This window comes from Gavia stellata, chromosome 3, assembly GCF_030936135.1.
Source record: "Gavia stellata isolate bGavSte3 chromosome 3, bGavSte3.hap2, whole genome shotgun sequence".
Lineage (NCBI taxonomy): Eukaryota > Metazoa > Chordata > Aves > Gaviiformes > Gaviidae > Gavia > Gavia stellata.
Window position 1 is genome coordinate 65,894,120 of NC_082596.1, and position 144,179 is coordinate 66,038,298.

At 39.1% G+C, this 144,179-nt stretch overlaps 1 protein-coding gene across 1 annotated transcript; it reads right to left on the reverse strand.

The window, feature by feature from the left end:
- Positions 1 to 4,379: 4,379 nt before the first annotated feature.
- On the reverse strand, positions 4,380 to 96,216 carry MBP (myelin basic protein; the record flags this gene model as incomplete). The annotated part of the gene is given in 8 exon segments (XM_059815639.1): positions 4,380 to 4,436; positions 6,931 to 7,056; positions 8,042 to 8,074; positions 8,665 to 8,700; positions 9,954 to 10,118; positions 23,674 to 24,104; positions 64,029 to 64,119; positions 96,163 to 96,216. Coding segments are annotated over 8 exon segments (993 nt in total), but the record flags the coding sequence as incomplete, so codon positions are not given.
- Between the last annotated feature and the right edge of the window lie 47,963 nt (positions 96,217 to 144,179).

Here is a 144,179-nt window from a genome sequence, read left to right on the forward strand (position 1 = left end):
ATTCCTTATTATTTTCTTTGTGAATTTTGGAAATATGTTACTTTTATTTGTGGTTGTTTAAGTCATTGTTTCAGCAAAACTACCTAGGTGACTACGTAATGCTTTGAAAGGTGCCACTTGTTAAGTATATTCATAACAAAGAAACACTGGAGTAAAAACATAGTCATCTTTTAGACATTCCAAAGACAGAAGCTCTTTTCTTTTTACCTTGTTCTTTTGAATTTTATTTATATGTTACATATATATAGATATATATATGTGTGCTTGTATGTATATATATATATATTTAAAGTTATATGAGCCTCTGTGTGGCTGAGCAGTATATTTTGTAAATACTAATCCCAGTTGCAGGAAGTTCGTCTTTTTGGTTTGCCGCAAGTACTTCTAGATCAGTGGTGGATTTGTTGTACTATAATACAGAGATGGATTTTAATTTACCTTCTGAAAGATAATTGCTCTCAGATCCAAAAAGCCCTTTTCTGTAAATATTGTCTATACTTTGTCTATGATACAAACTAGTTATTTCAGATTGCTGAAGCAAGAAATCACTGTTGGTTTTGATACGGCATCTCTTAATTCCTTTGTTAACTCTTTGGCATATGTATATAAGTAATATGGTTGGTGACATGAAAATAACACTTTTGTTATGTGGAATATTTAATTCAAAAACATGTTAAATAATATTACTTTTTTCCAAATTCTGTTTTGTGTATTTTTTAAGCATTTGATTATGGATTCTAGGAAATTCTAAAACTCCGTTTACCAGAAATGCATGTCTCAATATTATATGTAAAGAATGTATGTGAAGTTCTTCCAGCAGTGCCTTTCCTTCAACGGCCTATTAGTGTTTCAGCTGTTTAAGAAAGACATTATATCTTACAGTTGCCTGAAGCCATACTGGGCCCATGGCATAGCACCCTGTTTATCTGCAATAATATAGTAAAGCGTGCTGTGTTGCATGTACCATGTATAAAACCTTTTCTCTGTTCTTTCAGGGAATACTGTATAAATGCACAGTAAAAGTTGTTGGAGTTGATTTGCTGCATAGGGGATAACACTTTCCAGAGGTTGCCAAATAGAGTTTGACAGAAGATTATTTACATCTGGTCACATCCAGATGCAAATTCATCCTTCATAATGGGAACGTGATTCCTGAACGCTTGAAGGCGTTCAGTCTGCTCTAGCTGTGATTGCTTTGCCAGTAAGTAAAAACTGGTAGTGGTTGACACTCAGTGAGCATGTGCTAAAAGCAGATCTCATGAGTAAAAAGATGCCATTTTTAAATGGTCACTTCTCAAAGTGTTACGTCTTGATTAGAGGCAATGAGTGTGTGTTGTAAGTCTTAGAAGTGTTAAATAAGCAGTGTGAATTATGGAATCACCTGACATTTTTCCTGAATTCAGTTTGCTACTCCTCCAGCACTTGGAGTCCTGTTGGTTACAGTAAATAGACTTTAAAAAAACTTTTTTTGTACCATGGCATTTGATTTGCTTCCCTGCATCCTCCTCCCCCATGAACTTCAAGAATTCACTCTTGAGTATCCTGACATAGAGAATTTCATAGCCCAGGTTCCTTGGTAAGATTGAGTCAGAGGTTTTCAAAGCAGTGTATCTGTGGATGTTCAGTACAAATACAGGCACTGTAACCAATATGCTGATATTTTCAAAAGCGATGTTGAAGTAGATGCATTTTTTTTGGAAGCGGCAAGAACTCTTGTTCTAAGGCCTGTTTGAAGAGTTACACTGTATAGTGGGTAAGTGAATAGTGCTTAGGAATGCCTCTGTTCTTTCTGGTGTGATGCAGTAGTAGGCTTACGCTAGCCTGAGGCTTTTTGGCTTGTTGCCTGCTCAAGTATTTCTTTTGGTTTATGTCCATTCCTTCAGTATAAGAAGTGACAAGCTCCTAGTACTGGTTGTCTGTTCTTATTTCAGGAAAAATCCTTTGCTTACAAGGCAAATAGCCATTTAAACTGCTGTTTTTCAGCAAAACTACTAGTGAATAACTAAAAGAATAAATTTCAGTCTAAGTTTTAATCTTTTTCAAGAGACTTGCATTGTAAAATAATGCTTTAAAGTACCATACCTTTTCTTCTGTAGGAAGTAAATCCAAAAAGCCGCTTCCAGCCTCTGAAAAAGATGACTGAGGGGAAAGCAGTGATGAAGGCAAGGAAGAACTTTTGCAAAAGTTCTGTAGTTCTACAGTGCAGTATTTTGAAAGATGTATTTCTCAATTTTTTTTAATCTTAAATATTCTTTCCCATTTTTTGAAGGCTGCTATAAAAAACAACTTGATTTTTACATACCCTGTTCAAAGAAGATATTTTGTGTTATAGTTGTTTACAAAGAGCGGGGTTTTATCGCCTGTACATAGACATTTTATGCTTTGCAACATCCCCCTGGCCTTTAGCTGCCACTTTGGAGACACTGGTCTCCCATAAATACTGTGTCATGTTGTCAACCTTATGGGCCATGCTAAGTCACCAGCAATGTCACTAGAAGTCTGTGTGTGGGCAACTGGGTCCTGGGTCCTGAAGTGTCATTTTCTGGTATCTGAACATTATTCATAAATTGGGGGGGAGGCCAAAACCAAACACCCAGAACCTTATATATACAATCGTCTCTGTTATAAAAGACAAAACTGGTCCAAGTTTCATTTCAAGTTGATTACTTTATTTCAATAATATTTTTAAAAGCTATGTTCCTATAAGAACAATACGTATTCAAATTAAATCAACTATTACGTTGCAGAGTATAAATCTGAATGAAGCTACAATAGAAAAATACACATAGCAACCAGTGTAGGTAATAGAAGATGTAATACATGTGTGTATGCTTAATAATTTTGGTGGTTTTGTTTTCTTTAGTCTCTATGTATTTTCTATCCTCTCATCTTTCATTGCTTCATATTAATGGACACCGATTTAAACCTACAATAATGGATTTAGGTGTGAAATGCAATTAACATACATATTTATAGGTAACTTTTACTGGGCACTTATTAGGAATGCAGTTTCAACCTGGGAAGCGTTAACTGTAGTCTACAATGCATAGGCTAAACTAAAAAAAAAATAAAATTAATCAGACACTTAGATGATAGCTTGAAGAAATGGTAAGTTTAAGTAATAAAACAGTGCAATTCAGAAGAGCTTTTTATTTCCCTAAGTGTGGTTGGAAATGCCATTGGCACATGTTTGTTTTATTAATTTGTGAACAATTAATATCTAAATCTAACTGCTATAATTTATTTCTATAAGGCAACTACAGTACAACAGTTAAACGTTCACAGTAGTTTACTATGAGTTTGCTTTGGTGCACTGCCTTTAATAGGCATCCAGATATTACTCAGGCAAAAGATGAGCCGACCAAATATAACACTGCTGCAATACCAAGAGAAAGATTTTAAATCCTGATGCGAGATGTGTGCAGGACTATCTGAGATACCAGTACTGAAGGGCTCTCTTTCTGAAATTAGACTTATTTGTTTATATATTTATTTACTTATTTATTGTACTGCAAAGTTAATGCTGTTGCAGCAGAGTTTCTGTGAAGCATCAGTGATATCTGGTGGTCACTGGTGCCATCATAGATGTTTCTTCTCTGGGAATATCCCTTGTTTCTTAACATTAGTCTAACCCAAATTTTAAATCCTCTTTCTCTCCCTCATCTGCTCTTAAATCTAATGGTTTGGATGCAATGAGCAATTCATGGTATGGAAAGAATTTCCTTATTACTATTGCTCTGCATCGTATTGATTCTACAACATCTGCCCCCTCCCATGCTTCACATACCTTGAACTCCCAATGTTTGGTAAACCTTTCCATGACTGCCTAATCCTGTTACGAAAATAAATTATTCTGTGAGTGAGAGAAGGAAGATTAAAACAAAACAAAACAAATCAAAAAAAGTATTTGGATAAACAGTCCTTACAACTTCTGCACATGGTGTTTTTTTTTTTTAAACAGCAGTGTCTCAAACTCATAAACAGCAGTGCTTAGCATCCAAGACATTAGCTCTTTATTTGTAATTCTGATGTTGACTAAAACAAAACCAGAAGACTTGAGCTCAGATTAGGTGCTTGGGAGAAATAATGAAGTCCAGCATACAGTTAAGGCATCCTGAAGAAGAATGAGTAAAGTCAGAGATCTTGTTACTTCACATAAAATAAGGAAAACATCTAGTAAAGCTACTTTTTGTGTTCCTTTCATTCAACTGTTGGTCAGGGATTGCCAATAGAAGCTTGTATAATCTACTGCATGCAGAACCTAATTGGCATTAAGTAATGGATTGCATCTATCTAGGTAATTGTTGCAGTTGTTATTAATTTTAAGGCAGTTACATTATGAAGCAGAGTACATGATCCTTGGATGGCATCTTAGAGCTTCAGCGCCTAGCAACTGGTGAACCAGACCGCGATCCAGGTCGGGACCCAGAGCCTCCCTGTGAAGGGAAGAACAGAGTTAAGTTAATTAAATGGTACTCCATATTTGGGGTTATAAATTGAAAAACATCAGCCTGTAGTATGACAAAATTTTAAATGTTATCTAATGAAGATGGCTTGCAGTGGCCTCTAGTATATCACTAAATGTTACTGGAATGTTTACTTCAAAGAGATGATTCCTTTTCATATATTTTCGCATAGGATTAATTTACTCTCATTAAATCTCTCATACAGGGCTAGACGGTCTCTCATGAATTATTTGTAGGTGCATGTTCTTACTCTGGCCTTCCTAATGAAAGCAATTTATTTCCTTAGACATCTTGGAAATTTTCATTTTATGGCTACCCCTGAACTGTGTGTATACTTAAAAAAACCCAAAAACCACCAAAACCAAAAGCTCCAAACCTTGCATACAAGTTGTAATAGTCTCACATCTGAAAGAACTGAAATGTAATAATTTTATTCTGTAATATTTATTAGGGTAAATTGTTAATGTGATTATATCAACATGAGTCTTGTATAGAAAGCTCAGAAAATACAGCAAATACAGGAAAAAAAATAAGAAAAGATAAAGGGGTGAAACCTGGCCTATTTTTACAAATAACAAAATATCAAATTAGGAAAAAACCACTTGTGACAATTCATAAATCCGCAACTGAGAAAAGCCCTACAGCAGTTTTATAGCAAAGATGATCCAAGCTGAAATTTTGGCATTCCATTTTTGGAACTTAAGGTAACTGGGTATCTTTTCCCATAGCTTTAGCAACTTTCTAGGCAAATCTTGAACAATACACTTATGACCACAAATGTCAGATAGTGTGGGTAATTGTTACTGTAATCAGTTGATGACTGAACTGTTTACTTAAAAAAAATGAAGCATGTGTGTACTCTGGAATTTTGTTTTCTTTATTTATACTCTTCTCATCTTTCGGTGCTCCCTCCTTAGTTTTACTGAACTGTTTGAAGGAAAATTTAGTGTAATCCATTAGGTAATTAGCTTTTTTTCTTTCAAAGTTATCTTAAAGAACGGATAACCTTTTTATTGTACAAGACTGTAAAACTATATAAAGAAATAGTTATTAATGCCTCCTGCTATAAATAATGGTTCTAAATCAAACGGGCCTGAGTAAAACTCTGATATGAGTTCCAAAAGTTAAAATTGCTCGGAAAAGGCTGTCTAAAAAGTAGAACTGGTATACGTATATCATCAGATACATATAAATCCAAACTAAAATAGTTGTGATGGTTGAGTAAAAAAGGGAATGTTAAATTTTGGGAAAGATTATTATTGGATATTTTCAGATGTTCAAAAGAAGTTTTACAAACAATGTCAGTATATAGCCATGGTATTGTTGATGTATCTGAACTCCACTAAAAAGCTACAAGTACACAGCATGAAAATGAGACTTAAATGTTTGATTTTTACGTGGGCCTCTGAAGAGCTCATTCCTTTTCTTAAATTGCAACATAAGAATTCTTACTACTTCCTGGAAGTTTTCAAGATGTCACTTGGTGCTGCATTTGTTTGAAAAACAGCTCTACAATGAAAGATACGTACCCTAAACCATGTAAGAGACAAAAATGTATTTTTGCTACAGGTGAAGGTGCTATTATGTCTCCTGTTGCAGAGAAGAGCACTAAGAGTCTGAGATGATCAGCTCTGCTAATGGGATCTCAGACCTTCTGTCTTGAAGTTAAGATTACTGCTCATTGCATTCTTCGTGTGTGAATAATATACTAGGTGATTTGTTACAAGTGAATGCTTTGCTACATTAGTTAAAGTAGCTGCCAGTGGATATGATGTGCTTTTCATGTGTCTTTTTCCTGACATAGAATGTGAAAAATCCTCACAACTGACTCTTTTTCCTGTTATGTTTTCATTTATTAGCTGTGTTGGTGGGGCTGTGCGGTGACTCGAAATGGCGAACTGAACCAGATTGAAGATAATCTGACCAAATGTTTATTTTTCATATGACACAGTTTTCTAATTTGCCCAAGTATGTGGTGTTGCAACTTACAGTACTGACATATTATAGGAGTTCTCCCACATGGGGTGGGAATGAGCAGGGACTGTTCAAAGTTGTTACTGCACTTCAACCAAATATGTGTCCAGCACTGCCCTGTACTACCATTCTGCATTTTACCAGTTTGCTGTCATTTTCACTATTCTAAGTATTTTAGCAGCAGCAAGCTGTGTCACCTCATTCATCTTCTGTGTTCCAGGTCGTTTGTGAGCTCAGTAACAATACAGATCCTGTGGACTTACCTTCTTTCCTGATGGTAACTGACTGTGTATTTTTACCTTTGTTTCCTATCATGTAAGTAGTTACTAGGCCATGAGATAACCTTCTCTTTTATCCATGCAAATCTAGTTCCTTCAGAAGCTTTAAGGAAATGTGGTTGTTTCAAACTTAGCAGGTTCTGGAGAGGTTTGGCTTCTCTTTTTCCCGGACTCAGTTTTTTCTACTTAATGTAAGTTCAATTGTACTTTACCAGTTTAAAGATTTTGGAAAGAGTGCCCTGGCCCTCATGATAGGATCCCTTGTGTCCCTTGTGAGCAGATTTATGCTCATAGAATTTTCCGCTTCCTCCATATCCTGGCTTGTGTCCTTCACCGCCCTGCAAAGAAATATTTTCATATATATTGCAAATTATCTCATTCAAATTAGAATATGCACATTGTAATCTTTGTGATCGCTGAAATATAATACTCAAATGAGAAATTTAGAGGTGTTGGAATAAAATAATCTTTATATAATAAACAAGGATGAAGGAAAATGTTAGGAAATAATCTGAATATACTCAAGTCTGAGGGAAGCACCGATCTGTAAGAGAGGAGTTAATAATCAAAAAATGGATACTTAGAAGGTTAACCTGGGTGACAAAACTCAAAATGTTTCAATTTCACGAGTTCTAAGAGGTCAAACACATCAACTAATTTGTGTTCTTCTGATAGTGTAAGAAATGCTTAATGACTTGAAGGCTTTAATATTTTGTCTTAAAATGCAATTAATTTACATGTCCATCTCATATAAAATCAAACCTGTGGTAGAGAAGTAGAATTTAGTTAGTTGAGAGATAACTGTGGGGAGAACTTGCCTAATAATAACTGTTTAGGCAGATCGCTTCTTACTAAAAGGGGTTGCAAGGAAAGATGGGACAAAATACTTGAATTAGTGACAGTGTTAGTTTTGCAGACTTTATGGTACAAGAGCAATTCGAACTGTGGAATAAGCACCCATCTTGTGCCAGCCCTCCCTCCTGTTTTTGTCCTTCCCAGGAAAAGAAGAATGCAGCAGATGAGTCTTCCAGGAGTCTTTAAGGGAAGAGAGCTTTGCCATGCAGTGGATTTTTCTCCCTTCGTGCTAAAGCAAAAGAAATTATTGCTGCAAGGTTGTCAAGTTGCTGGATAAGAGCAAGCAACAAAATTACCGTTTTAAAGTGTTGGGGGAGGAGGGAGGAAAGTGGAACAGGAAAAGCAAAATAGCAAAATTGAGACAAAACAAAATTATCACGTTGCTGCAGCAGCTTGAGGCAATGGCGCAAGATATGCTTTGGCCTGGTAAATGAAATGGCTGTTATTGAAAGCACATTCATCACCTACCCAGCTAAATCTGGTGAGGGATAATCCTCTTCCCTGTACGTGCAAGAAATAGAAACAATGACATGATGGTCACTATGGAACATAGCATCTGGGTGTACCATACACAGAAGATGATGAAAATGCAGTAAAAATAGTGAAATACTGGCCAGATAATGAGGCAGGAGTTGAAAACAATAGTCTCTGTACTGTCATTCCATGAAACAAGAAAGGCAAAATTCTTTATTACAATTACAAGAATTGACTTCACTAGCCATGGTTTTTCAGTATCATGTACTTCAGAAGCCAGCTGAGCTTAGTAAGTGTAAGGACAGTTCCTGGTGGGTGAGGCTTGTTTGAAAGCATTACATATTACGAGTTTATTACATAAAGCAATCACAACATAAATTGAATATAAAGATCCCTGCGAGTGACTTTAATTTGTTACATGTCATGCAGCAAGTCAAGTCCATGAGGAAGAGAACCATGGCTTTTCTGTCTTAGTAATATTTAAAGCAAGGGGCTAATGATAACTCCAGGTGTTTACTTAATGCTGTTAAAGAAAATGGATCAGGCTAGCAGTTGAATGGGTATAAATTAGCCCACAAAAAATCCTGGACGTTGCATGAGCCCCTGAAAACACTTACCTTTGCTTGCATTGGGGGAGGTGTACGGGGTGAGACCTAAAAACCAACACAAAAAGTTGTAAAACCGAGGCAACAATAAATGTAGGGAATCATCAAGCCTTTTGCATATTGTCTATGAGTTAGTAGGCCTTATGCATCAGTTATTTAATTTAATCCTTCTCTTTATCGCCATATGAATACTTCAGAATGCCCATTGTTAAAAGATAGTACAAAAATTAATCATAGTGTGTGTAATTTTACCATCATAAAAACGTTCACGTTATTGATGGATTTTTTTTTTTTTTAAACCTATTGTAGGTCTTATACTTCAGATCCAATGATGGTCATATTCTACTCCAAGCAGACAGCATGTTACTTTCACTGTTCTAGATATCGATATTGGGAAACTTGATTTGTTAAGGTAGTTATCAAGAGAGACTGTGCTAATTCAAATAATTCTGTCCTGCTTTAGGCTGCCATTATGTTTTGGACGTTCCTTATTCAGCATTTGGGCATCAAAATACTGAGACCTTTGTTTCAGAAGAAAACCTGAAAAATAAAATTGGTAGGAGTACCTGTACAGATCAAATCAGAAGTATTGCAAATGCAGTATGTAGCGTCTCTGGATTGTTGCTGTACAGTGTTTTAATCAGAGTACTATATTTCATTAGTTATTTACACAGTACTCAAGAATTTAGTATCTGAGGAAATCCCATCTTTCCTGGATATTTTCTGTGAAAACTCCTTATTGGTGTAAAACCAGCGAAATTCAGAACTTGAACAAAGTTACTGTTATCTTAAATGAAAACATCAGGAAATGTTGTTGGGCTGTTTTCTTATGGTTTCAAATAATATCCAAAATTATAAGCTGTTTCATATTTGGGAGTAAATTTAGCATGTCCATTAAGTGCTCTCTGAAGTAATCGCACTAAGAAGCTCCTCTGCTGTCTTATGCTTTGCCTAGAACACACTGGATTTTAATCTATTTCTGAACAGAAGACATGCCTAAATACAGCCAGTGCTGAAGACACAAAGACAAAACGTGTAAATGGTGAAGCTGTATAATTGTAATCGTTGTTGAAATTTGACTGTGCTAATGCAGTGTTCACCCACTTCTTTTGTAGTATTTCAGTATTGTTTGTGTTTCCAGGTAAAATTATTTTTGTATTTGAATGGCATGATGAGCTCAAAGGCACAGTACTATTCACGAGGCTCAAAATAATGGCTAATGATTGGGGAGTATTTGGTTACTGAGGGATCCTAAAGAAAGTATTTCATTCTAGTGCATAACAAGAAGAGAGGAGACTTACAATGTTCTTGAAGAAGTGGACTACGGGGTTGTCGTCACCAGGCCGGCCATGCTGAGATCTTTGGGGGATGGACCCTACATGGTGGCTAGCCCTGGCTGCGTGTATATCCTGAAAAGCAGAAGAGGCATATCGCCAAGTCAGCTAGGAAGGAAAGATAATCAGCAACTGTATGAAGGGAAGAGTCATTTTCACCAGGAACGAAAAGAGAAAAATGCTTCAGAAATCTGCAGAGATTGCAACCTAAAGTTGTCAGTGCTGTGAAGGAACAATTTTTTAATAGAATGGCAAATACACAGTGCGTACATGAATATACATTGTGCATATGTATATGGGTGTACATGTTTTTAATGTTGCAGCCCAGTGGAATTAAACCTGTTACTGGAAAGTTGTGATACCAGAAACTTGATAATTTCCCCTTTTTCATAAGTAGGATCGTAGAATGTAATTTTAGAAATGAAACCTGAAATGAAGAAAAACTTAACATTATGTTGGGTCATTCTCCATGTGAGAGCAGGAATGGATCATATATCATTTTCTCAGTCCTCAAAGAGTACATATCACTGATGAACTGCAAGAGCAACATTTTTTTTTTTTTTTTTTTTTTTAGAATGAGGGAATCAAATGAGACTGACAATATTTCCTATCTTCAGTGGTGCTGCCCAAGCAACACAGCAGGAAGTCCAGTAAGCGAAGGTAAAGTAAATAACAAAAATAACACATTGTGAAGAGTGAATACCTTAACTGGTACTTAGAGCGTGATCCATCTGTTGCAGTGAAAATAGTCTCAAAAATTCGCTGTAGCTACTGCTATCTGGATGCAGTATGACGAAGTTCAAAAAAGGACTTAACATATGAGTGACCCTGTTACAGACATCTGCCCATCATTGTAAATGTAGAGGCACAAGGCTTCATGCTCAATGCAACAGATCTGAAGTATGTTCAGTGAGGAACAGAGAAGGGAGGAGAGAATGAAAATAACAACACAATGGTTCTCTTAGTGTAATGAATTCCCTGAAAATGCAATGATGCTATAAGCATCATGTGGATACTAAAATTTTTCATTGGCTTCTAAAGATGAAATAGAAATCCAGAGTGAGACAGCTCACGTAAGCACTTCCCTAGTAGCACGAACTGAATGAACATTTAACTGTAGAACAGTATGAATAGTTGCTTAAAATACACTTTGCTTTCATCGCATATAGAAAAGCATTGATCAACTTGCCAGGGAAAAAGGTTAGTCTGATTGTTGGAGCAGGACTTCTGACTCGTGAGCAGTTTGGTGATTTTTAACAAGTAAGTTAGTATCTATAGAACAGATTTTCAAAGGTTTGAAGAGTCTTTTTGCACTTTGAGTGAAATCTCGTGACATCAGTAGCTTTCAGAATGACCCCGACTGCCTCAAGCTATTACTACTGAAAATGGCTGTGCAGAGATTTACATGTTCTAAGACTTGAATAAAAGGTCCCATGAAACCATCTAGTGTTTCTGCTCAAAGCTGCTACATGGAAGTTTTATTTTTAAGTGAATGGTGTCAGATCTTGTGATCTTACGTGAATGAAATAGATTTGTGTTATTTTGGATCATGCAAAATGAGATGAAATATCCATCTTCATGAGTGGCCTTTTAAGTTACGTAATTTTGAGGAGAAATGAAATCCAGATACATAATTTAGAAGCTGAATTTCCTTAGGATAAAAAATGAGCCAATGCAGAGAAGTTCAGCTGGTATTTATCAGCATTGGTTGCATGCCAATGATATGTAATGATTTACTGTTTAAAAAACAGGAATTTCTGAATTTTATTGGATCTGCGAGATTTGTATAGTGTCAGGCAGTCAGTCCTGCTCATACTTCTGTAGCAGGTTCTACTTTGTCGCTAGTTCCAGTATTGCCGAAATACCCTCTGCTGTCGTGATTAGGAAGAGGGAGCCAATAAGGCATCGACACATGTTGAGAACAAGTTACTTCAGCCATGTGTTTGTCTTTTTAATCTGTGTTCAAATGAAGCATGGCTTTGCCTCTGGAATCAGCTGACTGCCGTGTCTTTGGCATAAATAGTATGATAAATACCGTGGTGTTGCAGATCTGAACGTCCCTCTTTAGCAGCAGGAACTGGTTGCTATCTAACTGCAAAACTATTGCAGTATGGGAAGCAGAAAACGTCAAAATCAGATTTGATTGCCTGTAGCCTGCAACTCCGCAGTGGGCTATGGCTTGCCACCAGGCAGTTATCCCAGAAAAGGTGGGATAACAGGTTTTTACAATTTAGATGAGGTTGAGTTTCCTGAATTTAGCATTCTGATCAATTATTAGGTGCTAGTAATTTGGTGTGTTGAAAAGGTTATCGTGCAGTACATACATACAAACTTCCTTCTGTCTGTGGTGCCAAATGTTAGCATAGTCTTTGACTGGGTCCCCTTCTGAAGCTTACTGGGAAGTAGCAAGTCTGAAGCCATTTTTAATGATTGTTCTGTGTGAGTTTAATACCATGGTTTTCCCAGTGTTACAAATAAAGTGCTTTCCTTTCATATTATCATCAGCAAGCTTCAGCTGCAGTCGGAATCTTCTGTATTATTCTCATTTTGTGGCAGTTAATTACATATTTCCCTTTAATTTGTTGTTAGTATTACTTTTCCACCTGTAGTTTGTTCTTTCCATTTTTGGACTCCTACAGGCAGGGGTTGAAATCCAGTGGTTTTTTTCCTGAGATTGCTCACATTCATGATTTATAAAAATAATTTCCCTCAGAAGTGTAATAACTGATATCTATAGGTGTTAAAGGTTAAATTTGAATGGATTCAGGCAATGCTTTGCTGAATGAAAGAGAAAACAAATCTGGTTTATCCTGCTAGGATGGGCTACTGAGGTGGTATTTTATAACTGGACTTTTTTGAAAGAGTTCATCTAGTCACTGCACATTTCACTAATATGTTCAGAAGACCACCATTTATCTTTAAATATGCTTTAAGCGCTTGAGGAAAAAAAACCATTAACCTTAAAACCTAATAGGAATACAGCAGAGCAACTGCGTTTTAGGAATGGGTGACATATTTACTTGTTTCTTTGGGTTATGTGTCTCTTTTGCCCAGCAGCTGCAGCGAGCTCTTCCCCACACCTCTTGCAATGTTGTCATGAATTTCAGTCTTAGGAGTATTGTCAATAAAAAGCAAGCTTGGCTTCCACATTTATATATTAGCAAACGTACTTGCAAATTACAACCTTGAATTCAGAGCCCTTGGGTACTGTATGTGGAGTTTTAAAACAGATATTCCTCTGTTTGTGCCCTTAAAAAAAAATTTTAAAATTACAACTTCTAGGGTAACTGAATAGTTTGTAGTCATGAGCAGTCTTTCTTTCAAAAAAAAAAAAAATAAAATAAATGTGGGACAGAGGAGAACACTCAGATTTTCACTCTTCCCAGTTAACTTTTTGTTTGACCTTAAAAAAGGATCCTACTAAGTCAACTCTGCTGTACATTCAAAAAAGCCAAAAAGGAAAGATCCCTTGATCTGAACGATCTTAATTTTTAGAAAATGTTTGTCTATACTGGGAATTTAAGCAGTATGTCTGTATCATCAGATCTCTCACAGTTTGCAACTTCACTGTGAAATTAATAGCTTTAAGGATTAATAATGTAAATAAGAACACTCTTAAAAATGTATGTATGTAAAATACCCACAGTTATTCTGTAGTCAGGAGTGATTCAATATTGGAATGCTTTGCGGCTCTTTCTGGTGATGCACAGTGAAGTTGCATTATTTCACCGTGCCACCTACCTTATGTATGTTGCCCGCTAAGACGAAAGAAAAAAAGAGAGTAACTTTCAATGTAGTGCAAAGAAAACATACAGGTATTTTAAGTCTTAACAGTAGCTATACATTGGCATTGCATTCTCAGTGTTAGCCATGTACTTTCACATCAAGCTAACTAAATTTACTGGCGCAACCTGATTAATAATTGCCATTTCTCTAACACAGAAACAAGAAGCCATATGTAATTCAGTATGTGCTCCATTTTGGGTTTTGTGCGAGCTGATTGCTGCATTTCCAATTGAGGTGACGATACCCGAGTATATGCTCTTCAGTGTTCTGGAGAGCAGGCCTAACCAGGTCTCTTGGTACTTTCTGTGGCACTTTAAGGGCTGTTACCGTCTGTACTGTAGCTCTGCAGGAGACTAGAGAAGAGGGGTCTTCTGGTTTTTGATAAATGGAGCGGGCCCTTCTGGTTTGTCCATTTGGACACTGTGTTTGATATTACAGTGATCATATATGCATCTGCTGTGAGGCATAGTAAGATTTGGGGGATTAAATTAATTTTCATATAAACACAACTGCATTTAGGTATGCTACATGTCCTACTTGATTTTGTTTACAGATTTGATGCAGAAGTGGAAAAAATGTGGTTAAGCAGTGGCAAACATTTGTTAGTGATCTTGTAAGAGCTCATGAAATACATATTTGACTTTTTGCTTGGTATAAACATGGTATCTCAGATCTTGCAACTCATTAAGAGGGACTTTTAAATGCATATTGTAAGGTCTCACTGAGAGCTCTCCTCTTCCACAGGAGGATCGCATACACGTTAATATAAACTTAAAGCACTAGTTCCCAATCAGAGATTATATGCATTAGTGAAAATAACAGTATTAAGATATTTTTGGCTTGGAATACTGAATTTATAGTTTTTCTAATAATTCCTTTCAGTATCATTATTACGTAGTTTTGTTGCCTACTTCAGGATGTGAAATGAAAATCTAAAGAACATCACCTGTCATTTCTGTAATGGCAAAACCCCAATACATATGAAATATGGCATTTTTGACATTAATAAGAATGAAAAACAATGTATATTTTAATGGATTTAATGGGTTTTATGGTTTTTGGTGGGTTGTCTTCACAAAAGGTACCTAATGAATTTAAAAGAAATCACACAAAATCTACAAATTCATATAGCTATGAAAAGTACATTTAGATTGCTTTAGAAAACCAAACTGTTTCACATCCTACAGGATGTAATGCTTAACCCCCACTAAGAAATTTGCAACCGTACTGGTAGACTAAAATTAGTCATCTTTATATGTTAAGTGACAAATAGTGTTCGTGCTGGCTTGTGGGAAGAGCAAGGTGGAAAAGCAAAAGGCAATTTGTAAGCCACTCAGCTAATTTTGTGTAGTCCTTGAAATGGACTCTGAATCCAAACTCTTTCTAAGTGTAAGGAAATTCCTATCCAGGCTTGACTTTCTGTAGTTAGTACCATTTCAAAACAGTATTCCAAACTGGAATTGAGACGCATCCTTTCAGTCACTAGATACACTATTTTTTTTAAACAAGAGGAAGTTTATTATATACAGTTTGACTAGAGCGATCATGGGAAATCTGACAGGCGCTTGTATACAGAAATTGCTTCATCTCGGGATTTGGAGGTGCTTTGTACCTGGGGCTTTGTGTTCCTGGGCGTAGCTGGCACTGCGTCAGAGCCTTTCAGGGCTGTTACCCAGTCTCATCGGGCAGCAACAGAGTATCTAGCACATGTGTAATGTGAGGATGTGTTTCTCCATGCTTAGTCTAATAGTAATTTACATAAACACGCATTGCTAAACCAGAGCTGTGTGGCACTGGTGCTGTTGCTTCCATTTTCATTCACGTACAACCCGAGTACCGATTTGCTCTTTCTGATGGTGTTTATTCCAGGCTGTTCACAACTTGCTGATCTGTTACAAAAAGCAATGGGAATGCTGACATCTTCCCCATGTGCTGGTCTGATGGTGACATAAATAATTAGCTAATTCAGGAGGCTTTTTCTAATCACTTTGGAAGGGATGAACTACACATCCTTGTAATGGTACTGCTATTTTTTACTAATATGTGGAAATCAGGGCAGAAATGAAATGACTTGCTGAAAGTTACAGAGCAGAATTGTTAGGAAGAAAGAGGCAGTGCAGGAGCTTCTGCTTACCAGTGGTGTGCTGAGATCATGAATATCATCTTTGTCTAGAAATAGGTGATGAACAGAAAGAGAAAGAATTCTTAGCAGAAAGATGGGAACAAAACCCACGATGACTGAAAAGGAAGAAACCCAAGGAAGAGGATAAGAAAGACAGCATGAAGAAGGAAACAATGGAGAACACTGACCATCAAGAGCGGTAAGTGTTCATCAATAATCCAGAACCACATTTCTCCATAACCTTCTTGCTCCTTAGTGCCTTGATGATTAGGGTTCACAAATTAGAAGGGGGGAGGAAAGAATTACTGGGGAAAAAAGAAGAATCAGGACAGTTGTTCAGGGTAGTAGTTCTGCTTTATGATGTGTCCCGAGTGAGAGACCGGTGCCATCATACCTTCTGGGTTTTTCTCCATGTCCAATTTATTCCATTGTTGTGACAATTGGATGAATGCTTTCAGGGGCAAACCACGATGCTTTAATTTACCTTTGCTTTTGTGAAGCATTTTTCTGCCTAGCATTAATCATGTTATTCAAATCTTCTTCATGATAGAGGTTCTTTATCTGCTTGGACATAGTCTCTGGTGCATATCCAGTATTGTCCTCTGTGCCATTTTATCAAGATGGTATCAGTCAGACAATGACATAGGTTAAGCCTTCTTGAAATGACCCACTGCAGAAACGCAGTACAAAGCTTTACTTTTTGGCTTTTTGAGAAGTATTTTGGCTAGTAGGTATTCTCAGGGTAGTGTCCAGCGTAGCTTCTGCTATCAACAAACTTCACAGCCTTAAGGACTTAACTGTACATGGCCAAAATATGGAAGGCATCATAGATTAGTATTCACAATGATAAATTTCTACTGGTAGGACAACACAGTTGGTGGAAATGCATCTGTTGGTGCTGCTATGGCAAAAGAATGTAACATTGTGGGTATGGCTATTAGTAAGAAAGCAGAAATTTCTAAAAATTTTTAAAAGGCCCAATGCCTAGTATTTTCATATAGTCAAGAAGGTCATACAATAAACAGGATAATAACAAAAACCAAAACTATAAATACCAGGTGTATGCTATCACTGTACAGCTGCTGACCAGAAATAAAGAGGAGAACAATGTTACAACCTTAATTTCCTTAACTTCATCTCTCAGGTTGCACATACCCACCCACCCACCCATCATTTTGTCAGTTCTCATCTTTGAAGGGACTGGCCCAATTTCATTTCTTTCCTGCCTTTAATAGGTGAGACAATGACAAGCTAAACTCTTGTACAGGTTGTTAAAAGTATTACTGCCTACACCAGCGTAGCTTATGGGGAGAGTACAATAGTAAGGAGAGTTTACTATTATGAAATAATTAGACATGGCATGGTTAATAGCCCTATTTATTGAAACAAAGACTGTCAATCAGAGGTAAAATTTCCAATGACGTAGCTGGTATAAAGGGGGGGGGGGGGGAAGGACCCACCCCAAACCCTGCAAATTCCGTAACAGTACCTGAAAATGGCAGTAGGGGATTTAGTGTTAGCTCAGAAATGAAATCCAGTAACTTCAGAGTAAAATGAGTAACTGAACATGTTTAACTAACAGGAGACAATTTCAGGAACTAGGTGGGAGATTTTGCATCAGTCCACAAAATGAAAGCCAGCAACTGTAGCCAATGATGTGTGATGATGAAGGTAAAAAACAAGGTCAGGAAAAACCCAATGTATTAACTTTTGCCTCAATTTTCTATTGGGCATTGTTTACCATTCTGCAATCTCAAAACAGCTGAAGAACAAAGACATTAATTTTGGCATTCTGGGATGGAAAGTGCTAAGGATAATGCAATTCTTCATTGTTTGCAAGGAACGAATATATGTGATAGAAAAAGCCCAATATAACAGATTTTAATATAAAGCAATTTCTTATTTGTAAATTTGGTTCATCTGCAGAGAAGTAAACACAATGAGAAAAACTTAAATGTTAGGTAGATAAAATCCTCATGCTAATTTTTGAATACATCCATTTGACATTCTGTATGAGAGTTCTGGGATTCCTGCCTGCCCCTCCCACTTGTTTAAAGAGACACTCCCCCGGTATACCATAGTAAAATTAAATCCAGACCTTATTCTCAACTGGGCTGTGGTTCCATGCAGTTGAGAAACAGAGACCAAAAGACCCCAAAGCTGCCATTGCTGCCTCTCCACTGGCCTTGGCTCTGCCCTGCTGTTATGCTCAGACCCAGGCAAAGCGTATCAGCAAGGCTGTAGCTTCACCCAGCACTCGAAAGACGCCTTGGAGCTCTGCTTCAGAGCACCCTGTTAGCTCCCCCTCTTACACATATTATATCATACTGGTGGACAGAAGAATCTAGAAGTAGTCTAGCAAAGACTGAACTAGATGATACTGTTAGAAGTTTAATGAAAAGGGGAAATACTTTGCTGTAGACTGATTAGAAACAGTGATCTTTAAAATGCTTCAGTTGATTAATTTGTATTTTAGCCTGAACATGTTACTGAATACATTTCTGAACTTAAGAGGCAAAAAAAGACCACATAAATGATTGATAGTAAAAGCAGTGAATTGCATAGGCTTTTCCTGTCCACACAGTCACAATTTTCTCTTCAACTCCTAATACAAACCAGCAAGCCCCAAGTACTTTGTCTCATTTCTGAATAAACCTCGCCCTGCATCCAGTTAGTCTAGGCACGAAGCATCACTAATACTTTACCAAAAGTTACTGCTTGCTCTTCTAGGCAGCCCTCACATGGCATTTAACCTAGTCTGATTTCCACATTCCTCTTATAGTTTGCAATAATTGCTTCAAGCAGTAATTCCTTTGAAAATGCAAGAGCTAATTAGTTCCAGTGCATTAAATAATGTGTTAATTATTAAGCATGTATAACATATATATGGTCATATGTGTGTTAAACACGTCAGAATCAATCCTATGTAATGTTGGCTCCTAAGCTTTTCACTTACCACATGTTGTGCAGTACTCACCTGTGGGACTTGCTTCTTTTGTACAGGTTACTATTTTTTAAAACAGACAAATCTAAAGCGCTCTCGGGCCTACTGTACAAGCAAAACAAGCTTTAATCAAACTGGCAATTCTGATACACGAGTTCGTTATTAGGTCATTCATCGTTCATTACTACCTGCTACAAAAAAGAGAGGCCAGATTCAGTTCCCAGAATCATAGAGCAAGAACACGGGATTTAGCAGCCTCAGTTACTTAAAACGTAGTCATTCCCTTACAGAGGGCAAGCTTTATTCATTTCTGTCCAATACGCGGTTTTAACTGAATGTTGTAAAAAGACATACAGCCTCTTCTAACAATCTGAAACCCCATCACGTACTATGAAGTAGTTTGTTGCAACTTCTGTTAATGGATTAAAGTTTTTAAAACAAATTAAATCATTAGTACAACAGTTTTGTCATGTAAACATTTTAATGAATACATAAAGCCCATAATAAAGCAAAAGATTAAAACAAAATTGTTACAACCACCATAAACTATATAAAAAAAATTTTTACAAGCATATTGCTTGCACAGCAGGTTTTACAAAACAGTCTATCACAAGCAATACCACTCCCTGAAAACTAAAGACTTGGAAATAAAAAAAGAAAAATCACAGTAAGTATTTACTTAAATCATATCATATACTAGTCAGACTAGCACTGATTTAACTACTTTTCAAAGTCTTCATGGTGCTGTAGTATACATTAAAGCTTGCACAGGAAATGTGAATAGTGTTCAAGTGCAAAAAGAAAAAAGATGCTTGGATATTCTGACGAATATATCCATCCATATCATTATTTAAAGCTGTGGTTCCTAAACTTTTTGCCTATGCGTGTCTATCGCAAGCCTTTTTGCAGATCCCCATTACAGCGACTACTTAACTCTGGGGTGGGTTTGGCACTGCTGCTTCAGAAATGCTCATCCTAAACCCCAGTTCTGCTCAGCTTGAGAAGAACATCAGCCCAGTACTCCTTATACCTTGTATCTGTCTGTAGGAAGGGGAAGCCCTGTGTCCACCTTCCATATTCCTTGCACCCAAACGCATACATACTGGGAAAGAAATACAGGAGCAAGGCTTCATACAGGCAACAGGAGAATGTTACAAGACTGCATACAAAACTGAAGCAAAATGTAAGAGAAAAAATGATTTAATCTTTCACTAAGTCTGCCCTCAGCCTGTTATTTACTGTCATTCACAATGTTTTGGTCTGTTGCATGTGTGTCACAAATGTAGTTTAAAAGTTTAGTACGTTAATACATAATGTTAAACCAGGACAGAAAAGTTCTTGTTTCACAATCCAAACTTCAGTAGAAAAAAAATAAAATCATAAACAAAAGAATTACAAAGCATAAACAACTGCATAAAAGAAACAAAACAGCACTCAGTACATACTGAAGTTGAATACAGGCTACTATCTAGGAGGCACAAGAAAGATTTGATCATTTTAACAAACTTGCTTATATGCTTTACAGATGTTTCGATAAATATTCTATAAAGATTAGAAAGGAAATAATTTATAGTTACACTGCTGTCTTACATGCTTTTTAAAATGTCTGCACCACAGTTTCTTTCTGTCACCCTTTTAAATTCTTTTTTAATACAATTAAATTTAGGCTGTGTACAACAATAGTTTTGTTTGGAATATTGTACCTTAAAGCTTTTTCTTAAAAGTTCAAAATTCAAGCAGGTTTTCAGTTATCTAAAGTCTTGATGGGGCAGGGGTTGGGGGAACAATGGCAAATGCCCCTTAGAGGAGATGGAGTATCTCTGTACATTGCAGTATTTCTATTTTTATTTACTCCCATGGACTCTTAAGTTAAGTTAACTTCAGAATTCCATGGTAAGGGAGAACCTGCTCCACAGGGGAAAAGGAGGCCACAAGAACAGTCCCTGCTTTGTTCATACCCCACCTTTCCATACACAATAGTGAATATTATTCATTAATGTACTTTTCAGTTATGGCTGTGAGATGAAAATGCCTCCACAAAGAATTTATAATGTGTTTTCCTTGAATGTCAGCCCTAAATCTGCACAAAGAGCAAGTGTTGTCTTTACATTCCAGGGCTTGCTGGTGTGGGTTGTTGAGATACACACTCCCACAGGGGCAGGGGCTGGCTGAAAAAGGAAGATTGCAAGAAAGGCAGCTGCAGAACTGCTTTGAAATGCTTCAAAAAATTTTCAGAAACAAGTGCAAGCAAATAACCAGTGCAGCCCCAGGAACTTTTCAATTTCAAACCTCTGAAATTCATCCTTTAAGGTGCTTTTTATGGTATCTTATTTACCAAAGACCTGTTTACTTTGTGGAGTCTGGAAAACTGCCAAGGGACTTTATTCATATTTCAGCTCATCCACTAACACCTTCATCATCTGTCAGTACTCTGACACTCTACGAAATTCAGCAACTGTTCAGGTTTTAAGCACAAATAAGACTATTAGCCATCTAGATTTCCTCATTTATACACATGTATAAATAAATGACACCATAAGCCTTCCTTGATACAAGAAACCAAAAGGCATTGATTCAAAGGCTAAATAAATAATAGTTGAAACAACTATCTGTGCCACTTGCTCAGTACTTTCCCCACTGAAACCCTCCTATGATAGAGCTTCCTAGGACATGTTTTCATGCATCAATATTATCATTGTGTGAAATAGTGCTAGAGATGCTTTGGCACTGGAAGGCCTAAGGTGACTGACTTTTGCCAAGATAATAAAACTTCCCTGTGCTTCCAGTTGAGATCTGCAAGTCAGGACTCAAACATTATATGTAGTTGTTCTTAAAAAAATTAAATTACTTCTGCTAGGTAAAAAAAAAGTTAGAATTGTCCGTAATTCTGTACTGTTTTGCAGACATTTAAGTGCTTCAAAATGGCAGTTTACTGACCAGCAAGAGATAAGACAGATGATATCCTGTCCTTTCGTACATAATTACGTAGAGATCTGTAGAGAATCATAGCGATCGTGTTCATGCCAAAGGATAAAATACAGAATCTGTACAACTTGCAGCCATTTTTCAGTCATCACTACTAAAAAGTGAGTTGGTTGGTTTGTTTTATTGCTAAGCAAGAATGTACATACCTCTGTATATTTTGTATGCAGAATCTAAGGTTTTGGTATTGTTTCCTTGGTGTACAAAGAGCATTTCATATACTATATTTTTACTGAGTAACACAGTATATGAAAACAGCATATAACACAGCTGAAAACAGCAAGAGTTGAGCTAGCCAACCACGTTCCAGAAAATAGCAGTGTTGGGAACAGTCTCTGATATTTGCAGTAACAGTTAAGAAAAGTGGTTTTCTTCATTCTCACAGCAACTGCTTGTTGTGTGTATGAACATTACATACCTACAGAAACGACTGCGTAATTGCCAAATCTTTGTCATAAGCATTATAGTCCCCAGTTCGTAAATGTGAGAAACAAAAAGACCAAAATACACAGCTTGCTTAGTACTGGCTACCAAGTATGAGAAGCTTCTGGTTTTAAGTTGCTAGAGTATTTTTCATCCAGTGGTCTATACATTACAACAGCTCTTCAGGGAAGGGCTATTATACATTGTGCTTTCAAGTGTGGAGCTGTGAAGTACACTGACAGCCTGCACCTGTCGTATGATCACACATCACTTCTAAGCCACAGGGTAGTATGTATCATGTCCCAGTGCAACACTATGAGACAGCCCATTTGGGAAAGCTGCACGTGCTAACCCGTCCCGGCAAGCATCGCAGGTTAGAACTGTTGAACAGACAGCAAAGGTTGTCAAAGGTTATTGAAAATTTGGGCCCAGCCAACAACTATGAGCATTGCTTTTTGCAACACACAACTTCAGCAACTACATCAAATAATATATTCAGCTAAAACAAAGGTTTTACAGCCCTACAGTAATTGCATTCAAATGCTTACGTAGTGTGTGAACACACAAACACAATACTCCACTTATTTACATGGCAAAGGGTACAGTGAAAATATCTTAAACGTTGCCACTCAAACAATAGTGAACTAACATGCCATCTGCATAACTTATCAGAGGAGGGGATTAATCCTGGAAAAGGAAAGAATTCAAGTAATATCCTTTCATCAATACCTTGTTTTTCAATTCATAATGAAGAAAGGGTTTGTTACACAATTTCTAATATGAAATGCTTGGAATATAAATCTTCACTTCTCACCAGAATAAAGCAGCTGGACTATTTTGTACACCTGGGATTCAGGATAATATCTGTCAAGCCAGCTCCTCAGCAATGCTATCAACGAACCTTAAAACATGCTCTTGCGCAAGCAGGCTGAGCATCTGGCCACAGTTCTTTTTCTAACATCTTATTCTAACATCTAACATATTTCCAAGTCTGTCCCTCAGTTAGTGCCAAGCTATCTAGAGATTGTCTTGCATTTAGTGCTCTCATCCAGCTCCGTTTTGCAAATATTTAAGAACACCACACAAAAAAGCAGGCTGAAGTTTCTCTACATGGCACAGCATACAAATGCGTACAATGCACCACATTAAATTTTCATAAAAATTCCTCTCAGTAATGTTTCTAGAGCCACCTGGATTTCTAATACTCCTTGTTACTACCCAGAACAGCTCCTCATTTCCCAGATCTATGCCTTTTTTTGTTGTTTTCAGTTTAAAGCCAAGCATTAAATTACACATCTGCAAGTACCATCTTGCTAGCTAAATCAACTCTTGCATTATAGCAGTTACACCTTCCATTTCATCCCACCCTTCCTGTTTAATTGTACTTTATTTTGCTGTAGCTGTGCAGTTCTCTATTCCTCAGAGCTCACCTTGCCCGAGCCCCGCCGGGGAACATGTCTTTCACCTCCAAAGAATCTGCCCAGCGAGTCAAGTAGACCCGAGTCTCTGTGCCTTGGAGATCCATGTCTAGCATGGTCTGTAGTGCTCGCAGATGCCATTTTTGATCCGTGCCGGAAAGAGGAGCGTTTTTGTGAAGCCATCAAATCCGAATTCTCTGAAGCTGCTGCACTGTCCTCTTGGATGGTCTGTAGCTCGTCTGACTCTGAAGGCCGATCTTTGAAGGTGTTGTCTTCTCTTCCTGGGGCATCTCGGGAAAAGAGGCGGATCAAGTGGGGGCGACCAGTTGTGTCAGCTGGGTTGGCCTCAGGCCAGGCATTCTTCGGGTCTGCTGTGCCTTTGGAGTCTGTCACCGCTGGGCTCTTCGTGGAGAACCCATTGTTCTGGTTCACATCTGCCTCTCCTGCAAACAACAAGGATGAGATATGAATACAGGCCTGTGAAAAACAGCCCTGGAACAATGCTGCTTTCTTTCCCTTGCCTTGAGATGCTAATTTCATACAAAACCTGTAATATGTGCAGTTGTAATGAAACTATGTCCTCTATCAGCCTTTAAGAACATTAAGCTATCTTGGAACCGAAATCGGGATGATGTTCTCACACAAAATTTGCAGTAGTTCTAGGTGGTTTTTTTTCATTAAACATATTTGTAAATAGATCAACAGGTTGTTCGAAGCACAACTGAAACTAACCTTATTTATGTGGAAGCCTTACTGATGAGGAGGCTTTCAGTGAACAATCAGAATTCCTGTACTTTCCCTTGAAGGCCAGAACTCTAAGATGTGACATTTTTCTCCAAAATTGGGGGGGGGGGGGGGGTAGGTGGGGGGGTGTGTGTGTGAAATTAAAGCAACATTGCAGGATTGAACCTTCTCAAGTGCACATTCCCTCTCCATGATGTCAGAGCTTTTGTACCTGAAGGTTTTAACCCCATTTGGAATCCCTCACTGTAATTTCAATACCGCTCAAACAAGTGTAATGAGTGGAGGTTTTATCCCTATTTATATTGTCCTCACTTCAAAAAGCCAGATAACACTAAACTGCAATTTCTGCTTGGCCTTCTGTTACAGTTCTTCTCCATGTATGACCCTAGCACTTGGCGTACAATGTCCTAGCGCTGATGCTGAAGGCCTACAGCAAAACTGTCTGATCTGCATTTAGTGCTTGTGAAAACTGACAAAAACAATTATCAAAACTGATGAGGTTTTAGCCAAGAAAGGTGCCAAGACAGACCTCCGTGGCGAAATGTCTGCTGCCTTCTCCGCAGTTGTGTTCTGATGCAAGCAGTAAAATATCTGAAAAGAATCAGCTGCAGCACACTTAACCCTTAGCCTGCAGTAGCTACTTCTGTCAGTGACAAAAAGCTTTATGGAGGTTTTTTTATAGTCTGTATCATTATTCCTACTGATCCAAAGGAAACTGCATCCACTGAGGAATATGTCTTGCCTCCGAGGAACACCAAAAGATAATCAGTAGGTCACTGCTTGAGAAGCAACCTTCAGAGCAGACACCTCCCACACACTCACTCCGTGTCAGAAATGTTTTTTGGAGTTAAAGGGGCTCAAAGTTTCAGAAATAAGTTACAGTTAGTCATATGTTACCTTTAGGGTCTTATTACCTCATTAGGTCTAATTACCTCATTAAATCCCCATTTGATTTGGTCCTTGTTGCCATGGGAGGGATAGGATCTGCCAAATACTGTTACGTTTTCAAAGTACTCTGGGCTCAAGTACTTCGCTGATTCACCAGAGCAATTTTAGACTTGACACAGTCATTTCGTATGATTTCGCCCACCCACAGGGCACTAAAGAAACCTCTTCTCAGGCTGAGAATAATTCTGAAATAATTTTATGGATAATGACACGAGACAGTAATGACAGCTTCTGCAAATATAAACCAGTACTTAGGTTACAATTTGTTGTAATCTGTCTGCTACAGTTTTTCCATATAAAAAAGTGCAATTTTGCTGTACAACTTTTTTTTTTTTTTTCCTTCTGTGAAAACTACCTAGAAAATGTTGCAGAACTTCAAGAAAAATTTCTTTGGTTAAAACATCTGAAAGTATTTCTCAGGAATACAATTATTTAACCAATGCTAACTCTCACTGAAGACCTCATCAGTGGGGAAAAGGAAAGTATTTGCTGCCAACTTTGGGATCTTGGTTTTCCTGAAAAGATACTTTCAAACTTACTAGAAACTATTAAAGCCCCCAAATGATTTTCTTAATCGAACAAAAGAGAAAGTAACTAACATGGATATATGACACATTCTGAAACTGCAAAACATTTTAAATAGCAACCCTAAGCCTAGATTCTATACCATAATACAAATCCATTCAAGGACAGAAAAAGAAAAACAAACAAAAGAGCTATTGTATTTAATTAAATGCATTAACAAAACACCAGAGCATCTGCATGCTAATATTTTTTACAACAGTTGTTCTTTGTGTCACTGAATACGGGTATTGGTAAGCAACAAAGAAGAGTGTTTGTGCCACAGAAGTAGCTTCTCCCAAGGCATACGTAGTGAGCTATAAAGTATAAATCTTTCTGTATGCTTTATTTCAGTAATGAAAGCACAGATTTTATTTTTTCTCTAGATTTTCTGCATGCTTAAGTCTTCTCTAATACTTAAAAATATATAGCAGAGAGATACTGTTAATATTTGAGCTAACTAATCAAAGTCTTCAAGTACATTTGGAGAGACAGATTACTTTAATAATGTCTTAAGGATATCCAGAATTAATGGAGCATGTAACCATATGCTTATTCATTCATCTAGAAAAAAATATTTAGACTTCTATTAAAATCTATTATAAATGCTGTGCATATGATACTGATTTTTTTTTTTGTTTCTCCCTGCAAAATGAAGCTCTCTTGTTAAAACAGAGTACCCTTCCTATACCATATCACTTGTACAAGAGAAAGCTGCCCAGAGAGGAAGAGGTCTTCAGGCATTATTTTTTTTTAAACCCTTGTAAAATGCGTTAAAGAGTAAGTACAGCAGAAAGCATTGCCATAGGCATTACCAGAAGGCTATTAAAGTGTCGCCTATCTACCTTTAAGTGAATGGAGTCATTGAAAGCTGCACAAGTGAGAGCATGAGAAAAGCACATCCTCACTCTAGCCCAAAAGCAGCAGGCGGGAGCCAGATGCTGAGCAGGGATTTGGCACTCCAGGCACCATTGAGGACCACTCCCGAAGGCAACGCCACCTTTCCACTTCCCCTCGCTCTATGCGGCTCTTGAGCCTGCTGCTGGCACAATTCTCCCTGTGCATGTTGGTCAGAGTGAACAAAGCCATTTGTTCCCTGTATACACAGCGACTCCCAAAACAAGTGAATATAGATGGACCAAAAATTCTGAACAGTCTGTTAATGAAACAAATGAGAAATTCCAGAGGTGCTTTCAATGAACCAATATTAAATCACCCCCCCACTGCCTTTAATAGGAGTTGGGCCACATATAAGTATTTTCAAAACCGCTGTGCCTTAATGCTCAATTTGACATTAATAGTTTATCCCATTTCTTGAGAATCAAAATAATGCTTTTACATAAGCCTCTAATTAGCTGGGACCTCTCAGCCCTGTGGTTCAAACAATAGCTACTGTCAAGACCATGGAAACCTGTTTTATACAAAGTACAATCTCTAATGGAGAGCCCTTGGATACAAATATTCTTCTCATGGGTCACTTGGTAGAGCTGCTCTATGATAGCCCCTCCTTGTGTACATAGAAGTCTGTAGTCTTCTTCCATACAGAAGACAACCTAGAAAGAGGTTGTTAAGCTAAGAGGTTTAATGTGTTAAGTTAATAAAAAAAAGAAAAACTTGTAATCCTTTTTTTTTTTTTTTTAATCTCCTCCCACCCCTTTCCAGTCTTGCTTTCTTGCAGATACTTGTAATTCCTCTTACATTCTTATTATTGCTGCTCCCTCTCACAATGCTGTAAAATAAGTGAGGAAAATGAAGCTGATAAAAGCTGAAGCACATTCCCCTACTTCGGCTTCTCAAGAGAGGCTTAGTACAACAGTCACAGCATATTGCAAATATTGATTGTAATAATACATGACAGCAGCTTAAATATTTGTACGAAATTTTCAGAATTAAGTATTATTTACTCATTGCAAACAACAGACAGTACATTAATCAGATTTGTAACACCGAATATTTCGTCTATTTTATAGTAACTACAGATTGCTGTGACTGATTACTAATTTCCTTTTTCTTGGCCTTCTTTTCTCAGGGTATGAAGATGAAAATTATCTCACTTAACTTTAGGGACCTTTTGAATCAATTTTTCATTTTAGCTTAAGTCATGTATATTTATAAAGCAGTGCTCTTCAGTATATGAAATAACGTGTATTTGCCCTTTTTACATCTTTGGTCCTATTTCTTCTATAAAACAACAACTGGCTAGATAAATATAATGCAGTAAAGTTCTCAATTCTGAGTCAACTATATGTCAGTACGTTTATTGAAATGCTGATACTAAAATATTGAGTAAAACCTCTGGAATTTTGCACTGACTTACCTGTTTGTGGTCACTTGAATAACAAAAGGTTACACCTAAAAACCCCTCAGCTTTGTAACACCCAAGATTTCAAGATCTTCAGTAAGCTGTAGTAGTAAGACATATGTGCAATGTATTAGTAATGGTTTGCCTTGCATTATTTAAGAGGCTGAAAACCACTCTTCTGGAACACGTGGCTTTTAGTAACATTCATGGTAATACCAAGAAATTTGAAAGAATGAAAAGGACAGAAAAAGCACATCCATCATAACTACATAAAAGCTGCAGTTGAGGATGTCTGGGTTCCAACTCTGCATTAAGGTAACTGTTTCCCAACATTTGCCTTTCCTTTTTATACAGCTAAGTTCTCTAGAAAAAGGACCTTAAGGAATTGTTTTGCAGGAAGTATAGCGTAAGGCACCGCTGGGAGCCCTAATTCAGCTCTGGCTTTGGATACCGTCATGAATTCACACTTCCATTTTTCCTTGACTGTCACACACCTCGCTTCAAACTCTGATGTTCTTGAGTAGATGGGACAATGGAGCTTTGGATGCGTGTGTAAATGAGGAGTTTGAACATGCAGCAGTAATTACACACTGTGACCTACTACAAGAGCCAGGATCAAATAAAAATCAAGCCAATTTAACGCAATTTCCTTGGAAAAAGGATCAAACTATTTGGTGCTCAGCTGTATCAAGTATCAAAGGCAAGTGCAGCAAAAACTGCTCATTCTTCAGACCGGTGCAGGTCATCTGTCAGAAACAGCAAGGCCAGTCCTGGCTTCCAGTCAGAGCTCTAACACTGGAGATGGTGCCGAGGAGCGCTGCACGGCTTAGCATGCAGTTGGAGCACCTGTTGATCAGACTAAAAGGAGAAAAGTGGATGAGAAAATGGGTGCAAACCAGTAAACTGGTGCGGAGAAAGGTTCAGCGAACAAGGCTGCAGATCTCCTGGTTACTTGCTGAGTGGCTTTAGAACATACAGGAGTTATCCGATCAAAATGCTTGAGGCGGTTTTACTCTCTCCCTTGAGCACCAGTGAGAGGTACAATCCAGATCCCGGTTTGGGCCCTTACTGCAGCGCAGCTGACAGCAAAACAGAGTGTCTACAGCCATTAGGCTTCAGTACATAAGTATGTGGGGAGAGGGAGGAAAGAATTATGTCTGCATTTTTAAATCTGACCTGCAAAGCTTGATTTATCCTCATTATGCTAAGACACTGCAGACAAAAAATGGCTCTCAGCCTAACTTCACTAATATGGTTAGAAGGCAATATGCCATCAGACATTTCACTTGACAGATCTAATTACTGGGTTTGTCTGATGCTTGTCAAACTGTTGGAAATCAATTTTGAACAAATATTTCTGTTTGGAATAGATGGCATGCAGCATAATTGTGAAACAAACAGTTGGTCATAGCTCCTAACACAACTAGAACTGATCTGCTGGTGCATTTAGCCTTTACACAAACAGTTTTCCCACTTGCTAGCAGAATGAATGCAGAGAGAAATGCCAGTGTGTCTCATAATACAGATTCACGAGTTTAACACTCCTACTGCAGTTAGCTAAGAGACCACTTCCATTACAGCTCGCTCTCCTCCCTCCCTGCCAAAGCTTACGACTTTTAGGGAAAAAAATTCCACCCAAAGGCAGATTTTCTTTATAGCTTCAGAGTAACTGAAGGAAGAATATTTTTCTGCACAAGAAACTCAGCTTTTCCTATGGGCTAATCAAGCTGTAGACCAAACCTCCACAAAAATGAGAAGCCACCTGGCTAAGCGTAACATGCACTCCTTTGACCCTCCTCCCTCACTGCATACATTAGACATTATAGAGCATATAAGGCTCTCACCATACAAGAATGAAAGGTTGTGAGGGTGTTTCCATTCCATTGATGAGTTGAGTACACTTCTACACTGATCTGATGAAGCAGTGAATAAGGGGTCTGTCGTGGCACAATTTTCCTTACAATAAACCTTAGTACTAAAAATATAGTAAGAAGTAGAAAACCCCAGCTGGCCCAGTATAGACTCTCAAATACCTGTTACTACAGAGTTGTATTTACTTCTATTGAACTAAGTTGAATAAAAAACCAAGTTTAGTTCTGTACTACATCTTGGGTCAATAAAGATCACTGGCTAAGCCTGCTGAAAAGGATTGCACTGCTGTTGGTAAAGGCAGAACACATTTTCAGAGCTGACATGTAGGCTGCATTGCTGTAGCCAGATGAATGGAACTTCCACTTGAAATTTTACAAGAGCCACCTGACCAATGCTGCTTTCCCTGAATCTCTGATGCCTTGTGGAATACCAGTTCTGAGCCATTCCATGCAGGTATCATTATGTCCCCTGAGAGCTACTGCCAGACTGAAAACTAATATGGGATCTATTCATTCTAGACCTTCACTAATACCTAAGTCTTGGCACAGCTGCTTTCAGAGCCATTAAAGATCTCATCTCTCCGAGCCCTCCCTGGCCCGCTCCTGCTGAAGAACAGCCGCTGAGGAAGCAGAGCTTGGCCTTGCAGCAGAGCTCACATGAAAACACAAAAAAGTTTTGATGGAGAGAAGGGAAGTGCCAGTTCGCATCCTATTATGGAAATACCTGTCTTTGCAGATTTAGCAGGAGAAAGGAGGGACACTATGTCTATACTATTTATGCTCGTATTTTGAAGGAAATAAATACTACATTCACTCAGATAGAAAAGGAATATGTATTACTTAGCTTAAAACCATGCTGTAGGAAAAAAAATGGAAATTGCATAGGAAAATGACAATTCTTTCAGATACTAATTACTACAGTATGAAAAAATAAGTGCAATTCCTCTCACTTCATTTCTGATACTAACCTAAAATGTATTCCAGATCTGCTGAAAAAAACCTCAAACATTTGACACACTTTGGCATCAATTCACAAGTAGCTGTTTTACTAGGCAAGAGACCCAGTAAAATCTCTCTTGAAATGACGAGAAACCTTCTTTCCAAGGGGCCAGTCAATGAAAAACTTGCTGGCTGTCAAAGGTGTCTGTAACACTAGTGCTGTTCTTTTGACACTGGGATAAATAAACCTTCCAAGCTGACTTGACAGTTTATTCTCGGTTCCCTCAGCGTACCAGATAGTAGGTCTTGCCGTTATCCTAAGATGTACCATTTTCAGGACTTCCCTCAGCTACATGAAAGCTAATTCTCAGAGCTCAGGTAGTAGAGCTGGAAAAATCTGCCTGTGAAATAGTTTATCCCGAAGGCTGCCAATACAAGAGAGGTGATCTGCCTTAATTTGCATATGGATAATCAAAATCATCAACCCCCTGCCTGGGGGACAAGAAAGGACTTTTAGATTTTCAGGACTGGGCCTAGTGTATGCACTGTTTGTACAAACAGTACCCATTTGCACGGGTCCCACAGAATCTGGTTAAAATAAATACACTTCTCTCAAAATGGCAGCAACTGTTTCAAGGTCATATTTATACTGAGGCAAACTATAAAATTATAAGCAACATGACCAGTAAATTATGTCCTTTAACAGCAAATATCATCTGCTTTCCTAAGTTTGCCTCTTTCATTTCAGGGTCCCAATGCTTAAAAGCTAGATGATCAACACAACATAGAAGTCAATACTCACTTATTTCATCTATAAAAGTAGTGCTGGATTATTGAGTGACAAACAATAAGAAGTATTAATTTTGCAAGTTCATTAGGGTAATCAACAGCTTGATTTTTTTTCCTTTCCCCTAAATTATGCTAGACTACATTGTCCCAGACAAAGCATTTAATACGTAACTGTGAACCATCACTTGTTACGAGAGTACTGGTTTCATGATAAATGCATCCATTAAGCATCGCTTCACAGTAAAGCTAACAAAGGTGTACTTGTCACTTAACAGCCTTTGGAAGAGGGATCCCGGTAACAGGTGGGATCCCTGTTACAGGTGGTACTGGTGCTGTGGGGAATTGTTGCTGTGGTATCTCTTTTGGCAGGGTAACTATACTGACTTTTTCAACTTAGCTGGTAAAACCATGACACGACCAATCAATGACCAGGTGAAAACACGCAGGAATGTGACATCTAGCTGGAATGGTGACAGTCACCTAAGTCATATCTCGTGAATTAGCAAACAGCATATAATTTTTAGTTTTGCTGACAATTTTATGAGTTGAGAGGCTTGGTTCTATGAAACAAATATAAAATAAAAATAAAAACATGCTGTATATTCATTACAGCTTGTGTTAATCATTATTGTTCCACTGAAGGCAACTAAGTTTTACAGTATCACTGTGTAAAAAGTACTAATACTATCTGAGTCAGAGATTTTTGCTATAACATCACCAGGGGTCCTCTTGCTGGAAAACTCTTCTGTATTGTCAGGCCTTTCACCAAGGCACATGCAACTCCCAGCATCTGCATGTCAGATATGTGAAAACACTTGCAGTCTGTGTATTAATAACCCAGTGTTGTAGTCCGTGCCCAAAGTCTGGATATTAACAGGAAGCACGTGAGGCTACTGTGGGCTGAAATGCATTAATGTCCCGTTACCCACTGTGAGGGGCTGCTCTCTGGGAGCCAGGTATTAGACTTGATGGGGGAAAACCAACATCATACCATCCCCAGACTTGGACACCCTGCATTATTTATGTATTTAAGTATCCTCTTTCCTATCTTCTTCTTACTGTGCCCTTCACACAGATGCTCAATTGAAGTAGCAAAATGAGTAGTGGCAGAGGCTGAAATAGCCATGTTCATTATGGCCATGTCAAAGGAAAGAGATCAAAGCAAGCGTTTCAAACCACAGGAACTGTAGCAGTAATTGCGTACCAACTCTAAGCATTCTCCTGCTACAGATGATGCTGAAGCTTAAAACCAGAGGTACAACAGACCTTTTTTTCTCAAATCTACTCTGAAAGTCACACCAGATTCAACGTGCAAGAAATTATCTGGGGGGCTTAAGTAACACATTGTCTGTGCTGCACTAAGCTTAATTTCCTCCTCTTCCCCTGTTCTAATGGCATTTTATAGTACAGGCTATATATGTATTTCTGCAATTCAGTGATGCGTCTTCATAAGAAATTACCAGTTACTCCTAACTTTTGAGGTCTTGCAGAAAAGTTTTCTACTGAGCCATCTGCTGCCTTTACCCAACTGCATTGACCAGCTACATGTAAAGAAAGCCACCTATTTGGGAATACATGGCACAAACCATAGCAAAAAAGAAAATGGCTCTGGACTTTGTTAGTTGCCTCATGGGTGTGTGAAGGTGTTGTATGCTTGTGAGCACACGTAAGTAAAGAAATATGCAAGTAAAAAGAGGCATTCAAAAAAAGTTAAAAACATCCCCAGTGGAAAAACAATTTTTGATATCAAGATTGTAATGAAAACCAATCCACCTGATTGCACGAACTGCCTTGCACTCTGCATGTTTTCATACAGTTGGTCACTTGGGATATCCGTGCCACTGATTTACAATGAAGAGCTGAAACGAAGCCCACATGGTGGCCTACCATTGCAGAGGAATGCAGCAGTGTAGGCCTGGCTCACAGCCTCTCTTTCTTGTTTTCCAGAACTTACAGCATTGCCTCCATTTGCTGAGGGTTACAAAGGAGAGTACAGAAAACAAAAAAGCCTGTGGTTGAAACCAGTGGGACTTGCTATGGCAGAAATTTGGAATCTATGAGAAGCATGTGGCAATTCTCCACACAGCCCGCAGAGAGTTTTTTTGGAAACCTAACCAAAGAATTTTATCCACCCACCAGTTTCAAAGAGAAATGTTCCTTTGTGTTACTAGACCATATAGGTTTGTTTTAATCTTGAGTATCTCACAAAGGATCCTCCCACAGCAAAGTGCGCTGGGGCATCATTTGTAATGAACAATTTCATGTACTTAAAGAGGAAAAATTAAATCACCTGTTTGATCCATCAGCATTTGTCTTTCTAAAAAATTGTGCAACTGACTAGTATTAAACCAAGATTGCTTGATTATTCATCTTTTCTGCTACCATCACTTTCAGCCCAAATAATTGTTAGGTTCCAAAACCTGTACGTATCCCACCCTTCCCAAAGTAATAGTACAACAAAATGACTAGTGCTTACATCAGATTTCACAACAACTTCCACTATCTTTTTTATTTTCCACATCAGTTATGTTTTTCTGAAAAATAACCTATTCCTGTCAATGCAACTGAATATGCAATATTACAGTTAGATTTCTTTTATAACACTACAGAGAAACAGGGCTTTAAAATCAGCAGACTAAGAAATGTTGGTGAAACGAGTGAGATGAGGACAGTGACTGAACCAGCTGGTTCAAAGGAAGCTGCTCAGAGCATAAGCAGCACAAAAAACCCCAGCTGTAGAGTATTTTCTGTTAAAACCCATCATGTAACCTCTCCAAAAGAGGGCTTGATAACATTGGTGTTTTTTCTTGACCAGGGGCTAAGCATCTGAGTGGTAGATTATTATTTAGAAAGTATAAACTGCAGAGTAAAATACAGTTGTAATAAGTTAACCAAATATGCTAACTTCTAAGAAACACACTTTGACTGCAACCACAGGGAAACTAGTTACAGCACGAGGCTACAAACCCCTATTTATATGAATTGCATTTTAGTCCTACAGAATAATACTGTTCATGTGTATTAAGTTTTCCCAGGACCGACTACCTAAACCTAACCCCAACAAAACACTTTGCAGTAGTGAATATAGCCTTAAGTATTGTGTATGAGTTCTTCTTATGTTAAAAAAAAAAAAAAGAGAGTATGAATGCTTGTAACTTACCAAAAAATAATACACTGATTTGCTGTTTTGGGGACATAACTTCCAAGTTTGATTTCCCAGATAGCTTTGTATACAGCCGGTGCAAGGAAAAAGCAAATTACAGGAATGCGGCAGTCCTAGAGAGACCAGTGCACAACGCAAGCTGGGTATTTGGTAGCTGTGAGTTACCTGCAGGATGCTATAATAAATATGCTTGAAATTTTCATTCATGCTTCAGGTGTACATTGCTGTATTTCTGGATTTCTCTATTTTTCCCTGTTAGTGTGTTCTGAACTGCAGCTATAAATAGCCCACTTGATCTCAGGAAGTCACCATCATTATAGAATTCGCACTGAGGGGAGTTACTTTAGTAGTTTTTAGAAGAAATTTTTACAGAAAATTCCAAGATACACTAGAGTCCTATAAATGAAACATTCAGAGTACAAGTACACATTTGCTAATGTTTCTAAAACTATCTGAAATACCCAGGCACAAATAAGCCTGTAGACCATTTCCCATTGTGTTGTACTCTTGCACATGTAAAACAACATTGAAGATCTGGCTCTACAGAAGTTGACAAATAAATACTCAAAAAAAGCCAAAAAGAGGCTATAGGGATGTTCAAGGCTGCCTAAACTGCAGTCCTCTACAGTCGGAAGAAGTCCACAACTGTTAGACACTATATCGGTCTGACATTATCTTCACTTTAGAATTAATTTTCACCTTACATCTGTGGTGAAAGGTCAGAGGAGCAAAAGAGAGCAGGAGTTTCTTCCAATTGCACAGAGTTTGCTCATAGAGCTTGTCACATCTCAGAAACTGATGGATTACTCTAAAAAGATACAAGCACCTCTGTGCCCTGTGGAAGGCAGAAGCCCAGGTGGTGACCCACACCTCCCACCCACTCTGCCCACAATGCCGGCAGTGAGAGCAGCTCCCTGCCCCATGAGGATGCAGAGGCCCATGTTGTGACCCGCACATCCAGCTGTCTTCAGGAGGCAGAAGGTGTGAGTACCTCCGGGTCCTGGGGCAATGCAACGACCATGTTGTGACTCACGCCTCCAGCTCAACCCAAGACATTAGCAGTGGAAGAGGCTCACACCTCTGTGGGGACAAGAGCCACAGATGGATGAGTGCAGACAAGCTGCATCCATGAGGTGGAAGACATGAGCACCTGCGTGCCCTTTGGGGAAGCAGAGGACCAGGCGATGAGCTTCACCTCCAGTTCAAGATGCTGGCAATGAGAGAGATCCCTGTCTGATATGGACACTGTGTGTAGCAATCATCTGCAGGTCCATCTCTGCCTTTGGTATGGCAGTGAAAAAGTAATTCTGCCTAAAAGATCAGCAGCTAACTGCTAACTTTAAAACCACAGTAAATGCTTCGCAGATGTGTCACTTCAGGGATGTTCAGCATTTCATATTTTAGTTTTTGTCTGCCTGACAACACTTGCTCGAAACAGATTTTTAAATGTATTCATATAATAACATGGGATTCTAGAGGGTGACAGTCAAAACGATCACTTTGAACTCTGAAGATAAATCCAAAAGCCAGGTTACTCAGAGAACATGCCATATCCAAAGTCATGTACAGAAACCACCCACACCTGAGCACATTTATGACAAGGATGCTGCTGGGGCACAGACTCCCGAGGCTGTGTTTGGCCGGTCTTGTGGTTTGAAGTCTCTCTGCAGGCCCTGGCAGAAGGAACATAGCACCCAGGGACGATACATCCTGCTGGCTACTGTGAAGGGAGGGAACAGGATTTTTGCCACCACGCTCTGTCTTGATTGTCAAAACAGCTTTGTCTGGAAGCTGCATGATGGAGTACGTCAGCACAGACCTAGGAGCAGAGCCATGTAATTGCTGTGGCAGAACGAGCTGAGGATATAAAAATATTGTAATATACGCAATAAACAGTGGGTGTTTGTTAAACTATTAGCAAAAATAATTTCAAGGCCTTTGTCTTTTTATAATCTATACAATTAAAAATCCAAGGGTTTTAGAGGTAGTTTGGATCATACAGCAATGATGAACTATTCAGAGCCTTCTCAGTGAAGTGATGTCCTTAGTGAAGAAATCTGATATCCAAAGAAATGTTTTTCAGAAGGAAACTCTAATATATGCCTGAACAATTGATAAGAGATTTGATTAAAATGTCTGCCTGCCTGGCAAAAAAAGACACATTAGAAGGAAACCTTATCTCCAGAACTTATCATAGGGTTTACAGGAGGCAGTATCTTCTTCATAATAGCCTCGAGTGCAGGCCTAAAACCAGAATAAAGAATACTTGAAACCAAGCAGGAAGTTCCAGCATATACAATGACGAATACAAAGGACTAAAGCAGCCTGCACTGGCTGAATTGGCACAAGGTCTTACAGCAGAGATTATTCCACAGAAAGAATATAAAATATTGGCAGAGAGCTGAGAATTAGACATTCAGAAGAATGACACCAGAAAGAGAGAGACGAGTGTTTCTTTTGATGATGAAGAGGTCAACAAGAAACGTGAACTCAGACATTCCGAGCCAGCTACAAATCACCTTGTGTGTCTATCCTGCAAGCAATGGCCAGCATTTAGCAGGGAATAAAGAAACATGTTACAAGAAATCTCACGGAAATACCGTGCACTCCACGGTGAACCACAGAACCACCCACTTCCACAGGCTCCACCTCTACAGACATCGTGATCCCTCACCATACTGTTGCAGGCTTTAGCAGGCTTCTTCTGGACCAATTTCCAGATTATCTCCACACCGCAGTTCGCCTCTGAAATCTCTCCTGGTTGTAAAGCCCACCTGCCCAATACCAGTCAGAGCTGTCAGAAGATAGTACAAGCAGACAACACATACTTACTTCTAAATCAATTAGACGAGTCACAAGATTAAAGCACTACCTCTCCTAACTTCCGCTGTCAAATGCTTAAAACCCATGTACATCTTATGATACTGGAAGCTAACACAAAAAGTCTAAATTCAAAGGGTTCCCACTTGGAAAATAAATACTGCATGGGCTTTTGCCCTTTCTCAAATCCTTCTGCTGCTCTGGATTACTGACATTTGTCTATGTTAACTAAGAGCTTTCAAAGTCATTTCACAGTACATTTCGCAAACGTCTTTCCAGCGGTACCCCGTCAACCCTCGACAGCTCTGCTAACAGAGCACTGTTGGATCAGCGTGTGCCCACAGTTCTCTTATCCAGCCTTAAGTGTTGCGCGGTTGGTGCCACAGATTGATCCAGTTTTGGAAGTTTGTCCTTTCTGCACTGAAAGAAGAAATACTTCCTTTCTCATCCTTCCCAGAGGAATTTAAACGGCTGTGCTAACACAAAGATCATACAGTGATGCCTCCTCCACGTCCCAATTACAAATAGGTTTCTCCCCATTTCATGTTAAAAGCTCATCTATATAGGTAGTGCATGAAAGGAATACAAAACACTTCTATATTGGCTGGAGGAGGGGTCGAAATTACAAGATTTCCAAAGTAGCCTGGGCCATTGGTACCATCTGCACAGCGTGAAATCTCACTTTTCTAAAAGATGTATTTACACGGTGTTTGCTAGACTGAGAGCAAATGTGCTCTGCCCATGCATCAATTCAAAGTCATCTTGTTTGCCATGCACTTGAGGCCCACTGAAAGCTGAACAGCTTCTCTAAGGCACAAGGTATAAGCAGTTCAATGGGAAGAGATCCTGACAACTAGCTGAAGCTTAGCACAGTGCTAACGTGGCTTCCCTTTGGCAGTAAAATACAAAGTAGTCAAGCTCCAAGTCTCACAGCATGCCTAAACTGGACAAAAGTGTGGTGCATTGCACGTTCTTTCCATGGATCTTCCAAGTACACAGCATGGGCAATCACTAACTCCTCAATATTCTTTCTGCTGGAAGATCAAAGGAAAAACAGATGAACTTAGCACAGAGGTGGTCATCTTTCACTACTTATAAATCCTTAAGTGCAGCTCAGCTACTGTTCTTTCCTAGAATTGTTTGTAAATCTAGTGCATGACTGGATTTTACATTGTAAAGTCTATCAATAAGGACAGCATACTTTTATAATATACTATTTATATGCAGATTTTATGTACTTTTTGCATACTAATTGAAAGCAGAAAAATTAAAATTCCCTACCCCCTCACCTTCCCATGTTCATTTCTGTTTATTTCAAGGTCTGGATGGTAAATCCTTTTTAAAAAAGTCTTCTGTTCTCAACTCTGCTTGCAGAAATGGTATCCAGTTTTCACCTTACCATAGTACTTTATCCTGCTATCAGACTTCCTTCCATACATCGGAGACAAGTTTCAATCTCTTCTCCCTCACGCCAATATACTCCAGACCATCATGGTTGAACATAAAAGCCACAGGCTATCATAGACCGATCTTTCTACTAAGCGTTCAACGGTCTTCAAACTAGCAGTTGATTTAATTTATCTCACTTTTTTTGCCTTATCTGATTAGTGTATTGCCTAAATCATGTAAAATAAAATCTTCAAAATAGTCTATGTTTCCTTTTGCCGAGTTCCCAGGTACAAGCACACGAGGAAAATTTCCTTTAACAAATTCAATTGAATTGATACGATTTCTTCATGAAAACTGACAATTGCTGTCAATCCGTACATTTTTTTTTAAGATAAAAACTAGTTAGAAAACTCACATGAATCCTTTGCTCCCTCTCTGCAAAATTAAACCTCTCCAACCTCCAACAAGTGCTAGAAGTTTCAATTGCCAATTTTTCAGGTTGTTTCACCTTTGAAAGGAACATTTCTTAGAGTCTTAGTCCCATCTTTCCCCACCCTAGAATGCACATTATAGCAATGAATGTAGAGAGACCAGTTTATATATACACATTACAACAGATTGAGGCATGCTTAGCATAGAGAAAAGCATTTATTGTGCTTACCACCATATTTACTGTGGTAAGTGGCAATGATGGTAGTGTCAATTAGCATCCCCATCAATGCAGCCAGAAAAATCTGCCAAATGAAAACAAAATTTCTAGTGGAATCACTAAAGCACATTCATAGGGAAACAGTTTGTTTAAATCAATGCTCTATTAGAAGAAAGAAATCAAACCTCAGGAAAAATCTGAATCCTGTAGCAGACTTAGGATTCTTAGTCGGCAAAAGCACAAGGTAACTTGTCCTAACAACATATCCAGGGAGCACAACAAACTCCATGGCGCTGCGGGAATACCAGCCTATAAACTACCAAAATCTACGCAATTCATCTCTTTAATTAAAGACATATATATCTACTATTTCAGTTGGATTTTACCTGACATACAGTATGCTCTTAGTCATAAAAAAATCCAGGAAATTACTAGGAAATCCCAAAGCTGTTAAAGTAAATCTAGACATACAACAAAAGTCAGAACAGCCTTTTACATTTCTGCTTTAGTATTTTAGCATCTAACCTCAGCTATTCTAGGTCTTTAGAAACTCCATCCCACTCTCCATCATTACAAACCATGTTATACACTTCTAAATACATTAATAAACCTGTTCTCATCTAGACTAGGCCACATTAGACATATTTTCTATACACTAACAAATAACTGATATTAGATTATAAACAATAAGGGTTTTTTTAAAGTAAAAAACGCCACCACTTTTTTTTTTCCCTGCTGAACACTTGTGAGCTGTACCATAGTTCTAAATGTGACTCAATGCTATACGAAGAACAATGGTGACAAACTGTATAAAACCGCGGCAGTGATCGATGGTACTTTACACAATATCTGCTTTTCAGTAGCAGCATTCTAAGAGTGAAAAACTGCTTACACAGTACCAAGCCTTGTACCAGTTCGTGGGAGTTACTGCTATTAAAAAAAGACGAAAGGAAAAAAAAAAAAAGAAGAATTCACAAACTTTATTTTGCTATTTAAGTATGTATAAAGTCACTTCTTATGTGATGAAGAAAACACACTCAGCAAAAAGAACTATTAGTTCTGAAGACTAAAATGATAGTACGATCAAGCCACTCATGATCTGAAATATTTTAACAGGCAAGAAATGCTATAAACACATTTTTCCAAGTGTAGTTTGGGTATGTTCCTCTCAATTCACCCAGCAAGTATGAGAATGAGTAAAACCACCACTTCTAGAATAATTTACGAAGAGCCTGAGAGCAATTCAATAGGTTACACCAGAAAGAACATCACAGGCCAGCACTTGTATACAAAAGATGTACATGCCACACATTCCTGGTTACCCTAACTGAAGATGCAACCCCAGGAAGCCAAATGATACCATGCCTGCCTCTGCAGGCAGAGATTGCTCCACTCACACCCCAGGCCAGCAGAAGTCATGTCCAGCCCTCAGCACCATGCTCATCCCAGCCAACAAACCTGGCTGGCGCCTGGAGTGGGCTTGGCGCCGCACTAACATGGGATTTGCTGGTGGTTCCTCAGGTGCAGCAGACCTGTGCCCACCTGCAAAAGGCTGAACAATTAGTACTTCTAAACAATGATCCATTTGCGCTCGCAAGACAGAAACATGTGTGCATGCCCATGTGTGCAGAAGCACTATGTGCAAGCCACCATGCATTTCTGAAATAAACAAAGGTAACAACTCTGACTCGATTTTCTCAGCAGGAAGTTTTAGTTTTCCTACCTCCTAGGAAGCTGTGCAGACAACTCACGAAAGGTAAAAAATACTCCGTAGACAGAAATAGCTGTGTTAGTCTTGTCTCTGAGAATAAAAGGTCATTTATTTCCCAGGTAAATGCTTTAAGAACATTTCTGTAGCCACAAGTTGGGACTGTTTGGCAAAATAAGAAGTCTTTCCTATTCACAGTCTATGCTATCCCAGAAAGTTATTTAGCATCCTTTGGAAATATGTAAATAATGCGATCTATTTATAAAGCCCTTGCAATTTGCTTCAGTTCTCAACTTAGGATGTAGTCTGTCGTAGTGAATCATGGACTTTGGTTATCCTAAGAAACCAGGATAGCCAGTGCAGCCTGCCAAGGGGGTGCCACAGACTGTAGAAGCCCAATGTGCTGGAGGAGGTAGCAGGAAAATTGCCCATGTACCCCCAGATTTCTGTTCATGGCTTAATGAGGGTCTCAGTTTTTTCCCCACTGAAAGCGTGAACTACTGCAATCAAGAGGGAATGGTATAATAAGCGGTAATTAAAAAATAAAAAATAAAAAGGAAAAAAGCTAACCCTGTCTTCAGTAACTGCGCGGAATGGTTTGAAAAAACGCGGCTTGAGGTTACCTTGCCAGAGTCCTGCGCACAGCAGCAGGCTCTGCAGCCTCTTCCCCTGACACGTCTGGCAGTTTACCTGCCTGTGTTCAAGGTCAGCTCTGCTTCTGGGCAGCTGTAACCGGCATCAGACTGCTGGGAAACAGCTCAATTGCCAAAAAGAGCTGCAAGAAGCCTCCCAGGTGGCTGGCCTGCAGTCGTGGTTCAGCTCCGGCCCTCGGAGCGACACTGTCCATGTCAGGCCTCACATCTTGTCGAGGTGGGACCTGCCCCACCACTACCAACTTGCCTGGTGGTCACCAGGCGGCACCCGACCCCAATGGCTGTCCCCGGTCCTGCTCTGCTCTGCTTGTTCGGGTACCGGAGGTGCCTGTCCTGCCTGCCTTGCTGTCACCCTGCCTCTCAGCTCGCCTCCGTGTTGGGCAGGCCACTCCCGCTGCTCCCTGACAGCCTGAAAGCATCAAAATGCAAAAAGCAAATGCATTTGGTTTTGAGTCCTTATTTACTATCTTTGGCCTTCAAAAAATACTGAAAGAAAACTAATCTGTGCTCAATCTGATGAGCATAAGAAAAACAGTGTTCCACCTCATTTCCATCTCCAATTTCGATTTACAGAACTGCCTCCAGTATACAGTGAATTATCCTAACTACCTAAATAAAATGATACACTTAAAGGAGGGTTTGAAGCTCAAGGATATCCCTTCCAGCAGCAAAAAAGCCCACTGGGAATAGTATTGCCTGAGAAATGAAAGCAATCATATACTGATTAACAAACCAAGATACATTTTATAAAAAAAGAAAGTAAGTAGTTCATAATTAGGACAAAAACTTGCACTTGCAAAAGCCTGCAGTTCTGACTGCTTGCTTTTCAGAAAGTGTCATAAAGAGGCATTTACTGAAACAAATCCCCTCCTCCCTACCCACACCTCCTCTTGACAATTCTTTTTGTGACATTAAATAGGATAGGTCTGTCAAGCAACAGAGAAACTAGGAAAGACCTAATATTTGGAATAGAAGAACATCCACCCCATTTCTGAATTCCCAATTTTCTATTTTGACAAGGATAATATTATCCATATACCTGAAAGGAATAAAATTAAGACCGATATTCTTTGCAGGTAGCTGACACAACTTGGTTGAAATCAGCAACTGTCCAATTATCCTACATTTCTACTGATGGTACAAGCAGTGTGTTCTGCTCCATACAGAAAATGAGAGAAAGATACAGGATAACTTGATTTGGAGCTGTACCATGCCATTATCTGGGCATTTAGTCTTTTTCACACAAATCTAATTTATGATTTGCTACAGTTTGACTAGATGATTGTAAGCCAAAGTCATGCTGGTTACATCGTTTTTCACTGCCAGGTCTGCCACACGTAATAAAAGGCTTCAAGCTTCCTGAATACAGTAAAAGTGAACTGAAAGAGTAGTTCACATTTAATTAGTGCACACTTTGTGCAGTCACTGGAAGTTGTATGGGGCTAGCTAAGTGCTAACTATCATCATCATCACCACTAACCAGCAGAAAAACTGCATAATCTTCACTCTTCTGCTTGCACTGCAGTACGGATCTGCTAATTTTCTTTAAGATTATTTTGACTGGTATTCAAGTCATTATGAGCCATTTGCGCTCATGCCAGTGGCAGAATCTATGACATCCAGCCTGGTTCACAGGCACTTTAACATAACCGGATAGATGTACAACCTTGTACATCCCAGATGTATCTTGGATCCAGCCACAAATCTCAACTCTTTTGAGCCATGCTGTGAAAAACACATTTGCATCTGGTACAGCTCTAAGTCAGCATAGACTCGGAGACAACTGAGACATTTTATGTAACAAAACTACTAAGTTTTGAAAGCATAAGCCTTTTGCCACCACTATCCTGCATATACACATACACAAATTGGGTCCAATTAGTAAATGCCAGCCTACCTGCTGCCTAAATAAAGGCAATTCCCGTAATACACATAAACCCTAAGCATATGTCAGCAAAAGGCAAGGGTGGATGTACTCCAATGCAGTGGCACCACATCCATGAGGAGTGCACCAGGTTACTTTCTGCCAGTGAAGCTTGTCATGGTGGGTATACACGGCTTCTCTAGCAGCATCGACATGAACATGAGCATTAATAACTCAGGAGTACCAGCAGCATTAAGCCTGCAGAAGGGTTAGCTAACTAGTTCAAATATGCCTTGAATGGTAGCCAGAAAAGAAATAAAAATGAAAAAAAGAAATAAATTTAAAAGTGTCAGCAACTGGAAGAAGGAAATTTATTCAAAGAGACTGTCTTTTCATGTTTTTGTAACACCAACTGAAATAGAGCAAGAGGCTCTGCTTCTGAAAAACGTAACAGTCAATGAATACCATTGCACTTGAATGCTGACTGGAGAGATGCCAGTGATACCACAGAAACAGCTACAGCAATGTCTTTTCCTCCTCTACAGAAAGATTGTTTGCTCTACATGATCTGTAAAAAGTCTTAAAAAAATGACTGAGTGAAACTTTTTTACCTCTGAACAAGCATACATATCAGGAACTACATGCATGATCTCTCTTACAGGAATTACACAGTATCATGATTCAGACCTAAGCTGATCCATACTTGGGAAACATCCATCGTATTGTCCGAGCATTCCTTAGTCCTTCCTGCATCTATTTGACACAAACTGAAAACTGAACAAGGCTAGTAATCACTGCAAATCTCTAAAGAATTAGGAGGCAGCCTTAGCTATACTCCCAATGGCCTGAATGTAGAAAAACAGTATGACCTTTTTGTTTCTTCATATTGGATGCATTCAGGTTATATAGCTGTGTCCATGCTATGTGGCAGGAATGAGCTTTGATGTCCTCTGTCACCCAGCCTGAACATTAAGGTTTCTTTGACATGGGAACATGGACACAGATGTGTGGAGGGGGGAGCAAAAGGGGCCGCGTGCACATGAATACAGGGAGAAGCCAGGACCCAGGCCCAAGAGAGAGCGGGAAAATGTTCCTGGGGTCCTGCAATTTAGAGGGATCCTTTGTATCTTGTTATTCCTCGACTTTAAAAGAAGATAAAGAAATACTTCTTTGTTTTTAATGGTGCACATATAAAATAAATCATTCACTGAGAAAGAATTTCAAAGTATAGAAATAAATCTTTAGATTTCAGGATCAGTTATGCACTTGATCAGCCAACTTTTTTATCCAACTTAGGATATGAACACTCTGGTATTGTATATGCCCAAACAGAGCAATGAGCCAAGCACTCAAAGCTTTCCACCCATGATCATGACCAGTGTGAGACACATGCTATGAATTTCAGACCAAGATCCAGCTGGAGAAGAAGGAAACATCCCCTTCCCCTACCAGCAGAAATGTACTCTCCATACCTGTACAATTCTTTTGCTTCCCTTCTCTTCCCACTCCATGCTGGCATAAGAAATAAAATCAACTGCTATGCCTCTTCTTTCAGCACACAATGGAATATATTCACCCAGAACAATTTAAAAATGAGTGGTCTCCAAAAGTGAAATTAAGTATTTTTATTGTGTGGTTACTGCCTTAAAACACCACCCTCTTTGGAGAGGACTTCTGTATGACTCTAACAAATTGCTTTTTAAGGCAAACATTGATACTTGTTAGCAAGCCAACTTTCAGCCTTGTCACTGGTATGGCCAGGCCGTTTTGGCAGTAAAGTCTAATGGAAATTAAAAGCAAACAAGCCAAATGTGTAACCACTAGATCCTGAAAATAGGCTTTGTTTGAAATGGGTTGTATGGAGGAGCTGGCAATAAAGCAGCGGCTGTGAAGTTCTGCTTTTGGACTACTACTGTTAACTTTACCAACTGTTCCAAACAGATTACAATGTGCTCAAAAGAAAAAAAAAAGTCATAGCAAAAGATCAAATTAGTGCTTAGCCAAGTGAAACTGGATGTTACAGACAGCTGCTGTTTAAGAGTATGCGTCCATTTAGCCATCTCATTTGTCTGTCCCCAGTATTGTTCCTAAAAAACACACACAGCTAGAGGCACTACTGCCAGCAAAACTGGAAAAGTTTAGTGGTGTCAGTATTTCACCTGTCAGGTTAGAGCTCATATGCGATCTGGCATCAGTTATTTTGACCTTCAACTCTTACAAAAAAATGCCTGTACAAACTGCTAAATGTCAACAGCTATTTTACGTGTCCGAGTTCCCAGAACAGAGTATTGACATAGTTTCATTATTAACACTTGCATGGTTCCGATTTTCCTAGTCCTTCCCTTCCATTTACAATTTTCTTCTCTGAAACTGAGCTGTGAATGTGAAAATACTTAAGGATATTCTGCAGATCTCACCCTCGTGTTTAGTGTTCTTTGTTATTTACAACACACACGGGTTATGATCTTTCTGATAATTTTTCCAGAGTATTTAAAAATTCCCTTTGGGTATTTCAGAAAATCCAACAACAACATGGAAATTGTCTGCTTAACAATTTTACATCTGCTTATTATTGTGTACCAGTTTCTTACTCTAACAGACAGGGTAACATGCTATCAATTTATCATGCATTTTCATCTATTTTATTTAAATTTTAAATCTGAAGCAAGATACTAACCCACAGGACTCAAAATACATTAAGAAAAAGGAAAAAAAGGTCAGCAGTAGATTCAGACATTAAAACTACTTGTCTATGTACTAAAAAAAAAAAAAAAAATCTCACAGCAGGACACTAAGAAAACTAGCTGTACTAAACACCCTCCGCAAGATAGAACAAAACCAGCACAACTTTCCCACCTCCTCATTCTTCCTTGGGACCATAGTTATGCAGCATTTTGTTGCTACCTAAATAACCACTGGCTTTTGGACTCATTATCAGATGTGTTCTGCTCCATCAGGGGAAAAGATTGAGAAGGGAGAAATGTGTGCAGCTTTTACTCAGCAGGGGTCATAAAGCACAGCTTGTGGTAGGCTTTTCAGCATGTGATTAGTAAACCCACTAACAGTGGTGCAAAACTTACTTTACTGTCTCTAAAATTTCTCCAAGTCAAAACCTGAAAATTCAGTGTCCAAGGCACCTACGTATAGCCCTATAAGTTGAATAAATATAAAGTTGATGGAAAGAAAAGAACATATGACAATGTATAAAGAATATCAAATCAAATATCAAATTTCCAGCCTCTGGCACTCCAACAATGCAAAATCTAACAAACTGTGTGTTTCCTGATTATAAGCAGCTCAAAGCCAGCCATTATCTCTTCTACTGGGATGAGCTGGAAGAAGGGGAACGTTACCAGACTGTCCTACAGCATCAGTGGTATCTTCTGCGTGAATGGTCTCCATTAAAGATGCCTTTGTGATCTACTTAGTGATCTACTTCAAAGTAAAGCAGAGTTTTACTTCAAAACTTTAAAGCTGGACAGAGTAATCCAGCCTAAATAGAGCACAGTAAAAACTTGAATTCTGCAAGATGGTGCCTCAACTGAGAATACAGAGCACAAGGGTGAAGATAATTATGTGCAAGACAGTGGAAAGGGAAAAACCAAGCATAAAAATACCTTAAGCTCAAAGCCACTTCTACCTACTTGACATCATGTGCCTCTGATATAAAAATAGGTTTAGCCTTCATCTTTACCCACAAAAACCTAAATTTCCACTGCAAGACTCTCTGCTTTAATAAAACCTAGACTTCAATTTTAGTTTTAAGCAAAGGAAATTCACAGCTATTACTTCTTTATGAAGAAATGTTTAACCTTTATGCAGTTGAACAAAGTTCTTTTTAAATCAGCTGGCTCATTAGAGTGCAGAATACAAATGTCTCAATCTACACAGAGCTCAATTTCAGACAAAAGGAAGCTGCAAGCACCTGTCAGCCTGATTTGGCTGGATTTTACAGCACTGAGGGATTCTGAAGCACAGTAGGACATAATATGGATTACATGCAGATAACAGCTGGTACTGGACTTTTCTGAACTAGTTAGAGCAAAAGGACTGGTGACAAACAAGATGCTTTAAAACTACTCTCAGAACAACAAACTCTCTCAAAGTAGTAGCATCAGTAGGAAGACCTAGTGAGGACAGATTCCAGAAACAATAATAGGTCAGACACAGTAATAGGTCATATCTGAAACCTAGGGCTGAGACTGAAATTCATTCCCTTTCCTAAAAAGTACAGAGAAACCTGAAGTATAGATAAAGAGTACAAATACAAAAGTAAAAATATGTTTCTTGGTCCGAGATGGTAAGCTGGCAGCATCAACCTAATTAGCAGGGAGAGAAGGGGAGGGGAAGGAAAAAAGCCAGTAAAACGCTAACATAAGGAATATCAATATTAAGTTAAGGCCCATTTCAGTGGCTGAGAACTAGCAATTTTGCTTAAGATTACACCCTTTTTTGAGATTTTAATGGGGCATGAGCACTGCACCTGATCTTAATTTTAAACAAATGCAATTTATAACCTTCTACTTTTATTCTTCTTTATCTAGAAGGAAAAGATTAGGTAATTTGAACATCCAAAAGAACATAGAATATATATATATGTTTGTATTTATTCTACTGCTAACTGTTCAACACTTGTGTGTCATACAAATGCATATTTGTACACACACATGCACAGCATAAGAAAATCTTGGCATTGTTATTAGATTTCAGATTCAAAGAAAAGAATTCCAAAACTGAACAGATTTACTTAACATTTTTAAAAGTTCTCAGGTTAGCTAATTGCTTTGCCTTTCAAATACATACATTCAACGATTGTACATTGGCCAAATGGTCTATTACATGCTTAAGAGATTGATGGTAAGCCAGTACTGCTTTCTTAAAGCTTCAGCTTTTCAGGGATGTCATGTGTTTGCTAAAACCATTTAAGAGAAGTTCTGTTAATAACCATAAAAGCAAAATAGTTCATTTTATTAGTAGTGACTGCACTGGCTCAATCATAGTAAGTTAAGATCTGTGCATTGCAATGTACAAGGGATTTGTGGTTTATGGAATGTACTTCAGGATGCAAATACTTCAGTGGCATTTTTATAGCAAAAGTATCTTCTTTTCCCACTGGCATAATCTTACTTAAAAATCGCTGCTATCTAAGCAACTACAAATAACGCCCCCCTGTCTAGTACGCAGATCAGAGACAGTAGGTCAGATTCCAATTTCAACCAAGATTCAGATTTCTATTATTTATAAAACAAATGAACCATTCAGTGATGATAGTATTTTAAGTTCTGAAAAATGTGACCAACTTGTAACAGAATTTACGTAGAGTCATATTTATAATTTATTTTGCTATTCGGAAAGATAGCACACTTCTATTGATTCTGACTCTGTATCTTAGGCCCAAAATCTGGTTAAAGACTCACTGACTACAAGGACTTTTATCAGAAGAGAGTGTAATTTTTAGAAGAAACTTTTCAGAGAAATTTTCTTTTTCAAGGACATCCTGTTGCAGAAGATGTCTCAGGCGCTTAGGGGCATTGTTTAGTGGTGGACTTATCAGCATTAGGTTAACAGTTGGACTTGATGATCTTAAAGGTCTTTTCCAACCTAAATGATTCTGTGATTATAAGTCTTGACTAGAATTTGTTATTACAGTAGAATGGCCACAGCAGCCCCAAGCAGTGCTATTAACCCAGGTCATCTCACCAGTATTCATCTGTGCAAGCATGGAATATTCGCTGGCACATGACTTGCAGCATCTCACATGCAGCATATATCCTGTCAGCTTATTACAAATGAGGAAGGGCATTTGCCTTTTGAAAAATCAAAAAAGAAAAATCTAAGTAACTTTAAAATTTACCCTTAACATATGGATTTTCCCCCCCTCCCTTTTTCTTTTTCCAATGTTCAGGGATGCAAGAAGAGAGATGGACTGGCTAATACCGTGTAGTAAGGTTGTACTAACATCCAGGTTAATAATCAAGAAGTTCGCCAGGAGAAGAACTTTGGGTGTTTGTGGGTAGAGTAGCTGCTAGAAAGCAGCTGAGGTAGATTCGACCCCTGGCAGTGAAGGAAGACCACGAAGAGGGGAAGAGAGTAATGAAGAAGAGGAGGGAACCAGACAGATGGAAGGATGCAGATGCAGCTAAAGAAGGTCTAGCAGAAAGAAATGTATCAGTAGGTGGGAAGAAATTATGGGGAGAAAAGCACAGGGAAAAGACTGGTGGCAAGCAAAAGTAGAGAACAGCAGTAAAATAGCATAGTTACACACTGGGAATAAGTCGCAGTAAATAGGAAGAACAGTAGGTTACAGAAATGACCCAGAGCATAAGAAAAGCACAGTCAGTGGTGCAGGTTCTGTTTACACCAGGAGGATTTTTAAACTGATTAATACAAAGCAGGTAGGGGAGAAGAGGGACTAAAAAAAAAAAAAACGAGCACCAGGCAGGTGACATCTTTGTAAAAATCTATGGGTTAACAGGCAAAAAATCTTGAACACTTATTTATGCAGCAGCCTATTCCACTAATATCAGGGATTTGACAACAGATTAGGTTCCATTCCTTGACTGCCAAAGTGGTTTAATTTGAGATCGTAACAACAAGGTAACGTACAAACTCTGACTTTCCTCCTCCGAAAGAAATCATGGCAACCAGCGATCCTATTGTGCTTTGTTGTTGCATAATTGTTAAAGAAATGCTTTCCGATGCCCTGTGAGAGGGGGTACTATCTCGAAAGCTCAAAGAGATTGTTCATTTGATCACTAAGCACAGTGTTATTCTAACCACTCATGAACACAGAGAATGCCTCTATTCTTATGTTCCCCTGAGAGTTGAGATCATCTGAGATATGTTGTCTATCACATATAAAGGCCGAGGTAGAACTGCTGGCTGGACATTTTAAGTGAAGGATTTTCACAGACCTGAAATTTCTCTTCTGCATCTTCGGATGATAGTTGAATTTCCTGACCACCGGGCTAATTTAGAAGGTGTAAGTGTACAAGCAAACCTTAACTTCAGGATTTCAAGCTTCACAGTTGTGTGTTGAATAGTGAAGCAGTTTTACGAATGACAAAATAGATACAGATGTGCTTCTCACCCCAGATCCATCTGTCTCTCCCCAAAGCCACAGGCAGAAACCTGTTAAGTGCATTTGATCCAAGGCTCTTGGTACAAGCAAATACTAACAGATGAGACAAAAAAAACCCCAAACCACTCCAAAACACAAGGAAAACCCCTACACTCAAACCCCACACACTAGACTGAAAAGCTGCACACAAAAATAATTAGCAAAGAACAAGCTAACTTCATGCTGTCCTCTCCTACCATCTCCTAAGAATACGTACGAGTTTTTATTTCTGACCTCTTAAAATTTGTTTTATAATATTCAAGTCATTAAGATAGTCTAGTGATGCACTTTAATGATTCTTGAATTGTTTTTGTTGAAAACATTAAATTGTTTACCTGTAATCTCAAAAACGAAATGCCCAGCTTCTTATCCATACATATATTAATAGCAAAAACCCCACACCTCTGATTCATGCCACTTTAGCACAAGTAGCATATAGGCAAGAACTCGAATCGGTACTATGTACTAAAAATCTATAGAAGACTGATGCACTTTCCAACTTGAGAGAGTCAAGGAAATTGCCTATGTATCTCCCCTGTGTGAACATTACTGTTCTCTGAATTAACATACAAACCAGCCTAGACTCCACTAGGAATTAAATAGACACATCTACAGCACACGAAAGGACATAAATATGTCTTATCAAATTCCTCCCCCTAACCCGAGTTGTACTCCCCCCCCTCCCCCCGCCCCATGGAAAATGCTGTTTACTAGCACAATTCCTTATTTTTGTGTATAAATAATATTGTTAAAACAAATGCACTATTGTAACCACAACATTTTAAGCAGGTCTGAGGGATTCTAAAAACCTACACTTCATGCAAATAAACTGCAATTCTCAGAAAGATGTGACCTCATTAGAAGTTCTACAACCAAGTAATGTTAGGATATTTCACTCAGATGAAAATGTCATTATTTTGCATAGATATTTTTTCTTTTAACACTATAGGTCAAAAAAATTACACCTTTCCAACATTTTGACTGAGAACCTCCAAATCAACCCCCTTTTTATTCTCTAATTAAAAAAGCAAATAAAACACCTAAATAAAACCATCATAAGGATCAACTATTTCTATACTTCCTCAATGAAAATAAATCTGTTAAATTAAAGGGGTTATATTTTTATTTAAATCAGAATATTTGAATTATGAATCCAGCACTTAAAATATAAGTCTATGTTGCAGTGCAGCATCACAACTATGTCAACATAAGCAGACTCATATAGATGGTGGAGAAAATGCTCCAATTTAAACAGCTCCCTATGTCCAACTAGCTTATATTCAGCTGTTTCCCACACTTCATTCCTGATAAAGAACATGATTATGATACTCTGAAAAACACATGGAGCTGACTAGAAAAGTCAGACATTTGTACATGCCAGTAGTGATTTACTGCAAAGAGGTTGGGAGTCATGATGACTAGCCAAAGCAGTGTGCGAATTTAAGTAACATGCTGATTTCAAGACATTCACTTCTGTTTTCTTGAGGAGGCAGCTCTGCATGCTTGCTTTTTCTTATTTTCTTTTTATTGGAATCTTAAAAATAACTTGCAAGAACATTCAGACTCAGAAATCTTGTAACAGGTATCTTAACTTTAGGTAGCACTAAAAAAGGGTCCTTTTACAAGGGAATTAAGATAATACATTAGAAAAGGCCTCATTCACTGCAGGAGATATTTGTAATCAGCACATGTGTTAAACAAAATAAGTGGGTGGGAAAAATGTAACTCAGAAACTAGAAAGACATTTTTCACCCCTCGTAATTATTTAGAATTGAAAGAAAAATTACATTCTTGCACTACAGTTAGAGAGCAACAAACTCCTTGGTGTAAAATTAGTTTCCGTGGCAGAGGAAGTACTTGCTCTGAGAAACAGGAATTGGCTGTAACAGGCACAGAGCAACTTTTTTTATGGTCTTCCCATTATGTTTATAGATCAAGAGGCTTAGCGAGGTCATAGTCCTCGACAAGGTGCTTCTGCAGTATGAATAATAACTGAAATAATGCTAGAAATGAGTCTGCACTTCGATTATGGTACTTTAGTAATGGGGGGGGCGGGGGGGGTGGGAAATCATGTGCACCATGAAGATAATTAGAGCAGTTAGAAAGGAGAAAGAAAATCCCAAGCATGCATGCATTTAAAACTCTCACCTCCTGGGCTGCTCACTTTCACAAAATCCTGTTAATTAGGTTCAATCCCACTGATGGCTCCAATTCACACTCTGAAAACAGGCCACTAAATACAAATTACTACAATCAGGTGAGCACGAATTTTGAAACAGAAGCTACATTTATTGTTGCTGACATAGGGAAACAGAGGTAATAGCTCTCTGCTGGAGCCCAGGGGGATTTGTCACAGAGGGAAAAGGGAAAAACAGTTATTTTGCCTAATCTTCTGATTCTCACTTTAAGCCCAGATCCACCAAAATATCTATGTCAAAATCTGGAAATCTAGGGAAGTTCCTCTGTTTAGTTTAATTTATCATTGTCCCTTTATAGGCTGTGCAGTTCACAATGATGTTGGCCAGCCACGGATCCCTCACAGCAAGGGCACAGTAATTTGGTGGAAAAAGAAGAGGGAAGCTTTCGTTTTTTCAGGGGTCTTGATGGTTTTTGGTTGAGGGTTTTATTTCAGCATGAATCTTGAAACAAATTTGCTTTCAGATCTTCGTATCAGAATTATATATTTTGAAACAAAGCAGCAAACTTATTTCAAGAAATTTTGGCAAAGAATTTATATCTAATGCTGAGTAGGTAATTCAGACTGAAATTAGGCTTGCTGTATAATTGGTATCCGCATATCTTAAGTTTTCCATTTCATCCTATTTTGTAATAGATTTCCTGTGTTGACAAATGCAGAAGGAATGTGATACCATAGCAATAAAATCTGGAGACCAAACAAGAGGGTCTGGTGGTCATTTTAAGGACGGCCAGTGTATATATGAGATTGAACATGACACACAAAACAAAGGACAGCGTGAAAGAAAGTAAAAGGTAACAGAATAATACTACTAATGTGGCAATGTCCTGCTCATGCCATAACCTTACCTTACAAAAATTAAATACTGGAACATTTTAGACCTGATGAATAGGCAAAGCAGAAGGAGACAAAAACTTATCATGTCTAGAACTAATCCTGCCTGAAAAGGCTCTGCAAAAAATTCAGGCCACTCATGACAACAAACATCAGAACTGCATTTAAAACTTAGCCCTTCAACAGTTCAAGAATAAAATTCTCTACTTCTCCCATCTGACTTTAGGTTGCAAGACATCTGCAGACAAGAAAACGGAAATGTCTTTCTGCCTGAAGCTGTCTCAGCAGCATGCAGGACACCTGATGCAAAAGACTGCTTCCTCAAGCCTGCTTAGTTGAGCTGCGGACTTCACACACCACGGACCTAAGATCAGCATCTTCCTTGGTAGAAACTCAGGCATAAGCACCACATAGCTCTGTTGAAATCAGTAGAGTTACTGCGCTGAAAAAGCAGGAGGTCCTGCATAGATAAATCAAGGCAAATAGAGTCACCACATCCTGATAAACATTCAGGGAAGCCCACTTACTTCAAGGAAGGAATACTTTGTCAAATGTTAAGTATCTATTTTAGAAGCATCAATATTTTCGTTTTGTCTCCACTGAGTTCAGTGAAACCCAAGTCTATTTATGGTAACATTGCGTGGTGGCTTAGTTGGGTGTACAAAACGTATCGCTTTTGTTTCAAGAGCATATTCAATCACTTTTCCACAAGCAAAGGTTAAAAAGAAAATCCTATTACAGAAATTTCAGAACAGAAATAAGAACTCTTGTGAATTTCTTTTATCTGCAGCCAGTTTCTATTGAAGTCACTTGAGATAAACAGAGATTTAGAAGTATTTTTGCAACAGCATCCATAATGTGTTTGTTTAAACAACTGAGTTTAGTCTTTAAAATACTGATTTCTGCTGCAATCCTCCTTGTCAGCACTACCAGGGACATTATTAGTTTTCCATGGTCAATATCACGCACAGCAGAAATTTTAAGATGCTACAGCAAGAAGGCTCAAAAAGGTGGGGGGGGGGAGGAATCACAGTGGAGAACAGCTACTAAAAACCACTCAGACTAATTTAAAATTCCTGTTTTGATGGAGATGCTTTGTATCCAGCAGAAAAATGTTTCCTTCTAATGAAGTGGGAATATTAGAAGACCTAGAGAAAGCCAAGCTCTTCATCGGAAACAGGGAAGGGAAGCATAGGGAAGGCTCTAGAGAGGGAGCCTGCTCTGAACAGCACTGAAAATAAAGAACAGCATTATCATGGCTGTTCTCCGCTCCTCGCAAGGCTTGTAAGCAACTGCAGTCTTGTCGCCACCAGGATGTTTCTGTACAAGTACCAGTGTGTGCACACCAGTAAATACTAGTCCTTTTCACTTCTATTTTCCTCATCAAAAATAGATATCTCAGATGCGAATTTCTGCTCTGTGCCTCCTTGTCAGCACTTAAAGGGACATGGTCACACCCATAAAACTGAACTATTGCACAAGTGCTGCCAAGCTGTGTTTGAAGGAGCTAAGCAAAAGCACAGTCAGCCTTCTTGAAGAAACACATAACAGAAAGCCATAGCTTCAAGTATGGGTTGGATGTGCTGCCTGACATGGTACTGGAGCCCTGGAGTTTCACAGAGCTCCACAGTACCGAGATGGGAGTGCCAAGGGGAAGATGACAGATGCCAAGTCCTGCAAGTTTTCATTCACTTATTCAAAAGCTCCGCGTTCCTTCTTGCTTTCACTCTTCACCACCATTAGATTCATTTTCAGTCTTGCGGACACAATTGCAAATGCCATACATTAGGCTGAAGCATAATTTAGATTAATTCAGCATAGAGATGAAAATATTTTGTCAGAGTCACCACCAAAGCAGCTTGCGTGGGGTGTTTACAATACGCTGTCGTTCTCTACTTTCATAACCTTTTCACAGTGGGCTTATTGCTGCTTGGCTCTCCCTTCCAGAGCTACACCCATCACATACCAAGTCCGATACTTTCAGAGAACTGCTGCTGGACGAGAGGATGCAGCTACAACGCCCCTCTCGCCACCCTTCCACACTCTTTGGGCAACAACAGAAAAAAATCCACAGTTCTTTTCATAGTCCAGACCACTCCCTTAATGCTGGAAGGACAGGTTGATGGATTTTTGATTTTTAAGCTCAACTCACTATCTTTATAGTTTTGCCAAAGTCAATAGAGCTAATTACAACATTGCCAATGAACGAGGCTTAAATGTGGGTGTGAGCGGGAAGTACCACTAAGAAATCCAAGCCAGAATTTCTCAGGCCCATCTGATCCTGATAAGGAATTTAAAGGAATTGAAATTTCATCTAATTGACAGCATACTGGATGGGAAGCACCAAATTAATACTGACCTACTGTGTTTATGAGGGCAAGATGTTTACCTCTGTATGCCCTTTTTCCCCTGGTTTGTCTCCTGCATTCAGGTAAGAAAAAATCTGGGTTAGTATCTCTCTCTTACGATGTGTGCTATAGGCAGCCTAATGGAGCCTGGTCGCACAATCAGAGGTAATTATGGGGGCTAGACCATCAGCGAAATGCCTCTTTTTAACCAGGATAACTGGCAAATGAAAGCCTGAGGAGAATGAATTGTTTTTACACAATTCTTGCAATAGGATATTATTTTGGCTCAAATCAGGTATTATGCATTTGATCCAGGAATTACCCAATGAAATTCCATAATTCTTACTATGCAGGAAGCCAAAGTTGGTGGCTTTCATATTTTATTTAAGACACAAAAGGATTATCAATCTCAGCTGGTGTTTCTGTATTCTCCTAGTAGATTGTACAAAACCTCATTCTGGTGCTCTTCTAGCCATTGCATTAAAAAGTGAGTCACATCGTAATTAAACTTCAGTGACATCTGTTTCAGCTAACATGACAGAACAGCAGTTGGCCCATGGAGGAGTATTCTGCTTCTTATTTCACTCAAACCAGAACTGAGCTTTTATTCAGCCTCAGCGAAACTGGAAATGGGACAACAGCAACATCCCAGCTACTTTCCCCAAAATAAAGATCTTTCAGAAGCACTTTTAATTCATTTGCAGATAGAATCCTGCCTTAACCAAACTGGATGGTACAGAAGGATCAGTAATTGAGAACACTAAGGACTCTGTTTCTTCTGTGCATACAGAATAGTCCCCTGGGCTACAGCCTGCTAACAGTACAAAGATGACAAAATACACTGGGAAAGGAATACCTTGTTTTCATGGCTAGCTAATTAGCCAAAGGCCTCATATCACCACCCGGCAACATGTGACATTAGACCACCCTTAGCCATCCTCACTTTTACAATCAGCTACAATGTGTGCTCTGGGTAAGAACAGAATGGTAAATGCCTATTGTGCGTCCCCCCATCCCGCATACAGACTCACTCTTAGTGAATGAACAAGGGAAAAAAATACTGCAGAACCTGTACACTGTATAGCAAGCATTAAAATAGTGAGCCATTTATTATACTGTTATTGTGCTGATTAATTACAGCGAGCGCAGCCCATGAGCCCTGCACTGCTAAAAATACAGCAGGCATCACAGGCTCAGGTCCCTGCCTATGCTAACGAATCTAGTAACAACTCCAGTCCCTATGAAAGGAGGAAAACCCCAAACCTCTGTTATGCATGTAGCTTGTGTGTGGTACAGACGAGAAAAAAAAAAAATCATACGAGATCCGACTTGTTAAAATGCCCTTAAGTGCCTGTGCACTAATTTTGTGGCAAATATCAGAGCCATGCTAAAAGTAATCTTAAAGGTTTAGATGCTACTGTAGAGCAGTATATTAACTACAATGGCACATTAACTAGTTAGATGCCTAAGAGCTACTGTTACTGTTTAAAGCATCAGATGGTTGCCAGAAAGAAATGTTTGAATGGTACTGTTAAAAAAAGAAAACCCATAAAAAATGAGCCATAACCAAACTAACCACAGAATTAACATCAAAATGCAAATATCTATACTTTAGAAAAAGCTTTAAAACCTAAAGTAAAAAAATTCCACCAGCTGGCCAACTGCTGCCTCTGAAATCCTGTGGGTCTCTTTCCACCACAGCAGTTCTCTAGTCTTCGGTTTCTCTTGTCCATGTGTAAACTGGGCAAGGTTCCCTACACAAGTTTGCAAAAAGCATTTTATGATACACAAGATCTTGCAAGAACAGTTTCAGCCTTTTCCCTGGAGGGAGGGAAGCAGCTTTAGGTAGGCATAAAAAAACCACACCAACAAGAGAAAGGTGTGAGCAGTACTCATCACCTACTTGTGAGATCCAACAACTGCACAAAAAATGCCAAGCTTTTTTTTGTTAAAATGTAAATCTATTCTTTCCATCTCAAAGTTCATCCTGTTGTAATTTTGATAAACCATCTCTGGATGGAAGCAGACAGGCCAAGTCTTGCAAGAAACTTGGAAAAGGAAAGAGATTGTGAAGGAAAGTGTTAATACGTGGACAGTTGGAACAACAGAATCATTACTTAGCTTACGATGACAAAATTACAGGAGACTAAATTCCCCTATTTACCTCTCATGCAAGAGGCAATAACTGCACCATGGTAATAACATTTTATGACAATTTGCTGTCTCATCAGATTTATTATTTTATTTGTTTTAAGCTTGCCATTATTTTGCATTAAAATCATAGCTTGTGTCCCACAATTAATTGTGTTTACAAAGAGAGAAGCTTCCCAGTAAGAAGGTCACTGAACTACAATAACCCTCAGCTTTTAGCAAGCTCCTGACACCACTGCATCACCTCCTGATAAAGGCATTGTGCAGCCAGAAGCTGCTAAATGCCTTGCAGCTCCTTCTTTTGCACTCTGCCCCCTCCCTTTTTGAAATGAGAATCGAAAAACAAAAATGGATACAAGGAAAGAGTGAAATCCATAAAGATACAACACATAATCATACATATTTCCACCTTGTAAGTATATTCTGTACAACCACTTGTTAATTTGTAAAAGATCGACAACGCCTATTACTTTGGGAGAATGGGCTTTATATAGCATCATTAAATCCCCAACTGAACAAGAAAACCCCAAAAACTGGTATCCGATACACTGCATCCAAAAATTCCTACACGTGAACATGGTGGGACTGCAGCAACTGCAGCTACCCTTGTCCTACCACATTAAAGGAGGCCAATGGTGAGAGTGGAGCATGACTACATCTGTCAAACCATTACAGATGGAAATCTCATGGAGACAGAAGTTCTTCAACCTGCGTAGGGTTATACAAATATCCACAGGACATTCTGCGTAGGACACAGCAGCAAGCGTCAGCAAAGCAATGAATCAGGGTCAGTCAGGGTTGCTGTGGAATTGTGCTGAATGTACGGTTTCTAGCTATATCCCCAAGCTCTGCATACAAAAGATACCTCAGGATGTACTAGCACTGCAATTAGAAACAGCAGAATGACGGATGGTGCTGTGTCCAGTGTCACTTTGCCATGCTCAGAACAGAGCTTACCTCCTGCTTAAGTAAACAAAAAAAAACCCACAAAACTCTACAATTCGGATTTTTTTTGGGGGGGGTGGGGGGTGTTCATTTTGCCTTTTTTGAAAAAAACAAAACACACAAAAAAACCCCACCAAACCCCAACAACAAAAAACCCCAACACCCCACAAGCACAACTCCAGCCACACAGCATGGATCCCCGGAAAGCAGTAAGTCATGAAGAACCGTGGCCACTTCCACAGATACAATTTTAGAACTATCTATTAGATAGAAATGAAACTGTCCTATTTGAGAAGATCAAGACTTACTGCATCTTGAAAAGTTAGTACACTTGGACTTTTCATTGCTATCAGAAAGGGGAATATCCTGTCAACATATCACCGTTCTCCCATGGAAAGTTCTTCCTTACTTGTAATTTTATGCTAGTTCAGCCCTATGGAAAAAAGTATCAACAAAAATCTGCACTTGTCCTTCTCCAGGTTAATGCAATAAGGGGTTGCACCAAAGGAAGGTCCACCCTCCCAATCAGAAGGACAGGCAGTTTGGCCCCCTGCTTTTGCCTCACAGTTGTAGAGTAGCAATGGATCTAATAAACTTCCAAAAATTATCTCTGGAAATAAGGCCAGCAGTGACCTCCTAATCCATTTCTTTAAACACACAGCACTTTACCCAGCAATTTTCTTCTCTTGCTTGGACTGAGATGTCATTTACGATCCTTTTCTGACTACATACTGGTTGCAATAGAGACCACGTTGACTACGTGCAAGTTCAACAGAAGTTTGTAGCAAGCAAGACATTCCAGTTCCACATCACAGATGCATATTCAGTGTATATCAGACAACAGAACTCTGTTGGGTGTCACAAGAAAATCCTTTCAAAGGACAAACAAAACTAACTCTTGTTAATTCAGAATTTCATAGTTACAAATACCATTACTATACAGACTAGATTTCTTCTCTCCCATATCCTTACCCTTCTGCTCCATTTCTCCACTCTATCCTCTTCTATAAAGAGTTCATTGCCTTTGAGAACGAGCTCTCAAACACAGGACATACCTGACTTGTTTGTTTCATAAAGCAGCTGGTACAACACGGCTCCATTGTTGGTAAGGACATTTCAGTCATGCTCCAGTATGAAAATTAGTATTAAAGAGAAATGCAAAAAACCCCTCCAGAGTCGTAATTCCCAAATTCAACTCATATGAAGAGGAAGACGGAAACCAAGACATTCATGTTCACTCACAAGTGGTCCTCCACAGTAGTGGATCAATCTTTACTTGTATTTACGAAAAGTGCTACTGGGTCTTGCAGACTTGAAAGAGATATCCACACTTGGCTCTTTATCACCACGATATTTTCAACAATAGTACTGTGCTTGCCTCCAAAACTGTACCCAGCTGATAGGGACTGCAGAAACCACACTTACTCTGGAAGTAAGTATTTCCAGAAGAAATACTGCTGTATTCAAACAGCACAGCTCCCTCAGATATCTTCTCTATAACTATCTCTAGTAATTGCATCTATTCTATGCTGTCCACAGTACAGAAGGTTCCCTGCTCCTGATAAATCATATTGTCACCTGGTCCAAGACAATACTAACCTTGGAGAGGGGGGAGACAAGAGCAAAAGCAAAGATTTGTCTCCTTTGCTACAGAGCCTTTGACCCGGCAGTCCAGGCACTCTGGTGGCTGCCAGGGACTGGCAGTTGCTGCCACCGGGCGGCTCAGCGAAGAGGGACAGACAGTGCTTTCAGGGGGACCCGACTCCTCCGAGTGCCCGCTGCACACCCATACACCCAGGCAGAAAAGGCAGGCAGCAGTCAAGGGGTGCTGCCCCCTTTTCTGAAGGAGGCTCAGCAGCTGTGTCAGGCAGGAATTGACTTCTCTGCTGCCTGTGCTAACCTTTCTGTAGGGGGTGGCATTGTCCAGATAAAGCTGGGGAAAAATAAATAAGGCACAGAAGACAGCGATCTATGTGAAAAGGGAAGGCTGCACTGCATGTGCTCGAACAGACTGAAGGCTATTTAGAATTCTTCAGAAGAGGGATTCTAGTCAAAGCTGAAGCTATAAATTAACCAACTCCTAACTCAACATACTTGATGCTTGTTATAATTAAGAAAGAAGAAAGAAATGAAGGATAGCTTGAAATAGATCAAGCCAGAGGGAAAGTAACTGAGCAGGGTCTGTAATCTAATAATTTAAGTCACAGGACAACAAATAAGTCACCTAGGGAAAACTGTTTCAAGCTTTATCCCATTTATCCCCTATGAGATGGATCTGAACATCTTAAGAAATTGCCCAGAACTGCAGGGAAAGGGAGGTACATACAGTAGCATCATTCTCAGAGACATAAAACTTGTATCTGCCAAAATTTCCTCCCTGACTGTCAGGGCATCACACACTAAAGTGGTTTCATTCGCAGCTTCAGTCCACTTTGATTTCCTCACGTGACCAGGGTGAAAAAGAAGATCACAGACTCCATTTACACCATATTTCCTCTTTTTTTTTTTGCCATTTTGATCTAATCTTAAAAAACCCAAACAAACCAGACTTTCATTTGTAAAGTGGTAGAAGGGTTGGTATAAGACACTATAGTCTGAGTGGGTTCGGAGCTGGAAAGAAATTTTTCTTGTGGTACCGAGTTGTCAAAGGTTGATCATTGGCTTATCTTAGTTAAGCAGTTCAGTTCACAGATACGAAACATGGAAATATTTACCAATTTGTTAGTAAATCATTAGCTTTAAAGAACATGCAGTACACTGCAGGTCGACCTTCTTAAATTAGTAAAAGAATTTGTAGTGAGGGTATGGATCACTGGATGGTGAGTTTAAGCCTACTTCATGGTTTTTAATGCCCATATTTTAAGTTCACGGTCCCCATATGGACCACAGGCTTGACTAACTACTGGTTTAGTTCACTGGTACTTGGGGCTAGTGATCAGAATAGATAAAAGGTTTAAAAGTCTGAGGTTTGGCAGCTAGAAAGATGCAGACGGAGGTCTCCTTCCTTTGCTGCCTCCATCCTTCTCGCAGAAGGAAAACCAGAGAGATCCAAATTGAGAAAAGACACAGGTTGAGATGAACATTACACAGTGCCGTGGGGCTCTATAACCAGAAACACTGGATCTACTACACAAAACTGGTGGAGCAGACGTAGAGGAAATGAGGTAATAGCCTCACCAGTGAATTAATAAAGTTGAAACCTAGTTCTTAAGTACACTTAAGTCCACTTGTGGATTCTTCAGACGCTGGCATTACATGATCAGTGTTGGAAACACTCATACCAGGAATTGAGGCTCATGTGCCAATCATACTATATTATCTCATAGAGGAAAGCTGATTTTAAACAAAACCAGTTTAAATGGTCACAAGCATTGTTTCCGTATAGAGTAAGAGAGATTTAATTATTCACGCTCCATTCCTTTTGTACCTTGAAAGAAAAAATTTCCTGACTGTATTCATAAATAGTTGACTCATCCAAAAGTTTTCAAGCTAGTCAGCCTTCATAAAATCCACGACTTCTGCAGATTTTGAGTTCCCACTCCAAAGCATAATGGAACTAACTACTACATCAACTGATAAACTTTCAGCCTTGCCCTCACCTCTCCTGCATTGCTAGACTACTGCTTTTTTATTGGAGTTCTACTAGCATAAAATCAACATAAAGCTGGAATAATAAGGTTTCCCTGGCTCTTTTCTGAATCTTAATGCAGAAGGAAAGGCCAAATACAGCTTTCAGATCAAATAATAAAACTACCAGCAAAACCTACAGGGGTAGGCAGGAATTCACAGAAAACTATCAAGAGGAGCTCATCTAAAATCTAGGCCTCCAAGTATCCTCAAAGGTCATATAGTCTATCCTTCTACCACAAGATGAACTACATTACATCAGTTTAGACAGTTACTCGTCTAACCTGTTTTTAAAGGCCTGCAATGATAAATCTCCACACTTTCCAGAGGATGCATCCCAGCGTTTTAATATTCGTTTTAGGATTCCCCTTCCAATATTTAATCAAATCTATCTTTCTGCAATTTAAAGAATTCATTGCTTGCCCTATCCACCATGGACAGAGAAAAGTTTATTTTCACTCTTACTGCATACATCTTTGATTTTGCTGAAGACTCGCATTTAATCTTTCTTCTCTGTGGTAACCAACTGCAAATCTTTCTTCAGAGATGATTTATTTTAAACCTTTGATCCCTTTTTGTTTTCTTCTTGGTCCTTTCCCCCACCTTTCCAGCTCTCTGTGGAACTGTACGGCCCACACCCAGATACCATACACCAACATTAAGTAGATCACAAGGACTTTATGGGAATTCTCTTTTCTGAACTAACAGATCAAACAACATTTTCCAGTTGTCTTGAGTAACTCACCAAATACTTCATTATCTTCTGAAGACTGCTGTGTTAGTCTGGCTGGTTTCGGACTCTCTTTAGCTGCTTCCTCCACCTTGGTTTCAGCGTTCTGCAAAACAAACATTTCTTCAGATTAGGTCTTCTTTTATAGTTATCAAGCATAAATATTCTTCAAACTTCTTAATTACACACACATTACGTTCTTAATGAATATGGAAGCATTAACACAGAGGATTTCGGTATCTTTACTATTTCTCATATACATACACATGGTTTTGCAAAATATTGAGTGAAAATACTCTCAGAATACACAGATTTTTTTTTTTTTTGGGTCTGTTTTAACCTGACTAGAGGACATAAGATGGAGGACTAGAGAAGACATCTAAATAAAAGGATCATCTTAAAAACTGTGACGGACTTGTAAGTTTCCACCTTTCCTCCTCATATTTAATTTTCTTTCTACTGACATCTTCCATTGTTGACTTAGCGAACCAAGAGATCAGAAGATAGTGCACAAATATTTCTCCTTACAGAGCAAAGGTAAGTGAGCTAGAGAGAGCTACTGTTGCTTAGGAGCAGCCATCTTCAAGTTTTCAACCAACTTCTGTACTTACTGTTTGAAACACAAGTACTTATCTATTTCTGAAACAAATCTGCCAATTAGCTACCCGGTGTTACACTGGGCCCAGAGATAAGTCAACAGCTTCAGCACTTAAATTGCCAGAAGCCAAAACATTTCATTCCCTACATAGAAAAGGCTGAAGAAAACATAACTTGTGAAACACTGAGTTTTAAATATTTATATGGCTATTAAAAACAAAACAACTAATGTTTTCAAAATGTTTTACTTTGATACTTGAAATGTTTATGCATGCTTGCAGCAATGCACACAATAAACTGCATACGCAGTCAATTCTTGAGCGATGGATATGACGTGACTGATGCAATATTAAATATTACTGGAAAGAGTTGACTAGAGTTGAGGAAGTTAAACAAGAGAAATGTAGTATGCCTATGCTTTTTAAAGGACATACATTGCTCTATTCAAGTACATGCTTATTCAGAAGACTTTCTGTGGTGTTTTGGAGAATACCTTTGTACAATTTATAAATTCTGACTTATGTTTTGAAAATGCTGCTACACAATCTGTCCACAAAAATTACCTGGTTTACTCTCAGAAACGTAGCACAGTTCCAAACTGTAAGTGGTTTCTTATTTCCCCTTATTAATAACCACACAGAAGATACAAGAAGACAGGTAGACTAAGTCTGTCAACCTCCCTATAGAAGACAGGAGTACAAACTTAGGGCACGTAAACTCAAGAGACTTTTAAGCAAGACAGCAAGCTTTGTCAGGAAAAAATGAAAGAACGACTGAGGAAGCCTACTGGTGTCACACAGCAGCAGACAAGAATAAGAGAAAGCAGAGAGAACAGGAAACAAAGGAGAAACTGTACTTCAGAGGAAGAAACACCTGCAGACAAGAAAGGATTCTGCACTCCCTCAAGGCACCAACCTAAGCATCCCATGCAGAAAACCCATCAGCTACGTATCTCTCAAAGCTGAGGAGACAATCAGTTTTAGCAGTTGCTCACCTCAGTTTGGGTTAACTTGTGTCCCTTGGGAAGATGGCGGGATCCAGTCAGAAACCAGCAGTGGCTATACTGGGAGACAACTTGCTTTCGGTAAACAAGCACATTTGTGATCAGCACAAATACTTGAGCCCTATCTGCACAGATATCATTTGTAAGTTGTGGAGTGACCCAGTTTGCAATGCGTTAGGTGCTGTCCACACACACAAGGGACACATGCCAAGGTCAACAGCACCTGTACTGCTTTACAGAACCACTTGCATGTAGAGGCCACTGATTCAGTAAGCTGCATGTTGAAGTTGGGTTCTCCATCTAGAACTCTAGAGTGAGCAGCAACTTACTTAACTACATCTTCTTTCTAGAAAGAGGTGGAAAACAGCCTTCAACTCTGAAAAAAGCAGAAGACGACATCTGCTACCTCAGAGTGAGCCAATCCCAAAGCAAAAAGCCACTAAAAATTGTGCCATCATGGATGAGACAAAATTCGTACAATTAGATGATCAAACCAAGTTCAGAGCTTTCCCAGATGAAGGGGACAGCCGAACTCCTATCAGACCTACTGCTCTAGGTTTTGTAAAGACAGTACTTGTTAGTTCCATTTTGAAATGTATTCCATTGTATTTAGTGTATGCAGGAGGAGAGAGATTGCTATTCCCCGTGCTCTTGTTTCTCTTGGGAAACAGCTGAAAGTGTCTGAAACTTGCTGCAAGGCATCAAGAGCAGCAGCAATAAAACACTATCCAACAGATACTCAGTGGTGTCTATGAGATGAGTTGTCACTCCAAGTTCACATGCCTTACTTTAAAAACATGGTTTGGGCAATTTCAGGGAAATTAGGAAGACTGAGCTCTGAGATATTTTAGCTAGAGTTAAATCACTGGGGAGAACTAAACTGTAGCTGTGCTGTCTGCCCCCTGAATAAGCCACAATGTTGGTGTTGACAGATGTCAGCTGCAAGATGTTGACAGGAAAGTTGTGTGATATATCAGTCTAAAACATGACAGTGCATGGCTGGATGTAAATCTACTTGGCATGGCTTCTTACACAAAACGTAAACTTAATAAAACCAGAAGAAATCTTTTTAATTTGCACTAAAAGATTTACATGACACATTATTACTGGTATATCTAATATTCGTATTACCAAAAACAATTTAAAAAAAATCACTGCAAAAGAAGAATCGATGATCCAGATGCTCTAAAGCAAGTTATATTATAAAACAGCATTTTAAAAGCCAAGATTTAACCAGTGGCTTAATTCTTTCTTCCAGTGCCCTAAAAATTCTTAGGTGTCTTTATTAATGAACAGAAAAAGTGAAAACACATTCCCTTACACTGCCTGTGCCAAGAGGGATTCTTTACCTACAGTTATAAGGTGCTTGTGGTTGTTTATAAAATAAAGGCCCTTTGTACATAACATAGTAAATGTAATTCTATCTAGCTCTTACATTCAGGTTGAGCACTCAATGCAATTTCAGAAGTGATGGGCAAAATAGGTTTATTTTACAGTATCAGTTCCCAAGAACTATAGATTACACCTGATTTTAACATGAAGTAAATCTGTGGCCTAAAGCCACAAAAACTCACTCGCTCTCCCAAAAAAGCATCTCCTCAACCATCACGAAAATTAGCATTAAACTGTAATTCAAGTCAAGTTTCTTGAGATGAGATGGGCATTCTCAGTGTGCTTAGACCCTTCTCTGAACTAAGGCCTCCAACCTGTTCTTCTGAAAAAGTGAGGAGGACGTGCCCCATTCTGCAGGTGTTCTGACATCGGGAGAGAAACCACAGAGCACCAAGATCACTACCAAAGCACACTGGATTTGCATTTCTTATATGAATCAGGCCACTTGTGTTCCCAAATACCATAATACACGTAAGTAGCAAGCCAGCATCCACTGCATCGTAACAGCTGGTCACAGACTAGAACTACTTCTATCATTTTATAAAACAGTTACAAAATAAGATGTACATGTATACTTCAACTGTATATATATGAATATGTACATACACAGCTGCTCTTGAGCCAGCCCTGATAAAAATTAGAAATTGCATTATAATCTGCCACAGTTTTACAAGACATTTTTGGCCCAGCTTCCCATTGTAGCTGTTCACCAATGCCTTGTGACTCAGTTTGCCTGTTTTCCCATTATCCACCAAGCAAACACCACAGTCTCCATACTACACAGCATTTTAAAATTTTGATAGGTAAGTATACAAATAACAGGTAGCTATCAAAATATTTACAACAAACAAATAGCAAGATCAGAAGTAATGTTTTGGCTGTATATACAACCATTAGTGCAAGAAGCAAGGTTATTTGTATTTTGCTGATATCAGTGCCTATTTAGATGATCTTTAACTAAATGGGAAATATTAAGAAATGCTGAGTTACAATGACCTATGTTCTACAGGCACTACAGTAACTGAACAGGCTAAGAAGTGCAGTGAAGCATATCACATTTACTGAAGGAGCTATTTCCTCATGAAAACACAGGACTTGGAAAATTGTACTCTGGAGTATTCAAGCCAGCTTTTTAACTACCTTGCCAGTCTTGCATACTAGTTAGGAGGGGCTGGTTTCTTTTCCTTTAACCATAAAGCTGTTACTCAACGGCTTCATTTTGCAAAGAAAAGGCACACAGAAAAGCTAAAACTTCTCATCAGAATCCAAACAATTATTCAAGAAGCATTAGTGCTATAGCTAAAAGAGAATTAAAGGAATCCAGTCTGAAGCAGAGATTCATATTGTCTCTGCTCTCATTCCTGCCTTTTATTCTCTTTTCTTATTATGTACTTAGCTAGTATATGTTTAGTTCCATCCCAATGGCACAAATAAAAACAGCGAAATTTCCTTTATTTTCAGAAAAGTAGCACACTGACATCAACAGTTCTAAATGCAGCGAGACCATGAGTACACAAACTGCTGCTCTGGCAGCATGGCCATTTATTCAGTTCCTTCTCTCATTCGTTCATTCCTGTCCATAGCACGTTACCTTCCCTCCACTTAACTCCACAAGACCTGGCAGAACTGGGGGCATGGTAAAACAGTTGATTCCTCCTCTACATTAGATTTACAAAATTAAGATAAAAAACAGACACCACCTCAAAAGACAGACAGGACTTTCTAGTGGATAAAACCAGATTTGACTTGCATTAAGCCTCCATTTTGGAAGAACAGAAAAAGGGTAAATTGTTGCAGGCAATAACAATCTTAATACTCTAAACTGTATCCATAGCAGTAGATGCAACTCCAGACTTAGCTGAAGAACTCAGTAAAACGTTCCTGATCTTCCACTTCTGCAGTGATATTCACCTGAATTCTATCATGCAAGGCTAGCTTTCATTTAACATTCACATAATGTATGTATGATGTTCAGGTTATAGTACACCTTTAGGACAGTATATACATTGCCTCTTCCCAACAGCACTGATACTCAATGAATATCAGAGTTCCAATGAAATAAAAAAAGTAAGAAAATCCTTAAATCATGGATATGTGCTCCTTTCAAAACGTGACAGTAACATGGCTGAGAGCGATGTATCTAAGTCTGTCAAACACACAAACATTCCTCTAAATACAAAATGCTGCTGCAGTCGGCAGGACAGTATATAACTCATTCTTAACAGGGATAATTTTCTTTGTCGCTTTTGCCTTGTGTTTTGCATCCCCAGATTAAGTACCAACCACATTGCTATCATGAAAGTTGGAGAAGTTCCTTGTTATTTTCTTCTCAGAGATCTCCAGGCTCAAAGTTTTTAGCTCCTGTCCATTGTGAGTAATTTTACAGGCACAGCTTAACAGAACCAAACAGATGCTGTGGAGAACCCTTACTAGCAGCTAGAATTCATGGAATGGCAGTTGGCCCTCTTCAGGTGGGGAGATATCTCCTGGACATGCATTAACAAGTATGTTCAAACATCTTCCTAACTCACCCAATAATTCTTCTTAACTGTGGAGATTTTCCAACCCCCTTTCCATTAATACAGAAACTCATACACATACTAGCAAGCACCAGGCTTATTACAGAGAACGTTAATGGTGAATTTTAACAATGCCATACCACCTAATTCATAGTCCCCCAAGCAAGAGTGCCGCCATCATTCAGAACAGGGTTATGCCACACTGAAACTGGGCTCATGTTATCTCCACAACTTCAAGCCCTTGAAAATCTTCCAGGAACTCCTACATCAGTTCCTTCTTCAGTCCCCATCAGTCATGAAAAAGATTCAAATTTTCCCATTAGTTTTCAGACAAATAAAATAACTCTTTCAAACAGCAAATCACAATGATTATCTCCAGTTTTCTGGTATACCTCATATCCTCAGTTTAATTTTCACTTCTACAGATTCTTTACGTTCAGTTTCTAAAATGCAATACTCAAAATACCCTCTGCTCAGTAACTTCTATATAGAGTAATTATTCTTATGTTCCTGTGTACGTGACAAGAATCTTATTTGAGATATAAGGTGAAAGAATGAAAAAAAATGACAGAGCAATGGAAAGAGAGAGTGCTAGAGTTTTCCAAGGACAGTTTTCTGTCCCTCTCAGCTTCAACGGTACAGTGCTACTGCTAATGTTACCAATGGAGAATTTCAAAAGAAGTTTCAACAAAAGGATCCCATCACTAACCCCCAAGGCAGACAAAGGCCCTTTGAAAAAGGTTTGAGATGCCACAAACACATTACCCAGGTCTTTGAAGAAATGCATTCAGCCTATTTTAAAACCTTAAGATACTGAGGGGTTGCAGTAAAAAAACCTGAATTCCAACTCAAAAATTTGCTACATTCCCCATTACCAGTTCCACACTATTTTGCTATGTGCTTCCCTCTATTTATGAAAGACATTTAAAAAACTGCTTCTGTTTGTGGAGTTCTTACAAATTGGGTTAATAGACAGGATGTCTTGTCTTTATAGCAATTCTGTTTCATTTTGAGAAAAAGTTCCTGACTGCACTGGGGTTCTCATATTTTATAACTGAACTAAAATCTCTTCAGCTCAGAATGTAACAGATAAAGACAACTAAGGGATCCACAGTATGCTACTAGTCAGCTTTTACTAGTCCATAAGGTATTTCCCCAGTGCTGAGGAGGGAGGTTCAAGCGTCTGATAGGGAGAAAACAAGTGTTCACATTACTGTGTCCATACCACTGACACAGGCTAATTGCATTTGGGAGCAAGGTTCTAAAATGACAGAGCTCATTTGGAAAATGAAACAAAATTAAAAAGAGGACAGACAACCCTGTGCAAGAATCAAGGTTGTCCCATGAATACCCATGAACTGAAAAAAAACCAACAAACCCAAACTCATGTACCCTATACACAGGGGCAGAGGGAGAGGAAAAGCTATGTGAGTGACCTGTTACTCTGTAGGTAAAGACACTGCCAGAATCAGGACTCCTCATAAAACAGCAAGCAATTTGCAAAACAAGTTAAGACAAGACAAAAAAACCCCCCAAACGCTCCAGGTCAATATTTTCAATTTGAAGCAAGAATCCTGTCACGTGTCTTTCACTCTGTGCACATTAATCCTGAAACCGTAACATAAAATTCAGACAAGTACAGACAAAGCTATGACTTGGGCTCTTTCCTCTACCAATCCCACCCCAGTCCCACAGAGCAGGGCAACCACCACCACATCAGCTGTACAAGCAGCGCAGTGGCACACACAATAGAAAACTGTGAAGATCAACATAAGGATCAAAACTGCACTTGGGAACACACTGAGTTTTGACAGCCTCCAGAACACTTGACCTGAAACTAATGTTATTAAAGCACATGTGTTGCCTGCTTTGAACCCAGGTGGTTTTTCTATAGTGCCACTGCAAACAGCATCTGGCAGGCACAGTGATGGATGCAGCTCTTGACCTGATGAATCAATGAGGAACCATAACAACACTCGATGAACAAAACCAAAAATAGGCACTTTGGACATCAAGCACAATAGCAAATCTCTTTTTGTAAAAGTGTTTAAGCAGATTTCCAGAATAGCCTGAAGAGCAACAGCTATCAATACTGATGCTTTCACAGTCCACTCATCACCTTTATCCTATCTAGACTGCTTGCTAATTTACTTTCCTTTGAGCACTCATTTTAGCCAAGTGCTGAACAAGTACAAATATTTCACTCTCTATTTTTTCAAGAAAAGTATGTAGTTTAAGTCATAAACACAATATTGATGCTGCACCCTCAACTCTCAGTGCACCTCCTTAAGGGCTTCATAAATAGATTGAACAAGGGCAGGGTCTAACCCCAGCAGACTAGTAATTTTCAAATGCCACCATCTGAGGCCTTTCTGAAGGGTAATAATAAAAGAAGTGTACAAAAGCAATCCTGTATCCTTCTGCTAATGAAACCACTTCTGTATTCTAGCATATTGATAAAAATCTGAGAAAAAATTCATGTAGATAGCTGATACACCAGAAAAAGATAAGAAAGGTCATTTAAGCATCTGAATAATCCATCTATGCTAAAAGCACAACAGAGATGGAAAAACTAGCAACTGGTTACAGAATGATGCACAACAGTTAAGAGGAAAAAAAACCCCACAAAACTATTATCTTTTAAAAAGTGCAAAATAACAGTCCACTAGTCAGGGACAGAGGATTACAAATATTTTGGGGTTTTTTTTCAGACAAAATTTGCCTTTCAACCTTGTACATTGAACTTCTCATATTGCAGGTTTGAGTTTGGCAGTTTGTAGTGAACAAAAAGCAAAACACTTGCCACTGCCTGAATTATTAGAGATCCTCAGACTTGAATCCTCCTTAGGGGCCTATACAGGACTGTCTGTGGCAGTAAACCTGTTGATTTGCACCTTTTAACCACAGGAAGAGAGAAGTAAAAGTTGGCATCTCTCTATGGGGAGCACAATGCAATGTTACAGCACGGCACTCGGCAGCACTGCAAGCTTGCCTCACCAGGAGGATTTCTGCAGAGTGCTGGGCTGCACAGCCACGCATGTGCACTTTCACAAAGCAGCACTGAACAGCAAAGGAAGCAAAGGCACTGAGAGAGCTCTTTGAACGCTTCACTGTGGGCAACCTAGAAATAGCTGGCCACAAAAGAGTACATACGTTTGGGAGACTTCATCATTCCAAACCATGATTCGGTGTGGAATTTACCCGATGTCATGATACTCAGAGAGAGTACAGCCCTTTCCCAGACCTCCCACCAACCACTGGCTCTATGATGCTGTATTTGCCTGCTGCTTATGGAAGTTAAAAAAAAAAAAAAAAAAAAAAGAGTCATGCCTGAAGCAACGTCCAAATCTGCTTCACCACACAAAAGGATGCTCACAGTGCCCCAGGAACAAGACAATACTCAGAATGTCTTAAATGAGTTAAAAAAAAAAGTAAATTCAAACATTCAGTTAAGTATTATTTTCTTCCTCCCATTACCTAGAAGGTATTTTGAGTGAAATACAATATAAAATGAAAGTTATTACAGAGCATCTTAGAAATACCCACTGCAAAAGTGTCAGGCCTAAGAATGATGCAACAATACTATTAGAAATAAATCAGTCTGTTGCCTTATCAGCAACAAAACATCTTTTCTGGGCCCCCAGCTGTGAAAACCTGGCTTTTGCAGTACTCCAGTTTACAGTGGAAAGGTGTTGACAAAAACCCAGCACAGCTGACATCCTGACTCTGCAGCTGGCATTACCTTTTTTACGAGAAAACAGATAAGGTTTCCCTTGTCAATATAAGTGGTTGACGCACAGGCCTGCAGAAGTGAAGTGGAACACATGTGACTATGTGGGCTACAAAGAGTTGAAGCACAACTGCACCAACTAAACACACAGAGGAGGAACTCGGCACCCGACACGACGGCTTAGCTCTGCTCAGTTCCCCAGCAGCAAACCAGATTGCAGGGAGGCCAGGATTTCACTTCTGGTATTTTATTCTTAATTCCATTACATGCAAGAACCAGTCCTTCAGTGTGCAAAATAAGTAAACCAGCATGTACCTCTGGTTCATTTCTATATGCAGTTGAAGACTGGCTTTACTGAATAACAAAAGTATCTTTTTAGCGCTTGCTCTCTGTGAAGAGAGTACCGCAAAAAAGGCTAAAAACGGCAGACAACTTTAAAGGACTTTTTCACTGTTCTACTCAGTGATAGATTAGACTAATCCAAATCCCCCCTGAGCTTAAAGAGTAGGAAACACGCCCTGAAACACCTGCCACTGCACACCAAAAAATGGACTTTCAATTTCTTGAATTTAATTTAATTTTCACTTCCCAGCTCTTAGCTCATTGGGAAAGAAAGCTCACAAGCTGCTATGTAAAAGCACTTTATATTCAAAATTACATCCCTTCAACTCCCTAAAAACTGCCAAGACATTTTTAGATTTAAAAAGCAGAATTTACACTTATTTGCCAAGAATTAAAAGAAGCATTAAATTTAACACTGAGCAGCTAATTTTGGAAGGGAATTTTTCTAGCATACTGATTTGGAAGGAACACCATTTTCACTGCTTTAGGTCACTTGACAGTCTCTAGCCTTGTGAAGTTGTCTTCTAGGCCAAAGCTAAGCAAAATTTTACACACAAGTTGTCTGTCTGATATTTAAATATATTATATTTACCTGCAAGACCTGTAGGTTCAAAGAAAATTTTGACCACAGTACTGACCAAAGCATTTGTTTCTGCACCATGATAAAAGACAATTATCAAATGTTTTTTAAATCTTGTACAAAAAGGGTCTGGAGGTTTTTTTGGGGGTAGTAGGTCATTGAGAAAAAAAAGACACCTTTGTCTTTCAAAAGTGGCAACGTATTTTAACCCAGAAAATCTGATGTTTCAGCTCCTCCTTAGCGTGCATTCCCCCCATAGCCCCAGCCTTGAGCCATCCCCTGGGCCTGTGTCCTTCCTCTTCACCATCCTCTCAAGCTGGGCTGATCCCAACACTTGTTGGGCCCTCAAGGAGCCTGACAAGGAGAGGGACAGAACTGAACCAGACCGGCTCTCGAATCCAATCCCCCACATAGCCCCCAGCCCCCCGTGTCTGCCCCCCCCCCCCCAGTTTTAATGGGAGAAACAAGGTTTGCTACAAAAGGGTTGGTTAATGGGGAAGCTGCCATGAACTTGCCATCGGTCACACAGCACGAGGCCTTCGTATGAACATTCCCATCTATCCACCCAAGTCAGAAAATTATGGACTTTGTAACTGAATGACACAAGCTTTTCCTCTTCCCTGTTTGATATAAATAGGCCAATATTAAATGCACGATCTTGAAAGAGACTGAATTTTATTACTCTGTGTTCCCAGAACAAACACAGGTCCTCTGCATAGTATAAATAAATGCAGAAACACCACTTAAAAGAAAGTATTTTCAAATGTCAAGATTTATGGGGGTGATATTTACAAAATAATCAAAACGTGATTGCCCTTTTCAAACTGTAAATAAAGATTTCTTTTCAAATAACAGTTTTGAAATACAGTTGGCATAAAAGTGAGTTTTTTTAGTTAAAGGAAACTGATAAAGACACAAAATAGATTGCATAATTGTAAAACACTGGTATGACATCCTTTTAGCTCCCACTTAAGTAAATTAAAAAAACAAGCAAACAAACAAACAAAAAACTTTATTAACTTCAGAAGTGTATGGTTTTGTAGAAGACAAATTGAAGCTTAAGTCATCGGCACAGAATAGTGACCAGGAAAGGGTAACTATCAAGAGCAGGGACATGATTTCCTGCAGTCAGTCCGGTTTCTCTGTTGTATTTGAAAAATAAGTGCATCTAGCAAACTCCACAGGTGTTGAAAAACTTCCATGCACAACAGGGTGAGCACAAAAGTAAGAATACTTCTTTGTTTCTACTAGTTGTAGCTTAGTGTTACCTTCACTATTGATGCCTGTCAGAGTTGAAGGAGCATCTAGACGATGCTCTTAGTCATATGGTTTAGTTTTAGGTAGTCCTGCAAGGAGCAGGGAGTTGGACTCAATGATCCTTATGGGTCCCTTCCAACTTTAGATATTCCGTGATTCTATATGCGAAGATAAGGGAAGACATTGATCGCATTACCAAGGATCACTTTATCAAGACACTAATGTGTCAAAAATAGTTCCTCACTATAAGACTATATAAAATGTATGCTACAAACATTAGATGCTAAGTCTTATTAAAACCTTGAGTCTAATGGAGACTCTCCAGGAATGTTAGACACTAAGCAAAAACTAGTATTTGCTGAAGAATTATTTTCCTCAGTCCTTTATTGAATAAACTTCTGCCTCCAGCCTTGTTATGTTGTTTCCAAGGTTCCTCTTGTCCACACCACCCTGCACCCTTTGCTTGCCAACTTGGTCCACCACTTCCTCACTTGTCTGTGGGCCATCATCTCCCTCCCACGTTGTTCCTATTTTAAAGCTCTCCTCACCAGGCTAGCAAGCTTGTTGGCAAAGATGTTTTTGCCTCACTTGGTCAGGTAGATTCATTCTCTTCTGAGCAGTCCTTGATCCTCAAAGAGGGTCCCCATGGTTGTAAAAACCAAATGCCTGTTGTCAGCACCAGCTGTGGAAACAGTTGTTGACCTCCAAGATCCATGCAGTTCTTCAACCGTACACCTTTCGTGGGAGGATAAAGGAGAAAACCCTTGGCCTCTATGCCCTTGTTCCTCAGCCCCTGAGCCATATAACCATGCTTGATAGGCACCACATCTCCCCTTCCAATATCAAGGGTGCCCATGTGGAAGAGCCACAAGGTAATAATAGTCCAAGGATTTAACAAGCGCCAGCAGCCTCACCACAACACCACGGATCCAAATCTCTCTCATGAAAGAGAAAGTGCATGAGAGAGAGAGAGACAGCATGTGCAAAAATGTAATTGCACCTTAAGTAATGACCTTGGATTTAAAGATACAGGAAGGAGGGACAACTGGGAAGTATATGTTAATTTTAGAACCGTATTAAGGCACCTTAAGGTGTTTTTTTCTCAACATGCTCAAAAACCAGAAGTTACCTCCCTTTCTCATACCTCACCAAAGACACTGCAAGAACACTTTCTTACAAGAATTAGTCACCTTTGCAAATCTTGAACAAACCCAGATTTTAAAAAACTAAGAAAATTCAAGCTTTCCCACTTTTATATCAACAAAATACAGTGGCTTAAGAACTTGGATTTAAACCCTTTCATCATTAATAATTTCTTAAAAGAGATATGCAGGCAGATTGTACTCCAAAATAACAGCAGGTATAAACAGATTTTTAAAATAACTCAAGTGGCAAACAGGGATCTTCCCTGTGTTTTTCTTTGAAAATGAAGCAATATCAGATATTTTGGGTAGTAGTTACATGAACATAACACTGCAAAAATTGCAAAAGGAAAGCCATAACGTAAAGTAGAATCATCTTCCCCTGCCCCAGTAAATCGGAAAGCTACAACTCAGTAAAAAAAGGATTTCACCAACAGTGGTTCTTGCAAAATATTTTTACACTTTTGTAGCATAAAAGGTTTCTCCCTCCTTCAAAGAAATCCAGTAAACACAAGTTCAACAATACTCCTCCAGCACTACCACTAAAATACATTTTTAAATATTTCATTTTACAAGACAGACTTTGCCCATCAACTCTCAGCAACTTCAATTCTCATGCAAGACAATTATCAGGAAACAACAGACAGCTAAGTGATAAATTTTGATATCAAAATCATAAGTCAGGAACAACTACCTTTTCAGAAAGCCACAGTACTATCCCAGGGACTTGTTCACCTAACGTCCAACTGTGGGCCCAAATCTGTCAGACCTTCCTTTCAGCAGGTGACTGTAAGTCTCTCGAGTATAAACCAAATGTGAACTAGTAGATAACTGTCTATGACATTTAAGTAAAATTACTTTCTAAACATGAAAAAATCCTAGATATTTCTCTATGAAATAGCAAAAAAGCCCCTTCATCCTAGAGCCAAAGAACACTGAAATTTATACAATACTTTTCTGAATATTTTTAAGAAAGCAATTTCAGAACATCTATTATAATCAATTTATGATTTTGCCTGAGGCATTTGAAGAGGAACAAAAACAAGGATCCCTTTCCCACTTTCACTAGTTACCTTACCAACCACAAAATGCAAAATCTAAAGAAAAGATTAACTGGTTTCTGAAATATTCTAGCTGTCAGTCATTTTTCAAGAAACTGTCTAAACTGAACCCAAAAGACTGCAATGAAATACACAATAAATAACACAAAACAATATACCTAATTAACACTAAAGCAATACAACACAAGTCAGGAGAATCTCAAAAAAAAGCTAACCAAAACTAATCCACTCCAATAACAAGGAAAAATTACACAATGATGCCTCCAGCACAAATAGAAATTGCTCCCATTCACTGTCTGCTTTGACTTCAGCATCTATTATCAGGAATGGAGGAGCAGACCCTTACTGAGATGATCATTTCCCTTTCACAGTGTTCATATGTACTAAACAAGACCATGGTGCTTTATTATTATTTTCAGAGAGAAGGTGATTTGAACATCATTAGGAAGCCAGTTCTTCAGACATCCTATACGCTCTCTCAAAGGCTTCAGCAAGTACTTAGTACCCACACAGATCACTCTGTGCAAGAATGCTGAGGAGACAGGAAGTCTGACATTAAATAAAAATTGGTATTTTCTTCTTTGATAGCTTCTGAAGAAGTGACCAATTTTGTGACGCTGATAATGGCAAGAATTGCAGCTCCAGAGACTCCAAGCAAGAGGCTCTACTGAACTCGCCATTAAAGCCTGCTCAGCTTTTCACAAAGGTGAATGCCTTCAGACTAAAATTTGTCAGCCACCCCTTGTGTGAATGGCAGTATGTCAATGATGCGTGTAACAGAAACATCTTCCCATTATTTTGCTTCTTATTTTGTTATTTTGTTTTCTAAATGCAAAACAAGAGAACAATGCTGTCCTCCATGCTTTAAGCCAACCCAGAGGCACAAAAACTACTGTGCAGAGTTACAATTGCACCAATATGTTTAGAAGAAAAATGGACCATTGTAACACATGTACAAAACTAGCAAGCTGAAATACTAACCTGCATGTGCAATAACTTTCCCATCTCAGAAAGAATAACAAAGTCTCAGGGCAAAACATTTTGGAAAAAATATACAACAACAATTGTTTAACCAAAAATGCCCAGAAAGATGACATTTTAATTGTTTATTTTCAGGCAACTGTTCAGTCTCTGTTTAAAATGTCTAAATTGGCATTCAAATTGCACTGACCACTGTGAGTGGAAAAACAACAACAACAAAAAACCCAAAACAAACCCTGAAGAGCTATCAATGTTGGCAGAGGCCAATTTCATTAGTTGCCCCACAAGTGGCATATGAAGGTCCTCTAAAGCAAGAAGAAAGCTATAAGGGAATAGAGGATGCATTGTTTCATTCAGCAGCAATAATATCAGAACATTTATGCAGTTGTGAGATAAAGGCACTTTAATAAGCACATATTTTAAACCCAATCAGAGCACCTGATGTCACTGGGGCTTCTAGATATTGTAAAGGCTATCACTCAGAGCCTGACATCAGAGAGTTCTGGCTACCAGGCCACCGAGTGGTTTGTTATACCAGTTCCACTGCCACCTTCAGATATCGGTGCCCTCCTCTGGAGCATACTTACATTCTAATGCAACCCTGACTGTAACATGCAGATGTGAATACTTACATATGTGACCTTATTAGTGTTTACCCAAACTTGGGTAAAGTGATGAGGCTAGTTTCTAACATGTGTTGGTGATTTCATATGCAATGAGTACAGGTAAAGTGTTACATTTTTTCCTATATATCAAGAATTTAACACAATTCCCAACTTTCAGAAGTAGTCACCTTGAGTTAACTATTGCTGCTTACCACCACAAGCCAGCGGTAAGACAAACCTTGAGAGACGGAGGAAATGACTCACATCTCCTATTTAGTGCTTCTTCAGTCCGATTCATCAGCAAATACACACGATTACTCACCTGGAAATAGGGGAGGTTTTCCTGTGGAGCTAGTTGCTTTCATTTACGTACACCATTAAAAAAAAAAAAAAGACTGTGATCAGAAAGCATTTATCAAAAGTGTCTTCAGATGTCCAATATGATAAGATACATGCTCCATAATATAAATGTTTCATAAGGCTGTTCTCATACCTTTTGAAAAGTATGAACAGATAATCTAATCTCTGAATAAGAAAGATGCCATCTGCACTGAACACAATCCTGTTCTTCAGGAGCACTTTTTGTTTTGTTGTTGTTTTTTTAAAATGAAACAGTTTATAGGGACAGTATTGTTTTAAACAGTTGTAGCTACCATTTTCCAAACATATAAAGTCAAACAAAGGAACCAAACCCGAGAAAGACCAGACAACAGAAATTTCCAACTGACTGTAAAAATAAACCTCCATCTTCTCTACTACCAATGTAAACAAGTATCAGAAGTGATGACAATGAAAGACTAATGTGCATGTACAGACAGAAGAAATACCAGAAATACAACCACACCTGTGGGCAGCCACCTTATCACTCAGTGAGCCAAAAAGCAAATAGAAACTGACATTTAAAAAGATGATTCAGTCTACCAGAGTTTGATTCATTAACGTGGTTCTAGTAAAAACCCTTCACACCTTCAGGAGAAAAGTATCATGGTGGGGGGAGGCAGGAACAAAGACATATCTGTATCATGTTGAAATTCAAGACCTATCTGTTAAAAAAAGTGATTTAAATCAGTGCAACTTTTGCACCTTTTATAGTTACCACTGTGTAAGCCTCAGGCTCTGTGGGAGAGAATGGAGCACAACCAGCGAGCACTCCTATTCACTGCCTGGGTCCGTCAAACTGCAGGCAGGAACACTGGGGTCTTCTCTTCAACTTCCATCTTTTCCTTCAGTGCCTAGTTTTCAGATCTTTCCTCTTTTTTAGCTATTTAATTTAAAAAAAAGAAAAACAACCCTTAGCTTAGCCAGTCAGCATTGCCTTTCTTCTGTGACCACTCAACACTAACTCTGTACTGTTAAGAGTTACTACATACAGGCTGGTATCAATGTCAAGTCTTTGTGAAGCAGTGACCAGTGTCCATCTTTCTAGCAAGGTTTCAAGCAAGCAAGGATCATCATCCAACTAGGAAGTGCACTTCATGGCTCTTCTCTTTTTTATGTGGATTTGTCTTGAAAGAAAAAGGCCTCATCTCCAGGATTTTTTGTTCAATTATCCCAAAGTGCAGTACTTTATTGGAGTACAAAAGACTGTCAAAGGTAGAGTACATTCTGTGCTCAACAGAAACCTCTGTGTCTACAGTGAAGGGGCGATAATGCATTGGTAAAGTGAGAACCATACTTAATACGCAGCATTTCAAATGCTTAACTGTTTGTATGTTTTTATTAAAGGCAGATGACAGAACAGTTTAAATAGTAATTATTCTCCATGGACAGAAGGTGTGGAAACAGCCTGCTTGGATTTACCAAGGGCAAATGATACCTGACCAACCTGATAGCCTCCTGTGATGAAATGACTGGTTCTGTGGAGGAGGGGAAAAGCATGATGTCATGACTTTAGCGTGGCCTGTGACACAGCCTCCCACAGTCTGCCACTCTACCCTTAATAGTCAAACCGAGAAGATAAGGTTTGGGTAGGTGGAATACGAGGGGTGGATAATTGGTGGGACCACCAGGCTCGAAGGATTGTGATCGACGGCATGAAGTCAAACTGGCAGTCAGTCAGCAGCTGCATCCCTCAGGGATCAACACTAAGACCAATATCTTTTAATGTCTTTAATAAAGACCCATATAATAACAAACTGGGGGACTGGTCAGTACACTGAAAGGCAGAGCTGCTATTCAGAGGAACCTTTACCTGCTACAGAAATAGACTGACAAGAATCTCATGAAGTTCAATGAAGGCCAATGCAAGCCCTGCATCTGAAATGGGATAACCCCATTCACTAGGATCGGCTAGGGGCCAACTGGCCAGAAAGTAGCCTTGCAAAAAAGGTTTTGTTTATTTTTTTCATCCATATAAGTTAAATAACCGTAAATGATTGTATTACAGCTGTTGGGAACTCATGAGCAGCTCCTGAAGTACACGGTGAAAAAAGGCACTATTGGCAAAAAGGCTTAACCACAGTTCTCCTAAACTGGGGCATTTGAGAGAAAACACGTGCATGAGTCCCTATACAGCAACAAGAAAGGGGTTTGGAAGAACAGATATGTACTTAGAGTTCTGCTGACAAATTTTCTCCCCTTGTTCTGCTTTGCTTCTTCTATAGACTTTAAAGCTACTTTGCTTGGAGTTAATACTGTCACCAGAGATTACAGTCTCCCAAGGGAAAAGCTGTGGCTAATACATCAGTTTAAAACCACTTGAACAGTCACAGCTGGTCACAGAGAGTTACAGAAAAAGAGCAGCCTGACTGAGCAATGAAGAACTCAGGACTGATTTTTCCCCAGAGGGAAAGGTTTCTGGCCTCCTAACCAAAATGAGTGGACTGTATGCCAAACTACAAAAAGAAGCTCTGATACTACAGTGTCTCAAACACAGGCAAAAAAAATAATGCAATTGGACAGTACTTTAGAATTATACACCATTAAAAATGTCAAGAGACTTTACAATGCCAGCAACAATAAAAAAATAAAAAAAAAAAATCAAGGTACACAGCTTTTACAATGATGAGGTGAGTAGGTTTGGTTTTGGTTTGGGGTTTTTTTTTTTGTAAATCATCCATAGCAAGAAAAAAAAAAAATCAATTGCCATGAGTGAATAGATGAAGTGTATTTTGCAAGGTTGACAAATTTTCATACTATCCACATGAGAGTAGCAATGTTAGCTACTGAAGAGCCCAGGTAAATAACATGATATCAACTCTCGGCTATAATGAATTTCTCAGTGATTAACTAATAACATCCTTGGATTCAGCTAAAACAACGTTACAGAAATCCAAGAAACTAACAACTAAGTATGCCTGATAGATATTTATGCCACTTTTATAAAAGGACTGTGGTAGTAGTTACTTCTCAAAATTTATTTTTGCACATCTTTTATGTACATTGACTTAATTAACACAAGAACCTCACTGAAATAAAGTTCTACATAGTCCAAGATGAGCAAATCATACAGCCTAATAAGCTCATGTTACCTTCCCACTGCAATAATTATTCACACAAACACACACCCACCCTAACCCATCTTCCAAGTACTTCCAGACACAAAGTAGCTTTGTAACAGGGAAATGAGTTAAAAGCTGTAGGACTTCATGACAGTTCATTTTCATCACCATATAAAGGACTCCATCTCAAAGCCCTAGTGTAAGTAATACTAGGTTTGACTTAAAGGAAAGGTTGCTTACTTAAGTAGAATCTTTTTCAATATGTAAGCTCCATCTCAAGGCTAGACACATGACCTTTCCAAAGTAAATTCCTTGAAAATAAATCCTTAGAAAAAACAAATCCTCTGATAACCTCTGTGCAAAATTAGAGGTAAACACAGTTACTAGAGGAGACACAGCTCAAGGCAAACTTCTCCTTGTATTATCAACACCCAATCTATCCCTGAGTCACAACGGGCTTTTTGTTGGTTTGCCATGCAACCTTCCTCCCCCTGAAGGAGGATACACATGCAAAACATACTGATTACATGGGGAAACCTTTATACCTACAGGTAGATATAAATATAAATACACACAAATACATCAGGGTCCATAATTATGGTGTGGTAGGGAGAGGATGTGGTAGAAGGGGAAACTGGATTTCATCTCCATCCACAAGACCAGGCTGTGGAGAGACTCCAATTCTTCAGACTACGCTGCTGTTGTTTTTCCCAAGGTTTTGCTCACACGTAGCCCACAGCAAATCCCATTGCATTAATGTGCAAAATCTATGTTAATGCACTACTTGGCTAGCAATTTTAAGTGCACAGACGTCATGCAGTTAAAGACTGCCTTTCCCTCAGCAACTGTTACTTAGTAACCCTCTGCACATAAATAGAATTTTACATTATTGCATATGTGTTGTGAAGGCTAAAATCCATGCCTCAATTCTACAGGCAAGCAGGAATTAAAGGAGTCATGTGGCGAACTGTAAATCAAACTTGTATGATCTATGTTCAACTGCTCCTCTAGGCAGAGAATTTAACTAGAGGGAGAAAACCTGTGCATGAACAAAAAGATATTTCCACTGCCATTCTCTTGCTGGTAGTTCATCATAAAAAAGGAGCAGATACAACTTCAAAGAAGTTAGACCTTGGCCAGACTTTCTGGTATTATTCATGTACAGTGTAGTGCAGACTTCAGACATAAGCACAACAGACTAGGCAAGGCTCTTCACCTTCTCCCCTAGAGGTAGTATAATCCATCAGCTACATAACTTCTAGGTAGAATTGGTACCATCAGATCCACAGTCAAAACATTACTAAAAAAAAGCTGTGCAAAACAGACCCAGGGCTGAAGAAAACAGGTGGAGCATGATGGATGCAAAAAAAAAAAAAAGTAGATTAGAGTTCATCAACTCTAAATACAAAAACTTAAATAGCTGTACTGTATTAACTTACATATTTGGTCCTTCCCATATATGGGCTACTTATGAATTAACTGACAGCCTATTCAAGCAGCTTGAACAACTATCAATGTGGGACATCAGAATCACTTTAGACCAAGAGACTGCCTTTTCAGCATTGAACAAAATAGGTAGCCTACTGGAAATGCCTAGGCATCTTTTTAATTCAATTCTCTACCATTGCAAAGGACATACTATCATTATCTGCTTCATCCCATCCTTTGCCTCTAGCACCCCATTATCCTTTTGCTAGTAGTGCCTCTCTTTGCCATGTACTTCAGGGGCTGCTCATGAGTTCCAAACACGTTTATCTCCTAAAATGATTTATTGTAACAAAAGGGGATTGTCTTGGCACAAAAGCAACCGAGTTGCATATATTGCATTTCACAAACAAGTATATTCATATGAAGAGTTACGCATAAACTATAGTTGCACTTATTACACTGAGTGACTAAGTATAAGCATATAGATAAGCAAACACATTCCATTTGCAACTCTATTAGCAAGTTTACAACCCCTTACAGTCTAGCACATCTTCCTAAGTGCAGCATTCAAATAATCATTTCCCGTTTCTTCCTAACAGTTAAAAATAATTATCCTAAAAAAGTAGTCTGGAAACTGTAGCAAACCAAAATACCATCCCCCCCAAAATTCCCGCCACAACTCTTATCCTGCAATAGGTAACAGATAAAAGTTGTCCCAGAGAATCAATCCTTCAAAATACGGGTTCCTACTTAAAGTTTTTTCTCTGTTACAACCATACCTTGATACTAACAATGCTGCAACAAGCAAGATGCCCTAACTCAGACCAAGAAGTCTTCATTCCTGTTAAGCATCAGACAATTTTTTCTTTTAAGAAAACAAAAACCAGTTCGGAACCGTTTCAAGGTTTGAAACTAAGCACGCTAAAACGTGACTAAGAGAAGTCCACATGCTCAGAGATGTCCCTGAAGTCCTCATTTTCTTAAAACCACAAGATCCAACTTGGCAACGCAGCAGCAAAATTGAGAGCTCAGGAGAAGACTTGGCCAAACCTTACTCAGTGACTGGGACAATTAACTGGCCATCTGGCTCTCTGCACAGAAGGCGGCAGCTCTGCACCTGCTCCACCAGCCCACGGTTCATAGCCTAATTGGTTAAAGCAAGCTGATCAGGCCAAGAAACAAAACAACTTGTCAACTGCTGAGACCACTGCTCAGAAGCTGGGATGGAAGCCAAGCCTGCCCTGCTCCTGGTGGAGCCATCTCCCTTGTGGGCTTCATGTAAGACATGTTCAGAGGGTCTCCTGTCCCTTACACACAGCAGCAGGAGGCTGAATCCAAAGTGATCAAAGACACACAATTTAGCTGATACAAAGCCTATGTGTCAAGTCCCATAAGCTTCCAAAATGCCACAGATCTTTTACTCTCCCATAATCAGGTGACTCAACAGCTGCAATACAGTGTTATTACGGTATTAACTGCATTATGCTATTGCATTATAAACTCTCTCTGCAAAATCCCAGAGTAAAATCTGATGCCTGAAAGATCTCAGCATCCCTTTTCAAAGGCAGACGTAGCACTCATTCCCCTGGCTGTTTGTGCACTTCAAGTTAAAGGTCATTAGCCAGGACACTGAGACAATCCGGTGAGATAGTATTAAAACCCAGGGCTCCCCATCCCACCTGAACGCATCCACTGACAGAGACCTTTTGGCCTTCTTTCCCCCAAACTCCATAAAACTTTCATTTTTAGATGGTTTTATTGATCCTTATAGGCCCGATATAGCATAGCATAATAGAATAATAATAATAAACAACAGACAAGATGCCAGAGGCAAGGAAAAGGGTGCAACAAGCAGAAGAGATATATCGAAGAAATTCCAGAACGGAGTCACATTCCCTCTCCTCCCAAGGCAATTGCCAGAAAGGAGAACACAAAGCACTGAGGTTAAAGCAAGAGGAAAAAGTATCAAAGCTTAATTTTAAATAGGTATTTCACCTATTTTTTTCTACTTACCAATACCTTTACTTACAAGGCAAGAAATTAGCTGAAGGAAATATAAAGAAAAACCTCTTAAGAATTATATTTTCTTGAATTGTAGAAAAAAAAATTATCAACATCAAGAGTAATTTATCAGATGAATGAATCTGCAAGAATCCTAAGGCTAAATGTTGCAGGTCCGCATTTTCAGCATCTACAAATCAAGATGCTTCGTTTAACTCAATCTGAATGCAATGGACCACAGTGGTTCAGATCCATCTTAAATAAAATACATGTTTTCTCTGAACACAGATTTGATTCTGAAAGAAACGGAAGCACCACATCATAGGACAGGACCTCTTTCTATCAGCAAGTGTCCTGCAGCGTAAGGCAAGTTATTTCTGTCAGTGAAAAAAAATTAAGTTTTAGTCTTCATTATGTACAGCTTTTGACCTAGAATCTCATCTCATGTGACCGAGCTCCAGAAGTAACATCGACCATCCTAAACACACAGAGTTTCCTGTATAACAGTATACCAAAGACAGAACAGCTGTTACTTTATGCAGTGGGTCTCACCTACTGTGAGCTCTGAAGCCTTTCCTAGAACACTAAGATAAATGTATCCATGTTAAATAAAGATATTTAAAATTTTTGATCAATATATAGTAGTAGTAGTAAAATATATTAAAGACATTTCAGTAGTTATGAGATATAAACATTCCACAACTGTTACAGGTACTGACTTGAGATTCTGAGAGTCCCACATTCACCAACCTTTCATCTGTCAAGTCTCAAAAAACCAGGATTGTCTGGAATTTCAGACATTGGGGTTAAAAAACCAAACCAAAACAACACAACAAAAAAACCCCAGTGATTATTCAGGCTTTATCACTGTGCACCATAAGGCAAGTTTCATCTGCAGTAGAAAGCTGTGGCTCAACATTAAGAAAACATTTAGCCTATGGTGCATAGGGAAGATCAGAATGGATAGCCAGAGTCCCCAGGGTGGAAGGTGCCTTTTGAAACTCATATAGTGAGGGCATTTGCAGCCATACAGGAATATAAGCAGAGTATCTATACTTGGATATACACTTGCATTTATTTTTTTTTTTTTTAATATACACTTGTACTTTTTTATATATGGATGTGTGCATACATATATATATATACGCACACAAGGAATTAAAGTGAGATTTAAAGGTTTTGCACACAGTTCCACTTCACATTGACAAATTTTAGCCACGTTTCCCCAAAAGAATTCAACAGCAATTCTTCTGCTTTCTGCATAAACCAAATTCTTTAAACATGTACCAGGTACAAATGCAAAAGAGCAACACAACTTTATGACAAAACAGTATATAAATGATGACAGTTGGTCATAAAAATAACAGGAGACAGTTTTGATTTTCAGCTTTCAAATATTGGCAATGGCACTACTGGATTGCTTTGTAAAGCAACATACTGTGGTAGGCTGGGATAGTTGCTGCAGGTCATACGTTAACATGGAGAGAGTGAGCTGGCGGGAAGAGAAAACCAGTGTTCAAAAGGATATGTGTTGTCAGAAAAGTGCAAATTTTCTCTCTTTTCTTCTATGGTGTTCCCACCTTCCTGATCAGACTGCGTGTTAGCTGGCCATCTCTTCACTGTTTCTGAGCATGCAACTGCACTGTTAGCAATTAAGTATTATTTCTAACGCCTGAGAAAAATCAAAACATGGCACTGAATTTAGACTGCATCAGAGATGGAGATGCTGGCAGAATGTAGCATGCAGAAAGAAACTGGGTGTAAGAAGGAGTAGAAGGAAGATAAAGGGAGGAAGGAAGAGACAGCGTGTGAAAGGCTGGGAAAATGTGCTAGACGTGTAAGTCAGTTATGACCACAAAAAAACCCAAAAACAACAAAAAACCCTCAGATTTCAACATAACAGTCTCAGATAGTACCTTTTAACAGAGACGTTTCCAGTACATTGGGATTTCCATAACTCATCTGAAAACCTCAGCACTACCAGACCGTGAATCCAATCCTGAAGCTCTTACACAGAATGGGAGTAACTGAGGACCCAAAAATGGTGACAAAAATGTTTTGATAATAAGTGACTTGTTTAAGGATAGATCTCATTGGTGATAGACTTGCTAAGTTTTCTGCTTTTAGGTCTTTTCTGTGACTTTTGAGCTGCACAGAGTTCATGAGCAAGCCAAGTGCCCTCATGCCTCCCTAAATTCATCTTTCAGTTCTAGCTAAGTCCAGCTACACCAACCTGAATGTCACTCTGTGGCACTGTGACAAAAATGCAAGGTTTCCATTGTTGCCTCTTCTTGATTATAACTGATGCTCAGAAGTTCCCCTAATTATCTAGGGTAAGTGGTATGTATCTTGTGGCTTTCAGTTCTATGCAAATTTTGATATTTTTATGGCCACATCCACGGGATGCTGCACTGAAAGATCAGATTGTTTCTAAGAGTGAACCTTATCTCAGGAATCAAGAATAAGGTCATATTACTCTGCTTAAAAGTTTTTAAATTTCCTTTTTAACAAAACTTTTTTTTTTTCTGCAGCAAGTGCTACTTAAGTATTTCCATCAACTTAAAGCAGAGGGCATGAGGAAGCTAAGTGAAAAGGAAAAACATTCCATGACATTTTACCTCAAAGTGGAAAAATCAGTTTTCGAATTGTAGCTGCAGACAAGTTAAATTTACTTAGTGTACAAATAACTGCAATTACATAAGAAAGTAATTTTCAGCTTCTGAAGCACAAAAGGAAGATACTGTTAAGGTGATACTTTGTATGGGAAAGCCTTGTATCTTTTTCCTTCTGATGTCCATTTCACACTTGCTGAATTTACAAATGAGAGTAAGACTCAACTTGCCTCAGCAATGCAGAACTCCTCTTTCCTCACAGCAGAACATTTAGCATCCAACCTGAGCAGAGCTGGGGTTTAGCTTTGTACCAATGCATAGTGTAAAACCATGTCTCACAACTAGTTACACTGACCTAGCTGCACAGTCACAGTATCAGAAATGCAAGTGTGTGAAACCGAGAATTAAAATAAAACACGGCTCCAGCACTCTTCTTCCCAGCTGCTGCCCAGGAGCATCAAAGACAACAGAACTATCATCAGGGGAAGAAGACGAGGACAAACTTAAAAATGCACTTTTACCAGGCTTTGATACTTTGATAAATGCTACACGGCCAATTTACCAGTCACTCTCTTAACTACTGGAGATTCTGCTGTGGTTTGGTCCCAGGTACCCATAGGTAAAACACGGCAAGCTCTCCAATAAGGAGAATGCACTTCACTGTAACTGATTTTACAGATACAACTGCATTCTAAAGTAATGCATTACTACAGAAGATTTTTAGGCTCTTCTCAAATATAACTAAAGGAAATTGTAGTTTGTTACTTTGACCTACCTCACCCACTTTCGGAGCAGGTAATATAACATATCACCGCATGCTGACCTATGAACCACCGCAACGATAAAAGCACAAAAAGGTTATGTGAGGAAGGAAGAAGATACTGCTCCCTTTCAGGATCTCCATGACACTTACTGCTTCCTCAGGATTAAAAATATAAACAACTTCACCTTCATTTTTCCGATGTGAAGATGCTAAAGCATTGAACAACATGTTCTCAGGCTGAAATATGGGCTGACTCTTATCAGAAAAGCCATCTCAGCAACTAGAACAGTTCACAGAGAGTTCACAAAGAATGGGCAGTGCATTACACCCCTGTTCTTCCAATTCCTTGCTGATTTAAGTGGTACTGTCATTAAACTCATTTGAGACAACGTTTATCTAGTTCTATATCAAAATAACAAGAAGGGAACTATAGGGAACTATACCACAACAGCATGGCCTCTGAAGCACAAGACCTTAAAAAGTATAAAGTGTACTTCCCTCTTCTTCAGTCAGTTCTGCAGGCTGAGGGTGGGAGAACAAAGCTTAAGACCCTACCGCCTGCCCAACCAAAACCACAGCGACTGCGCCTCTTCCTTTTACACTCATGCAAGCTCAACCAGCTTGAAACCTAAATCAAGAAACGCTAGTACTGAGCCGTTGTGCGCACAACAGAAAAACATGCTCTCAACTTATTTCATGTAACAGTTACCTACATATTTACTCACCTTTTTACTGAAACGCAGATCTAGTGACATACTGACAAGATTATACAATTCAGGCAACTCCTTAAACACTAGCAGCAGGCACTGTGGCACTGACCAGAACTTGCTCCTCATTCACATCTGCCTCGCCTTGCACCTTTAACTCTTCCGTCAGTTGTTCTGCACAGCAAAGACCTGTACCGTCAGTGGTCTTCATGTACATGCAACAAAGGGAAACGTGGAAGTGTAAAAGTACCAGCTCTGATCGAGAGACAGTTTATCTTCCACGCATACTTACGATGAGCTTAGCATATTTTAGACACTAGAAAGATTAAATATTATAACTATAATTGATCCTATTAAATTCAGCAGCTGAAGAGTTTAATGAACAGTCAAGTATTCAAACACATGACTTGGATTTAGACACACAAATTGTTCCCTTTAACTTTATAGTAGAGCTACTTGCCTACTTAAACTTTAGACACACACTTCCAACACCATACTGAATGATGGTCTTAAGGTTAATTTTTGAGGACAGATGTCATAGCTACCGCATACTTGGCATTCTCAGAGGCTTCAAACAGTACAGTCATTTGTGTACCGCTATGTTATCATCTCACCAGCTGAAGCACATTAGTGCCTGAAGGCTCCACTCAAGGTCTCCAGGCACTACTATTAATACAGAATGACACTGCATCTGTCCCAACAAACAATCCAGTTAGACAGTATGAAGGTTAAGAAATTAGATAGAAGGATAGAGTGAGCACAAAAGGATTTGCTCAAGGCCAGATCTAGCTTGATGGCAGAATTTGAAGAAAACAGACATCTATCAAATTGAACCGGTCTTGCTCAACCTGACTGCCCAGAACTTCCCTTCAGACCCTGGAAAGGGATCTGTCTCTTCCAAAAGCAGCACTTCCTTGTACCAGGCACTGTCTTAACCAGACACTGGCTGGTCACAAGAATTTCTACAGCGTGTAACCTGTAACACTGCCTGGTGAAAATACTAATCAAATCTCTCACAGGAAACGTTGGCGCTCTCAACACATTAAAAGTTTTTCTCTATTTTTCCTTTGCCCTCAGAAAGATATTGGCTTCAGAGGGAGTGTTTTAATCTATATATCAAATTACAAAGAATACACCACTATAGCCCCTGTGCTCTTTATTGCTTTACAGCAAAAGGTAAAACTCTGAGAAAACACACAATTGTACTAGAAAATAAAAATAGTGCTATACAACTTTGCTAGGGGAAAAAAGTGAAAAGGCTGCACTCTGATTAGTTTAGGTATGGTAATAAGGCTATTTAAATGTAATAAAATCAAATGCCACATTTGATTTTTTTTTTTGTTTGAGGTTTTTTGTTTGCGTAGGTTTTTGGTTTGGGTTTGTTTTGGTTTTGTTTGGGGTTTTTTTTTGGTTTTTTTTGCTTTTTAACAGAAAAGCATATCCCAGACTTCAAAATCCACATAATCTGTATGTCAAGTATCTCTCAAACTGTAAGTATTAAAAAATAAACCTCTATTTTACAAACAAAAACCACTTCAGAGCAATTAATAAAGCAAATAAAATTACTTCATCTGTTGTTTTCTTTTTCTTTTCTTGATACTTTACGATGCATACCAAGAGGAAGCACCTAGTAAAAACCACACATATGGCTCAGGTCAACCATGAGTGGTAGGCCATCAGATGAAATTAGTGTGAACACCCTTTTGCTTGCAGATCGTTGAGCGTCTATGAGGTGAACAGTACAACTACCATACTGAGCCAGCCATCCTAGGTATTTCACCTCCCTCTCATCAGGGAGAGCCAGAAAACTTTCTGCCAGTGTTATCAGGAGTAAGGCCGCACAAGGTGCAAATTTCTGAACGTTAGCAAGACAACTGGGGAAAAAAAGAGGACAGAAAACAGAATCTGCTCAGAGGCAACACAGAAACCATCCAATTTATTGATATGTGCCAACCGTAGCAATTTAACTTGACCTAATTATGCTGAGTTCTCCTTAAGCACTAAGAACTAGTTAGTTTATTAAAATTATCCAATCAACCACTGCAAAACACATTCTAGAATCTAGGTACATACACAGGGCAATTAAAGGCAAGATTTTTCATAAGTTTACTACACAGCAAGACTTGGTCATTGTTAACAGATACCTTTTAGTTCAAACAAAACATTAAACTGTAGACTTAGTGCCTTATCATCAGTACATCGGCTTTCAATTTCAGCCTGTGAGAAAGCAATATAATATGGCAATTTACATTTCCCAAAGTTTTTCAGAGTTAGAGATGAGAGGTAGCAATTGGTTTTGGTTCCTTAGCGTTTATTTACAGCACACCCCAAGGATGTCAAGGACATGAAATACACAGATGATCCAGTATTTCCAACAATCTAACATGTTCCAAGCCTGCCTACGTTTCTTAAGCAATCCCTTGACATGGCAGGGCAGTGGGTTTTGATGTTTTATTATAGGTCACAAGCTTGATTTCCAGCTCCCCACAGTACTATGTGACCGGAGACACATGGAAACCAGGCTCTGTGGGCTTAGTGCATTTGGTAGTTGCTGTGGAATAGATGGGACAATGACAGAAACCTTCCTTCCAACCCCATCTTCCCGAACAACCAATGAAGTTAAGGGACAGTTTTGACAGGTACCAAGAAGGTTCAACGATTTTGGGACAGCAATGTACATGCTGTGCAGAATTCTCTGAGGGAGACAATCAAAACAGAGAGTAGCAGAGAACTACACTAATGTAATACTTCAGGCAGCTTTAGTCATTACAAAAGAGCACGCAGCACTTCGTAGCTTAACGGTGCCAAACTAATGCAGATCACCTACAACTCCGAACAAGGACCAATAAAACTTCAGTCATCTACTTTTTCTACTCTTCTACATTTAGCTCTCCTAGAACTTAAAGAAACTCAGGGCATGAAGGAGAGTCCATTCTTCTGCTATTGTTGTTCTAAATATATTTATGTAAGTTTAAACCCAAGTATTAACACTAAGAACAAAGTTAAACAAAATAAATACTTATATATTTACTAATGCATTAAGCAGACTGCAAAGTCTAATATCATCTGAAGTAAAAAGAAAGAAGATAAATTGCTGGGTTCATAGAAGAGTTTTTATATATCTTACAAAACTATAAAAAAATGCAGATCCATTAAATAGAAAGAAATCTGACAGAAATGGGATGGAGTATGTTATTGCTTTGAGTAAGATGTGAGGGTTTTGTAAATATTTTCGGCATTATTTAGGTCAAATAGACCAACTATTTTTCAAAGCATCCAATTAATATCACGGTATCTCATTATTTATTAAATAATCACTGTAGCTGGCATATCTATAAATCAAGAGAACAATATTTTGAAAGAAGTATCACAGCATGGGAAGCCATCTTGTTGTCTTTTGCATATTTCCCAATCTGAAAGCATCTTGGTGTCATGTTAGACATTTGATGAAATAATTGCTTTCCAGATCTCCATTTCTGATTTTGTAATTCAGATACCCAAATTCACTGAAAGTAAAGCAAAACTAGATGCCAACTCAAAAAAAACCCAAAAAAAAAACAAAAAAAAAAACCCAAACCCAACAAAACCCATAGTAATTGCTGTATTACAGGACATTTATTGGACAATCAAGAGTTCAAATTGCTACAGTTTGGCAACAGTCTCTCTAATGTCACTATACATGAAATAGCCATCTGGAGAACTGGTCTGTCAGTTCAGGAGCCGGTACAGTGTTTGTGCAGCAAATTTGACATCAGAGGTTCAAAGCAGCTGCCTAAAATGATGTTGTTCTTTGGTACTGTAATTTTGGGAAGGGAAATATAGTAAACAGCCTGAAGTTACAAGCAATTAATTTTAGAAAGACCTTTAATGAGATGTTAGCCTCTTTCCTTGCAGTTCTATTGCTAAGAGGGAGGAGAGGCAGTTCAGCATTTCCACTGTAGTCTCAGCAAGCCTTCAGCAATTGTCTCCCACACCACACTAGAAGACTGGTGGGAAAACAGTTCTAATTTACAGCTATATTGAATGACCAAAAAAAAGAAAAAAACACCCTATTTCAGCTTAAAAAAAAAGTATGGCATATGGTTACTACTGCCAGTTATAACTTCAATGCTGCCTGTAAGAACTGAATCAAGATTGACTAGCTATGTGGAATACATAGTAGCACCTTAACCATATATTCCCTGATTTTAAATCTGTGCCTTTATCATTTCTTGTGACATGATTACTGTCTTACTTGCATAAAGGGAGATTTTGATCAACCATTGCTTATTTTAATGTTTAGGGGTTTGGTGGTTTGGGTTTCTGTCACTCTAGAAGGATGAGTGATGGACAGAAGATATTACTACAGAAATAAGTTTATATTTTAGGTAAAATGAGTATCATTTTGATTGCAGAATCAAGTATTCTCCATGAACTAATTAGGAAAAAGAAGGAATTAAAAAAAAAAAATTCCAGCAATCCATTTCCTTGTAGACCTGTCTTACACACTAAGTGCAAGACTCATGGCCACCTGACTCTTGCTCACCACTGCAAACTTGCACCTATTGCATAGGCTGCTACAGTTTGAAAAATCTTTTGCTTTCTGAGGCCCCATGTACCCGACAACTCACTCACCTGCCATCCAGACACATCAGACACACGTGATCCCACAGTGGGAGAAAAGTTATGATGTGTTTTTCTAACCAAATTTTGTCCTCAAAGACCAAAGCAGGGGGTTCAACAGCCCATCAAGCTCTATATACCTGCCGTATCGCACCTACAGGATCTCACACCCTTGGTCAGAAAAGGTCAAAATATTTGGCTAAATACATCTGTTTGGTGCATTTGACTTTGCTGGATCTGCACAACAGAGTTTTCTAGAGGGGACATCTATAAGACCGGTCACTACAAGACCATAACTTGGGACTCATACTATTGTGTGTACAGAAACTGAAACTTTGGGCCACAAAACCATTTTGCAAAAACACTGTACAAACACAAAACAAAAACATATGTAGCCAGTTGTCCTCTCTTCCTGCTGTTTTCTCCCTATTCCTTTCAGTGTGCTTATGTACTTTCCTAAAGGAGATGGGAAAGAACAAATAACTGTATGAATGCTAGTTTGTATACCTTCTTGGGATAGCTGCTTATCTGCCACAGCAATGCAAAATACCCACATTCCTCCAGATAAAGTATAGTACTATCTGTTTACATCATCTGTCCAATGCAAAGAGCAATAGCTTTATACAGTGTGGGCTCAGACTGTAAACGGTTATTTTTGGGTGGGGATGGGTGGAGGGAAGTTAGCAATACCTAGCAACAAGCAGCATCTTTTTTTATGTATATAGAAAGATGTCTTTTTTTAAGATATGTGTGAATTCTCTTCCGGTACAATGTAGAAAAACAAACAAACAAGATTATTATCACAAGGCAAACAGAATACCACATCATGTGCAAAATACACAAGCGTCAGCAGAGGCTTAGAAAGTAAATACTAACTTTTAATAAACATTTTGACAGTTCTCATCTATTTTTTCTAGGGAGGAGATTTTTAAAGCCGTATCTCCTAAGACTGACAAACTTTTTGTTTAGAATTCTCTTATTTCATATGTTTCTATATAGTTTCTTTCTTATGGATAAAGCCAATGACTGCCCAAATGGAAAGCTGTCAACACGCAGAACATAATTCAGCTTATTGTTTAAAGATTCCTGCAATAGCATGATTCTAAGGCTTATTTCATTCATTTCCACCATGACTGAGAAGCTTTTTATCAGCTATGGATCTGATACAGGAAAACATCACATCTCTCATTAAATCCAGCACAGCAAAATCCTGGTTTGGCCACATATCATAAGACCCTCTTTAAAAAAAAGTGGTCATTTTATAGTGACAACTACAAAATAGTAATGGTAAAAGTGATCTGGTAAATACACTAATGAACTAAAAAAAGATATATTTCATAACACATATTTCTGAAGTGGCCTTGTCTCTTCCATTTTCTACACTTACCTTGGTTGACTTGTCACCACTATGTTCTCGTTTTCCTACATGGTTCCCCATGATGGATCACCAGAACTTCGAATTCTGAAAAGATAAAAACAAAACAGCATTTTTTAAACCAATACATTTGCACTGAAATACAAGTTAATTTTTCATCTGACACAGAACAAAGAGATAGTTCACACACAATAAGCATTTTTACAGTCCAACGCAAGATCTGTGAAAGAGCCTAAGAAAAAAAAAAATGCTTATCTGGTCTATTCTGCAAATCTAAGCAATACCAGAAAGCTTTCCTTCTTCTAAAAAAAAAAAAAAAAAAAAAAAAAAAAAAGGCATAAACAGAGGAGGAAAAATACAGTGTTTATTCTGAAATTTGCACATAAAACAAGACTGGATTAGAAATTAGGCAGAAGCCCTGCCTTTTGATATTAAGTTTATAATATCAAAGAAGTATAATATGTATCAAATTATCTATAACTACAAACTTCCATAAAAGATGAAGTAAGGTTTTTTTGAATTGACATTTGCCATTATATAAACAGCAATTACTGAAAAAAGCACTACATTAAACTGCTAACAATTTGCTGTGAAGGTGAGAATGGATATGTTCTTTATGGCCCACACTTTCATGACAAGCACATAAGAAAGGAATGCCAACTCTTTGTATTTCCTGGCTCATCCTGTTGTATCTCAGCTTTAACAGAGTTTATGTAGGTTAAACCACAACACTCAAATTTCAGCTTTTAGAGTACGCTTGTGGTTACGCTACATATTTCTTCTCATAGAAACACGCGTTTGTATAGGATCTTATAAACAGCTGCTGCCTTCAGCCGATCTGAATGCAGTGCAAGGTAGCATTTAAAGTCCTGAAACTTAAAACTACATGCAAAAGAAGTTTCAAGTGGACTTTTTCCTCTCAGAATTATGAGCTGAACTATCAGTAATAAAGTTCATTTTCTGGTGCTAACAGTAACACTTCATTACTCTGCAATAAACAGAGGTACATACCATAAAACCTTAGCATCAGAAATCCCGGCACAACCCTCTCGCTATCAAAGGGCTAAGTCATTTCATTAAGCATATTCTTATGAAAAGGCTTGGGAGAAAAGGACAACCAGACCTTTGCTATGATAGAAAATGCATGAAGTAAACCAGCAGGGAATTAACCAGTTACACTTGGTAGAACATGCAAATATAGTTATAACCCCAGCTACACGCACTGATTTGTGTACCAAAGGACTCTAAAGATATAAACTTTGATTACTTCTAACTTTCCATCACAGAAACGTGTGCTTTATCAAAAGCAATCTTGTACTGTATCTCTACTGCAACTTTTGGAGAGACTGATAGATGATAGATTTATTCCCCCGCCCCAATAAATTTTCAAGGTAGTGAGTCTACAGTGCTTATTTGACTAATCACTGAATTCCATTCACTTTAAAAATCAAAGTGCCATGTATCACTGTATCCGATTAAATAATTCCTCACAAATATCTGCTTCTAAGGTCTCGCAGAGGAAAAATTAAAAAACATCCAAATTCAGTATGTGTACTCAAGGTAGAGTTTATTGGCAAATTGGAAACAGGTTTTGGTTTTGTTTTGTTCTTTTTTAAACAGCGCTATCTATTGCATAAAAGATTAAAAGAAAAAACCCTATCCTTTCAAATAGTGAAATCGGCACAACCAATTGACGTTCTTGTGAGATTATGAAAATTTTCAAGGAAAAATACAAATAGATTCATATACACTGGGTTTCAGAGCTGAGCTACCTCAATCTGGCCTTTCCTCTACAAATTATGAGCAGCAGCTCACCTCTCACACCACCTACTTTGCAACATAATGAAAATAGAGTGGAATACAAAACTACAGGAAACGTCTACAGCAGAACATAAAGGCATAATGTGACGAGTGTTACTCTTCCAGTCATGCATTGAAAGATTAACTACCAAACTCGATCTGTAATACACATATGTTTAAGCAAACAGATTATGGAGCCAATGTAACACTTGCAAACCAGAACTCTGAGCAGTGTCTTCCTGCCTCCCCTTTGTCTCCTTGGTGTCTTTGGACACCAGGAACAACTGCCCTGTACCCATGAAACACTGAGCATAGCAGAGTCCCGGTCCTACAATGCCAAGGTAGAAAAAGATACCAGATACAGACGAGCTATGCTGTGAAACTAAGCCAGCTGAATGTTTAAAAATCCTTTGTTGGCCAGTGAAAAGAAAAGCAATAACAACTTCCATGCTACCACACCATAGATACCTGAAAATGGTAAGGCCAGTTTTCTGCTCAAGTGTCTGCACAAAGCAAGCAAACAAAATGAAAACCAAGCAAATGAAGAAGTGTATGAAATGGCTGATCAACACACTCCTGATTCCCGCGTGCATAATTCCTTCAGGAGGATGCTAAAAATTACACATGGAAGGAAATAAAAAAGAAAAAAAGGCTTGGAGAAACGGAAAGGCACAATACTACTCAAATTTTAGGAGTGTGGTTTGAGCGTATACCTGCATCTGGGCCGAGTGTTATATTTCTCTACAGGAACAGACTTAAAAGGTGAAAACTAATGGCATTGATTAAACCTGTAAATCTGCACTTCTGTTTCCTTTATTGTTTTGAATATGTCAGAGGAACACAGTGTGGTCAAAATTCACATGATCGACCCCTTCTTATTCTCACCTCATATCCAGAAACTAACACTAATACAAGTAGATTTTACTTCATCTTTTTCATGTGTAAATGAATGCAGATATTTAAACTCAAGATAAGTTAGCTACAGGTACCTGCTATAAATTCATTACGTAGAGATAAAGCTAGTTTTTAGCCAAAGAGACAAAAGCAACCAGCCGGATAGCAAGAAGATCCTAAAAGTTACTGAATGCTTCATGTTACCTATTAAATGCAGAAAACTGCAAGTAATCCTTTGGGGAAAAAAGGGCTTCCAAAAAATCTGACATGAATTAGGAAAGGAAACGTACAGTGCCAACTGTTCTGTAGATACCTGATTAGGAAGCAAATACATACATACATACAAGCCTGTGAACATTAAAATAACTTACAGCCACAACAGGACCTAATTCTTAATTTTATCTTCAAAGAGAAGTCTGTCTTGATTGAAAACTGAGCACATGTGTCATTTTCACTTCAGGATGCAAGTACATTCTGAAGTGTTAAGACTTAAACACTGATTTTGGTTCTTACTGTCATGAGGAGACCACAATGCACGGGTTCTACCTGTGCCAATCTTTATGCAATGAGTTGAGTCATTGACTTCAATGGGATTACTCATTGTACAATCTTTGTAGGAACTTGCAGCCAACTATTAAAAAAATCTGAGCTGGAAGAAGATTTGTATTTTCATTTCAGTCACCTTCATAACATACAGGTCGCCAGACTAAGCAGCTCTGTATATAGCAAAGCAGCAGCCTCTTGCACTTATTAACAGATGTCAGTCAACTGATCAACATTCTTGTTTGCAGAGGAATTCGTACATGCTTTAGCACTGATACAACAGCCACAAGAACAGTCATGAAGCTCCAAAACAATGCAAAAACAGAAAAACTGTAGAAATGCAGTAATCTTCTTTGAATCCAACATGAATCACATCTAACAATAAGCTGCCAAAATAGCACGAGATTGAGCTTATGACCACAACAGCATTTGCCCAAAACCTTCCTGGTGAAACCCTGCAAGTTTCATAAATCCTGTGAGATGAAAGATTTTGCACATGAGCTTGAGTCACAAAATGAGACGGAACACCATGCAGGTCTGTGGTGATTGGAGTACAGCACTACCTCCCCTACAAAACTCCTCACCAAGACTGTGGGTTTCAGCATATTAAAACCGTCTGAGAGGCTCAGGAAATAACAGGCCATGCGAGCAAACTGATTGAATAGGCCTAAAAGTTGAAAACATTTCAGCTACCTAACAACTTTTGGGTGAACTGAGTGAATTATGGCAGGAAGCTGTGAACTGCCGCTGCAGACACCACCAGCAGAGTCATCCAGCCATCTCAGTACTATGCCACAACCATGTACCAAGCTGAATCAGCTCCGCCGCCAAGGCCTGCACACTTCCCAATCCACGGCTGATACAGAAATAACTCCAGCTATCCAGACTGCTTCAAGTAATTCCAAAAACAGCCCAAGGGTCTTCTCTGGGGAAATAAAATAAAGTGTCTCCTCCCATCAATTTACCTTCTTAAGGAGTCAGCCTAACAGCTAACCTGATGGAAGCCTAGACCAAGCTGCTTTCCCACTTTCTTCACAATAGGAAGCCATATTCCAACTAGCACCAGCTACAGAACTGCCACTGCCTTACCCAAGGAGAGGAACTTCTCCTTGCTGTCTGCCAAACACAAAATAAAAATAAAATCTAAACAAATACAAAAAGGGATGGAAAAAACTCAGCCCCACACATCACATTCATAAACAATACCTATAAAAATACACTTATGTTGGGATCATGTAACTTATTTCTCTTCATCTCAACAGCTGATTAAAAATGAGGTTTTAAAAAACATGTATCATCATATAATCTTTTTTAGCCCATTCCAGTCTGCCTGTTGAAATTAAATGGATATTTGTAGTTACAAAGAGGTTCTAATCATATTCCCATACACAAGCACTGTCCTATAAAGAGGTTTACATTATGATTTAGAATTTTCACTGGAAGGCAGAAAAAGGCTTCTCTAAACTTTTTGAATATACCAAGAAAAGCAATGGTATCACTTTCTGCAGGTTACACTGTTTTAACTGCAAAATAGGATTTTCTTACTCACTCAAGGAAGTCTGAAGAAAGTTCACCCCTTGTAATTGTCAGACTCTACAGAGTAATTTCTTCCGCTGTAATATTTCACAGAACATTATAATTTTTGTATATTCTAAATACAAACGATAAACTTCAGCCTAGGAGCTGGTTTACAGTGACAGCTCACCAACTGTAATTCAGGAGTTACAAGAGGCTATAAGCCAATACACCAGGAGCACCTTTATTGAACATTAATGGTTACTTCATATTAAAATACATAAACTACCAAATGTAAATCACAGGATGCTGCAAATGGATTGTTAAATATGATCCTTGAAGAGTAATTTAGTTACGTAAAATAAGGGTTCAATCTTACCTCTTCTTACACACTTTATTATTATGTGTAGTTCTGTTGAGTCATAATTAAGGTATGCAAGTACTTACATATTTACAAGTATCAGAACATAATTATTACCTTGTCTAGGAATACATATTCACCACAGACTGATGTTGGTGGATAATGGTGCAGAGCTACAACGCTAAATACATTTAGCAAGTGTTCTTGGCCTTACTCACACATGGGAAGGGTAACCACAGAATATAAAAATATTTGAGGAATTTACTTAAAACTTCCTGCTAAATTAATGACTGTTCTTACCCAAGTAAATATTACATTTTACTACTACATCTAGATCTTACTAGACAAAATAAAAAGTGTAATTACTTTTAAGAAATGTGCAAGTTCTCTCTAATTTCGGTAGCCCTCTAATGTAGACTCTTAATTACAAACTTATCCAGCAAAATGACATGCGAAAGATTTTTTTTTTCCTAGTGTCAGGTCCAGGTTACATAGCTTCCTGGGAAGCAAGCTGACACATTGCCCAGCAGTGGCTGCCAGCTAGATGGAAATCTTTGGAAGTAAGCCCTTCACTTCAGCCTTCTTTCAAAACAGATCGAGATATTGGGCATGCCTCATCTGTTTTTTCAGAATACCCTCATCATGGTAACCTGGTACTCCTATGCACCGAGAAAGAAAATCTCCGGCGGGCGCAGGTGAGTGACCTGCAGCTAATTCCATCAGCAGCCACAGTCAGAGGCTTCGCAGACAGATGTGAGCAACCACATAACAAAAGTAACCTGCCTCATGGGCAAACTCCTTCCTAGGAATCCCGCCCTCTTAATTCAAGTGTTAAATTATTTATGAAATATAGTGTCTTATATCCCTTATAAGTTTCATCATTATTTAACGCAGATTTAATTTTTCATTACCTGTGAAAGCGTGCAATCCTTGCTAGATCAAACCTTATTTCACTTTTGACTTCCACAATGATATTTCTCTGAAGAACCCTTCCTGAAAGAAAAATACATTATTCCAGACACATTTCAGTCATGAATGATCAAAACCAAGATTTCAATGGTGACCATAATATTTACATCAGAGAAGTCACTAGGAGTTTAGTACCGAGTGGTGTATTTAATCGTGCTTGTACAGCACCTTGCATATCAGAGTCCTGCCCCTCCTGGCCTAGCTAGACATTGCAGCAGTTTCCATGTTTATAGACAACTGTACACACCTTAGCAAGGATCCTAGACCTAGAAAATCACCCCTCTGAGAGATGGGCCAAGTTTTGAAACACTATTTATCTGAGAAAGTACTCCCCAGTGCTAGCACAGTTGCTCAGTAATTTACATACACCTCATATATCATTGCAAAGGGCACCAAAATTATTTAATTTTCACTACAATTTTATGCAAACAGTACAATACAGGAGAAAGGCTACAACACTGAGATAGAATATATTCTGGGAAAGAATGCTGTTGCAAGCTTTTTCCTAAAATTGCCATGGGGTAAGCACAGCAGACAGGACCCAAGGTTTTTTTTAAGAACTTTAATGACTGCTTTGATTACAATTTTCCTCTATCTAAGGCCAACAAGAAGGGTATTGCATATTATTTTTTGCATTGCATATTATTTTTTGTAAAAGCACGTGATTTTCAGGTATCTCACCTCAGCACAGCTAAGGATAGTCTGAACTTTATTATAGACAACAGTCTGTAAAAACAATTACAATGAAATTGCTAAGCCACATATATTTATTTTCTGTAGCTTAGGTTTCACTTGCTTTTCTCTTCTTTCTTCCTTCAAGCCACTCCACTTTCCTTGCTGGAACACCATCAGCCATATCCCACCCATTAAGAAAAGATACAATTTTAAACTAGAATATCTCAACAGGGCTTTTCTGCTTCCCTTCATGAACGGAAAAATGCTCACCTAACGTCACTTAGCACACACTGATATCTATATTCCCTTATATAAACACAAATCGTCAGTGATTATAATCAAATGGCATTGGGCACATGCTTACTGTTTGTCTCCAAAACACTAAGATTAGTGGAGCCCTGTGAACTCTTATGTTAATCCACATGCAGGGTCATAAGGAAATTTCCTTAATCACCTGCACTTTAAAGAGAGGCCAGTGCATTTGATGGAGGAGCTAGGTACCACCCCAAAGACCTGGGGCAAGGTACAGATGCCCCCAGCACACCCAAGCACCCGACCATGCCATTCCTTCTGCCTGCTGCACTTCTACCACAGCACCTGCACCTCAAGGGCTTGACAAAACATGGATTTCCTTGTATGTCCTCCATGCCTTTGCTGAAATACTTGTGTCTCACAGCTATTCCCAGTCTTGGGAACAGAGAGGACCACATATATGTCTAACATACACATCACTTGAACCTATACCAAAAAGGAAATACTGCCTTCCTATGATTTGTCTATTTTTATCTCAGTCACTAATATCAACAGGTTCATTTAATTTGCTACATACTGTCTTTTACACACAACACCACAACGGAACAGGCTGATTTTTTTTTCCCCCCTACTGGAGGTCTGTTTAGGTCTGCATGGCATACCAAACCTAGGAGCAAGGACCAGTTTTTCTCAGCCTCTGAAAAGGATCAGACACATAATTATTGGTGATTTTTTCCAGCACCTGTGTGTTCCAGAGACAAAATAATTTGACATTGCAGTAAAATAAATTCTCTAATGAAAAAAAATGAAAAAAAAAAAAAGACAGAGAAAGATATAGAGAGAATGGCTAAGAACAGAGACACATCATAACCTCATTCTATACATTGTAAAGATATGCAGTCAACTCTTAAGACCATCACTTTGCACTACCACTGCTTCTGAATTACCGTATTTCCTTTAGGAGTATGCCTCCACAGCTCTGGGCTTCACCTCTTGGCTTCAATAAGTCAACAACTAAGATGACACACATTTGTCCTAAATGCTAAAATATTTTTTTAAAAATATGAACCAGCACACAAGACTATACAACATAAATGTAGTATTAACCAGGAAAAAGAAAAAAATAATGAAATTCAAATTCAAATAATAGAGAATTTCAGGCCAAAGTAATAATCTTACCAGTACCAAAGGGGAAAAAGCACGGCGCAATCAGGAAACTGTACAGAAAGTATCATCATTTGTTACTTGCAGACTTTCAGTTTTTGAGATTAAGGTACTCTGTAATCAGACAAGCCCTAACATCTGTTTTCACATAAAAATGAAAAGATACCTTGTTTTTATTCTCATGGTGTATTTGAAGACTCACATTTTTTTCTGTTCTCTGCTTACAAAAACAAAAAGTCCTCTCCAAATGGTGAACGGTATACTCTCCCTTTTCAAGTGAGGTAGGTCACCTAAGCTTCCCAGTGAACACAGCCACTTTGATGACCAGCATTTCATTAACACCCTGTAGAGACTGAAGACAAAATGCACGCCTGCAGTTCTAAATGCACAGGAATCAAAAGCACTGTATGCTGGCTCTTATCTGCTCATATTCAACAGACTGACAGATGGGACAAGAAAATTATTCACCCTCTCCAGACACCATTGACGTTACTGTAAGAAAACACTGAAACACTGTGTCCTTCTCAATTAAATACCTCCATCGAGGAAAAAAGAAGAAAAAAAGGCAAAAAGCCTCTCTCTCTGCTCTTATCCTTCTGTTCTGACTTCATATATAATCTATCTATACTACAAACATATCAACCAAGAGATGGGTTTCCTGTAAATTCTCCTCTGTTACATTTGCCATAAATCTTGATATTACGAAAGGGTCTGACTTCATTATACTCCAAGTTGACTCCCTCTTGGCTCAATCTACTGCTGTAAAGTCATGCCCCTCCTTTCCCATAAACAAACTGCCAAAGAAGCACAAAACCCAATCTTTCTTTTCTGACATGAAAAAATGCATCCTTAACTATATGCTTGTATTTCTCACTTTTTGTGCATTATGTTTCTCACTTCTTTTTGCCTTCTCTTTTACTAGCTTGATTTCCTGAGGGTTCCTGCATGAGATTATGCTCCAAAAGTAATTTTTTTAAGTAATTTGATGGAGACTTAGTCCTCAATATTTTCATTTGTGAGCGTGCTTAAGACATGTAATAGGGTTCAAGGTTCATGTGTCAGCCTCCTAACAGGTTACCATTATCCGCAGTCCACTAGCACAAACAAGACAGTTCCCCAGCTCAGAATGGTTTGCTTCGCAAGTTGCAAGTGATTCCTCATGAAGCTTAAGTAAGGGTTTGTAAATTCCTCTGCTCCTAAATCAATAAACAAATTTAAGAACAAAGTGACTTACAATGCTGTAGAGAAGTAATTTTTCTGTGCTCATGAACGCCTATCTGGAAACAAAGATACTATGACATCAGTTTGGGATTTCCTCTGGCAACGATACAATGGTTTGCTTTCCCTTCTGAACAGAGAAAGCAAAATTATTTTTTGCTAAGGATAGATTTATTTATTTCTCAGATATACAATTATCTCCTTTTCAAATGGAACTTTAGTCCAGGTATTTTGGGCTTTAGTTGTTTAGGGCAGAGGCTCGGCAGGTTATAGTCACTACATTGTGAGTTGTTGCACTTGGAATTTTAAATAATTAATGAGTAACAGCAGCAACCCTGGCACTGAAATCTGCATGAGAAACTGCTTAAGTCTTGCATCACCCCGATACAATTATTGTACTTGTGTGCTTCTTCAAATATGCTTTCAAGTACTCATGTCTTGTACTCAAACGTTGCCTCATTTTATTTAAATCTTAAATTTCATGTACTAATGTTGCTTTCCCAACCTTTATCCAGGCTATGTACAAAGACAGTATAGAAATAGTCATTACCGAATTACTATTGAAGAGAACAATGACAGACCCAGGGAAAAATTTCTATTTGAACATGAGAATGTACAAAATGTACACAAGACAGTTATTTCCCCTTCTTTCATTAAAAAGAAAATCAGACTGTTTATTTCATGTTAAAAGGAAGACAAAAGAATGTGACAGGCCAAACACTAGTTTCTTCAGCATAGTTTTCCAATGCAGTTCACCATTTATGTCAAATTCAGTGTACAAAAAAAAAAGATAACAAAATCTGGCAACATGTCAAAATAATGGAGTAAGAAAACATATGTGTCTATAAGAAGACTAGCAGTGTATTCACTTTTAAAGATGATTACCAAAATATACCTCAAATCCACTATATGACTGAAAGTTAAGTAAGCTTATATATAATATTCACAGCACCCATCACAAGAATATCTTGTTCTTGAACAAGTTGCACTTGTAAAGTATGGAGACTAACTATTTTACTTTTATTGTTAACTGAATGTTTTTAAAATAAGGAAATGTTTCAAATACCATCATTAAAATCGTGACAGCGTCCACAGCCTTCAACTAAGAGGGTGTCTCATTCCAGACAGTATGCAAAGACAGCAAGGAAGTTCCTTCCCTAAAGGCCTTGCAACCTAAGTCTACAAAGCACATGAGTAGGAGGTAAACCTTTGTCCCATATTACAAATATGGAACAAAAGCAGAGATAAGTTAAGGGTAATACATGAAAAATTACTGGCAGCCCACTTGAGAAGCTTAGGCAGACATTAGAAACTTAAATCCAGGGCTGTAATTCTGAAAACCCATTCTCAGCTACCATATGATGTTGGGGTTTGTAATCACAACAGACACCTCCTTTCTTATTTTACAAGTGTTTCATGGACTTCAAGTTCTGCCATCAGTCGTACAAAATAACACTCCAGCCATCATGACACGGCCAAGCAGCTTCACATGCTTTTACACCAGAACACCATCAATATACAACGAGGTATTTCTCTGCCATCCTAGGTCTTAATTCAGCAGACTCTCTCAGACACGGAAAATGCTAACCATCAGGCTCAGGCTTATCACAAGACACAGTGGAAACCACTGTAATACCCCACTCCCTGCTTTTTTTTAAACAGCTGTAGCAGGAGGTCACCCATACCATTAGATAATAAGCTTGTGATTAGCACACTCACACAGGATGTGGGAAACCAGGGATCATTTTAGAAGATACTGAGGGGCAAGATCAGTCTGACTTGATCACAAGATAACTGTGAGTCACCAATGTGATCTGTCAGAGGAAAATTAAAAAAAGACAGACAAACAGACCTACATTGTATCATGAGGGGATATTTCCAGTCAAGATAGGGAAGAATTAATGTCATCATACGAGCCACTAGCATAACCTCAGCTGAATACAAGGTACAATTCTGGTGAACCATATTTAACAACATGAATTTTTTACTAGAACAGATGCGAGGATGATGAGAACAATAGGAACCTATTATACAAGGACAAGACTAAAAGCCCGTAACGTGTCAAGCCTAAGTAAAGCAAAGCTAAATGACAGTGTTAGAAGAGGAGAAAATACATGCTGCCCACATATAAATCTAAGCTGAAAGTCAAAGTGTTTATAAACATCAGACAAGTAGTGCTCTGGAAGAACCAGAGGAGAGTAGAAAACCTAGCTATGTTCAAGACAAAGCAAGAGTCTGACCACTGTATTTCCAAGACTGTGTGAATGGTGTGGTTCTTGCCATGGCAGAACAGCCCCAGATGACACAGGTGACTCCTTTTGCCTGAGGATATCCCAATCCACATTTCCAGATGGTATACACCTGGAGCATGGCAGGGCGGGGTGGGGGGCAGGGAGCAGAGAGGGATTACCTTTTGCTGAACCTGTTCATATACTGACAAGTGACTTTACAATAAGATAAACTAATCAAACCCCCAAACAAAATAAAAATCAGAAAAACAGCAATTCCCTGGAAAGGGAGAACAAAAACGAAGCGTGCTAGCTTTTAGCCAGCTGGGTTTCACTGGGGTGTAGGATACTGGACAAACACACTTTATTCCCCACTTCAAGTCCATTGATGAATTCCTGCTTGTCTATTTTATCCTCTAAGCGATCGGTATAAAGTACAGGAAAACTGTAATTCTGTCTGTACAAAGACACACATCTACTAAGGAGAGGGACCAGCACTCCTGCCCAACAGCCTCTACTTTTGAAGCCTGCTCCTTGGAGTGGGAAATGCAGGTCTGAACCCTTTGGGGAAGAGATGGAGCTGATCTCCATTCCAAACACAGCACAGCAGGGTCTAGGCTAGTCAGTGCTTCTACATGTTTGTCAGCACCTGCCCTCAAGGAAAGGGTTGTGAGACACACAGAAAGCCCCCCCGCAGCTCTGGGAACAGGAACAGCCCCACAACACACTGTGTTTGGATGGGTACTGACTTTAAGGAGCCTTCTGCTTGGCTTGTTGGCGATGTTGGATAATAACCTGAGGCATCTAATTCTCACCATGAGCTAGACTAGATGCTTTATACAAAGCCCTTGAAGTCACATTAATCCCTAATTTCCCAAATAATTTACAAACTGACTGCTCTTTTCATAACATTCCTCCAAGACTATATTCCAAAATAGTCCTTAAAATCCCTCCCCTCCTCAAGCACTCTGCAGTAAACACACCACCATGGGGGGGTAATAATGAATAATATTTCTACAGTCTTTGACTGACACTTTATAATCACATATAACAAACCCTCCAACAACAGCCATTTCAAACTTCTGTGCATCATATCATTGAGTCAATCAATAAAGGTGCCTCTCATCCCACTCCTTAGGAAAGTTAAAACCTTTCAGAAAATAGATACTGAGCTGCTGGTTTGGCCGAATTCATTACTTTCCCACCTCACACAATACCTCTACCTAACCTGCTACTATCAACTCTTAATTCACCTATAGCACTCTCAAGCACCAACAGATCATAGCACTAGAAGTGCAGTCAATACTACAAGTTACTTTCCGAAGTATAAATTACATGATGCCTGAATCAAAAGCTGTCATTTAATACTTAATAATAATAATGCTAATAATAATAATAGAGTTATCTATGAGGGAAAACAATGGGTCTTTTATTTAATGTAGCATCTTGCTTAAACCAGCTTTTATTGAGATTTTAAGGGATCAATCAGTTTGCAAGCAATGAAATTACACTGACAGCTTAACTGTTTTATAACTATTTTTTTTTTTACCAGAAATCCAGCTATTCAAAGTTAGTAGTTATGTTTAGCTTGAAGAGATGTTGCAGCTGGAGTCTTTCAACTCCCAAATACATTGGTGATGACCTGTGTGCAGCATCAGTCCCTTCTTTTTGCCAATGCTGCCCAGTTGTGGTCTCTAACACTTAGTCTGTGGTATTTTAAAACCTTACAATAATTCTGGATGACCAAACTTGCCCTTATTAGGCTAATGCTACCATTTTAATCACTATCTTCTTTTGGTACATCCAGTAAGTCTAATGCATTACCATTTATAAGTAAGTATCTATGAGTAAATCCATTCCCGGTTTGGTATTTGAGCATCTGCCAAAATTAATGCCAATGTCCAAACCAAAAATATAGCGATGCTAGGAAAAAAAAAAATATTTTGCCCATTTATCATCTTGAAGCACACAATATGCACTCAGAAAAAAACACCCTGATCAAAAACACAGCTCCACCCCCAAACCACAGGCTTCATAGTATCTGGCAAGGATGTTTAAAAACAAAAGCTAAAAGCACTGCAGACTTTGTACGTTTAAAATTAAGTAAAGTGGAAAGCAATTACCACCACAACTGTTTTTTTTGTTTCATTGTTTTTGGCGTTTTTTTTGCTAACATAGCTGCATGTAAACAGTTCATCAGTTTGGATAAATCAGAATTCACTTATATTCACTCTTAAATTCAATTAGTAACGCACATAAATTCCCCTTATTTTGCCAACTATATCATATGAATAGCCAGTCCTAAAGCACTTAAAATTACACTGTACGTTGGTTGTCTGCTAGAATGGAGAATATGTGTAATATGATCTGCAAACCTCTCAAATGCCACATGGAGAAAAGGTATAAGCAGATAATAACGGAATCAGACGCACAGTGATGCCAGGCCCAGTGGGGCTGGGACATGCACAGTTTGATAAAAGAATGGTATCACAACATAGCAGAAACAAGGGTGCCTAATAATTTTGGTACTGATTACTATTGTGCTCATTTCAAGTCGTAACACTCCTGCAACACCAGTGTCTTGTTCATCACTTGCTTACCCTTTGCACACTGCAGCCTGCCCGTACCCAAACATAATCCAGAATATATATAGTTTTTCACAGTTTTTCATGCTCCCCTCCCCCAACCTGCCTGACCTTACAAGGTATTGCAAGCAGAAGGACATCTCTCTTGGCCAGAAACATGCTCTGTATGTCCCATAGCAATGCTACTCAGCATTCTGTTCAGTCTGAACTCTAACTTCTGCCTCAGCTTCCCCTGAACATAATTTTTATTTTCTGTTTCATGTGAACTGGTAGTACTTGCGTAACTTGCCTATTTCAGGATCTTTGTTACGAATTTCCATTAGGACAGCAATCACAAGAATCTCTCTAATGAGAAGCTAGTCTTGTTCTTTATGACAGGTGTTGAAGTGAAATAATTTAAGTGTATCTTTTAGTTTCATCTAATGATAGCTTAATTTTCAGGAACTTGGGTGATACCAGACCTCACAAAAATTGGTGTTCTATGTACAGTTGGACCATTAGATCATAAACCATTATTACAAAAATATGGTCTCTTAAGAGCGGCAATTTTAGTTACAACAAAGATTAAAATCTGTTCAATAACTTCAAAGCACAGGGTTCCAAACCAAATACAAATTCAAACATTTCTGAAATGCAGCAACCTTTAAATAAAGAATACTCAAAATGCTTAAAACAGTAAATGACAGGCAACTTATTCAACTGACACTACAGGAAGAATTTTTATACAAACAGAATGTAATTATAAGCTGGAATTGAGTCAACATACTCTAAGTCAATGCCTCTCAATTAAAAAAAAAACCATCACGAGATGATTCAATACCACAAAAAGACATATGCAGAATAACCCTTTAATCTATTTATTATCTATTTTAAATTAGTGTGACAACAAACATTAACATCTTAAAATCTTCTTGTATTCATTTGATCTTACTTATTTGGGTGGTCTTTTCTTATACAAGCAAACCCACTGAAGACAATCATACTGCTTTGCATCAGGAAGACACTGCAAAAACAGCTTTCATGCTTGTGTGTGCCAGTATTATTGCCGTAATGCAGGAGAGATTATGAAATTATTTAATTGCTCTCTTTCCAAAGCCCTGGTTATTTGTCTCCGGTTAAAGTACAGAGCTGGCTGATTGTGAAATAGCTTTAATCATTTGGCCATCTTCAAACGTAATATTCTACCAATGTCATATGTGCATGTTAATCTTTTATTTGCAGTGATTAATTTACTAAACTGGACAAAAGGAAAATGTGATTTTACACTTCACAGATAACTAAAGCATAAAAACAGGTTCCTAAAATATAAGGGACATAGACATTACAGATAAAAGTAAGAACTTAAGTATCTAAAAACTTAATATGGAGGTACTATTTACCTTTTAGCGCCTGACTTTTTCCCCTACATGCATTTTTCAGTCTCAGTTTAAAAAACAACATGATTTTGGGGTACTGACAGTAATTTGCAATCTATTATGATTTTTTCCTAAAAGTCTTACTGCAATTAAACACTACTGGAAGCATTAATATCATGAGTTAATTATACATGCCATTCAAATCATATTATGAAAGCTGTATTTCTGATTAATTCACTGCTGACAGTAATGTTACTAGAACATTTCTAAACTGTAAAATGTAACTCTTGCATTCAGTTCAACTACTGGTCCTGGAGCAATGTTTCATTAAACATATTTATAACCTTACTTCCAAGAGGTTTTTCAGATCCTAAATAATAATGCAATGAATAAAAATGAATACCTAAAATATAATGTATAGTTCTGTACAGCATGAAACGAAGGACAACTATCATCACATGACAAAATTATTTTGATACATGATGAACTACACAGAGTAATCATCGTTCATTAATAACAAAGTGGGAAAATTAAACATCTGAACCAGTAAGGCAGGTAAGATCTGAGAAATCCTAGATTCCCCACTAAGTCATTGTGAACTTAGTACTCAGCACCATACAGTTAGGTAAATTTGTTTCCTTCTTACTACGTGCAAATCAAGCAAGTCTCAGTTTGCCTGTGGGTCTTACTGCATTTGAGGGTTGCTGGTGTTTTCCAAAGACCACCTAAAATTATGAATAGTAAGGGAATATCAAAATAGTGATTAGAAGAAAAAAGCCACCACATGACTGGAGAAGTTTTAAATGCTTATTAGCAACAACAAAAAAACACCAACAAAAAACCCAAACAACCAACCACCAAAAAATAAGAAGCTTTAAATGCATATTAGAACGCAAATAAAGATTTTTCACATGCCCCCTCACTGACACCTGCATATACATTTCTTGTTATTATCAAGCTAATGGTAAGATTATGGACTTAAATCAATACAAAAGAGAATCCAAGACAAAGCCCACTGGCTATAAGCAGCTCACCAACACAATGATCAAACCAATATAGTTATTAAACTTACTCTCACTTCTGCTGCCACCTTCCTTTCTTGCAAATTCCTCAAACACACACAGGGAACAAGAGTGACTCTAGCAGCGACATCCTGTTCCTAACAAGCTTGTTCCCCCAGGTCACATGAAGTCCCAACTCATTCATCACCACATTCCCAAGATGCAGGTGCTCCATCCTGTGACCAGCATGCATTCCATCACCTACAGACAACAACTGGCCATCCAGAAAAGAAGAGCAGGAAAGGGATTATGCACAGGTTACCAAATCTGAGGGATCACTGGGAGAGAAAGCACCACAGTCCAGCCTACTTTCATTGCTACACCCACAGTATATTCAGACATATGCCCACCTGGATGTAATTTCTTGGCACATGAAGGAGATGGTGGCGATTGGGAATCACCAGCATGGATTTACCAAGGTTAAATCATGCCTGACGAATATGATTGCCCTCTGTCATATCCTGTCATGACAAGATTTGTGGATCAGAGGATATCTCATCCACACAGTATCATCTACCTTGATTTTAGCAAGACTCAACAATGTCTCCCACAGCATCTTTGCACCTAACCTGATCTAAGTTACAGTCTAGATGGGTAGACTACTAGATGATAAAAAGCCCTATCTCTATCATTAGGCTCAAATAGTAGCTGTTAATGGCTCACAATCGGCCCATAACCTAATTCTAAGTGGATAGGTTAGGGGCCCTATCCTGTTTAATATCTTTAACGGCGACCTGGCAGAACATTCAATAAGTCTGCAAACAACACCAGACTTAGGGGTGCAGCTGATACACTGGAGGGTAGGGCTGCCGTTCAGAATTACTTAGATCGGGCTGACAGAAACATCATGAGAGCACAGCCTGAAGACTAATTTACTTGTGAGCAGCTCTGCTGAAAACAACCTGGGGTTCCCTGGACAACACTAGGTGAGACATGAATCAGCAGCCCACCTGGCAGCAAGGGGAGCTGACAGCATCCTGGGCTTTGGCAACAGAAGCACAGCCAGTGGACTGAGGGAAACAATTGTTCTGCTTCATGCACGATCCATTACTCTGGTATCTGGACTGCTGGGTCTACTTTTGGATCCCCGCTATGATGCATCAGTGAATTGGAGCAAGTTCAGTGAAAGGCCACAAAGACATTTGGCAGCTGGAGCACAGGCCCTCCGAGGAGAGGCTGAAGACACTGGGATTGTTCAGCCTGGAGAAAGCTTTGGAGCACCTAATAGCAAATTGCCAATATCTAAAGTTAAATTACTAAAAAGGTGGACCCAGGCTTTTTACCAAGGTGCATGGGGGGAGAGCAATGTCAACTGAAACCAGGGAAGTTACAAATATTTATTAGATAAGGGGAAAAAATACACTATGAGGCTAATAAAGCATTGGAACAGGTGCCCTGAAACATAGTGGCACCTCTGTCCTTGGAGCTTTTCAAGACGCAACTAAACAAAGACCTACATTGCTTGGTCGGATCTTATGAGCGACCCCGCTTCAAGCGGAAGGATGGACTGGAGACCTCTCAGTCTCTTCTAACCTGAATGGGTCGATGAATCTGTGTTGGAATTGTGTACATATGTTATGCAGAGCATGCACGTTTAGGCACAACGCATCCAGGAAGACGAGAAACTTCAGGCGTACTCAAAACATGCTGTACAAATGATCTATGTACATGCAGTAAATTGAATGCCTTCACCATTCTCTGAATTGTATGTGCTTAGGGAGATCAAGAGAACTACGTATGCATGTATTTATTTAGTCATGTAACTGTCAAGGGCCCCACAGAACATGTCCTTCAAAAGCCTCTACAAAGCTACTTGACTCACTGAGCCAGGAAGACTGAACAACCTTAACCACAATTAATCCTAATTTACTTAGTAGCACTGCAGCTATGGGGGGGAAAGCCACCAAAACCAAAAGCTAACTCTAATTAAGAAGAGACTACAGGTACAGCATATGCTTCATGACTGACACAACAATCCCTAATGGTAGAATATAAACTCCAGCTAAGAATTCTGAATGTGATGCTACTCAGTGTTGTACCAGATAACTCCACGAAGTCAAGGAGCACACATTTGTTGTTGCTACATGCTGTCTGTGGCCTCACAAAGGCCTAATAGTTGGACAAAACATTACTCACAGAGGTTAAGTGTACAAACCATTTACAATAAAAGGCCAATTAGAAGTAATGAAAACTATTTTAGAACCTTTATCACACTTTCCAGGGGGACAAAGAATTATTACTTGTGGCTACAATTCCAGCCTTTAGTTGGAACCAAATTTCTTTCTATAGTGCCTTCATTAATGAAGAAGGTTGTGGCGTTCAGGAGTTAGAATTAAGGAACAAAACCCAAACAAAACCAACAAAAACCCAAACCAAATCACCACACCACATAAAAAGCTTTTTACCACAGGAGGAGGAAAAGAATAGACTATTTCGCAATCCACTCTACAAGTCAGCCAAAATTTAAGATGAACTTTTCAACACCAACAGTCCTGCCTTCAGTTGAAAAGCACCTAGTAAAATTTCCATTAAAATAACAACAACTTTTCCCTGTGAGCCTATTATGGGTTCCTTCTCATTTGACAAGAGTATCTTTCTGAAAAACAAAAACAAAGCAAAATTACTGCCTACCCTCCAGGTGAAAAGTGCCGAGTCAGACTATGCTGATGAAAGCTATGCAGAAGCTTATACTTATCTCTTTTCCACAAACAAGTCAGGGCAGAGTAATAGTACAGATAAAAGATTACGAAAAACCAAGCCAGGGAGTTTCTATTTGTAGAAGCTACACACTTTGTTTAGTAAGAAGTCCCTCAATACAGTAACTTCCACCATTTGGGGAAAGAGTCTAAGAATAAAAGGCCCAAGAGACAAAGTAAAAGATAATTGCAATTGTTTTCCTTTAAGTCAGTCCCAATTATTTGAGCACATCTATTAAGCTAAAATACAACTATGAATAAAACATCACTGCTTTGTTTTCTTTCTACTGTCACAAAAATAAAAGGAGAGTTAACACCAAGGCTGACTTAAGAAATGTGAAAAGGTTCTGCCCATCTTTTCTATTTTGCTGATATATGAAGCACTCCAGGCAATCATTTCCACAACAGCGCACCACTGTCTTTTGGTCAGTCTTTCAGGCATCGTGTTTTTTTCCTTTGAACTAAGCAATGTAGAGGTGAAAATGCCTGGAATCAAATTGCTGAGTATTTTTCAGTGACCACTTCACTAAAGAGCCAAACTAAAATGGGATCACTGTGTAACCTGACAGAGGATTTTAGTATTTTAGGGGATTACAGTTTTTGCTCCTGTTTTAGCTCTCTAGAATGGCGTGAGCTGTCAAAACACTATGAATGCAACTCAATAAGGGTCAGAAAGTTTCCTATTATAATATCATTCTTCATGGATACAGCTTCAAGGGACGCATCAATCTCCAAAGTTACTGCTTTGTATTGTTTCATCCGTATTTTATCCCACAGCACAGATCTACTGAAAATATTAGCCAGTTATTTTCCTTGTTTTGGCTTCAGCCTTTGCTGCTATAGTTTTCACTGTAACACGTCCTTTCTAGACATAAAGTTGTATATCCGTCCTTCACACGAAAAAACAGCGGATGCGCAAATCCATCATAATTCCTTCTGCACCTTCTTAACACTTAAAAGGACTAGTATATGATTTTATTTTAATCCCTGCAAGCTCTGCCTCTGCTAGCTTTTCAGATGATATTCCAACACTACTTTTCATCCAGAGAATTAACAAGATTTGACAAGAGAGTTTAACTAAGGACTGATTTTTTTAGCATCAGAAGAGGGACGTTGACATCTGGGAAATAACAACGGAGAAAGATAAGTGAAAAGCATTACAGTACATTACACGACACCATAAAGCAATGTTTTGCTATAAACCACAAGATGTTGTGGGCTTAACTGTGATCCTAGAAGCTGATGAGTCTCTTCTGCGATGAGCTGAGAGTCTAGGTTACTCAAGGAATTTGTCATGGACTCCAGGAACACTTCCTGGGAGGGGGTACTATGGGAAGCCAACAGAAGTTCTAAATATATATTAAATATATTAGTCAGAAGAAAATGTCTGTGAGCTATGGGTATGTTGATGACACTCAGGTTTACGCAGAGATTTTAAGGCCGAGAGGAGAGGAGAATAACGGCCGTCACTGGGATCTGCAGAATTGATATATTAAAAAAAGAGAAGTCTAAGCTGTATCTTTGTCAAGACACTAACCCAGCCTATACAAAGGCTGAGGAATGAGTGAGACTTGTTGAGTTCCAGTGGACAAGGTGAAAGTGATACTGTTAGGCTGGCGAGGAGAAAAATTTGAGGAGACAGAAAAGACCATCTCTGCCACTGAAGGCACTCAACTAGCATTACCAACCTGAAACCACTCTACCTCACTTTAGTACGTCTATCTGAAATCTATCAAGGAAAACGATGAATGTGAACACTAAGTAGAAGGTACAGGACAACTGTCCTTAGGGTTCTGAGGCTATCGTTACATTGGAAAGTATGATTTTACTCTGACAGTTTTACCAGTGAAACACCTATGTCACAAGATGAACCTACCTCATGGCTGGTTTCTTACCACCATACCGCACTTTGGCAATACCACGCCCAGAAAGGCTGACAGTAGATCCCTAGATACAACAGAAGAAGCAGCTATACACTGTCCTCTAAAAGGCCCTTGCATACCCAGAATATGCCATTGCCTTCTAATCTGAAAACTATGATGGCCCAATTTATAAACAACAAAAAATTGGCAGGGCACTGAACTACAGAACAGCTGTACTTCGGGGCTTTTTGAATCTTTCGAGGACAAATATATTACCATTGAGATGACAGGCTGCTGTTGCACTATACAAGTCCTCAATCAAACCTAATCCATTGCAAATAACCATTATTTTTCATGGTCTTGCATGTGTATTCACAAGACCACAATCAAGAGAACTGACTCAAAAATGCAGCCAGGTGCGATGAACTTATCTTTGATAACAATGTTCCCTCTCCTATATTCTTGAAAAATCTCTCTCAGAAAGTCAAGGATTAAAAGTAAACATTAAGACCAGGTACAAAGGTTGTAAACAATACATAAACTTTCTCCAGAACAGCTTTATGTGTGTCTGTTAGTACTGATTCCTCATGCTGCCAAGCCTCTTTGTTCAAGTGTCTGAATTCCAAAGATATAGCTATAACTTGTCCAACAGCATTGTTTTACCTGAATTTTGTGACTTCTAAATAAGAAGTAGGCTACAAACAAACATATTTTCACTTGTGATCCAAAGATTTCAGCTCTTTAGCAGAAGCCAAAGATAATGCACCCGGTAAAAATATAGAAAGACACTACATTCCTTTTAGGAATATATGTTGGTGTGTATTTCCTTTGATTTTCCTTTCCCTCTCACTTTCAAATCATAATAGTTAGATGCTAGATTCCCTCAGTTCTTAATTTCACCAATCTGGAAAGTCTTGAATTTAAACATTCCCAAATGTTAAAGCTTTCCCAAAAGTTTAAGAAATTAAATACTAAGAATTGCAATTATATACTAAGAAATTTTGCGAGTGTTGGAACAAAATACAGAAAAGTAAGATTTAAAAACCATCTTTCCTTCCAATGCACAAAACAAACCTAGTACAGCTACATTGATCAAAAACTGTTGAAATTCAAAAAATTAATATAAAAAATCACTAATGTACCTTCAGTCACTATGTATTAAAAAAAGAGAACTCTGATTTGATCAATCTTTTCAGATTTACTACTTTGCTTGTTTGTCCCCTTTGAAAGACCTTACTAAAGCCTCAGGAAAAAAAAAAAAAAAAAGGTGAAGTAAAGATTTAGAAAACTAACTTCCCTACTGTGTTATTTCAAAATCACTTCAAGACAGAAGGAAATTTCCAGCCAGTTTTTTTTTTCATGTTATTTCTTGTTTTTCTCTCACTCGCCCTTTGCGTGGGCTTTCCTGGGATATGTCCAAGATTTACAGCTATTCCAAGCAACAGAGCTGGAATTTCACAGTTACTGCAACTGATGCAAGAAGCCTCATAGGAACAATCCCAATTTACATTAACCAAAGAGCCCTCCAATTATTTTTAACTGAGCATGTTAAGAAGCATAAAGCTTTTTTCTGAATATGAGAAACCCAGAATGTTAAAATCTGAATACTGTTGTCAGGAACTGTTTAAGTATCTGCTATTTAGCAATTCTCTAACCACAAAAAATTGTTCATAATAGATTCTGAATCCGTTAAAGAAAAGAGTAGGAAGTTGTATGTCAACCTCTACAGAAAAGTTAAACCCAGGATGATCAAGCTGTTAGAGAGGGGTCAGTCCTTTCAACTAAGAAGATGAGGTGTAGAAAACTGAGATGAAATTGACTGATATCTCCTGGACATCAAGAAAATGTCTTCTAAAAAAATCCAAAAGCCAAACTTCTGAAAACAGCTGGAAAAGCAAGAAAACATGAGTACAATGTGTTCTTCAGAAAAGTTAATGAAATTGCTACATAACTAACATCAAAATTATTTACTACTATACCCAAAAACCCCGTGTGACACAAGGATTCAACCAGGATTACATTTGATAGTTGAATGGTGATTAGATGGTAGGAGAGACACGAAAACAACCTGAGAAACAAACAGAGAAGATCAACAGTGATTTGAATGAGATGATTAAGTAAAGAAAATCTAAAATTGTGAGTGTGACATACCCTTTATTCAACATCACTGAATATATAAGATCAGATTTAGAGACTATCATTGTCTCAGTGGGGGAGAGCCACCAATGAAGCTTCATGCAACTCTTTCCAACCACAGCTAATTCTACATTGCTTAGCATAACTAACAACTTTTGATCTAAATTCTCAGGTGGGCGAAACCCCTAGAGAACTATATTTCGATTGTCATTTTAATTTATGACCTAGCCAGTATCACCATATTGTGCTTCTCTAGCTTGTAGGCAGCATTCACATGTTGTCTCATTGGGGTGAGAACAGTCTGCCTGCAGAATTAGTACAAGACCCAGAACTACGACTGAAGGCTACAGTAATATAGCTCTAATGTAATCTCCACTGAAGTCAGACACTGCCTGTGGCAACTGGATTGGTCTCTCAGAGACCAACTTGTTCATTTTATACCAATTATCTAATTAGGTCCAAATTAAGCAGTTTGTGCAGAAGGCTGGGTGCCCCAGAAAATGGGTATTAACAGAAGTAATATGCAAATAAAGTCCTGGAGCCTAGTGTTATCTGTGTGAAACTCCAGTCTTACAAGTCATTTGAGCAGTTGAGTTCTAAAGCATATATCCTTTTTCTGATTCTTCTTCCATTGGTTGCTAACTTTTTTTTTTAAATACATATAAATTCAGGCTTCTTCAAAAATGACAGCATCCTGCTGATTTTTTCGTGGAAGCACCTAACAATTCTGGACAACTGTAATGGCTTTTTCCCTTTCCTTCTTTAACAGAGCATTTTAAAGACACCAGACAGATGCCTGTTTTATAAAAGACTATCAACTGGCTGTATTCAAAATTACATCTAAATGTTCCTGACCTACTGCTGTTCATCACTGGTGTCCTTCATTTAAGTAAAAGCCTCACCACAGAAAACACGGCTTACAGCTTCAATGTGACATCTTGCCTGGGAGAAAAATTATTCAGATAATTAAACACCACAGGACTGGGCATCTCACCAATGATCCAGAAGACTGTGCTATCCTTTAATCCATGACAGTTTACACTTTAAACCGGTATGCAAGACCAGAGTCTTAGACTGCAAACTTTCCAGCCTTCTCCCGCATTAAACACTGGTTATGCTTTCAGCACTTTAGCGAAAGAATACTAGATTTCATCCACGTTAGTCCGTATATTGTGTTGACTGTCCAAAATTGTTACGTTCTCATGTAAATTAAATCAATTTAGTTCTGGTAAGTAAAAATTTGAACCAAACTGACCAAGTTCTAAGATATAAGCACTCATCTATTTTCACAGCACTTCCTTTGGGCAGGTAAGAAGTTAACATAGAACAGGTAGCATATAATTTTGAACACTTAACAACTTTAGCTACTTACGCTGCAAGAAGTATGAGACGTGGATTCCAGCTTAAACTGCCTTCTCTCAACAGTTTATAATGAAAGTGTTTCTTTAGTCATAACAATCATGTAGCAGAGTAATTAAAGCCTAAACTATAATGGTATGTTCTATTTGATGGAATAAATACTGAAATGGCTATTTCAACCATATGGGTAGTTTTTTATCAAGTACTGAATAAAAACATCACAAAAAGAATAAACAGGAAATTTGTGCTACGCAGCGGTACTGAGACTCAAGCATCTATTTTCCAAATTCTGTGTTTCTCCAGGCAACACCAAAAGAGAACACTGGCATTCCCCTAGGACAGGTTGCTCTCTTGCCTGATCCTACCATTACCATTCCATGTACCTTCATTTGTAATCCAACACACCGCTAACACTCATCTTACTCTCAGAACTGGAAGCATGTCCCAATTATGCTATTGATTCACGGGGTGACCAATGTCAAGTCTTGGTTGTTGCCATGGCTTGAAAACAGATATAATCCTTGTCTGCATGTGCAGGATATTTTGAGTCCATGATTGTTATAATTCTGACAAGCTTGTCTTTAAAAAGGATGTAAGGCCTTAACTTACTAGAAATCTAAGTAACATATGGGAGCTGACTTTATGAGGAATAAAGCCCAATGCAAGAACAATTTTGTCACGAAAATTTTCAAGAACGTGCAAAAGTAAGCAACAAAAAATACAAACCTATTTTTAAGTAACATAAAAGTAAAGGGTCTGCGGTGGGCCAAAATTTATCACTACAAAATTTATCTCTACAATAATGACAGTAACATTCACTACGTTATTCATAGTAATTATCATTATAGAACAGGGGCTTTGAAAATTTGTGTACATTCTTTAGGTGTCCAGTATGGCATAAACTCTCAATTTCTATTCTTAATTATCTACTTTTTATAAATCCAGTGAAACTGATAAAACATTACGTTTTATCCATGGCTTTCCCCCAACTCAATGAAAATGAATTTGAATCCATGTCATTAGGATACGTTAGAACATAACACTCTCTGCCTTTTTTTTTTTTTTTTTAAAGTATCAAGCTTTATTTTAGATGGATTATCTCAGAGCCTAATGCATGAACATTGCTTGGAAAATTAACATCCATTAATATAACCTCTATGCATGGGCCTTTGCAAACTAGAAATTGCCCTTTGACCATCTTATTAGTGATCCATAATGTCTGTAAAACACTCCATCTGGCTACCTATTTCCTCAGATACCTTTCTGTTATCATTCTAAAGTCTACTTGTCTTCAAAAACTACTGTATAAGATCAAAGAAAAAAAAAAAAGCAGCAAACTTTGCATCTGTCAAGCACAAAGGCAACACTTCAACCCAAGGGAATCCTTGAGCCGCAGCTGCCTGGAGGGAGTGTTCTGGGGAAGCATCACTGCAAGCCTTCCCTATCATGGTCCTCTCTGGGCATCTACTCTTGGCTGCTGCCAACAGAATCACAGAATCACTAAGGTTGGAAAAGACCTGTAAGATCATCAAGTCCAACCATCAACCAACACCACCGTGCCCACTAAACCATGTCCCACAATGCCATGTCCACACGTTCCTTGAACACCTCCAGAGAGGGTGACTCTACCACCTCCCTGGGCAGCCTGTTCCAGTGTTTCACCACTCTTTCAGTAAAGAAGTTTTTCCTAATATCCAGCCTGAACCTCCCCTGGCGCAACTTGAGGCCATTTCCTCTTGTCCTATCGCTAGTCACTTGGGAGAAGAGACCAACACCCACTTCTCTGCAACCTCCTTTCAGGTAATTGTAGAGAGCAATGAGGTTTTCCCTCGGCCTCCTCTTCTGCAGACTAAACAACGCCAGTTCCCTCAGCCGCTCCTCATCAGACTTGTGCTCCAGACCCCTCACCAGCTTCATCGCCCTTCTCTGGACACGCTCCAGCACCTCAATGTCCTTCTTAGAGTGAGGGGCCCAAAACTGAACACAGGATTCGAGGTGCGGCCTCACCAGCGCCGAGTACAGGAGCGCAATCACCTCCCTACTCCTGCTGGCCACACTATTTCTGATACAGGCCAGGATGCCGTTGGCCTTCTTGGCCACCTGGGCACACTGCTGGCTCATATTCAGCCGGCTGTCCATCAACACCCCCAGGTCCTTTTCTGCGGGGCAGCTTTCCAGCCACTCATCCCCAAGCCTGTAGCATTACATGGGGTTGTTGTGACTGAAGTGCAGGACCCGGCACTTGGCCTTGCTGAACCGCATACAATTGGCCTCAGCCCATCGATCCAGCCTGTCCAGATCCCTCTGCAGAGCCTTCCTACCCTCAAGCAGATCAACACTCCCACCCAACTTGGTGTCATCTGCAAACTTGCTGAGGGTGCACTCAATCCCCTCATCCAGATCATTGATAAAGATATTAAACAAGACCGGTCCCAAAACTGAGCCCTGGGGGACTCCACTTGTGACCAACTGCCAACTGGATTTCACTCCATTCACCACGACTCTCTGGGCTCGGCCATCCAGCCAGTTTTTGACCCAGCGAAGAGTGCACCTGTCTAAGCCACGAGTCACCAGCTTCTCCAGGAGAATACTGTGGGGAACAGTGTCAAAGGCTTTGCTGAAGTCCAGGTAGACAACATCCACAGCCTTCCCCTCATCCACAAGGCGGGTCACCTGGTCATAGAAGGAGATCAGGTTGGTCAGGCAGGACCTGCCTCTCATGGACCCGTACTGGCTGGGCCTGATCCCTTGGTTGTTCTGCATGTGCCCTGTGAGCGCCCTCAAGATGAACCTCTCCATAATCTTCCTCAGCAGCAAGGTCAGGCTGACAGGCCTGTAGTTCCCCGGATCCTCCTTCAGGCCCTTCCTGTAGATGGGTGTCACCTTGGCAAGCCTCCAGTTGTCTGGGACCTCCCCTGTTAACCAGGACTGTTGATAAATGATGGAGAATGGCTTGGCAAGCTCCTCTACCAGCTCCCTCAGCACCCTTGGGTGGATCCCATCAGGCCCCATAGACTTGTGAGTGTCCAGGTGGCATAGCAGGTCGTTAACTGCTTCCTCCTGGATCATGGGGAGTTTATTTTGCTCTCCATCCTTGTCTTCCAGCTCAGGGAGCTGAATACCCTGAGGATACCTGGTGTGGCTATTAAAGACTGAGGCAAAGAAGGCATTAAGTACCTCAGCCTTTTCCTCATCCTTGGTGGCAATGTTCCCTCCCACATCCAGTAAAGGATGGAAAACTTCGGTATATCCCGGTATGGCATTTTTAATGTTCTCATAGGTGCTCTTTAGAATAATTCAGACTGCGTACAGTCAGAGCTGATGTAAAACACAAAAAGTATATAATCCATGATGCTTGAGAGCTTTGACAGACTCATACCAGTTATCCCTAACTGCTCTAATACCATTTAAAGACTTAGAGAACTGTTTCCTACTCAACTGCCAACAGTAATCAAATCATTAACATAAAGATAAAGCTGTTCTCTTACTCTGTTATTATTTACCTTGACTGACAGGGAGCACTTCATCATCCTTCCAGCCAGGTATTTCAAGCCTTTATACACAATCACCCCACCATCTACAGGTTAACTTGTTTGTATCTGTGAACTAGCAGTACTCCGTAGACACAAAATTATATTTATAAATCTCAGCATTTTAAAAATAATTAATATTTAAAAATAATTACATGCTGTCACTCCTGATCACCTGAGACTCAATTCTGATCCCACTGAAAAGGGGGAAACTTCAGTTTCTCCACAAGAAAGCCTTTATTTCACAGTTTCTTAATTTTTTTTTTTAAATCAACATTACTCCAAATGTAGCATCTGATAAACTGAAGGACGAATGTGATGCTTACAGAGAATACTATCACGACTGACCTACTTAGAATTACAAAAATACATGTTTACATTCCTCCCAAGACAAATCGTGAAGCGATTTTCAGGAAGTCCCCACGAGCACAGGAAGAAACTAAAACCGCAGCCTTCGCTCTCGCCGCAGCCCACCACACGCACACCCCCCGTCATTCTGAACACTGCCAAACCCTCCACAGAAGCCGCACAGCCCGAGCACGGCGTGGAGACGCACCAAAGGTACGGCAGCTTCAAACCAAGCCAAGCCGAGCCGGTGAGAGAGCAGGCGGAGGCGGCGGGCCGCGGCGGCAGGGACCCCGGGGGCGCTGACAGGAGCCGGGGCGGGAAGCGCCACAGCGGCACCTCGCAGCCGCCGCCCGCGGGCCCGCCACAGCCCGGTCCCCGCCACCGGGCGCGCTTCACGCTTTCCGCACAGAAACTTCAAAGGACTCCCTGGCAAGGGCCGGCGAGTGCCCGGGCAGCGGGGGGCAGCCGGTGGGATGGCGGCGGGGGCAGCACGTGCCCCGCTCCTCAGCTCCCCGACAGACGCGCGGCTTTGCCCCGTGAAGTAAAAAAAAGGCAGAAAAAAAAAAAAAATTAAAAAGGAGAAGTTGGCCGTTTCTGTTTAAAACTCCGGGCACGGCCACGATGCGAAACCGGAAGCCCACGGTACCGACTTCGGGCCTCCCGCGGCCGGCCGGGACGCGACAGGCTGTGCCGCCCCCCCCCTCCGTCCCCCGCCGCGTTATGTAACGCACCGGCGCAGGCTCCGCCGGGGCCGCCGCCTCCCCGCGCCCCTCACCCGCCGCGGCGGCGAGGAGACACCTCCGCAGGGCAGGGTCGGGCGGCGGCGAGGAGGACTGCCCTGCCCGCTCGGGCCGCCCCCAGCGCTGCTCGCCCTGTCCGCAACTACCTGTCCCGGAGGCGGGATCAAGGAGAGGAGGGAGCCCAGGGGCCACCTACCGCTGCCCGTCCCTGCCGGCGCCACCTGCTCCAGGTGTCCCGCAGCGCCGCCCGCCCTCCGCCGAGCCCCCTGCGGCCGCCCGGCCGAGGAGGAGGCACGCGGGGCACACACGGCGAAGAGGAAGAGACGCAAGTCGAAACGCTACCCACCCCCCCGCCCCGGGTGAACCGCTCGCTCTACCGCCTCCTTCCCTAGAACACAACAACAAACACGGCGGAGCCCGGCGTGCGGGGCGGGCACGGCCCCGGGGCCGGCGGCTGGCGGGGGGGCCCGCTCCCCTCCGCGAAGCCGCCCGTAGAGAGGAAAGAAACCCACAAAATAATAAAAAAAGAAAGGAGTAAATCACAACGCACCCGGCGTGTCCTCCTGGGCTGCGGCGCTCCCGGGGCTGCATGCAGCGGGGGCAGCCGAGGTGCGAGAGGGCACCACCCGCCCCTCGTCCCCGCCACCCACCGGGAGAGGCGGCGGCGAGGTGCGAGGAGAGACGGGGATGGAGCCGGGAGGGGAGGCGGGGGGAGAAACCTCAGGAGCGCGCGTGTGTCCCTCCCGCCGCCGCACAACCGCGCTTCCTCCGCCCGCCGGCGAGCGAGGCGCTCCCCTCGCTCGGTGTCGGCGCTTCGCGGTTTGTTCCCTTGCTTTTTTCCTGCCCCCGACCCTCCCCTTGAAAGCGCGGCGGCTCCCGCCGCGGCGGCCCCCGGTACCTGCGCGGGAGGTGCGCTCGGCGGCTGCAGCGCCGCCCGGCAGCCGCTCCCCGCCCCTCCGGCAACCAGGAAGGAGCAGCGGGCGAGGGCACCCGCCGAGCCCCGCACCCCGCCGGCGGAGGCGGGCGGGACGCGGACCCCCGAGGGCGATGGAGCAACAGGAGCCCGTTACCCTGCGCGGGGCGGGCACCGCTCTCCTGCCCGGTAAGAGAGGCGAGTGGGCTCGGCCCCCTGGGAGCTGGATTTGGCCGCGGCTCCGGCGAGGCAAGCGGTGGCAACCTGCCTGCCCGGTCCGGCCGCTCGCTGCCCTCTCGGGCCTGACAGGCCGCTAACTCGTCCCCATAACTTGGCCTAATAGAATTTTAAGAACCCTGACTCCTGGGGAAAAAATTTTAGACTCAAAGCCATGCCCCCACAACAGACAAGCTGGGTAACTCCATGCTTCGGCTGGTCTGAGCCTCAGTCCCAGGGCATAACTCACCGTTTCAACGGGGGTCGCACGCTATCGGATGGGCTTCCTGCGGCCCCGTGACTCCGTGCCCCGTTCGTGCGAGGCAGAGGCAAACTTCGGCTGCCTGCCTGGGAAGAAGTTTCACAGCATGAACCCCGAGGCTGGGCCTGTTGGGCGTTTAGAGGGACGAGAAACTGCCTTTTGAATTTCACCTGGCTTTTGTGGGGGCAGTTCACTTCTACGAATACTTTGGAAGAATAAGATGTGTTTCCATCCTGTGCAAAAATGCAAAAGTAGGAAGTAAATTTGTAGATAATTGCATTTTTAAGAAGTTGCTTTATTTGGAAGGTTCATTGGTGATCCCTGTATTTATCTGTTGCACCTGTCAAGGGCATCATGTTTAAACCTCAACAGGTGGAGAGTTATTAAGTCAGCTACCCACTAATACCTCAATACGTAAATCTCTTTTGGCTTGCTATTCCTCTTTGAAGATGGAGGAGGTTTTAGAAAAATATTTTGGGTCAGATTATAAACTGTATGTTCTTACAGATAAACAGTTATTTGGATAAATACTTCCATTGTATGAAAGGAACATCCTACCAGTAATTCCTTACAGTGCGAAGTGAGAAGTTTGCAATGTGAGTCTTTGTTGTGAGTATGAAGACTACCATCCAGCATGCTAAAACCTGAAGATAAAACACTGGAGTGTGAGTTAAAAAAGATCACAGAAGGAAGGAGGGATTGCAGAGGAAAAGAATAGATGGAACATCACCAGTATGAGCAATTCCAAGTCTGGGAATTTTGTATTAAGAATACAGACAATACTGTTTTGAGTCACTCCTTTTCCTCACACTCCTTCACTGACAAAAAAATATCACTTTCTTTTCTTGGAAATTTGAGGAGCACATTAAATGAGTTTGGTAGTTAAGCTTTATGCATATTTTTACTTTTAAATGGTAACTTTGTTGAAAAGCATGTCAGAAAGAAACCACTATTTATCAACTTTAAGAGAATACTCAGTTTCAGTCTTCAGGTGAAGTCGTCTCTGCCTTTTTTTGCATAAAATCTCAGGGTAAAATTAGATCCAAAATCTTATCTGAACACACTCTTAGAAGGCAGATGACTAAATCATGGTAAAGAGACTAGAACCCCAATCTTGCCTACTTTCATATTACATGTAGCTTTGAGCAAGAATAATTATCCTGCAGGCACTGGGTCATGTATTTACACATGTGAGCATATCTTTGCATACAGATGTGCATACACAAATTACACATTTTAATATATATAAATACCAATTACGCCTGGTTACTCTGTTGAGGCCTAAAGGTGTGAGGAGAGTCACAATTGCAGAATGTGGATTGTCATACAGTATGTGGAAAAAAAAAATTGGAAAAAATTATCGCCCTTGTAGAGCTGTGTTACGTGGCACAGCTACATCAGCTTGCTCTTAATGTGTTGAACATCTCCTTACTTTTCAGTTTGTAGCTTCCCTGTTGTTCCAGAATTTTTGTATGTAGGCAGATGTCAGTATGCTTATTTACATATACTCATAAAAATTAAACTACTATAAAAACACTAGAGTCACTGGACAGCATTGGTAGCTAGAAACGTAGACATTCTGATTTGTCCCTTATAATTCTGCTACTAATGAATGCCAGCTCCTGGGAACTCTTCATGCAGAAAGCAAGTGTGTACGTTCAGCAGCAATGCTTATGTGTCCCAGTCTACAAAGCCAGTATCGTTTCTTCTTCTCTCTGCTTCCTGTTGCATGGAGAAAAGAAAAATGTTGTCGTTGTCTTTAAATATTCCCACACACTATTTCATCCCTGCTCTTTGGGCCACTGTAATGAGCTCTACCCAAATAAATGACAGTATGAAAACAAGTGACACAGGGAAATTAATCTTGATTTTTTTTTTTTAATTAACCGTCCAGTAAAAATTGCTTGAGTCAAGTATAAAGTGTTCCTTTATGCAAATCAGAGAAAGGGAATGGAAGGAAAGCAGAATTTGCACAATATTTCATATGTACTTTTGTACTAGAATCGGCCATTTATTATTCCTAATGAGAAACAATTGACCTGGTTGGCCAATAGGTTAGACTTATTAGGGAAACTATAGTTTGGATATGAAAGCCTCATAATGGGTAACCAGACCAATGTCATAAAAACTCAAAGAATTATTTAATTAAAATTCACAGGATGCTATTGAATTAAGATGAAAGAACAGCTATTCACTTTCAAGAACTGAAAATGGCAAATAGCAAAATGCCATAATCAGGAACCATCATTGAGACAGTGGTGATTGCTGAAGCAAGATTAACCATATCGAGCCTTACATGCAGAGGAAACATAATCTAGACGCAATTATGAACTCATTTGAAATTTTTCATGAATGGACCTCCAGAGAATTCCAGAGGATAATGCTTTCATTTATATCTTAAAATCAAGTCTTAATTATAAAGACTTATGAGGTTGCCATATTTCATAAAACCTTTTATGATGTGTATTTAAAAAAAACATTTATTGTGGACGAGTCCTTGAAAATAACAATACAATGCTTACAGTACTTTTATAAGCAGAACCAGAACATGTTCTTGATACTCTTTTTTCCACAAGGGGACAGACCCTCTTCAGAAATCTTCTCAGAATTTGTAGTTTCTTACTATCCATGGGTATTAAGGCATATGACCTTATTGTAAATTCGCATTGGGAAGAAAATCTTTCTCCTAGTAAATGATGATTCCCTACTGGATGAAGACAGCAGTGGATGGATGACAATGTAATAGGTATTGACAGTCCTTGCAAATAATACGTTATACCCTTGCCTATATAATATTATAATAACTGTTTACAGAAATACTGGCATTTAAAGATCTGAGTGATATTACATTTTAGAGTAGAAATAACCTAATAATGATCAAACAAGAATTTTTGTTCACGATTGTTAACCTAAATATTTGCTCTTCAAATTCTAAAGCATATTTCAAGAGATGAGCATTATTTTTATGACACCACCAATATCCTGTTTGCCGAAAAAGATCAAAAAGCTCAGTAACAGGTGGTTGTAGTAGCACAGGCCTGTGAAGATGAACACAAAAGACTTTCAAACTTGTTTTCTCCATTTTGCAGTTTTTTGTCTCTGTCTAATTGTTGCCTCTTACACCCCAGTTTTCTGTAAAACTGGTCATCTCAGGATATTTCAAACAGATCTCACGCACTGGTGCAATATTGGTCAAAAAAGTCCTATGATAAAAGGAGTTTTTACTCTTCTGTTTCTTCTAACACAAACATTCCAGCTAATGGAAAAGTTAGTCAAAAATATTTGATGCATTTAAGTGCTATTAAGCTCATTACCATGTTTCTGTTTTTCACTAGCACTTAATCAGTGAAGAATACATGTCTGATGTGCACAGTTAATTTACAAATGAATGAATGGAAAACAAGCCAGTGTATAAATTCCTCTTCGCTTACACAAATTAAAGTGCCTGTATTCTCACTAATTACTTAGAAACATGCACGCACACACATATACATACAAATTATACATGTATACCCCTTTTTTCTTAAGCCACAGTAGAGTGTGGTAAAGGCTTCTGTGGGCAGACAGAAAGCTAACTTGAAGAGGGGCAAAAATATCCAGGGCTCTACCTACCTTGAACCTCTGTTCTTCTCATTTTGCCCTTTCTGCTTATTACACCTTGGCTCCTACATTGCGTGTTCTTCAGAAGTGGGACTTCTTTTTAGGATGACCAGCACAACACTTCCTCTATTTCAATACAAATATTTTCAAAATAGCAGTCCTTGCTTACCTCAGTGTCAGAGGAGGTTCTGCTTGGCTGTGTCTCCATTTGCAATATCCATTTCCTCAATCCAACACCTGCAGTGCGTTGAAGTGCTGGTTTGTTTCTAATGCCAGTTTATGGAAGCCATTTGGAGAAATCAGCTTTATTCCAGAGAGGTGAAAGCTCTAACTGCCTATCACACTGAACTTGGAAACAAATGTTAAATGCAGGGCTGTCCAGGTGGAAGTCCTTTTACTTTTCCTCATGAAAAAAGAGGAAGAAAGCTTTTGCTCAGTTTCAGAAAAGAAGATTTACAACTCCCCAAGTGAAAGTTTCCAAAAAGGTTAAATGGATAAAAGCAGGTTTAGAACATAAAAATGGGTTTAGTGTATTTACTAATAGGAATGATTGCCTGGCACCCACAAAGGAATAACTTATTTATTATTCTTTCCATAATCATAAGATCCTGACATTTGAAATTACCAATTCATTTTTATAAGGGAAATAAAAGATATATTAAAATATGTGATATAAGATAATGACAATATGATTTTGTTTGTTACAGTGTAATTCTTGAAATTAAAATTTGCAAAGGCTGAGATTTGTACTACATGCAATTTGTGATCACCTAGCTCTTGAATTCACTGCATTTTGAAACTAAATCACAGAATTCAGATGAAATATGATATGTCTTTACAGGAGAATCTAATGTGTGCTCAGATCACTTTTACACTAAGTAAAACATAGTCTTTAAATCTGAAACATGATAGCCATTATTACACTTTCTCCTGTTGCTGAAGAGAGAAGCAGCTATAGTCACTGTGTGGGCAGGCATCTACAAAGCTCTGCTTTATTGCTATTCAACGTGTTTCCAACGAGAGGAAGTCAACCAGTCTCACACATAAAACATACTCCAGAATGCCTGAATACAGCTGCGGCGATATCGGCATAGTAAAAACCAGCAAACATTTCTAATAACCGAACTGGGGCCTTCCCCTTCTCACCGTTTCCTCTCCTGCTACAAAAACAATCACATTTTGCAGCTGCGCTTCAGCTTCATAGGATGGGAAACGATGCCATTTTTCTGGTTTGCTATTGCATAGTCTAGAGGGATTTGTAAACAACAAGCAGTTTTCAGTATAAATCTATGCAAAGTGCATGATTATAGGGCATGTACTTGCTTGCACTGCCTTCTCTTTTTCCCCACTGGGAACTACTTTTCTCTTTCATATGTGGCAGTGTGTTAACCACTCTCTTATCTTTTCTTTCAGTCAGAGCGGATTGAATAGTTAGTGCAATGTAAATAAGAAGAAATTCTACCAACTCTTCTTACAATGCTTGTTAATACAGTGCACATAACTTTGTTCTGCTCCTGGCTTTAGCTAGAGTTGTCAATGTGTCACATTCCCTCCCCTAAAGTCTACATTTGCAAAGTGTTTTAAGTTAGAAAATTGAAGATGAACAACAAAAGGAAATTATTTGCACCTGTAAAGTTTGTTTTAAAGAGGAGGATACAGTACCCTTGTGGGGTGTTGCATCACTACAATGAAACAGGCCTAGAAAGCATGGATGGGGTGTCAGTGGCATTTTTAAAGATAAGCATGATACTATCCCAGTTTGTGCCAGAGAATGTCTATTCCTGGTGATCACATCTGGCCAAGGGGTATGTATTGACTTATGCTATGGGGTAAGCAAATAGTCAAGTAGAAAGAGAGAGGCTTTCAGTAGCAGTTAATTTGTTTACAGCATACACTGTACTGCATGGCTTAGTACTAGAGTTTATCCCAAATTCAGAGAGGGTGGATAGGCGTATGATTCAAACCTCAATCAGAAAGCGCTTCAGGTTTATACACCTAATATATTTAACTGTAATAAAGGCCTGCTATTTGGACTGACTATGAAAAAGACTGTGAAAATAAGAACAAGGGAGAAGTCTGAATTATTAAATGAGATACAGTGATTACTGATTATTGTAAATACAGTTCTGATCTTGTCTTCATGAACAATGACAGATTGAATAGTATTATCTTCAATTCCCTTCTTATTATTTCTATGATTTTTTTTTTTTCCCCCCACCCATCAGTCTTCAGGAGACCTTCTTTACAGTCACAATGCAACAAGACTCAACTTGTTGAGCTTGGAGCCACAGCCTCCAAACATTCAGATGATACAGGACTATCCTGGAAGTTTCAAAGAGGCTTGAGCACATTAATTGCTATCTTGTCTCCACAGCCAATACTGAAAAGTTCATCTTGGATCAGCTCTGGATTTGACTATGCCAAACTTTCCATTTCTTGGCCAAAACAAATATAGGGTACAATAGGACAATGCTACTGGATATTAATTTCAACTTGGATGGTAGTTCTAAATTATAAATACTAACAACCTGTGTGGATTTTTAGATGTATGTTGCAAAACCTAAGTTTACTTGTTTGTTTTTACATGGAGAAAGTAACTTTGTGCACAATCCTACTATATGAAATAGCTCAAACAATGTTTTGGAGGTGGTAGGGAAGGGCATAGCCCAAATAAATTGTTTTCCCAAATTACTGAAATTTGGTGAAATTGTAAGTGGCCAAAGCTGAGTCTTCCAATGGGTGTTGACCACCTAGCAGTACTTCAGGTGTCTCTATAATCTTTTCTGTTGCTAATTATTAGGTATTTCACAATGCATTTGGTACAAATGTCTTGTAAAAAACTACATGTGGTCTAGAAACAGGAGTAAATTCAGTCAGCTGTTTCCCAAAATACACTACTGTATGGATTTTAAGAGATTCTCTGATCTCTGTCATAATGCAAACCATACAGCTTCTTTGTATTTAGTTGTTTCAAATATTAAAGCTGCTTCTTGAAGGAAAAAGAAAAGGCATCTCAGAGATAGCAATAGTGTACTACATTCCTGGTAAGTTTTTCTATTTCTGGTAAGCTCGAGTTACTAGTATGAGACTTCATTTTCATTAACAAAGTTACACTGAAAAAAATTAATAAACAGGAAATGAAAAAATAGATTAACTAGGTAGTAGGAAGGAAGGTGGCAGTATGAGGAGGTACACTTAGAAAGGAGAAGATATATAACACAAAAAAAGAGAAGGAAAAGATAACAGATGTTTTAAAAAAACGTAATTCAGAGAGAACTCAGGCTTGAGTAGATAACAGAAGATGAAGAACTTAGTGTCTATTCCACGGAATGAAGATTTGCATGATTTCCAATTAAGTTAATTCATAGCTCAGACTTCACAGATTCTGTGGGAGAAATAATTAATTGCCAGTGATTACTTGGATTTGTCTGTCAGATGAGATGTAACAGATACTGATCATTGACAAACAGACAATTTACAAATCCACTTATTACTAGCTAGTTTTACTGCCTATGTAAGGAATACTTTCATAGTATGACACTAATGAACACTTATGACTTGGTCAAGCAAAGAGTGATTATATTTATTGGTGCAAGTTTCTTTCAAGGAAGGAACCCTAAACTTTTCTGTACTGCAAATTGAGCAAGAGGAAGAGAGATGCTTATGAAGGTTCACATTTTTCATAATTCAGTTATATGAGGTGTTTTGCTTCTACATACAAGCTACTACCATTTCTATATGTCCACTACTTCATGTAATGGTCATTGGCACAAGTATATAAATAAGGATTTTTGAGAGTAGGAGCCTAAAATGAACTCTTTAGTCCATATTAAAACACCTGAATTAATGATCTGATTTGCAGTAGCCGTGCACTTCAGCAACAACCAGTGGAAATATCAGTGGGGATTATTGAATGCTTAGAGATTAAAAGGAAGATTTGGGACAGCAACATACCCTACAGTTGTCTGTTTGGATTCCTTTCTGTTTAATATGAGCTAGGTAAAAAGGATTCTCATAAAATTGGTGGAAGATACCATCTGAGAAAAGGGTGCAAGTAATTTGATAGGACAAGATGAAAATTAAAATCTTGAAGAAATTACACTCTAAACCTTACCTAGGTAATGCCTTTAGGAAAGGGAACACAAAGGTATTAATACAAACAGGGAACAGGCAGCAGTACTGTAGGAAATGACAGGGGTTTACAAATATACTATTAACTTCACAGAATTACTTAGGTTGGAAAAGACCTGTAAAATCAAGTCCAACCATCAACCAACACCACCATGCCCATTAAACCATGTCCCACAATGCCTCGTCCACACATTCCTTGAACACCTCCAGTGATGGCGACTCCACCACCTCCCTGGGCAGCCTGTTCCAGTGTGTCACCACTCTCTCAGTAAAGAATTTTTTCCTAATATCCAGCCTAAACCTTCCCTGACACAACTTGAAGCCATTTCCTCTTGTCCTCTCGCTAGTCACTTGGGAGAAGAGGCCAACACCCACCTCTCTGCAACCTCCTTTCAGGTAGTTGCAGAGAGCGATGAGGTCTCCCCTCAGCCTCCTCTTCTCCAGGCTGAACAACCCCAGCTCCCTCAGCCACTCCTCCTAAGACTTGTGCTCCAGACCCCTCACCAGCTTCGTCGCCCTTCTCTGGACACACTCCAGCACCTCAATGTCCTTCTTGGAGTGAGGGGCCCAAAACTGAACACAGTATTCAAGGTGCGGCCTCACCAGCACCGAGTACAGGGACACGATCACCTCCCTGCTCCTGCTGGCCACACTATTTCTGATACAGGCCAGGATGTCGTTGGCCTTCTTGGCCACCTGGGCACACTGCTGGCTCATATTCAGCCGGCTGTCCATCAACACCCCCAGGTCCTTTTCTGCTGGGCAACTTTCCAGCCACTCGTCCCCAAGCCTGTAGCGTTGCATGGGGTTGTTGTGACTGAAGTGCAGGACCTGGCACTTGGCCTTGTTGAACCTCATACAGTTGGCCTGGGCCCATCGATCCAGCTTGTCCAGATCCCTCTGCAGAACCTTCCTACCCTCAAGCAGATCAACACTCCCGCCCAACTTGGTGTCATCTGCAAACGTGCTGAGGGTGCACTCAATCCCCTCATCCAGATCATCGATAAATATATTAAACAAGACCGGTCCCAAAACTGAGCCCTGGGGGACACCACTTGTGACCGGCTCCCAACTGGATTTGACTCCATTCATCACAACTGTCTGGGCTCGGCCATCCAGCCAGTTTTTTACCCAGCGAAGAGTACACCTGTCTAAGCCACGAGCCACCAGTTTCTCCAGGAGAATGCTGTGGGAGACAGTGTCGAAGGCTTTACTGAAGTCCAGGTAGACAACATCCACAGCCTTTCCCTCATCCACTAGGCGGGACACCTGGTCAACTTCATAAGACAAGCTTGGGGGGTGAACCTGTAAATCTTCCAGTGTATAAGATTGTTATAAGCAGGACAAATAAAGGCAGAAAGAAGGTAGTTTCATTTATAGCAAAGGAGTTCAGAGATGGGGAACACTAACTAAAAGCATGGGGTGAGGTACCAGAATGAGCTCCTATGTCCTCGGACTTGTTCTGTCTGCAACAGTACACAGGTATAATCGATGATCTCTCTTGGGGTTGCTTCTCCATGCCCCTGTCGTTCTCAGACTCTTGACATCTGCACTGCTGATGGAATGCATGCCATAGAAGTCACAAACCTTTATCTTTCATTAAATTTCGGGTTTGGTACCAGAGTGATTGTAGGCCATAGCTAGGTTTTTCTTCCACAGTTTTCCATCAAGCTCATTGAAAGCCTGAAAAAATTCAAAAAGTCCTTCGGAGTTAACAAAATAAAAGTGTTTTTCTAGATATACTTTAAACAATGTTCAAATTAATACATGCAATAAGAAACTGCTAAAATAATTTCAAAAGAGCCATTTTATGATGATAAGCAAAAAAAAAAAAAAAAATTTTATTCACTACACTTTGAAATCAACATGATTTACTGTTCTATTTTGAACTTTGTTCCAAAATAAGTTTTGTGAAAGTATTACTGTAAATTAGCATGTACTGGAGCCACCAGCCTGTCCAGAATAGCAGAAGATAGTTGTATTTTTTTATTAGTAATATAGCTGGTGCATAATTTTTACATCAAATGTCAGCATCTCACAGCATGAGAAAATGATGTATTCAGAAAGGACATATTACAGAGAAAAGAATATTAAAGTGTTCTGCTGTAGAAAGACTATCAAGGGAAAATGTGATTTTGATGACAGTAATGACCCATCAATCCAAGTTAAATCAGGTACATATTTAATACTGCAAGACGCTTAGACTGAACACCTCTCTACATTACAACGTTTAGTTTTACAGGTAACATACACCTCACACCCATTACCAAAATCTCATGCAATTAAAATTGTCGGAGAGTTGAACTTCACCAAAATGAAGGTAGGTGTATAGTATGAAGTGGGAAGGTCTGAAGTCAGTTATTTGCTTATTGAGTATATAACCCACTAAAACTGATACAAATCCTTAGAAGAGAAGGTAGAGATGACATTGCGTGATTATCTGCGCCCTCAATTCTCCCTGTAAACATCTGCAGAGCTATCTCATTATCCTCCTTCCAGTTGCTTTAATACCTTCAATTGCAATAATGCATATGTTTAAAAAAACAAACAAACATGCAAAAACCACTCACCCCTGCCCCAAATAAAAACAGCCACCTGCAGCATGATCGTGGTTAAGCTCTTGGTGTACTGAGATAACTGACAGGCAAGCTGACCGATAGTATTTGTGACTGATAGTATTTGCCTCGTTATACTCCTTCCCATCTGCCTGTGTCCATCTGCTGTCTTGTCTATTATTTAAAGTCTTTGTAGTAGTCACCATCTTTTACTTTCATGTTGGAAAGAGCATTTAGCACAAAAAGGCCTTGGGTTCACTGTGACATTAATAAACATTATTACAGCTAGTACACTTTTATTATAGCATTTTGGGTTCTTTTCTTTTGACTACATCAGTTTCTCATGCTGTGGGGTTGTAGTTCATGACAATCTTTGAAAAATTCTGTACTACCTACATTTTTATGAAAATGCCTACCGTCCTGCTGGTTTGGCACAAACTAAGGGCTCCAATACAATCTAATTTGCAACTAGTTTGGGAAAAATATCTGTTTTAACAATGAGCAAACGTTTAGTTCATGGCTATTAGTTACCTCCTGTTTTTCCCATCAAATGGGATAGAAATTACTTAAATCACTGTTTGCAAATCTTACGCATGTTTTCAAAAACTGTCAATAAATGTAAGAAGTAATATATTTCTAGAATAAGTTTCCACACTTGCTTTGTTGAAACTAAACTGCGAAAATTTAAGGATCACTTTCAGGATCAGGGCTCTTTTGCTGATCCTGAAGGCTGAACAAGCCAAGCAGAATGTCTTCAACCTCACTGGAAATCTTGTGTTTTGCTCTGCTTGTGCTGAGTGCTGTGAGTGGCACCAAAAAGCATCCCACTTCTTCAATGGAAAGCATCTCTGAGTGGGGGAAAAAAAGAGCTTTCAATGTGTGTTCCACTTGCAAAGAACAGCTTGCTGAATGTCGTCTTGCATTTAGATTCACTGAAGCTGCCTATTCAAAGCAGTATGCGACTGTGATCCTTAACTCTAAATCTGGCCCGATATAATCAATCTCTTTCTCTTAAGTTAATGAGCAGATCTATGTTGATTTTAATGTCAGCTTAATCAGACTGTAAGCCCTTCAGGGAAAGGAATTGAATTTTCTGTGATGTGTGGCATCCAGCCTGCTGTCAGAGATTTAATTCAGGATGATAACAGTAGTTACAAAAAAAGCTGGAAACCATTTTATTAAGTAGAAAAAATGGTATTTTAATGATAACCTCTGTCATAAGGCTGCTGTTCAAATGAAATATTGGGTTAAAATAATACATATCAAGTATCAACTAATATTTATGGATACTTTACATGTCTCGCACTCAGCACTGTCTATTAATGAAGTCTTTTGTTTCTTCAATAATAGAATAACACTTAATAATTCTCCATTATTTCCCTTGCAAAATACTAAATTTGGAAGAAAATTATTTTTGTGTTGTCAATTTCTCTCTCTTTGTATCCATGTCTTAAAAATTAGATCACAAAGTAAATAAATAATTCTGCTTTATCCAGTAATGCTGAGAATTAGTGACACTGTGCATCATTATTACATGCCTGTACTTGGAAAAAACTCACTTTAGGATTAGATCCTGCAAATTCTTAATGCGGTAGGGAGGAATTTTTTTACAAACACACCTATTAAAAAACAATGACATTAGTTGCAAAATTATTTACTATATGAAGTGTCAGGATAGGTGAATATGCCTTTTATACAATGATCTGTTTTATCAAGAACCTTTCACACGTGGATGTACTGCTCAAGAGAGGTGCTGAGCTAATAGGTCTATAAAAGTGACATTGTCTGTCCGCATGATTAGAAAACTATCTAATGTAGATGCACTGCCACCTGCCTTTTTCCACAGAAATTGCCATAGTCATACCATTTCAAGGCCATCTGTAAGTTAAGTCCTCAGCTTGCATGGCCCAGTTCAATGTCCAGCTTCTGCTGAGACTGATAATTAACTTTTTGGTTATCATAACAAGCTTCAGATTGAACTACTCTGAAGAGAGATAAAAATAGTGGATGTCACACTTTTCTGGGGCAAGAGATAGAAGATTTTATTTTCATTTGATATATTCTGAGATTTTTTTCATTTGACAAAAGATGTAATTTACCTTTTTCTCTTGAAAAATTTGTCTCATCGAGGAAAAACTCCAGCTGTTTTCTTTCATTTTTCCTACCGTTAAATGAAGAGAAAAAGACTGTCATTGGGAAATAAATGCAGATTATTTGGGAAAGGATAACGTGATAATCATGACGTCCCACATAAAGTTCATGCACAACTATTAGCACCTGACATGCCTGTTAGCTATTTTGATGCAGGAGATCAGTTTTATCTTTTATGAAACTGTTTTCCCTCCTCCAGATCCATGAAATTGTTAAATTTGATCTCTGTACAGAATAAGATTAAAAGTTAGCAGTAGAATTGTGTAAATATTGCCAATGCTTTCTGAGTGCATTCAATAAAGTTAAAAAAAACCCCAAAACAACACATTAATTTTTCTGTATTTCTCTCCATTTTTATATTGAGTTCCCATGAAGAAAGAGATATCATTGGTTGAGGTTTCCTGTCGTAAGTGTTTGAGACAAGTATCTCAAGGAGTCAAAAAGGGTAAAGTGGAACGCTTATACAGTTGCTCACTTTTGAGGTAGCATATATATTAGATGAGAGACCTTTCAGGGTAGTTGAAATAGTGAAGAGGGCTCTTTAAGCCTCGTCAGATCCCTGGCACAGAGGCAATCAACAAACCTAGCCATTGATCAAACTTCTCTCTCTTCATTACTGGGAAGGCTCATGCGCATACAGTGGATTGCCCAGCAGTGACAAGAGAAAATTAAAATTTGCATTCAGCCACTTAACGCTGTCAGGAGCTTAATTCTTCTAGGAATTACGCTTCAGGTACAGGACTTATGTTCCCAAAAAAACAAAGATTGTCTAGAAGACAGCATCTTCTGGAACTCCCTAACCCTTTCAGGGCTGAAACAGCCATGGTAATTTTAACTTTTGGAGGATGGAAAGAAGGCACAACATCTGAAAAGCAGATCTACAAGATTTCTGTCTATCTTTACTCACAAAAGACATTTAAACACATGCTTACAGCAGCTCCAGTGGGATTCAGTCATGTGTTCTAAGCTGGATATCGATGGTGTTTTGAAGAATCAAGGTCAGTAAGCATATATACTCGATTAATGATGGCACAGTGACTAGTTTTTCTGGTTCATCAAAAAGCTTCAATTTTGAGATACTATTGACTAGGTAGAAGAATTCCTTTGCAATCAAGTCAGTTTTGCTTAGCAAATTTAAACAAAAACTGAAAAAAGTATGGACACTACTTGAGTTTAACCTCACTTTCTATTCACCAAAGTCCCTGGTATCAATTATTCTTTCAGCTATGTCTCACAAATACCATTTTCCTATCTTCAGCTGTTTTTCAACAATACCAGTATCACTTCAGAGAAAACCTGCCATTTCCAAATCTGAAATACAAGATTGGATTACCTTCATCCAATGTGTTTTTGATGGTAGGCAGTCTGTCTAGTCTTCGAAATGCAACTTTTTACAAAGTTTTCAATATTTTTATTTAACTTGATCAGAAGCCACTGCATTTTACTTAATTTTGAAAAGCACAACTTAGTCTTACATCTCTCCCAATATAGTCACGTTTTTAGGATAATAAAGCTATAAATGTAATTTTTTTAAAGCTTAAGACCATTAGTATGTACAATTGAATGCTTTGGAGTAGGAGGTTGGAGGTCAGTCACCAAAATTCATTGTCAGTCCAGGCAGGACTCAGCCGATAATGAGATGCAGGAAAGCACCTAAGCATAAGTATCTCAATTACGGTTTTGATGTACAGATTGATACAGAATACAAAGTGCAGTGAAAGCTGCATTCCACACAGAAACATGACAAGCAGTCATTAAAGAAAGGAGGAAAGAATTTTACTCGCTGAAGGAAAGTATTGTCTATCAGGTAGTTATATACAGGCAGCAACCCCTTGGCTAACAAAGCAATATATACATATTGAAGGAGGGGAAACAATTCTGGTTTTCATTACAAAGAATGGCCTGATTATCTCCTGCATAAGCATGGATTAACATGAGTTCTGGAGCAAAAGAACAGGTCTGTCTGGATGTCGTTGAAGGATTGAAGGGGAGGAGAGCTAACACGCTATCAACGGGTAGGAAGGGGAGCAAGCGGAGATGTAAGCACACCTGAAGGTTTCCTTGTTGGAAACTAAAAGAAGTTGTAAAGGGCAAGATTTCAGGTGGAAGCTACTGAGCAGAGGCAATCTGAGACAGGAGGCAAAGACCCAAGTCACAAATGATAACTACTCAAAATGGACATAGTATTACATGAATAAGGGAGAAAGACTTTTCTTACATAACCTTGCTGTAAGTACACTAGGCAAGGTTTTCTTTCACTTCTGCATGTATATCTTTTTTGTAATGATTTGTAACTGTGCTGGTTTGGGATATTGTGAATAAATGCTTGTATTTGCACCCTACCATAACTAAGCTTGTGTGGGATTTAATGTAACTGGAAGAGCACAACATTGCTCACCTAAAAAAATCAATATACTGGGTTACCCCAATAAAACCCTGCCTCCTTAGTACATACTCCTATACTCAGATTAACAGAACCAGCTACATTTCAGTCACACCAGTCAGATGGAGGGTTCGCACCACAGACACCAGGAGAGAGTCATGGTTAAATGTGAGGCTTGCAGGGAAAATGTCACAGTATCATTATTTGTTTCCACCGCATTAAAGGCTGAAAGAATCTTTTAAAAAATAGAACAAAGCCACATGCTCCACAAGCTGCTCAGTAACTTTGGAGTCAAAACTACATAGGAGATAAGGCATAAACATTTTATGAACCAGTAAGCCTACAATATCGTCTTCCAATTCAACAGGCTCTTTCAAAAAGCTTTACATACAATGCATTGCTCTTGCTTCCCCCAGGGCTTTTCTTCTTTTTGAACAGTGGAATGATATGAATTCCAAAGGCAGGAGATTTTGTAAAGGGAGGAGAGAAGATGTTTCGTTCAAAGCCAAAATGGGAAAATCACTGTATTTAGCTGACATTTGGACTTCATATTTATCTGTATTATGAGAGCCCATAATCTGGAATTGCTCTTCCAACTTCTTGCTCTGCCTTTACCTCTTTACCTCTCTGAAAGTGTAGGCTTTAGTGTAGGACTCTGATGCTTAGAAACAAAAAGAAAAGGCTTTTTCTTTAACACTTCTATGTTCTGCAATCATTTATAAAAACAAAGTAATCATTATTTAGGTTAATGTTTTGTCTCCAGGTATATATTGGTTATTATATTTTTAATTATTGTTATTACAACATTGCTTGCAAGATCCTGCCAATATTATATTTGCCTGTCATAACAGCAGAATCAAAACCCACAGTAACGGCCATTGTGCTGAAGAAAAACTAGCCTAGGTGGACAAGCCAAATTAAGAGACAAATGGATGCAAACACAGATGAAATTGCTTGCATAAATCTGCAAAGCTTATCTGTGACAGTGGCTGCAGAAAACCTGAATCTTACTGAAACAAAACTGTCAGATCTAATAGTCTATCAAGCTTTGGAAAAGTTTGGTCACACATCTAAAATCCGCAGTTAATCTCGCTCAAATGTCACAAATCAAAGTCCTACACAAAAGCTATCTGGGGAAAAATTAAAACCATGAAACAACCCATGTTCATCTGTTTTATTTGTTTTATTAAACTGCTTCTCCATTCCTCACTAGTTCCCTTCAGCCTAGTGATATCTGTCCCCAGATCTTGAAAAATTGTAATATTCTGTACAGAAATGAGCTTACAGGTAGAATAATCTGTGAACCAGATGACTCGTTATAACCAATCGTCCCTGAGGGACATGGTCGGTGGTTAAGAGAAAGCATCATGCGTTACATAATCCCTAAGTGTTGATTGATGCCTCATATCAGGAGCAAGGCACCGTGGCACACTCTTGCTAAAGTGTAATAAGAAACTTGAGCAAATCTGTGTGGTAGGGAATATGAGTCACTCTTCATAAATATAGAAAAATTAACCAAGACAATTGCTAGATTTCGCATATATCATCTGAAGCTACATCATTTAAAACATTCAATTCCAAGGTAGAAATCCCTACACAGTGTTTAGCATACGGCACATATGGCTGAGTACTTTGTGTGGACAAAGCAGATAATGAAATCAAACAAGGTTTCAAAAAATTGTTTCCCCACTTAATTTTGAATGCTATGCAGTGGGGATAGAGCAAAGATGCATTTCACCAAAAAGCAGTCAAAACCTAGCATCTTTGTCTTCATATGTGGCTTGCGCATCTGTGAAGATGGAAGAGTACAAGGCATGGAGGTGCCATCAATAATGGAATAGCTCACTCCATTCTTTACACTTTATGAACTGGAAAATACAATATACTGCATTCCTGCATACTTATTATGTGAAGAACTCTAGTCTCCTAGTGGAGAGTGGTTACTGACAAATGTGATGGAATTTCTTTCTTAAACTTCCAATACCGCTGTTAGAAGAGTGGGGGGAAAGATAAAGAAATAAATGACAGGCAAGATCCATTACAGGTTTTGTTTTTTAAAAAGAAATTTACCCCACATAAATTGTATATTCTCTACTGTCTGGCACACAACACCTGCTTTTAGTCTTCAACGCAGATCAACAGGAAAAAAATGTATTGTAGGCAAATAATAATTAGGTGGATAGACATAATTCTAATATTTTTATTTTTATTATTTCTGTAGTCAAAATACTACTATTCTTGCATCCAGTGGCATCCACCTGTGGCAGGTTACCAAAGCTCTAGCCAAACATTCTGGACAAGATATGGGAAAAAATCCTCACTCTCACACTTTCACTTTAGGAAGCTTTGCCAATATGTTGTTTTGAAGCATGTGGTGACTATGCTGAGAGTCATGATCTGCTCTGGTAACAAGAATTCCTCTGAGATGTGTGATAACAAGTTCAGCCTTCTCCACTCTCAGGAGACTAGCTAACATTGAAATATTGGAAATCCGAAAATTCATCTCACTAATCAAACTAAAATCAAT